This window comes from Meles meles, chromosome 17, assembly GCF_922984935.1.
Source record: "Meles meles chromosome 17, mMelMel3.1 paternal haplotype, whole genome shotgun sequence".
NCBI lineage: Eukaryota > Metazoa > Chordata > Mammalia > Carnivora > Mustelidae > Meles > Meles meles.
This window is the reverse complement of record NC_060082.1, coordinates 40,055,032-40,164,689: the sequence shown is the minus strand read 5'-3', so window position 1 is coordinate 40,164,689 and position 109,658 is coordinate 40,055,032. Positions and strand designations below refer to the sequence as shown.

At 43.7% G+C, this 109,658-nt stretch overlaps 2 protein-coding genes and 1 pseudogene across 5 annotated transcripts; 2 read left to right on the top strand and 1 right to left on the bottom strand.

Moving 5' to 3' along the window:
- The first annotated feature begins 19,379 nt into the window (after positions 1 to 19,379).
- Positions 19,380 to 92,311, top strand: LIN9 (lin-9 DREAM MuvB core complex component). 4 transcript variants are annotated; one of them, XM_045982011.1, is made up of 15 exons: positions 19,380 to 19,511; positions 26,650 to 26,682; positions 28,745 to 28,839; positions 30,093 to 30,197; positions 42,523 to 42,656; positions 44,292 to 44,417; positions 49,722 to 49,879; positions 67,605 to 67,738; positions 69,499 to 69,618; positions 69,897 to 69,998; positions 74,358 to 74,438; positions 86,918 to 87,043; positions 89,926 to 90,105; positions 90,258 to 90,355; positions 90,849 to 92,310. In XM_045982011.1, the coding sequence occupies exons 1-15, from the start codon at positions 19,433 to 19,435 to the stop codon at positions 90,952 to 90,954; spliced, it is 1,677 nt and encodes a 558-aa protein (XP_045837967.1). In that variant the 5' UTR covers positions 19,380 to 19,432; the 3' UTR covers positions 90,955 to 92,310. The 4 variants fall into 4 exon arrangements, with proteins under 4 accessions (XP_045837967.1, XP_045837969.1, XP_045837970.1 ...); XM_045982012.1 differs by lacking the exon at positions 19,380 to 19,511 and adding an exon at positions 25,475 to 25,569; XM_045982013.1 differs by lacking the exon at positions 28,745 to 28,839 and having other exon boundaries at positions 19,464 to 19,511.
- On the top strand, positions 83,716 to 84,112 carry LOC123928184 (annotated as a pseudogene).
- A 7,127-nt stretch (positions 92,312 to 99,438) lies between the features above and the next one.
- MIXL1 (Mix paired-like homeobox) lies at positions 99,439 to 101,389 on the bottom strand. The gene is made up of 2 exons (XM_045982295.1): positions 101,054 to 101,389; positions 99,439 to 99,744 (listed from the first exon to the last, which is right to left on the bottom strand). Exons 1-2 carry the CDS (start codon positions 101,387 to 101,389, stop codon positions 99,439 to 99,441), a joined length of 642 nt encoding a protein of 213 aa, XP_045838251.1.
- Between the last annotated feature and the right edge of the window lie 8,269 nt (positions 101,390 to 109,658).

Genomic DNA, 109,658 nt, shown 5'->3' with positions numbered 1-109,658 from the left:
GACCCTGGATCTCAGGGTTGTTTCAGCCCCCGTTCCCGTGTGGGGCGTGGAGCCTACTTAAAAATAAATAAAATAAATATAAAATAAAATAAAAACATAAAATAGTTCAGCGAGGGGCTCCTGGGGGCTTAGTCATTAAGCATCTGCCTTCGGATCAGGTCATGATCTCAGGGTCCCAGGATCGAGCCTTACATCGATCGGGCTCCCTGCTCAGCAGGGAGTCTGTATCTCCCTCTGCCCCTGCCCCTTCTCATGCGCTCTCTCTCACTCACAAATAAATAAAATCTTAAAATAAAATCAAAATTTAAAAATTAAAAAAAAAAAAAGTTCAGCAAGGGCATCTTTCTCCAGCCCCTGGAAGAACATCCTGTAGGCAGGCCCTGTGACTCTTCCGTAAAGACACATGGCCTTTCACGGCCCACGATGACTCTGAGATTCCAGCAGTTTCCATGTCTCTCCACCCACTGACCTCTGACCTGGCTGGAGGTTCTCAGAGTCGCAGAACTCTTCTCAGACCATTTCCTCTGCAAGCCTATCGTGCTGTGAAGTCTCCTTCATAACTTCAATCCGACTGCACACCATTTAATTTTCCTCTAATTTTCCTTTAATTTCTGCACCAACCCTGGGAAACTGAGGCACCGTGTGGCTGAGTGACTTGCCCAAGGCCGTATGGCTATGTACACGGCAGGGCTAAGTTCTAGACATGCCTCTCATTGCCTGACCCTACACAGATCCTGCTGGATGGATGGACTGAGGGGCACTCCTTGTCACCCACCCCAAGGCCAGCGATCGATGAGCAGAGCTCAGTCGTTCGTACAAAGAATCTTGCACCTGCAAGGAAGCTTCTGGGGGTGATGAAGACACTGCATGTCCTGGTTGTGGCATCCTAGTCACTGAGTTCCACACTTTAAAAAGAGGCAGTTTATTGTAATTAAGTACCCCTCAAATACAGTAGATTTTTAATCTTTTTTTTTTTTTTTAAGATTTTTTATTTCTTTACTTAACAGAGAGAGAGATCACAGAGAGGCAGGCAGAGAGAGGGGGGAAACAGGCTATCCGCCAAGCAGAGAGCCCGATATGGGGCTCGATCCCAGGACCCCGAGACCATCACCCGAGCCAAAGGCAGAGGCTCAACCCACTGAGCCACCCAGGCACCCCTCTTTTTTTTTTTTTTTAAGTACATTCCACACCCGGCTTGGAGCCCAAAGTGGGATTTGAACTCATGACCCCAAGCTCAAGACCTGAGTTCAGATCAAGGGTCAGACACTAACATGCTGAGCCTCCCTGGCGCCCCTAGAGTTGATTTTTCAATACCACTGGATTAAGTAGTCATAGTGGCCTCTGTCCCCAGTGGAGAACAGATTGGAGGCGCCATTCCACACACCTCGGCGGCCAGATTGGACTCTGCGTCATGAGCTCATGGGAGTCACCAAAGCTCAAGCCCCAAAGGGGGCAGAAGTGTCTGGAAGATTTCCAGAGAAGCCACGTGAGCCCACCTCAAGGGGGAGAGAAGACCAGCTCCGGACCCTGTCTCCTGTCTTCCGTCAAGCCCAAGCCCCTGTTTCTTGCCCATAGGCTCCCCGGCACGGGCTTTGAGCAAATGTAGGAGTTACCAGGACCCCATGCTGACCCCCTTGTAGCTTGAAGTGGGGAGGGCCTGACCCCCCAAGCCAGTGCCTGGGGGTGAGCACAATCTCTGCCCGGCTGCCTGAGCGTGGACCCCCGCTCAACTGTCCGTGAGCCCTGGGGTGGCTCACTGACCTCTGTGCACCCCTTTCCTCATCTGGAAAGTAGAGCCCGCAGCACCTGCTCACGGAGATGTTCCAGGGACAGACGGGTCTCTTTTATCTCATTGTCATGAGTTAATAGGCGTAAAGTTCTTAGATCAGTGCCTGGTACACGCCTGCTGGCGTGTGGCCACGGCAAAGAGGACCATGTTCCCCCCACACTCAAGGGCCACTGAGCAGTTCTGCCCTGCCCCTCGGGGGGTTCAAACTGTTCAACCATTGCACTTGCTTATCACCCCAACGACGTGATTAGTTTTATTAAAATTGAAATTCATTTTAAAATTTCTTTGAGGGGCGCCTGGGTGGCACAGTGGGTTAAGCCTCCACTTTCGGCTCTGGTCATGATCTCGGGGTCCTGGGATCGAGCCCCGCATTGGGCTCTCTGCTGCTCCCCCCCACCACCCCCTTCTGCCTGCCTCTCTGCCTACTTGTGATCTCTGTCAAATAAATGGATGGAATCTTTAAAAATAAATAAATAAATAAATTTTTAAAAATAAAATAAAATTTCTTTGATACCGTGTCTTACATTTTTAAAATCTGCAGCATAGTGTGGTTCTGTGAGGGAAAAAAAATTAAAAGCTCTGTGCCTAGAAAAAATGCTAAAGAAGAAAACCTCAAAAATGCAAAAGTAGCAGTGTGTCTAGGTGGTTGACTCATGGGGGATTATTTCTCTTTTGGGTTTTTCGCACCTTTTTTTCACAAGAAAGCTTTACAATGAGGTCACAGAAATAAGGAATGTTTTTAATATAATTGGAGAGGGTTATCTCTGCTTTCCAGCCGCACTGTCCTCATCTCTGCTGCGGGCCACAGAGGTGCCCTGGTCCCAGGTGCCCCCCACCCCTCATCTTTCCCGAGGATTCCCCGGGGCCAGCCCAAGACATCTTGCTGTGTCTCTGCCGGGGTTCCCCGGGGCTTGACCTCCGTGAACCATCCCCCAGCGTCTCTGCACTGGCCAGGGCTGCCTTCCAAGAAGCTCCTGGCCCTCACTCCCCAGAGCACATGCCTGAAGGATAGTTGCCAGCCTGGTGCCCCCAGAACACCTCCTCCAGGACTCACGGCTGGGCAGGGGGGGCCTCTGCCCACGGGACAGATTTTTCTGCACTTCCACGGGACTGGTTGGCTTTTCTGCCTGGGAAGCTGGGTGAACCCCAAAGGGAGGGAATCGGTGAGCTCTCTGTCTGATTTGGGGTTAGGGACAGCTGAGCAAGGGCAGGGTCTCCACTGTAAGCCCTGGCAAGCTTCTGGGGTGGTTGAAGGAATGTCCCTACCTAGGCCTGGGCTGTCAACAGTTTCTGTACCATCGTGATGAGCAGGACACTCCCGCGGTAAAGGAGGAGCAAGAAAGAGGGAAGCAGGGGCGTATGGGCCAAGTCCTCAGTTCCCCAGGGGTCATAGAGGGGAGGAGGCAGCTGTAGGGCCCCGCACTGGAAAGAAGCCTGCAGCCTGGCCCGGATAAGGGTGTGCTGAGCAGCAGGATGTCCAGGATGGGGGTTCCCAGCAAAGCCCCCTTCCCCTTACAAGTCCCTATTCTCAGTGCCCCCCAAGAAGGTGGTTGAAAACCTGGGCCGTCTCCCTTTAGGAGTGTTGTGTATCCGGTGAGCCCGTCGGGCTCTGGGTGCGCCCGGGGAGCAGGGCTGAGCTCTGCAGCAAGGACACGGGGCTTTGATTCCTGGGGTGAGAGACTGCGGTGGCACCTGTGTCCCGGCAGTGGACTCCTCGTCTGCTTCCAGCTGCGGAGGGAGGCCCGTCCCGGGACATGCTGCTTTGCCAGCCCCTCACATGAACGCTGGTGCCTGAGACCATCCCTTGTCTCCACTGCCCCTGCTGTGGCCCGGGGGTTTGGGTAACATCAGCCCGGTGCCACCTCAGGGCCAGGGAAGAAAGACACGGGACCCAGTGCATTACCACTGCTCCTTTGGTGTTTTGCCCCAGGTGCTCGAGCACGGGTGACCAAGTCTCTTCCAGAGCTTCCCCTTTGATCTCTCAAACCACCAGACTGAGGAAGCCTTGTCACCTCCCGAAGCCTGGAAGCACCTCCCTCTCTGGTCTGAAGAGAAAATTGTTGTTGTTGTTGTTGTTGTTTTAAGATTTTATTTATTTATTTATTTGACAGACAGAGATCACAAGTAGGCAGAGAGGCAGGCAGAAAGAGAGGGGGAAGCAGGCTCCCTGCTGAGCAGAGAGCCCAGTTTGGGGCTCGATCCCAGGACCCTGGGATCATGACCTGAGCCAGAAGCAGAGGCTTTAACCCACTGAGCCACCCAGGCGCCCCTTAAGAGAAAATTGTTAGCAACAGATGACTTCAGGGACGTCTGGGTGGCTCAGTCTGTTAAGCAGCTGCCTTTGGCTCAGGTCATGATCCCAGCGTCCTGGGATCAAGTCCGACATCGGGATCCTTGCTCAGCAGAGAACCTGCTTCTCCCTTTGCCTGCCACTCTGCTGGCCTGTGCTCTCTCTCTCTGACAGATAAATAAATAAATAAAAAATAAGAGACGACTTCGAGTGTGCCTAGCTGGCTCAGTCGGGGGAGCATGTGACTCGATCTCAGGGTTGTGAGTTCGAGGCCCCTGTTGGGTGTGGAGATAACTTTAAAATCTTTGAAAGAAAGAAATGATTTTGTAGAAAATCTTGAGGGACACCTGAGTGGCTCAGGTGGTTTAGTGTCTGCCTTGGCCTGGGTCATGATCCCATGATCATGGGATTGAGCCCCATGTAGGGCTCCTTGCTCAGTGGGGAGTCTGCTTCTCTCTCTCCCTCTGCTCCTCCCCCAACTAGTGCTTTCTCTCTCAAATAAATAAATAAAATCTTTTTAAAACAAATCTTGAACAGCACCTAAGTCAGATATTTAAATATGATCTGTTCTTTGTTAGTCCAAGAAACCCTCTTGGAACCAATTTGGAAACAGTTCGTACTTAATGGAAAGCAAATAAGTTACCAAGTTGGAATGAAATAAGGCGTCAGAGGATGGATGAGTGGCTGTGGGCCCAGACCCTTAGAACCACCTCTTAGCCACAAGGGCAGGGCTGCTGACCCCGGGTCAGCCCGGGGGGCTGTCTGGAAGCTTCAAGCCCTCGATCAGCAAAGGTCAGGCGCTCAACCTCTCTGTTCCGCTGTAGAAGGAAACCAAGCCTGGCAGTGAATGGCAAGAACCTCGGATGGAGCACGCAGACGGTGGGGAGGGGCGGGGAGAGCATGGGCATGGGGGCCAGGCCCAGCTGCAGCTGGAGGAGTGTCCTCAGGGCTTGGATCTGGCAGTGTTACCTGTCCTTGCGGATTTTCTGATCACAGGTTGTGAGAGCACATCTGTTGTTGGAGCCGGATGGGACCTCAGGGTATTTAACGCAGGGATTCCTCCGCGGACAGCCCGCGGGATCTGGGCCATCTCAACTTCGACATGGAAACTTCTGTTGTGTGTTGGTTTTAAAATGTGCCCACAAATTCGTTGGTGATTTTCCCCTCAAACAGTAAGAGCTAATTTGTGTTCGCTTCAATGTAGATGATATTCCGTGAATGGATTCTAGAAAAATCGGGCCTAAAAGGCAGTGTGGCTGCCTCCCTGGCCTCTGTCTTAGTTCACTCTGCAGAAGCCAGCGGCCAGGTTGTGAAGACACCGGCGGCCTCAGCAGCCGCATGAGCAAACCTCTCAAAAGGAGATCTGCCTGACTCAGTTGGGCCTGTGGGTCAGTGTTCTCAACCTTGGCACTACAAACATTTGGGGCTGGATAATTTTTCTAAGGGACAGAGGGTGGCTCTGGCCTCTACTCACTGATGCCAAGAGTACACACACCCACCCCTTGGTGACAATCCCAAATGTCCCCCCCCACCCCCCGCTGCCCCCGTTGAAAGCCACCGCATCCCTGGTCAGGTTCATGACTTCCCTTTCCGTGAATCACCCAGAATCATGGGCCAGAAGCACCCAGCTAAGTGGCTTCTGAATCCCTGACCCACAGAAACAGTGAGATAAACTAGAGTGTGTACAATACATAAAATATATCTTACAGAAAATTAATACAACATGTAGCATCTATAGAATATACAAGTTCTTGGGGGTGATTTACTGTGCTGCTATAACTAACCAACGGGCATGTGAGTTCTTTACCTTTCTTTGGGTTCTCCCAGGGCACCTGACCCAAGGTTGAAGGACCCCAGATCTAGCCCCGCCTCCCAGCCTGCATAAACACCCTTTTCACAGCGTGCCTTGAGCGCTGGTCAAACTAGGAGTGCTTGAACGGTCCCGGTTTTCCTACCTCCTAAGGTCACTCAGCTGGCTGGTAACAAATTTGGCTGTAATGTCCTGAGCCAAAATCTGCTGCCTGAGCTCCAGCCTGGGAGGCTGACCTGCTTTTTCAGATTTCCTCACCAGCTCTCAATCCCTGTCAAAACTTAGCTTCTCTGCCCTTCTTTTACTCCTCCTCCTTCTCCTCCTTGCCCTCCTCCTCCTCTTTGTTCAGACTCTTGTTAACTAGCATACTTATTCTTGCTAAGTCTGAAAAGATCAGCAAGCAAAAGATCATGCATATCCTGTTTAGCACTCCTAGAAAGAAGAGTGTCAGGCAACTCATTTCCGGGAGTGCTCCCTCTTAGTGGAAGTCCCCGCTTGTGCTCCCAGCGTCAGCAACCTGTGATCGCAGGGCCTTTCTCTCCACATCCCCTGTAGCCACGGGTGTGCTGTAAACAGCTCCTTTCTGCCAGCTCCTTGGACTGCGGCAACGTTTCTGATCTCCTTCACCGAGTCTGAAGCAGTCCTTATGCCCCTGACTACCTTCCTTTCCCAGAGGGCTACCTCAAGGGCCCCTTCAGTCTCTGTTGCAATCCAACAGGATACTTTCCCTTTGACCCAGGGCCAGCCCCTCTCCTTCCAACGCCGGCCGTTGTGGGTCAGAACCACTTGCCAGAAACAAAACAGATGCAGAAAGAGAAAGCACAGAGTGGCGAACCTCTTTCCAGAACCCATCCAGCCAAGGAGAAGGCAGGATTTTCATTGGCGGAGAGCTCATGCAGTAGGAGGCCTGTGCCCAGGCTCACTGGCTCAGGGTGCACAGCACAGCCGGTTCTCCTTGGCTAAAAATGCACATGAGAAGGGGACTCTCCTAGCAAGGCAAAGAAAGTAACACAATGCTGTGAAAATGTGTGTGTGTGTGTCTAAAAGAAAAAAGGTCTGAAGTAACTTTATAACGAGTTAGTGCTAGCCGGATGGCATTCTGTAAGAATATGCACATACATTTGCTTTGCTACTTAGACTAGCCAAATAAAGCATTTGTCTACAGGACATTTACATTGTTTACAGGAGCATTTGTCTCCTGTAAAGCTGTGAACAATTTATTCTAATGGTAGAACTTTTAGAGCCCTCTGCTGACTTTGGCCACCTCAGATCAACTTGACAGACTCTCCAAAGCTTTCCTGTGTGTTTCTTTTAGACTGAGATCCTAGCAGGCAGGGACCATGTTCTGTTTGTCTTTATATTCTTTAGTCCCCCATGTACAGTTAACGAGCTGTACACTCCAAAAGGATGCCCAGCCAGTGCTGAAATCCAGCCTGCTCTTCCCTAATCAAGCACCACGACTTGAGATTAGGTCTGCCCAGAGGAGTGTACTGCTTCTATTCTATGTGACCTATAGGTTTTCCGCGTTCCCTGATAGTGCCCTTTAATTCTCATCTCCTGAACATTGTGGGAACGCAATAAATGCTTGCTGAACGAAGAATGAATCAGTGAAAGAATGAATGGACAGACTTTGCTTTCAGGGATTTTTTTGTTGTTTTTTTTTTTGCCAGTCCAACAGTCATTCCCCACCTCCCCGGCCCCATTTTCGCCCCCTGCTATTCACCCCTTCCCCACCCCTCTACACATTAGGAATTTTTAACATCCCTATGCCCGGGACACATCCCCACCCAACTGAAGCAGACCATGGGAGGTGAGCATCAGGCATCACATGTTTTTAAAGTTCCCCAAGGCCGCTCCACACCCATGAGGTAGGTGGTCAGTACCTGGTACCACCGATCGAAGCCGGTCGTGGCGTTCCCATTCCCCTGCTGGCACACAGGTTAGGACTCAGCATGTGACCCAGTCCTGGCCCATGAGGCTTGAGGGGAAGTCTGCCATTGTCTTTCAGAAAAGAGGTCTTCACCAAGCTGAGGTGGAAGAGGGTGGCTCCCTCCCCTGGACATTCTGATGTCTGGATGCATAGACGAAGTCACCATCAGTCACTGTGAGAAGAGCTCGTTCCGTCTCCAGGAAAACCTGCCACGCTGAGGAAGTCAGGCTGAGGAGATGAGAGGGGAGGGACCCAGGTCCCTGGTAACTTGCCCAAAATGCATGACCCCCAGCCTGAAGTCACGCCCTTTCTTTATTGTTCAAGGTCATTTGAGTGAGGTTATTCTGTTACTTAAGAAGGTGTAGCAGAGCCAGTTAAGAGCTCTCAATATATAAAGGACTTTAGGGAAAAATTTGCTTTGTTGGAAAAAAAGTTTTGTGAGAGTGTGTGTGTCTGTGTGACAGAGAGGGGTGAGGAGAGAGAGACAGAGAGACAGAGTTCGTGTGTGTTCCCCCAGAGGAAAGCAGCAGGTGAGGAGCAAGATGAAAACCGATGGGGAGAGGGGAATAGAAAGCCAAGAGCTAAGGCCCTACCTGGCTCAGTCAACAGAGCACAGGACTCTCGATCTCAGGGTTGTGAGTTCAAGCCCCATGTTGGATGTAGAAATTACCTAAAAATAAAATCTTTAGAGATGCCCCCGTGGGTCTGCCTTTGGCTCAGGTCATGATCCCAGGTTTCCAGGATCAAGGCCCGAGTCGGGCTGCCTGCTTGGCGGGAAGTCTGCTTCTCCCTCTCCCCCTGCTTGCAGAATCACTCTCTCAAGTAAATAAATAAATAAATAAATAAATAAAATCTTTAAAAAATAAAATCTTTAAAAAAAAAAAAGCCAAAAGCTAAATATAGACAAAAATCCATAAACACAGTTTGGGAGGAAATGATGCTTTAGAAGAGGAACTAGAATCCTACACAAGAAGCTGGAGGAGGCAGTAAATAAGCTTGAGGACATAAAAGCGCTGGTGATCGATGGAGTCGCAGCACGGCTGCTGGACACAGACCCGGGGGAGGTTTAGAACCCAAGAGCTGAGGTCGTAGGAGAAAGAACAAGTTCCAGGACTGGTGGGGGGAGGGGCAGGGAACACACCAGGAGTTGGTTATTAATATCCGCCCTGTGTTTGCTCATGCCGGGGACACCGCGAATCCAAGAACACCTGCAACCAACAGGCAGACTCTCCTCTCAAGAAGCCCCTGGAGAGCACTCCATCCTGCACTTAAGATGCACGTAGTAAATATTAGTTGAGGCGCCTGGGGGGCCCAGAGGGTTGAGCACCCAGCACTTGGGTTTGGGGTCAGGTCATGATCTTGGGGTCGTGAGACTGAGCCCATCTGGCTCCCTGCTGGTGGGGTCTGTGCGGGATTCTCACTCTCCCCTTGCTCTCTCTCTCGCCCTCTAAAATAAATGTCTTAGATAAATGAATATGGGTGGACTCAACCAGGGACAATATATGATTGACAGCAAATTGTCGGATCGAGGCTAGTGTGTTTTGGGGATGCAGAGGAAGGGACATTGGCAGACTCGCTGGAGTGATTCTGGAAAGGGCCATGGACTGGAGGAGCCCGGTGTTGACAGGTACAGAGGATTCACAAGAGCAGAGAACACGCACAGAGGCTCGATGACATGAGTCCTCAGTCATGGATCCCTGGCAGTTGCTACAGTCCAAGTAATTCCTATCATGATCTGGAGACAAGTACACTATCGATTCAGTCCAATTTGATGTGTGATTATTTTTAATTTGAAAAAAGCAACATATTCCATTCAAACGGAACTGTATGAAGAAGGTGGGAGTAACTAACAATATCCTTGTACCACTCTTTTCAATGTTAGCGGTTTCTGTATTTTCAAACGAATGAACGGGCACCATGGAGAAGCTTTGTTGAGAGAGCCTTTGTGAAGCTTGGTGCTCCTCCTGTGGACAGACTGGGCCTGCCACCGTCATTCTGGAGCAGGGACACCACCTTATTGACTGTGTGATCCTGGAAAGTTCCCTAGACACCTGCAACGTTAGTAAAATAAGGGATAATCATGGTGCTTCTCTCAGCAGGTTGTGAGAATAAGGGAGAAATGTGCAGGTAGTATTAACTGGAGACTAGTGGGTAGTGGTTATTCTGTAAATGGTAACTACTCATCATTACATACGTGCAAAATAACCACTACCACAGGCATACAGGCCGTCTAAGGCTTAAAAGTGAATGGGCCAGAAAAAAGGAAAAAAATAACCAATAATTACGAAATAATGACCAAATAACCAAAGGGAGCTGCTATTAACCTTTTGGTACATTTCTTTCTGGTCTGTTTTCTATATAACATGTTTTGGGTGTAACCCTACTGTAAGTATAAATTCTGCATCCTGCTCTTTCGGAAGACATTTTTTAAAAATCCACCACCTTCAGGGCACCTGGGTGGCTCAGTTGGCTGAGTGTCTGACCCTTGATTTCAGCTCCAGTCATGATCTCAGGTACCTGAAGTCAAGCCCCACGCTGGGCTCCATGCTCAGTGCGGAATCTCCTTCGGATTCTCTCCCCCTCTGCCCCTGTCCCTTGTGTGTGCTCTCTAATACATAAATAAATCTTTATTATTTATTTTTTTTAAAGAGATGTTATTTATTTGAGAGACAGAGAGATCCAGAGGATCAGCAGGTAGAGGGAGAGGGAGAAGCTGACTCCCTGCTGAGCAGGGAGCCCAATGCAGGGCTCAATTCCAGGGTCCTGGGAACATCTGAGCTGAAGGCAGATGCTTAACTGAGACCCCAAGCAGCCCAATAAGTAAATCTTTAAAAAAATTAAAACAAACTGGGGCACCTGGGTGGCGCAGCCATTAAGCATCTGCCTTCCGCTCAGGTCATGATCCCAGAATCCTGGGATCAAGCCCCACGTTGGGCTTCCTGCTCAGTGGAGAGCCTTCTTCTCCCTCTCCCATTCCCCCGCTTGTGTTCCCTCTCTCAAATAAATAAAAAGTCTTTAAAAAAAATTAAAACAAACTAACAAAAAGACTAAGGAGATCATTTTAAGACCCTTCGGCCAGCTTTGTTCTGGACTGGCTACTTCTCTCCAAGTGCATTACAATCTGATCAAGTAGGTTACAATGTAACTGTCATTTAACACAAGGGAATGAGGCCTGGAGAGGTAAAGTCACTTACTTGTCCAAGGCATTGTGGTAGTCCATTACACCGATGGCCCCCAGGGAACCAGGCCCTCCAATGTGCCCTCCCCTCATCGGGTACCTGAGCTGACCCATGCCTCCCTTTAACCAAGAGAATGGTCATTCCAGCTTCCTGCTTGTGGTCAGGAATCTGGCTATTGTGCTGGAGAGGCCAGGTGGCCAGACTGGCTGGAGAAGCCCTGGCCCTGGGCCTGCACGGAGATAGTGAGGTTCTCTTAAGAGGGTAATCAAATGTATTACAACATGATTTTACTTAATTCCACTAGAAATACCTACCAAAAGCCCTCAGCTCTGAATTGCCAAAAACCCAGGCAGAAATCCTCATTTTACTGTATCAATAAACTGAGGACTGTCTGACTCACCTGCTAACTGGAGAGCAAGGCTCTCTACCTGGGGTACAGTGATTAACGGACACAGTCCGTATTCACTCAGGAGTGAACAGGGGTATGTATGAGCGAAGCTGAGTCCTGACACATTCTGGAAAAGGTAAGCTCACCAGAAACCAAATATCTACTCGAGTTGTCTCGTTTGCTTTCTTCACTGATCAACTGTTTCCTTACATCCTGTGGATGCGTATGGGTCCCGAAGGGGCAGTTTTTCTGGGTGAGAATCCCAAAGTCACTCTATGGAGCCGTCCACTCCTTCCAGTCTGGGAGGCTCTGCTGACAGAGGAGCTCCTCCTTGGGTAGCCTTGTCTCCTGGGTTCCCCTCATCGGTGTCCCCCAGTTCAGATGGGAAATTCTGAACTGTGACTGTTTATGTGTGTGTGCGGGGCGGGGATAGGTCTTTCTACTTTCCTTCCCATAGGATAACCTACCATAGCTTTTTCACTGTTCATTACACAAGGTATCTGGTGAAAGAGGTTGCTACTATTCTTCAAGGAAGTGTTGTTCGTCCTCAGTTCTGGCTCCATTCCACAGACCGAAGAACAGAGGCCTCCCTAAGTCATCTGCAGGACACCAGTGAATTCTGCTGAATGTAGTCTTTAGAACTCGTGCCTCAGTTGTATCAGAAATACAACAGGCAATGTTTAGTTCCTTCCGGGTACAACCCAGGGAAAGGGGAGACAGGAAGGGGGCAGGGAGCTGGTTTCACGTGCTGGGATGTGAGCCCAGGGTTTGTGTCTCACTGGAGCCCCCTGAAATTGGTTTAATGATGCCTTCTGCTTTCTTTCATTTTGTTTGAACCAAAGTATTCCTGACCTGGGTCTCAGGAGAAACAGGTATTTGATGACCCTCCAAGGGTCCTAAAGAAACAGGACCTGCCAAGAATTCAATTTGCATCTTCCTGTAGTCACTTGGTTCCAGTGGGAGAGGTGGCTTCTCTTTCCAGTATAGTTTGCAAAATAGTAAATAGTAGCATGCTTGGTGAAAAGACAGAGTGGGAAGGAAAGCATTTGGATGTTGTTTTGTCTTTTCTTTGGTCTTTGGTTTGCTGTTATCATTGAAAATTGCCCAGCGGAGATGTTTGGCTTTGCATTTTCATTAAGTGGCTTAGAAAAGCATTCTGTAAAAAGTGACTTCCAAAGGTTTTCAATGGGAGCACCTGGGTGGCTCAGTATGTTAGGCGTCTGCCTTTGGCTCAGGTCATAATCCCAGAGTCCTGGGATCGAGTTCTGCATCGGGCTCCCTGCTCAGCAGCAGGAAGCCAACTTCTCCCTCTCCCTCTGCCTGCCATCCCTGTTTGTGCTTTCTATCAAATAAATAAATCAAATTGTAAAAAATAACAACAAAGCTTTCCAATTGAGACAAAGCCCCAAAAGTCTGAAAATACAGTCTTTCTTCTAACAGCTTTATTGAGATATAATTCAGATACCACACGTATCACCTATTTGAAATTTTCTATTCAATGGTTTTTAGTAGAGCTATGCAAACATCACTATAGCCAGTCAATTTTAGAACATTTTCATCACTCCCAAAAGAAACCTTATACCCCTTAGCAATCCCACACACTCACCCCAGCCCCCAGCCAACCCATGATCTACTTTCTGTCTCTACTTGCTTATTCTGGACATTTCCTATAAAAGGAATTATACAATATGTGGTCTCTTGTGACTGGCTTCTTTCACTCAGGATGATTTTAAGGTTCATCTACGTTGTAGTATTAGTACTTCCTTTCTGAAGAATATTGTTATATGGACATAGTTTTTTAAAAAATAGCTGCTTTTATTATAAAATAAAAATTTTAGGGGTGCTGGGTGGTGCAGTGAGTTGGGCATCCAACTCTTGGTTTCAGCTCAGGTTGTGATCTCAGGCGTGTGAGATCGAGCCCTGCTTTGGGCTCCACGCTCAGTGGGGAGTCTGCTTGGGATCCACTCTCGCTCATTCTCCATCCGCCCCTCTCCGCTGTGCTCTCTCTCTAAAATAAATAAATCTTGTGAAGTCTGGGTGGCTCAGTGGGTTAAGCCTCTGCCTTTGGCTCAGGTCATGATCTCAGGGTCCTGGGATGGAGCCCTGCATCAGGCTCGCTGCTCCACAGGGAGCCTGCTTCCCCTTCTCTCTGTCTACTTGTGATTTCTCTGTGTGTCAAATAAATAAAATCTTTAAAAAAAATCTTTAAAAAATATAAAAATTTTACTGTAGTAAAGTGATAAATGCAGATATGAAGAAACTAAAAATGACACTACCCAGGGATAGCTACTGTTGGGTAGGTTTTGTTCCGGATTTTAGTTCACACATATATATGTGTAAGTGGAATCATACTGTGTGTACTGTTGGTGCAACATGGCATTTTTTACTGTGGTAAAATATACATAATATACAATTTACCATTTTAGCCACTTAAAAAAAAATTTTAGTCATCTCAACACTGAACGTGGGGCTTGAACTTACAACCCCCGGGACCACGAGTTGCACATTCCACTGACTGAGCCAGCAGGTGTCCCTATTTTAACCAGTTTTAAGAGGGGGTTTGGTGGCATTATGTACGTTCATACTGCCCTGCGGCCACGACTGCCATCCATCTCCAGAACCGTTTCATCGTTCCAAACGGAAACAGCACCCACCACACACTAACGCCCCCTGGGAACCCTGTTCCATTTTCTCTTCCTATCAATGTGACTACTCTACGTACCTCATGTAAGGGCAATCTGTACAGTATTTGTCTGCTTGTGACTGGCTTATTTATTCAGCAGAATGTCTTCAAAGTTCATCCATGTTGCAGCATATTTGAGAATTTTTCTCCCCCGTCCCTTTTTTTTTTTTTTTGAAAGAAAGGGAATAGGAGAGTGGGAGGGGGGCATGGAGGAAGAGAGAGAGCGCATCTCAAGTAGGCTCCATGCTCAGCATGGAGCCCAACGCAGGGCTCGCTCTCACAACACAGATTATGACCTGAGCTGAAATCAAGAGTCAGACGCTTAATCAACTGAGTCACCCAGGTGCCCCTCTTATATGTCATTTTAAATTGGAATACACAATTTAAGGGCCTTGTGATGGATGTGTTACTGTTACACCACAGAGGCAGAAATGAGGCAGGGGGAGGGGCTCAGGTTCCTGACTCCCTCACCTGGTCGATGTTGTCCTTGAACAAGTTTTCAGGTTGTTGGGAGAATCGAGTAACCAATGACTTAAACTCTCTCTCATAAGTATCCAATAAAGAAGCTCAGGAAGATAGTTTAGTGGCTTGCTTGCAGTCTCGCAGTTAATACATGGTAGCTATGGGGCTGGGAGACAGCTTCAGGTTTCAGACTGTGAGTAGACTCATTTAGGGTTTTAGTTTAAAATGCAGATTATCAGGGCACCGGGTGGCCTTGTGGGTTAAGCCTCTGCCTTTGGCCCAGGTCATGATCTTAGGGTCCTGGGACCGAGCATCCCCATCAGGCTCTATGCTCAGCAGGAGCCTGTTTCCCCTTCTTTGCCTACTCGTGATCTCTCTCTGTCAAATAAATAAAATCTTTAAAAATTAAAAAAATAAAATAAAATGCAGATTATCAACTATCTATTAGGAAACTTGAAAGCCTCTACCCAAAAACTGCTTCAGTTGATAAATTCAGTAAAGTCACAGGATATAAAATCAATGTGCGAAAATCTGTTGCATTTCTGGACACTAATAAAGAAACAGCAGAAAGAGAAAGGAAGAAAACAATCCCATTTACAATTGCAGCAAAAATAATAAGGTACCTAGGAGTAAATCTAACCAAAGAGGTGAAAGCCCTGTACTCTGAAAACTATAGAACACTGATGAAAGACACTGAAGAGGACACAAAAAAAGACACTCCATGTTCATGGACTAAAAGAACAAATACTGTGGAAAATGTCTCTACTACCCAAAGCAATCTACACATTTACTGCCATCCTTATCAAAATACCAACAGCATTTTTCATAGAACTAGGACAAACAATCCTAAAATTTGTGTGGAACCACAAAAGACTCCAAAGTGTGAAGCAATCTTGGAAAAGCAAAGCTGGAGGCATCACGGTTCTGGACTTCATGTTTTACCACAGAGCTGTAGTGATCAAGACAGTATGGTATTGGCACAAAAACAGACACAGAGATCACTGCAACAGAACAGAAAACCCAGGGATGGACCCACAACTCTATGGTCAACTAATCTTCGACAAAGCAGGAAAGAACATCCGACGGGGAAAAGACAATCTCTTCAGTAAATGGTGCTGGGAAAACTGGGCAGCTACATGCGGAAGAATGAGTCTAGACCACTTTCCTATACCATACATAAAAAAAGACTCAAAATGGATTCAAGACCTGATTGTGAGACCTGAAACCATAAAACTGCTAGAAGAGAACACAGGGAGTACTGTCTCTGACATTGGCCACAGCAATGTTCTTCTAGATAGGTCTCCAGAGGCAAGGAAAATAAAAGCAAAATAAACTACTGGGGCTCCATCAAAATAAAAAGCTTCTGCAGAGAAAGGAAATGATCAACAAAACTAAAAGACAAGCTACTGAATGGGAGAAGATAATTGCAAATAATAGAGAATAAAGGGTTAGTATCCAAAATATATAAAGAACTCACACAATGCGACACCCCAAAGTAATCCTGTTAAAATGGGCAGAAGACACAAACAGACATTTCTCCAAAGAAGACATCCAGATGGCTAACAGACACATGAAAAGATTATTCAGCATCAGGGAAACACAAATCAAACCACAATGAGTGATCGATCACCTCATGCCTGTCAGAATGGCTAAAATCAACAAGACAAGAAACAACAGGTGTTGGCCAGGATATGGAGAAAGGGGAATTGTTGTGCATGGCTGGTGGGAATGCAAGCTGGTGCAGCCACTGTGGGAGATAGTACGGAGGTTCCTCAAAAAGCTAAATTAGAGGGGGGTGGGAGGTTGAGGAACCAGGTGGTGGGTAATAGGGAGGGCACGTACTGCATGGAGCACTGGGTGTGATGCCAAAACAATGAACACTGTTATGTTGTAAATAAACAAATAAAAATAAATTAATTAATTAATTTAAAAAAAAAAGCTAAATTAGAAAAAAAAAAAAAGTTAAAATAGAACTAGCCTACCATCCAGTAATGGGACTCCTGGGTATTTACCCAAAGAATACAAGAGCACTAATTCAAAGGGACACATACACCCCCAAGGTTTACAGCAGCATCTACAATAGCCAAAGCATGGAAGCAGCCCATACAATATATCCATTCCCATGTGTGATATATATATATATATATATGCCGTATTATTATTCAGCCATAAAAAAGAATGAAATCTTGCCATTTGCAACAACACAGATGGACCTAGGGCATATTATGCTAAGTGAAATAGTCAGAGAAAGACAAATACTATATGCTTTCACTCGTATCTGTACTTTAAGAAACAAACAAACAAGAGGCGCCTGGGTGACTCAGTCAATTAAGTGTCTGCCGTAGACTCAGGTCATGATCCCAGGGTCCTGGGAAGGAGCCCCCCATTGGGCTCCCTGCTTGGTGGGAAGCCTGCTTCTCCCTCTCCTACTTCCCCTGCTTGTGTTCCCTCTTTTGCTGTGTCTCTCTCTGTCAAATAAATAAATAAAATCTTAAAAAAGAAAGAAAGGAGGAAAGAAAAAGACAAAACAAAGGAGAAAAAAAGACAAACCAAGAAACAGATTCTGAGGGGTGCCTGGGTGGCTCAGTGAGTTAAGCCTCTGCCTTCGGCTCAGGTCATGATCTCAAGGTCCTGGGATCGAGCCCCGAACTGGGCTCTCTACTCAACAGGGAGCCTGCTTCCCCCTCTCTCTGCCTGCCTCTCTGCCTACTTGTGATCTCTCTCTCTGTCAAATAAATAAAATCTTAAAAAAAAAGAAAAGAAAAGAAAAGAAAAAGAAACAGATTCTGAACTCCAGAGAACACACTGACAGTCACCACAGAGGAGGTGGGTGGGGGATGGGGGAAACAGATGATAGGCATTAAAGAGTGCACCTGTCCGTGATGAGCACCATGTGATGGAGGGAAGTGTTGAATCACTCAGTTGTACACCCAATATTACACTGTGCTATACTGGAATTTAAAAAATAATAATAAAGTTTAAAAAGCAACAAAATATAAAATACAGATTATCAGAAAAAGAGCCTAAAATTACTTAAACAGCACACCTGCTGTTATGTGTGAAATCTGCATTAGGACACAAGCTGGTTTGCTTTGGTCTAATGATACCTTGACCATGGGCTACTTTGCCACACTTGACTTACCTCAGCCCTCTATTCTTCCATTCTCTGAGTGGACCTTTTCTGGAATTTCTCTCAAAATTGGTAGGACTTACTCCCACCTGCTGACAACAGGGATGAGTTGGTTTTGGCCTCTTGGAAAGTAGATCAGAATGTGTCTAGACCGCACGGGAAGGGTTAAATTAGTGAAGTAGGGGTTACTTTGTAAAATTGAACTTTTCACCACACCGCTCCCCTTCCTACCTCAGAAGTGGCCTCAGTTTTCCAGGCAGAAGCTGGCAGCTGTCCGCAACAGTGAGACCCCCCCCACTCCATTGCAAAGTGGTGGAAGCAAATAGCGGATGTTTGAGCCAAATCGTGTGCGCAAAACTAGTATGAGGCCTGTCCATTTACCAACTTATGGAATCCTCGAAATCCGCTGTGATTCTTCGTACTTTGCATGTGAGAATGTGAAGCGCAGACATTTAAGAAACAACCCTGCGAGGTGCCTTGGGTGGCCCAGTAAGTTAAGCGAAACCCAACTCTCTCCTGCTTGGGGCTCAGGTGGTGATCTCCCGGTGGTGAAATCGAGTCCCGCAACCATCCTTACATCGGCCTTTTCACTCAGTGCAGAGTCTGCTTGAGAGTCTCTCTCCCTCTACCCCTCCCGCTGGTGCGCTCTAAAATTGATTTTTTTTTTTTTTAAACTGCATTATAGATTATACACAACTGGCCGCCAGAACCGCAACCAGGCCTGGGCAGGTGTAGACGTGTCTCCCCTCTTTCGCCTGCCAGCCCCAAGGAACTTCTCCACAAGCAACCATACGTGTCTCCAGGACTGTCCTCTCGGGGCACCGCAATCCACGGTCCACATTTTCGTTCTAGGGCACAGATGCAAGCCGGCTGCCCTGTTACTCAGAACCCGGTTCTGAGTAACAGTACAAAACAGAACCCGGTTGCTCCATGGCTCCAGTGCGCTCAGCAAACCCTAGCGCTAAGCCTGGCCGCAACCGCGCTTCTGGTCCCCGGAATTCACCTGTGTTGCCCTGTCCTGGCCCCACTCTCCCCGCGACCCCCTGAATTCCCGGAGGGGAAGGCTCAGGGATCACTAGCGTCTGTTACACGAACTGTTGACAAGCTACGGTGGCTTTATCACGGACGGTGCCATCTCTCCCGCGCGGGACGAGCTGGCATCGGTGCTCCCGGGCTGCCTGGGGCAGGGGACCCGCCGCCCCGCCGCTGACTCCGGGCGCCGGGTCGGCAGTGCCCTCCCCGCCCGCCGCGAGGTCCTGCGGCAAGCACAGCGGCTGCCCGGCGGCCGGCCGACTGGCCCAAGGCGGTGACCCGGCCGGGGCCCTCCGCAGGCTCCCAGCGGCGGGGAGGGCCGGGCGCGCCGGAAAAGCGCTGGCCTGGCCCACAGGTGCCGCCTGCGCGCCGCGCCTCTGCCCGCCGCGCCCCCGCGTCCTCTCCACCCCCTTATCCCCTCCCCGCCGCAGCCGCAGCGCCGGCGGCGAGCCCCGGACTGCCGGGCGGGCCTCGGGCTCTCCCCGCGCGCTCCGGCGCGGGGCCTGGCAGCGCGGCCTCCTCCGCCTCCCTCCAGCCCGTGGCCCGCCCGGGCGCGTTGCGGGGGGGGGCGGGGGCCAGGGCGGGGGGCGCGGCCCCAAGCCCTCCCGGCCGCACCCCCTCCCCGGCGGCCGCGGGCGGAGCCCGGCCGCCTCAGCCCGCCGCGGCGGCAGCGGCGCGGCGCCGCGGGCAGCGAGCTCCGCATTCGAACCTCCCTCGCAAAGACAGTCTCCGCCCCACAATGCACCGCGGCGGGCAGCCTTTGAAAAAGCGGCGCGGCTCGTTCAAGATGGCGGAGCTCGACCAGTTGCCTGACGAGAGTGAGTAGCACCTCAAAGCGCCCCCCGCCTCCTGCCGACCGCTCGCCCCCGGGCTGCGCCGGCCGGGACGGGCTGCCGTACCCTCCGCCGGGCGAGCGGGCCGGCTGCCAGCCCCGCCGCGCTCCCCCGGTGCTCCCACCCCGGGGTTGCCGCCGCGTCGCCGCCTTTGTTATGGTGTCTGTGTGCTGGTTTCTGGGGTGGTGTGAGCGCCGGGGCCGGAAACCGAAAGCCTGGGGGCCCGGCGCGCGCCCGGCGGACGCGGGGGCCGCTGTCCCGGCCCGACTCGGGTCCCCGGCCGGGTGGGGGAGGAGCGGCCCCGGGACCGCGGGGGCCGTCAGCGCCGCCTGCCCCGCTCGCCGGGCGCGGAGGGACGCCCGGCAGGGTTATGTAACCCGCCTGGCCGGGGCCGCGCGGGGCGGGGGGCTAGGGAGGGGCTGCCGGGGCCCGGGGTCGCGTCCTGTCGTGGCTCCTGCTTCTCCAGGCACTCGGGATCCCCGCTGTCCTCCCCCCACCCGCCTCCGGTGTCCACCCCTGGAAGTGTTTCCGTGTCAAAGGGCCGGCCCCTTCCCTTGGGACCACAGGTGGCTGTGGACCTTTCCAGGGGGATCCAGGCTGGGCGCCCCAGTGTGCAGGTAGCCCCCAGCCCGCAGACTTCCTGGTGTGTGTTGGTGCCTTCAGAATCACGGGGGTACCTTTCTGCATGGCTGAGAGCATCTCAGCATGGTCACACGGTGCCCTTCCTGACACCCACCCCTGCGATTGCCTGCCTTGACGGTGTTTACTCATCCCGCCGCCTCTGACCTGCACACTCACCCGTGTTTAGTAAGTGCAAGCACCAGTTCCGTAGTTTACGCAGGGCAGGGCGGAATTCTGTAATTTGCAGTGTTGTATGAAGTATGGAAGAAGAGTTAATTACAGAAGGGTCCTGATCCACACTCACTTTTCGGTTAATGGGTGTCTATCGTCTAGGAGAGTCTTAGTGTAACAGAACAAAAGTCTCAGTCATGGCTAAATCCCAACTGTGGAAGCTGGAGGCAGATAGACACCCTTAAAATGAGAGATACATATAGCCAACTCTGTTTTTTCTGTGGGGTCATGTATCCTTAATGTGTTACAAAGTGAAAAGTTCAAGTTACCAAACTGGTGAAAAGAGTTTGTGTTTTTAAATTTGTTCTAGACCAGGGGTGCCTCCGTGGCTCAGTGGGTTAAAGCCTCTCTCTGCCTTTGGCTCAGGTCATGATCCCAGGGTCCTGGGGTTGAGCCCCCACATCAGGCTCTCTGCTCAGCAGGGAGCCTGCTTCCTCCTCTCTTTGCCTGCCTCTCTGCCTACTTGTAATCTCTGTCTGTCAAATAAAATAAGTAAAATCTTTTTTTTTTAAAGATTTTATTTATTTATTTGATAGATCACAAGTAGGCAGAGAGGCAGGCAGAGAGAGAAGGGGGGGGGGGAGCAGGCTCCCTGCTGAGCAAAGAGCCCGATGCTGGGCTCGATCCCAGGACCCTGAGATCATGACCTGAGCTGAAGGCAGAGGCTTAACCCGCTGAGCCACCCAGGTGCCCCAATAAGTAAAATCTTTGAAAAAAATAAATAAATTTTGTTCTAGACCAGAGTGAAGTTGCAGTAGAATTTTCTGTTCGAGGGACATACTTGATTTTGTAATGTCCAGGAGGGTAGCCTTGAGGCACCTGGGGCTGCGGAACTCTTCCAGATGTAGCTAGAGTGATGGAGGAACAGAATTTTAAATTTCATTTTATTTTCATTAGTTGAAATTTATGAGGTTCTATGTGGCTAGTACTGCATTGGACAGGGCATCTCCATAGGCCATCCATGAGTTTTGTTTTTTCTGGTTTGGAGAACACAGTTGTGATTTCAGATGCCCCCAAATAAGGGTGGGCCTACTAAACAACGTGCTTGTCATCTAAAATCTGTGTTCTCTTTAGAATAGATATTTTATCACGGCTTAGAAGTCACACCCAGTAAACCTGTTATTTTGATTACTGTGGTCATTCTGTTGAGATGACAGGTGTTTTAAGTGGCCTTTTAACTGTCATTTGGAATACTTGCTTGTCATTTTTAAACGTTTATTGAGGACTTACTGTGGTTCTTCGTAGAGACTTGGGACTGACAGTAGGGTTCATATTCCAGCTGTACTCTCAAACTGTATAACTGACATTTATATTACTTTGTGACATCTCTGGTCCATTGGGATGTATATGGGCGTATATCTGTGGTCTTGTGTGGTTGGCCATAACATGTTGAAAGCGGGAATTACCTTGCTTCATTGGTCACACAGACCTACATATTGGGTATGTTTAGATACTTGATTTATACTGAATCGAAGGTAGCATAAGAGGCGTTTCTAATGAACCTGGAGCAGAGTTTTGGAAAAGGAAAGTGATTTCAGTTTGATACTGGAAATAGCTGTGTGTTCCTCTGCCAGTTTTAGTCAAAGGGGCTAGCTCATAAATTAGCCAATAGCCAGTATAACATTATCAATAATAAAAGCTACCATCTGAGTACTTGCTGAGAACCAGATGCTGTGCATAGCTTGTGATACGCATTTGCACACTGAGTGCTCGTATCAGTTGACTAAGTACTCTTACCAGCTGGATTGTGTGTGTGAGGAATCGGAGGCTCTCTTCTGCTCAGACCTTTCCTCTGAGCTCCCGGACTCAGTATCCCTTGCCTGTTTCACCTCTCAGATGTCTCAGCAGCCCTTCACACTTCACGGGTTCAAGACCTATGTCATAACCCAGGGGTTCCTGTCTTAATGAACAGCTCCACGTGCGTTCACTGAAACCTAAATAGCTTTGGTCCTCCGCTCTCTTCCAGGTCCCATACCAAAGCCTTTACTATGTCTTGTAACTTTTACCTTCTCCATGTCTGAATCTGCGTACTTCTCAGCATCTTCTGCCCCAGCTCAGGTGACACCCCTGTGCACCAGTCACCATTCACCCACGGCCTGCCCCCACCCCTCAATCTACACATGGCCAGAGCCGTCCTTCCAGAATGTGTACATGTCATCCTGCTGCTTGGAACATTTTTGTAGCCACAAGAGCCTTTGGACTCTGGCCACACTCCACCTCTCCAGCTTCAGTTTGTAGCACTCTTCCTCTCATCCTGTCCCTTTGGGCTAAATTTGGCCTTTTTCTTTCCCTGTACTCCCCAGGCTTGCTTCTTTTTTTTTGCAAGGCCTTTGCACATGCTACTCTCATTATCTAGAATCCTCTTCCTTCCCTTTGCTTGCAGTTGACAGCTACTTATCCTTCCGATCCCATTTTAAGCTTCTTTAGAAAGTTATTTTCTGGCCGTGACAAAGATTACATCTTCTTATTAAATCTTTTCCTACTACCGTGGAACTCCTTGGAGGCACCTGTCACAGTTACAGCTTTACGTTTGTTCATGTGATTGGCTAGACGCCTCCTGGAGAAGGTACCTTTCTGTTTTGCTTCATGCTTGCATTTCCGGTTCCATGCATAACACCTGGCTCACTTCTTTGACCTTTTTTCATGGCCCCCTTCATTTGCTAGCTACTCCCTAAACACAGTACCCTTTCCCCCTGTTCCTTGAATGTTCTAACCGTTCTATCTCAGGGCTTTTTTTTTTTCTTTTAGTTTGTTATTTCTTCTGCCCAGACTCGTTTCTTGGACCTCCTGCTCCCTTAAGACTAGTTCTTTTTATTTATTTAATTTATTTTAAAAAGATTTTATTTATTTATTTGACAGAGAGAGGCAGCGAGAGAGGGAACACAAGCAGGGGGAGTGGGAGAGGGAGAAGTAGGCTTCCTGTCACACAGGGAGCCTGATACGGGACTTGATCCCAGGACCCGGGGATCATGACCCAAGCCGAAGGCAGACACTTAATGACTGAACCACCTGGGTGCCTCAAAACTAGTCCTTTTTAAATGTGACTTCCTCAGAGAACCCTTCCCTCACTCCCCTGTGTAAAGTAACCCACCCCCACGCAGAGACGCCCTCGTTTGTTTCCTTTATGACAATGGCCACACATCATTATCATTTCATGTACTCGTTTATTGTGTGTCTCTTCCCACTGGAGTGTAACTATCAGAGAGCAGAGACTTTGTCTCTCGAGCTTTAGGTAATCCCAGCCCCTAGAATAGTGTGGTAGCAGGCATTCAGTGGGGACTTTGTTGTTTTTGTTGTTGAGTGATCAAAGTAATGGTAGCAATAAGCATGATCTAAAAATTAGCCATGTGCTATGCGCATTGTTATCCAAGCACTTTTACATATGGTAACTTGCATAATCCCCATTTTACAAACCAAGAATCAGCAGCACAGGGAAGTGAAGTAAATTGCTTAAGTAACCCAGCAAAAAGTGGCGGAACCAGGATTCAAACACAGCTAGCCTCCATGTGTGCTCTTGACTGCTACGCTATACCACCTCTCAGAAAAACGGTTAAAAGTGGTAGGTCAGAAGCCCCAGGACAGAGTCTTGCCTTCACGGAGCAGGAATGGATATCCTTAAGGCTCACATCCCTTCCTTCAGATCTTTGCTCAAACATCACCTTTCAGAGAACCTACTCATGAGCACCTCTTAGCAAAATTGTCTTCCTCCTCCCAGCCCCAGTCCACCTTCCTGTTATCCTGCTTTACTCCCCACTCTCCGCAGCGCTCACCATCACTCGATGTGTGTGTTTGTCTCCCTTCCCTAGAACTTAACTCTATGGGCATGGGACTTTGGCTATTTTTCGTGCTGTTGAATCTCCCGTGCCTATAGCAGGGACTGGAGCGGGGGTGCAGTTGGCACTCCCCATATTCACTGGATGCTACCACTTTTTCTAAGATGAATGATATTTCGGGGCACCTGGGTGGCTCAGTGGGTTAAGCCTCTGCCTTTGGCTCAGGTCATGATCTCAGGGTCCTGGGATCGAGCCCCGCATTGGGCTCTCTGCTCACCGGGGAGCCTGCTTCCCCCGCTCTCTCTGCCTGCTTGTGATTTCTCTCTCTGTCAAATAAATAAAATCTTTTTTAAAAAAATGAACACTATTTCTCTTGGTAGCTACATGGATATGTGCCCTGTCCACTATCTGCTTCCCAGGTGTGTTGTTCTGTGTGAGGCTTTTTAGCTAGACTTTATGGCCTCTTTCCACCATGTCGCCCCACAGTTCTACTTCCGCTGGTCATTAAACCAGCGTGCTGTTTGGAGGCTGGTCAGGTGTCTCGTTACCTGGTCTCCACATCTGTGCAAGAGACTAGAGTGAGAGCGAGGGTGACTTTGGTGTTATGGTGTGTCTGTTCCAGAAGCCTCTCATCCTGCCCTGCAGAGAAGTCAGCTGAAGTTCAGGGTTGAAGTTCACTCCAATGAGTGGCATAAAAATATTTCATAGCCAGCACCGCAGTACATTCTCGTTGCTTCTTCTAAGCCTCTTGTCCGTTTATAAGAGTTGTAAATCGTGGCTGCTTCTGTTAAACACCAAGGAGAATTAATCTGTCTTCTCTGATTTTTTACCTAGTTCATATTCTTCTTTCTTACTTTATTCCTTGGAATCATCCTTTATTTATTTATTTTTGTGTTTTTATGAAGTGCCATAATGGATTGGCTCCTTAGAGTTATTTTACACATTGTGCACTTGCCATTTAAAATTTTGTCTTTTCTCAGTGCAGGTAAATGACCAACCTTTCAAATAACATTAACCACTGCCTGATCTTAGATTATATTCTGGCAAAATTAAATGGATTTCATAGTAATGAGATGAGAACTAGCTGGTTCTAAAATAAAGCAAATTTTAAAATGATGAATGATATGTAATGATTTGATTATAATAAAAGAAAAAGTGTTCTAAACAGTTTTTGGGTTTTTTTTTTTTTTAGTTAAAAGAGGGAGATTTCACTCATCTACAGTTCTGTGAATAATTTCTATTTTGGAGCATAGAAAGGATTTTTTCTGTTAATTTTTGTTGTTTTTGAGCTATAATTGACATTTAACATTGTATTCATTTTAGGTGTACAACATAATGATTTGATGTATGTGAAATGATTGCCTCACCTGGGTTAGTTAACACCCATCACCACACATGGTTACAATTTTTTTCTTATGGTGAGCACTTTTAAGATCTATTTTCTTAGCACCTTTCAGGTATACAATACAGTATTGTTAACTGTGGTTGCTGGGCTGTGTGGTACATCTCCGGGATTTATTCATCTTGTAACTGGAAGTTTGTACCTTTTGACTGCTTTTACCATTTTGCCCACGCCCCCAACCCCCACCTCTGGCAACCACCAGTCTGTTCTCTGTATCTAGAAATTCAGGTTTTGGGTTTGTTTTTTAAGATGCCACATATAAGTGAGAGAGACCATCCTTTTTTTTTTTTTTTTTTTGATTCACTTGGACTTCTTTGCAATATACATATCCAATTCTGAGATTTTCAGTTTAGTGCTCTCCCTATCTCATAAAAATTTATTTCCCTGTGGTTTCTCCTGCTTCCCCTCACCCATAGATCCCATCCTTTATTCACACCAGAGCCTATAGCCCAGTGTGTCTTCAGAGTGGGCCTGAGGGTTACCTGCAAGAGAACCCCCGAGGACCTTTATTAGTAATACAGATTCTGCATGCGTGAGGAGCTTCCTGGTTTTTCTAATACACATTAAGGCTTGTTTCAGGCAGTGACCCCCTCCATCGGTATGCTAGTCCCTCTGGCTCTTCTAAACTCCCTTTTGCAGCTTGGGTCTTGAAGGGTTGCACACATCTGCATTCTAGACTTTCCCAGGCACTTGTTGCCTCATACCTATAGTGCCCATGGATGATTTTTATTTTCTCTTCTCTCTGCTCTATTACTGCTTCTGGTCTTTGGTTCAGTAAACGTCAGTCCCTGTCTCTTAATCTCCAGCACCCAAATACTGGATGGGGATCCAAAATCTCTCTGTGCCTACTCTTCCTCTGCCCTCTCTTGGAGAGGCCTCTGGTTCTCACTTGAACAAGACTCCCAGTTCTCTCTCTAGCTCTTCCTCACCTAATGGGACTTCTGGCCAATAGCTTGAATGGCTCTCTGGTTACCTCTGATTGCACACCATGGTCACTCCAGCTTCAGCACCATTGAAACTAGACGGGGCACCCTGTAGCCAAGTTCTTTTTCTTTCACACTGATTATGAAATAATATTGATTTGTTTTAATTGCAGGCTCTTCAGCAAAAGCCCTTGTCAGTTTAAAAGGTAAGATCATAGCACGATTCTGTAGGTATGGCATAAGCTAGAAACTTAATTCATTAAATTGATTTGGGTACAGTCTTTTCTGTCTAAATTAGGATTCAGTATAGCTTTCAAGTATTGGTTTTCACTGATGATAACTTTAAATTCATGGGCTGTTTTAGGAGAATTGGTCCTTGGTTGTTGGAAATTATTAAGAATTTTTTTCCCTGAGAACTATTGATTAAAGACGTTTTTCTTTTTTTAATTTTTTAAGTAAGCTCTATGCCTGGTGTGGGGTGTGGGGTTTGAACTCACCACCTGGAGATCAAGAGTTGCACGCTCCACCAACTGAGCCAGTCAGACACCCCAAGAACTTTTTTTTTTTTTTAAGATTTTTAAGTAATCTCCACACTGAATATGGGGCTTGAACTCATCACCCTGAGATCAAGACTCACACACTCCCCATGAGCCAGCCAGGTGCCCCAAACCCCAGGAACTTTTTAACTAGACATTGCAGATGTCTTACTAGAGTGAAAGCATTTATTGAGTAGCTGTGCTCAGCTATATTTTTGCTGAAGAGTTTATATTTTTAGCGGTGCACCTTTGTTGCTCAGTCAGTTAAGCTCCTGGCTCTTGACCTCATCTCGGAGGTCTTAACCTCAGGGTCCTGAGTTTGAGCCCTGCATTGGGCTTCATGCTGGGTGTGGAGCCTACTTTAAAAACAAAAAAATGTTTATGGGGCGCCTGGGTGGCTCAGTGGGTTAAGCCGCTGCCTTCGGCTCAGGTCATGATCTCGGGGTCCTGGGATCGAGTCCCGCATCAGGCTCTCTGCTCGGCAGGGAGCCTGCTTCCCTCTCTCTCTCTCTGCCTGCCTCTCTATCTACTTGTGATCTCTCTCTATCAAATAAATAAAAAAAAAAAAACAAAAAAAAACCCCCAAAAAACAAAAAATGTTTATATTTTTAGGAAGTCTGCTTTCTAATAATAATGCAAGTCTCTTGAAATAAAAGAATGACAGTACTTTTCTTTTCCTGAGAACAGGGTTATACATGTTCCTTGCTGTTGCTCTTTCTTTCTGCAAGTAACTTAGACCAACCCTCTTACTGTAGTTTGTTTTTAATTTTTGCTTGAGCAGGATTCTACTAAGTAAGTAAATCTGGAACCAAGCTATGCTCATAAGTTCACTAGTACTTTTAGTTTTGAAAGCTGTTGTATTGTGCTTTGGATTGGTGATTTGCCAAATTAAGTCCTGGCTAGAGGACACTTACCTTCCAGAACTACCCTAATTTGTTTGCCTAGCAGGATCAACCCTGGCCCACCTTTTTTCTTTTGTATTTAAAACATAACATCTGAAAAAGTATTCCATTATTCTTTTCCTTCCAATATAAAAACTATTTCTTTTTTAAAAAAAGACATATACAAGTGATATATTTCTTGCAGAAAACAATTAGGAAATGCTGATAAGCAGCTAAAAGAAATGAAAATAACTCTCTTGGGTGTATTCATCTTAGTCTTTCTCTATATAAACATATCCTTTTTATAAAAACTACCATTCTGTATTTTCATAATATGTCTAATCAATTACTTGATTGGATTTTTTCTGGTTGCATACAACTCTGAAGACATTTCTTTGAATCAAGGAAAACAGAAACACCCACACATTTTATTTTTGTATATCTATGGTTTCACTTACTGAAGCAGGAAACATTTAGAAATATACTCTAAATTCAAGGTTAGAAGCTTTTCCCATTTTTCCACAGCACTGTTTCAATCAGATTGTACTTAAGCTTCTTAGAAATTAGAATAAAGGAATTACTAAAAACACAAAGAAAGAAACCACACATATTTTAATGTGAGAATTTAATACTTTCACGATGCAGTGCCTTGTCAAATTACATAGAGTTTGGCAAAAAAAAAAAAAATACAGGAGAGATTTTTCATTTGTAATAAACCAAAATTACTGTGGTCAGTGTATTTTTTCCATATTGATAAATATTTTAGACATATTGCTATTAATAAAAAGGCAATATTCATTGTATAAAATCCTTTGAACTAAAATCTTACTAGTAATAATTACTTATTACAGAGGGAAGCTTATCTAACACATGGAATGAAAAGTACAGCTCTTTACAAAAAACACCTGTTTGGAAAGGCAGGAATACGGGCTCCACTGTGGAGATGGTAAGGAATTAGTTCTTCTTACTCTTTAGAATATGATAGCTAAATTGTTTGTATGATTGTCACATGTGCAGCTCTTACAGGACAGTAAGAGTTTTCCAGGGTTCTTCCTGACTCCAAGCATTTGAGTCTTTAAGTGCCATTGAGTGTAGTATACAATCAGATTTAGATAACAGTCTGTAGCTTTTGATAATCTGGTCATCAGTAAGCATTTGTTAAGTAATTGCAGTTTCTTTAAATAGGACAAAAAAACCTCCCAACAACCCCAAATTATCCTTTATGTAAAAAAATTCACGTGGTTCTGGTCCCTGCAAAAAGATGTATAAATAAGTGGTGAGATAATAAAATCTTGTGTAGGTCAAGGGTAAGTACATGTAAGTTAGAAGGGTAAAAGGGACTTCTTTCAGGGCTCTGGAGTATTAGACTCTCGGTGGGTTTAATTTAAAGGGTCAGTGCCTCTAGCCTTGACCCGGTTGGATGCTGCCCATATGTTGTTAGCCCTCTGTAGCTACCTCCCTTCTGACTAGGCATGCAAGTCCGTCTGCAGTGGTAGGAGAAGGATTTGAAATAGGATGTTGGTATGATTGGACTATTATTTCTGTTGTTCTGCCTGAATGAGGCCTCTGAACCTGGGGTGGACTGTAAAATTGTTCATATTTTCAGACCCTTTAGTGTATAATGTCCTCTGAGTACTTCAACAAGTTAGTTCTGGTTCTGCAGTCTTGTTTGGCCTACAGTCACTTAACAAATACCTACGACAGGTGTCTTGTACTGTCACTCACAGATGGAAATTCGGTTAACAATTTTTGACAGCGCATCTAGTACATTATTATACGTTGAGAGTGACTCTCGAGCGATCTAGTAACTTTGCCCAGCCCCACGCAGCCAACACAGTGTGTGATACACCCATCTGCTCTTAATCCAGGCACTAACATCATGAGAACTGGAATTTCCAGAACTTGTTTTCCTCTTGTCACCATTCAAGGCTGCTAAGAATACTTGGGTTCCAGTTTTAGTCATTAGCTAGGTGTTTCATTTAGTCATCAGCTAGATGTTTTGATTGTTAAAAAATTGCATAAATATGTACTAGTTTGTAAATCTGTTTGTATTGGATGCAGTTTACTTCGTATTACCCATCTTTACCCTTCCAGGCCACTGATAGTCCGGCGTTAGCTGTGTCTCCCAAGTATACAATTGTATTTTGGAATAAAAATGGAAAGTGTTCAATCTTTTTATTAAACAAATTTCTACCATAGCCTTTCAGAAATTCAAAACGAAGTCGACTCTTTTCTGATGAAGATGACAGACAGATAAATACAAGGTCACCCAAAAGAAACCAGAGAGTTGCAATGGTCCCACAGGTATGTGTATCTCTAGTGTTTTGTTCCATGTGAAAGGAAGTGATCAATTGCTCAGCATAATAAAGTTTATTTTTTATTATTCTATTATATTTGAGTAACAAGTTCTTTTTCTTAAGTCACCACTCCAACTCAGCTCTTATATTAGTCATCTAGAAAGGCCATTATTTTATGGATGGACTTTTCCCAGGAGTAGAAAGCTGGTCCTCAGTCTTACAAACGCATACTTTTCAGCATGGAGAGGAGAGTGGACTTTAAGCAGATAGATTTGGCAATAGGGAATCAGTTTGGAGTTTTGCATGGAAATGAGAGGGGGGAAAACATTTTACTTTATCACAGAGGAAAGTGTGTTGAAGACTAACTTACCCAAAGGAGGAAACTGTGTAGCATGAAGTCATATCTTCTTTTTCATTTTTGACATTTTTTTTCAATAAGAGAATAATTTATTTGATTTTCTCTCATTAGTTTTTTAACTTTTTTTGAATTAAAGTAAACAAACAGACAGGGTTATGTTAGTTTCGGGTGTACAGTGCTATAATTCAACAGTTCTATACAGTATTCAGTGCTCCTCATACTCTTTAAGGATTTATTTATTCATTTTAGAGAGAGAGAGAGAGAGAGAGAACAGGGTGGGTAGGGGTAGAGGAAGAGGGAAAATCTCAAGCAGACTCTGAGCCAAGCACAGAGCCTGACTCTGGGGCTCAATCCCACAACCCTGAGATCACAACCTGAGCCAAAACCAAGAGTTGGACTCCTAACTGACTGTGCCACCCAGGCGCCCCACGCTAAGTGTACTCTTAATTCCCTTCTCCTAGTTCACCTATCCCCCCACCCACCACCTTCCCTTTAGTAACCACCAATTCTCTGTATTCAAGACTCTGGGGTTGTTTTGTTTTGTTTCTTTCTTTGTTTCTTAAAAAATCCATGTATGAGTGAAATCATATGGTATTTATCTTTTTCTAATTTATTTCATTTGGCATCATACTCTGTAGCATTACCCATGTTGTTGTAAATGGCAAGATGCCCTTCTTTTTTATGGCTGAATAGTATTCCGTTATGTATATGTATATAATATATTCCATATATGCCATCTGTTTATCTATGGATAGACACTTGGGCTGCTTCCATATCTTGTCTATTATAATTTTTTTTCTTAAGTATATGAGTTCTTTTTTTTTTTTTTTAATATTTTATTTATTTGACAGAGAGAAATCACAACTAGGCAAAGAGGCAGGCTCCCTGCGGAGCAGAGAGCCCGATGTGGGGCTTGATCCCAGGACCCTGGGATCATGACCTGGGCTGAAGGTAGAGGCTTTAACCCACTGAGCCACCCAGGCGCCCCTCTTGTCTATTATAAATAATGCTGCAGTAAACACAGCAATCTGTCTTTTCAGATTAGTGTTTTTGTTTTCTTTGGGTAAATAACCAGTAGTAGGATTATTGAATCAGAAGATAATTCTATTTTTAATTTTTTTGAGTAACCTCCATACTGTTTTCCAGAGTGGCTACACCAGTTTACATTCCCACCAACAGTGCACAAGGGTTCCCTTTCTCCATGTCCTCGCCAACACTTGTTATTTCCTGTGTTTTTTATTTTAGCCATTCTGACCAGTGTCAGGTAATATCACACTGTAGTTTTAATTTGCATATCCTCAGTGATTAGTGGTGTTGAACATCTTTTCACGTGTCTGTTGGCTGTTTATAGATCTTCTTTGGAAAAGTGTCAATTCAGATCCTCTGCCTATTTTTCAGTTGGGTAGTTGGTTGTTTTTTTGTTGTTGTTGTTCTTTTTTTGGGGGGGGGAGGTGTTGACTTGTATAACCTCTTTTTTAAAATAATTTTTAAAGTAATTCCAGTTTTCTGTTTCATTTTATTTATTTTTTAAAGATTTTATTTATCTGGGCGCCTGGGTGGCTCAGTGGGTTAAAGCCTCTGCCTTAGGCTCGGGTCATGATCCCAGGGTCCTGGGATCGAGCCTTGCAACAGGCTGTCTGCTCAGCAGGGAGCCTGCTTTCCTTCCTCTCTCTCTGCCTACCTCTCTGCCTACTTGTGATCTCTGTCTGTCAAAGAAATAAATAAAATCTTTGGGGAAAAAAAAGATTTTATTTATTTGAGAGAGAGTGTACAAGCATTGGGCGGGGAGACGGCAGAGGGAGAAACAGACTCCCACCAAGTAGGGAGTCCAATGCGGGACTTGATCCCAGGACTCCGAGATCATGATCTGAGCCAAAGGTAGATACTTAATGACTGAGCCATCCAGCGCCTCAGTTCTTTTTTTTTTCTTAATTTAAAATTAAAAAAAAAAAAAAAAAGGTCTATTTATTTTAGAAAGAGAGTGTGGAGGGTGGGAGGGACACAGGGTGAGGAAGAGTCTTAAGCAGACTCCTGCACTGAGCACAGAGCCCAATTCAGAGCTCAGTCTCATGACCCAGAGGGCACAACCTGAGCCGAAACCGAGAGCTGGACACCCAACTGACTGCACCACCCAGCACCCCCCCCTTTTTTTTAGCACCCACCCCTTTTTTTTTAGTATATGTGCTGCTAAAGTGAGCACAGTACCTACCCCTTTAAAAAAATTTTTTTTAGGGTGCCTGGGTGGCTCAGTTGGTTGGGTGACTGCCTTTGGCTCAGGCCATGGTCCTACAGTCCCAGGATCGAGTCCCACGTCGGGCTCCCTACTTGGTGGGGAGTCTGCTTCTCCCTCTGACCTTCCCTCTCTCATGCTCTCTCTCTCTCTTTCTCTCTCTCAAATAAATAGATAAAACCTTTAAAGGTTTTACTTATTTATTTGTCAGAGGAAGAGCACAAGCAGGGGATTGGCACGCAAAGGGAGAGGGAGAAGCAGGCTCCACACTGAGCAGGGAGTCTGATTTAGGACTCAATCTCAAAACCCTGAGATGATGACCCGAGCTGAAGGCAGATGCTTAACTGGCCGAGCCACTCAGGCATCCCTTTTTTTTTTTTTTTTAATTACAAATATGTTCATTTATTTATTTTAGACTTGTGTAAGTTCTTTATATATTTTGGATATTATATTAAAAAAATCATAGTGGACATGTGAGAATCAAAGAAAAGGATGAAAATTTTATAAGGAAAATGTTATTTTCAAGAATAGTGTAACTTTTCTCCTGTCAAATTTATTTTTTTTAAACATCTTTTTTTTTAAAGACTTTATTTATTTATTTGACAGAGAGAGAGATCACAAGTAGGCAGAGAGGCAGGCAGAGAGAAAGGGGGAAGCAGGCTCCCTGCTGAGCAGTGAGCCTGATGTGGGGCTTGATCCCAGGACCCTGGGATCACAACCTGAGCTGAAGGCAGAGGCTTAACTTACTGAACCACCCAGGAGCCCCTTAAGTTTGGATTTTAAAAAGTTTCAAATTGTGATTTTTTTAAAAGATCTTTTCCCCCCTCCAACTATCTATTTATTTTAAAGATTTTTTTTTTGAAAGACTTTATTTATTTGACAGACAGAGATCACAAGTAGGCAGAGAGGCAGGCAGAGAGAGAGGGGGAAGCAGGCTCCCTGCTGAGCAGAGAGCCTAGTTCGGGGCTCGATCCCACGACCCTGGGATCATGACCTGAGCCAGAGGCAGAGGCTTTAACCCACTGAGCCACCAAGATGCCTCTATTTTTTTTTTTTTTTTTTTTTTAAGATTTTTTTTTTTTTTTTAATTTATTTGACAGACAGAGATCACAGGTAGGCAGAGAGGCAGCCAGAGAGAAAGGAAGGGAGCAGGCTCCCTGCTGAGCAGAGAGCCCGATGCGGGGCTCGATCCCAGGATCCTGGGATCATGACCCGAGCCGAAGGCAGAGGCTTTAACCCACTGAGCCACCCAGGCGCCCCAAGATGCTTCTATTTTAAAGATTTTATTTATTTATTTGGCACAGAGAGCGAGTGAGTGAGCACAAGCAGGGAGGGGCTGAGGCAGAGGAAGAAGCAAACTCCCCTCTGAGCAAGGAGCCCAATGTGGGATATCGATCTCAAGACCCTGGGATCATGACCTGAGCCTTAGCAGATGCTTAACTGACCCAGCCACCCAGGTGCCCCTCCCCTCTATTTATTAGGAAATTTTTCAAACCTACAGAAAATTGGTCTTTATGACCGTTAACCCATCCTGCCCCATCTCTGTCCACTGTCCTTCCCCGAGGCACATCATTCCCTCTGGAGCTAGTTTACAAAGTGCTTTCTGCTTCCCAACCATACGGAGCAGATACAAATAAGACAAACATGATATGAGACTCCTTCAAATATGTGAAAAGTTTTTATATCCTATGAGTTTTCTCTTTTCTTCTTTTAACATACTTATTTCTATCTTCATTTATATGATGTGGCTTGTTCCCTTCCCCTTCTAATCCCAATCTGCTGTATTCTGTGGGTTTCTTTAAGGAGCCCTGTCCAGAGCTGACTAATTGTAAAAACCAACTTCTACCGAGTACTTAGTGTGTGCCAGATTCTGTTTTAAGCACATGTGGCTTTGATTTAGTCTTTGGCAACTGATGACCTAGGCTATGGTCTTATTTCCCATTTTCAGCTGAAACAGACATAGGCAAGTAACCTGCTCCCCATCCCAAAGCTGGCAAGTGAAGGCTGACACACAAATGACCCTACAGCCTGTCTCTGGGTCTCCTTTTTTCTGTTGTCCTAACAGCTTTATTTTTATTTATTTATTTTGTAAGAGTTATTCATTTTAGAGCAAGTGGCGGCAGGGGGTGAGGGGTGCGGAGGGAGTGGGGAAGTGGACTCCCTGCTGAGCACAGAGACTGCTATGGGGCCTCAGTCTCACAACCCTGAGATCATGACCCTAGCCGAAGGCAAGAGTCAGATTCCCAACCAACGGAGCCACCTAGGCATCCCTGGTCTATATTTTCTGCCAACAGTACATCATAGTGTCTATTTTCTTAAACGCTTGCCAGTTCAGTATATGAACAAACATGTAGGTTGTTGCCAATCTGGTACTCACATCTTCCTGGTTCTACGTGGCATTCCATCTACGAGTGATGTCGAGGTACTTTTCATGTATGTTTAAAAAATATTTCTTTCCTGTAAATTTTTTTTTCTTCCTATTTTCTGTTAGATTCTTGGTCATTTTTTTATTCATTTGTAAGAATTTTGTATATAATTAAGAATATTAGGCCTTTGGTTGCTTATATTGGTTGTAATTTTTTTTAGCTTATAGTTTGGCTTTGTTTCTATATTTTTACCATGTAGGATTGAAAAAAAGTTAAGGTCAAAACTGTCTTTGCTTTTATGACTTCTTGGTTTATACTTACTCAGAAAGATCTTCCCTAGTCTAAAATTTGTACTTTTTGGATGCACTCAAATTAATTTCATTTTTTTTTAACGCTTTAATTTTCAATCCATCTGGATTTTATTTTGGAGTAAAGAATGAGGTAATACTGCAACCTTGTTTGTTTTGTGTGTGTGTCTGTGTCTGTGTGTGTGTGTGTGTGTCCCCACCTGCCACCCCCAGGACTACTTAGTTGTCCTGTTAACATTGAGTGAGTAATCTTTATACATTGATTTAAAATGCTGCCTGTATCTAACTTGATAGATATTTTGGCTTTCATAAACAGGATATATCTTCTGTTCTATTGTAACTAGCTCTTATATAGAGAAAAGAGTTTTTTTTTTTTAAGGATACTGATTTTTATATGTCGACTTTGTATTTGCCCACTTTATTCAATTCTCTTGATAACTTGATATCTTGATAACTTGATAACTCTTCAAGTTAAATTCCTATATGTATTTAGGATTATTTCTAGACTTTGAATCTATCTATGTCTCTGTATGTGCTAGTGTCAAATTATTTTAATGTGGCTTTATGTAGTGTTTTAATATCTGGTAAGACATTATTGCATATCCTTTTTTAAGTTTTCCTAAGATTCTTTTTTTTTTTTAAGATTTTATTTATTTATTAGACAGAGATCACAAGTAGGCAGAAAGGCAGGCAGAGAGAGAGAGGGGGAAGCAGGCTCCCTGCTCAGCAGAGAGCCCAATGCAGGGTTTGGTCCCAGGACCCTGAGATCACGACCTGAGCCAAAGGCAGAGGCTTAACCCACTGAGCCACCCAGGCGCCCTTTCCTAAGTATTCTTGCACATATATTTTTCCATAGGTACTTTAGAATCAACTTGACTAGGAAAAAATCCTGTTAGGATTTTTCTTGGCATTGTGCTAATATTATGAATAAATTTATGCTGTGTGTCATAGTTGTAGCATTGAAACTCTCTAAGAACTAGTTTTAGTTCCATTTAATTCAAGCCTTGTTGTCCCTCTATAGACTTCAAAATATTTTTCCATGTTGATCTTGAACATTTATTAAGTGTATTCCTGGGTTTTTAATACTTTTGTGCTTGTCATTTTGGCTTTCATAAACAGGATATATCTTCTGTTCTATTGTAACTAGCTCTTATATAGAGAAAAGAGGTTTTTTTTTTTAAAGATACTGATTTTTATATGTCGACTTTGTATTTGCCCACTTTATTCAATTCTCTTACTATTTTATTTTTTAAAAGATTTTATTTTTTTATTTAACATACTGAGATCACAAGTAGGCAGAGAGGCATGCAGAGAGAGAGGGGGAAGCAGGCTCCCTGCTGAGCAGAGAGCTCATTGTGGGGCTCAATCCCAGGACCCTAAGATCATGACTCCAGTCGAAGGCAGAGGCTTAACCACCCACTGAGTCACCCGGGCACCCCAATTCTCTTACTATTTTAAATGGTTAGGTTGTTTTCTTTTTTTTTTTTAAGATTTTATTTATTTGACAGAGAGAGATACAGAGAGAGAGGGAACAGAAGCAGGGGAGTGGGAGAGGGAGAAGCAGGCTTCCTGCTGAGCAGGGAGCCGGATGCGGGGCTAGATTCTAGGATCTAGACCCGCTGAAGACGGGGAGGACCTGACCTGAGCTGAAGACGCTTAATGACTGAGCAACCCAGGCGCCCCCGTTTTCTTGAGTTTTCAAGGACAGTCATACCATCTGGAAATAATGGTTTTGTTTTCTCCTTTACAGTTTTTATTCCTCTTATTGGATAATTCCATCAAAACAATGTTAAAAATTGTAGTGATTGTCAACATCTTGGTCACATTTCTCACTTTAATGACAGTGTTTTTAGTATTTTAACATTGAATATGATAATGAGGAATGAGGAGAAATAAATTTTACAGGTTAAGAAGGTACCCATCTATTTTTGTTTTCTTGGTCAGTAGAGCTAAAGGTCTGTCAGTTTTGTTGATATTTTCAAAGAACTCTTGGCACCTGGGTGGCTCAGTCAGTTAAATGTCTGCCTTCAGTTCAGGTCATGATCTCGGGGTCCTGGGATTGAGTCCTGCTTTAGGCTCCCTGCTCAGCAGGGAGTCTGCTTGTCCCTCTCCCTCTGCCCCTCCCCCTGCTCTCTCCTGTGCACTCTCTCTTTCTCAAATAAATGAATAAAACTTAAAAAAAAAGAATTTTTTTTTTTTAGGATTTTATTCATTTATTTGAGAGAGAGAGCACAAGCGGGAGAGGAGCAGGCAGAGGGAGAAGAAGCAGGTTCCCTGCTGAGCAAGGAGCCTGATGAGGGGATTGATCCCAGGACCCTGGGATCATAACCTGAGCTAAAGGTAGCCGCTTAACCAACTGAGCTACCCAGGCGCCCCTAAAAAAAAAGAAATTTGTTTTCATCATTTGTCTCTTATTTTTCTATTTCACTTATTTCTGCTTTAATTTTTATTTCCTTCTTTCTACTTGCTTTCGGTTTTCTTTGCTCTTCTTTTTCTAGCTTCTTATTCTTAAGAAGAACATGTTATTTGAGATCTTTGTCTTTTTCTAATATAGGCATTTACCTAATAAATTAACCCCTCACCTGCCTCCCCTACCCCAGGCTCTGCTTTAACTGTATCATTTAACTTTTGACATATTATGTATTTTTAGTCATTCTGTCTAATTCTGTTGAGAGTTTTTGTTAATGAATATTGAGTTTTATCCAGTATCTTTAGCACCAGTAGAGGTGACCACATGATTTTTATTGTTTTTATTCATTAATAATGACAGACAATCTCAGTAGTTTTCTAATACTGGACCACCCTTTCGTTCTGGACACAAATTCTACCTGATTGTGTTGTATTCTTTTGATGTTCTGAGATGTTTATCTGGTACCTTTTTTAAAAGCTTTTAAAATTTTGAGATAACATTGACAGAACATTATATGTTTCAGGTACACAACATAATGATTTGATATTTGTGTACATGATGAAATGATCACATTAAGTATATAGTTAACATTTGTCACCAGTTACAAACTTTTTTTCTCATGATAAGAACCTTTAAAATCTATTCTGTTAGCAACTTCTATTTTTTATTTTTTAAAAGATTTTATTTATTTGACAGAGAGAGACACAGCAAGAGAGGGAACACAAGCAGGGGGAACAGGTGAGGGAGAAGAAGGCTCCCCATTGAGCAGGGATCCCAATGCGGGGCTCTATCCCAGGACCCTGGGATCCCGACCTGAACCAAAGGCAGACACTTTACCGACTGAGCCCCTCAGGCACCCTTGTTGGCAACTTTTAAATATGCAATACAACATATACTGTAGTCACCATGCTGTGCATTACATCCCCACGACATAATGACTTTGTAAGTTTGTACCTTTTGACCCCTTTCAACCCATTTCACTTCTTCCTTCCCAGCAACCACCAGTGTGCTCTCTGTATTTATGAGTTTGGGTTGTGTATTGTATGTTCGTTTGTTTGTTTGCTTTGGTCTGTTTTGTTTTTCAGGGGAGGTTTTTTGTCTTTCTCTGACTTATTTCACTTAACATAATGCCCTCACGGCCCATTCATATTATTGCAAACAGCAAGGTTTCATTCCTTTTTTATAGCTGAATGATATTCTAGTGTGTGTGTGTGTGAGAGAGTGTGTGTGTGTGAATGTATGTATATGTATATATACACCACATCCTCTTTATCCATTCTTCCATTAATGAACACTTAGGTTGCTTCCATGTCTTGACTGTTGTAAATAATACTTCAGGAACATTGGCGCGCAGATATCTTCTCAAGTTAGTGTTTTTGTTTGCTTCAGATAAATTCCCAGCAGTGGAATTATTGAATTATAAGGTAGTCCTATTTTTATTTTTTATTTATTTTATTTTTTTAAAGATTTTATTTATTTGACAGAGAGAGATTACAAGTAGGCAGAGAGGCAAGCAGAGATAGAGAGAGCGGGAAGCAGGCTCCCCGCCAAGCAGAGAGGCCAATACGAGGCTGATCCCAGGACTCTGGGATCATGACCTGAGCCGAAGGAAGAGGCTTAACCCACTGAGCCACCCAGGCGCCCCAAGGTAGTTCTATTTTTAGTTATCTGAGGATCCTCCATACTGTTTTCCATGGTGGCCTCACCAATTTACATTTCTACCAACACTGCATGAGGGTTCCCTTTTTTCCACATTTTCACCAACACTTATTTTTTATCCTTTTGATTCTAGTCATCCTGAAAGGTATGAGGTGATATCCCATTTTGGATTTGCATTTCCGTGATGAGTGACTGAGCACCTTTTCATGCACATGTTGGCCATCTGTATGTCTTTGGGAAAATGTCTCTTCAGATACTTTGCCCGTTTTTTAATTGGATTGGTTTTTTGCTATTGAGTTGTATGAGTTTTTATATATTTTGGGTACTAACTGTTTGTCAAATTTACAATTCACAAATATTTTCACCTATTCTGTAGATTGCCTTTTCATGTTGTTGGTGCTTTCTTCTGCTGTGCAGAAGGTTTTTAGTTTGGTGTAGCCCCACCTTGTTAATTTTTCTCTTCTTTTTTTGGATGCCTTTGCTTTTGGTGTCAAAAAGAATCATCACCAAGACCAGTGTCTAGGAGCTTACCACTTACATATTTTCCTAGATTTTATGGTTTCAGGTCTTAACATTCAAGTCTTTAATCTATTTTTTTAAAGATTTTATTTATTTATTTGACAGACAAAGATCACAAGCAGGCAGAGGGGGGTGTGGGGAAGCAGGCTCCCCGCTGAGCAGAGACCCCCCCCCCCAACGTGGGGCTCGATCCCAGGACCCTGAGAACATGACCTGAGCTGAAGCAGAGGCCTAACCCCACTGAGCCACCCAGGTGCCCTTAATCTATTTTTTAAATTTATTTTTTCTTATTTTTTTTAGAGAGGGAGAGGAGCTCACGTGGCACTTGATCTCATGACCCTGAGATCATGACCTGAGCTAAAATCAAAGTTGGATGCTTAACTGACTGATCCACCATGGGCCCCAAGACTTTAGTATAGTTTTGTGTATAGTGTAAGATTCTGTCTAGTTTCATTCTTCTGTATGTGACGGTCCAGTTTTCCCAACACCATTTATTGAAGAAAATATCCTTTCTTCATTGTATATTCTTGCCTCCTTTGTTGTAAATTAATTGACCACATATGCATGCATTTATTTCTGGGGTCTCTATTCTGTTTTATTGATCTGTGTATCTATCTCTTTTTGTTAATATGATACTATTTTGATTACTATAGCTTGTAATGTAGTTTGAAATTAGGGAGCTTGATGCCTCCAGCTTTGTTCTTCGTTCTCAACATTGCTTTGGGTATTTGGGATCTTTTGTGCTTCCATACAAATTTTAGGATTGTTCTACTTCTGTGAAAAATTGGAATTTTTTTTTTTTTTTTAGATTTTATTTATTTATTTGACAGACAGAAATCTCAAGTAGGCAGAGAGGCAGGCAGAGAGAGAGGAGGAAGCAGGCTCCCTGCTGAGTGAGAGCCCGATGTGGGGCTCGATCCCAGGACCCTGGGATCATGACCTAAGCCGAAGGCAGAGGCCTTAACCCACTGAGCCACCCAGGCACCCCGAAAAATTGGAATTTTTATAGGAATTGCATTGAACTTTAGATTGTCTTAGGTAATATGGCAGGGTCCTGGAATTAAGCCCTGCCTTGGGCTCCCTGCTCAGCACAGAGTTTGCTTCTCCCTCTCCCACCCTCCCGCCCCCGACTCGTGAGCTCTCTCTCTTCCAGATAGATAAAATTTTAAAAAAGAAAATAAATAAAGGGGTGCCTGGGTGGCTCAGTGGGGTTAGGCCTCTGCTTCAGCTCAGGTCATGTTCTCAGGGTTCTGGGATCGAGTCCCACGTTGGGGGGGGTCTCTGCTCAGCAGGGAGCCTGCTTCCTCCTCTCTCTCTGCCTGCCTCTCGGCCTACTTGTGATTTCTATCTGTCAAATAAATAAATAAAAATCTTAAAAAAAAAAAAAGGTGGGGGAGCGCCTTGGTGGCTCAGTTTGTTGAGCCACTGCCTTCGGCTTGGGTTGGGGTCCTGGAGTCCTGGGATCCCGTTTTCGGGCTCCTGACTCTACAGGCAGTCTGCTTCTCCCTCTGACCTTCTCCCCTCTCATGTTCTCTCTTACTCTCTCTCTCTCTCAAATAAATAAATAAAATCTTTAAAAAATGAAGTCATGCAAACAAGTGATATTTTTTGACATTTTCTTTTATTATCCTTTGGTAGATTTTATCTGTTTATGCTGTCTTTGTAATAATAATTGGGAAGTGAGGCGCCTGGGTGGCTCAGTCGTTGAGTGTCTGCCTTCTGCTGGGGTCATGATCCCAGGGTCCTGAGATCCAGCCGGGCATCCACCTCCCTTCTCGGCGGGAAGCCTGCTTCTCCCTCTCCCATTCCCTCTGCTTGTGTTCCCTCTCTCACTGTCTCTCTGTCAAATAAATAAAATCTTAAAAAAAAAAAATAGTTGGGAAGCTTTCTTTTTTTTTTTTCATTGAATTAAAACATTTTAATAGCATTGGTGCTGTGATTGATACAGAATTCACTGGTGAAAACTTCTGGGTCTGGTAGTTGTTTGTTTGCATTTTCTCTGTCTCTCCGTCACAATTACCTTTTTTTTTTTTTTAAAGATTTTATTTATCTATTTGAGATAGAGCATGAGAGGGGAGAAGGTCAGAGGGAGAAGCAGACTCCCCGTGGAGCTGGGAGCCCAATGCAGGACTCGATCCCAGGACTCCGGGATCATGACCTGAGCTGAAGGCAGTTGCTTAACCAACTGAGGCACCTGGGAGTCCACAATTACCTTCTTCCTATACACTTAAATTGAAATTGTATCTCAGTGTAAACATGGTGGGGGCAAATGATTTCACCTTCCTTGTCAGAATATGTTATAAAAACTGGAGGCTTTACCTTTGTAAGAAATACTCAGAATGTTTATTAAATAACAAAAAAATTTATGCTGTTGAATCTTTCTGAGCACATGATAATCTACCTTTTTACAAATGTATTCGACATTATATATGTTCATTTTTACCTGATGAAACTGTAATTAATGTCTTTTTTTATTGTGTAGAAATTTACGGCAACGATGTCCACACCAGACAAGAAAGCCTCACAGAAGATTGGTTTCCGATTACGTAACCTCCTCAAGCTTCCCAAAGCACATAAATGGTGCATATATGAATGGTTCTACTCAAATATAGATAAGTACGTATCATGGCTTACATCGTGGATGTCACTTTAACCAGAAATTCTCAAACATTATACGCTGTTTTCTTTTCTGTAGGTCTGTTTTGATTCTTTTTTTCCCCCGATTTCTTTTTTCTGTTCTTCATTCTACTTTGATCCATATCCATTTCTCACATTTGCTTTTCTCCTTCTCCCTTCACAGAAGTGGTTATACATTTTTGTGAAAACTCAAATGAAAATATAATCCATATTATAATTTACAAAGGCCATGGAGTGGAGAAGACATAGAACAGGGTTCCTGTATTTGTAATGAATAAGACATGTTTTTTCCTTTTATTTTTTTAAAGATATTTATTTATTTATTTATTTATTTATTTTAGAGCATAAGCGTTGAGAGAGGGAGAGGGAGAAGCAGAGTCCCTGCTGAGCAGGGAGCCTGATGCGGGGCTTGATCCCAGGACCCCGGACCATAACTTGAGCTGAAATGAAGAGTTGGCTGCTTAACTGACTGAGTCACCCAGGTGCCCCTAAACAAGATGTGTTTTATACATCTTGAGATTTTATTTTAGTTTTTTTTAAAGATTGTATTTATTTATTGACAGACAGAGATCACAAGTAGGCAGAGAGGCAGGCAGAGAGAGAGGAGGAAGCAGGCCCCCTGCTGAGCAGAGAGCCTGACGTGGGGCTCGATCCCAGAACCCTGGGATCATGACCTGAGCTGAAGGCAGTTGCTTAACCCACTGAGCCACCCAGGCACCCCTATATATCTTGAGATTTTAAATGCTAGTGTATTGGTAGAGAAGCAGTTACTAATGGTACAAATGATTCAGTAAAATTTTTAGAATAGTCTTTCTCTTCTCTTTCTTTTTTTTTTTTTTTTTTAAAGGATTTTAGTCATTTATTTGAAAGAGAGAGAACACCAGGACAGGGGAGGGGCAGAGGGAGAAGGAGAAGCAGACTCCCCTCTGAGCAGGGAACCCGATGCCAGGACCCTGGGATCATGACCTAATCCTGGAGAGGCCTCCAGTTTTCTAAAATTGATTTAATCTCAAGGAGGATTCCATGGTGTTGGTATTGCCTTTGGAAAAAAGATAAATTGTAGCTAACATTGTTTGTCCTCACTGGATATAAGGACAATGCTAGGATATACTAGGATGTACTCACACATGAGATTTAGCAAAAATCAGTGTCTCCTGGAATCTCCAGCACAGACAGTATTTCTTGAGTAACTTGTATACATTGGTTGTTTCACAGATAACACTTTCAGTGTTAGCACTTTGAATTTGTGACTGTTTTCTTTTTTAATTTTTTTTTTTTTTAATTTATTTATTTGACAGAGAGAGAAAGAGATCACAACTAGGCAGAACAGGAGGCAGAGAGAGAGGGGGAAGCAGGCTCCCTGCTGAGCAGAGAGCCTGATGTGAGGCTTGATCCTGGGACCCTGAGATCATGATCTGAGCCAGAGGCAGAGGCTTAACCCACTGAGCCACCCAGGCGCCCTTTGTGCCTGTTTTGTATATGTTCTGGGCAGAAGTGAAAGATGGCACTTGGTGATTAGTATAATGCTGAAAATTAGAAAGCATATTTTGAAATTTATGCCCCTGAAGTAACTTATTGTGTCTTAACCATTAAAATACCATTTCTGTTTTATAGGCCACTGTTTGAAGGCGATAATGACTTCTGTGTGTGTCTGAAGGAATCCTTTCCGAATTTAAAAACAAGAAAGTTAACAAGAGTAGAATGGGGAAAAATCAGGCGACTTATGGGCAAACCACGGAGGTAAAATTAATATTTTTATTAAAAATGAGATCAGTCATTTAGTTTGTAGTATAATTACCACATTGATTCTTTTTCATCATCACAAAGACTAGTACTGAAACATTACTTTTCAGAATAATTTTATCTTAAATATATCCTGTTAACCAGCTTTCAGGTAGGTGCTTTTTATACCTATGCGTCTTAAAATTAAATATACAATTCCATTTTTGTTGAAATTACAGGCTTTGTATATAATTTTCTTACATTGTCTATGCCCCACTATGTTCCAAAAAATATATATATATTTTTTAAAGATTTTATTTATTTATTTATTTGACAGAGATCACAAGTAGGCAGAGAGGCAGGCAGAGAGAGAGGTGGAAGCAGGCTCCCTGCTGAGCAGAGAGCCCAATGCAGGGCTCGATCCCAGGATCCTGAGATCATGACCTGAGCTGAAGGCAGAGGCTTAACCCACTGAGCCATCCAGGCGCCCCCAAAAAATATTTTAAGAGGGCACTAGAAAATATAGTTGATCCTTTCGTTGGGGGGTAGGGATGCCAACCCTGCAGTCAGAAATCTACATACGACTTTTGACTCTCCAAAAACCTAACTACTGGTAGTTTGTTATTGACTAGAAGCCTTACTGATAACATAAACAGTCAATTACACATATTTTGTATTTCATGTGTATTATATACTGTGTTTTTACAATAAAGTAAGCTAAAGAATAGAAAATGGTATTGAGAAGATTGTAGGAAATGGAAGATATGTTTACAGTACCACACTGCATTTGTCCAAAAAAAACCCCATGTATAAGTGGATGTGGGCGGTCAAATGTTTTTCAGGAGGTAACAATATTTAATGAAGCTCTCAGGGTATCCCTACATTGTTATTATCTTTTTAAAAACTGTTTATCACTGCAGAAGCCTTCTTACAAGTGCATGTCTTACTTTATATAAAAACAGGATAAGGGGGTAGGAGAAATAAGTGAAGGGGATCAAAAGGTACAAACTTGCAGTTATAAAAGTAAATCCAGAAGTGTGGTGGATAGTGTGATGACTACAGTTAATAATACTGTAACACGTATTTGAAAATTGCTGACAGTGGGTATTAAAAGTTCTCATCCCAAGGAAAAAAATGTTCTAACTACACATGGTGTCAGATGTTAACAAGACTTAGTGCCGTGGTCATTTCACAATATATACAAATATTGAATCACACTGTTGTACACCTGAAGGTTACATAGAGTGTTATATGTCTACTATAACTCAATAAAATAAAAACACAGGTTATCTCAAAAAAACAAAACCCCAGAAAGAAAAATCAAGTCAACCTATCCGATATTTTCTGATAATTACTTTTCATGTGAAATGACCTTCCCTTTTGCAGTGATATCTTGCTTTCTAACACATTGGAGAACTTTATATTACTTTTGAGTGAAGTTTTGGAATCTGTTAGATTATTAGTTCTCATATAATGTCTCTCTGCCTAGTAAAAGCATGCACAAGACTTTCTCACTTTTTAAAAAAATTTTTTAAAAAGATTTTATTTATTTATTTGACAAAGAGAGACAGTGAGAGAGGGAACACAAGCAGAGGGAGTGGGAGAGGGAGAAGCGGGCCTCCCGCCGAGCAGGGAGCCCAATGTGGGGCTTCATCCCAGGGCCCTGAGATCATGACCTAAGGCGAAGGCAGATGCTTAATGACTGAGCTACCCAGGCACCCAAGATTTTTTCACTTTAGATGGTGCAAAAATCCAGGGAAGGCATGGAAATATAAAATGACTTGGGCAAGTAGAAACAATCTAATTTTAATGATTTCTGTAAATAGTGATGAAATGCAAGGAGAACTTTTAATTGCACTGGTAATATTTTATTTCTGTATTAACACATGACGTTGCTGATGATGTTTTTAATAGTTCCCTCATTTACAAGAATGTGGGCGTGTTGCACACACACACACACATACACACACTGGACTTTTTTCATTCTTTTTTACCATAAAAAAGAATGAAATCTTGCCATTTGCAACAACGTGGTTGGATCTTGAGTGTATTATGCTAAGTGAAATAAGTCGGACAAAGAAAGACAAAATCATATGATTCACTCATGTATAGAAACTGAAAAAAGAAGATAAGGGGCACTTGGGTGGCTCAGTCGGTTGAGCATCTGCCTTTGACTCAGGTCATGATCCCGGGGTCCTGGGATCAAGCCCTGCATTAGGCTCTCTGCTCAGCGGGAAGCCTGCTTCTCACTCTCCCTCTGCTGCTCCCCCTGCTTATGCTATCTCACTTGCTCTGTCAAATAGGTAGATAAAATCTTTAAAAAAGAAAAAAAGAAAGAAAATGGAAAAAAAGGACAAAAATTAAAAAAAAAAAACCTCTTAAATACAGAACACAAGCTGGTGGTTACCTGAGGGGAGGTGGGTGAAATAAGTACAAGGAATTAAGACGTATAAAATTCTGGTTATAAAAAGAATAATTAAGGTGCCTAGGTGGCTCAGTGGGTTAAGCCTCTGCCTTCAGCTCGGGTTATGGTCTCAGGGTCCTGGGATCGAGGCCCACATTGGGCTGTATGCTCGGTGAGGAGCCTGCTTCCTCCTCTCTCTCTGTCTGCCTCTCTGCCTACTTGTGATCTTTCTCTCTGTCAAATAAATAACTAATTGTAAAAAAAAAAAAAAAAAAAAATTTCATGGAAATGAAAAAAAAAAGCACAGTGTAGGGAATAGTCAATAATATTGTAATAACATCTGGTGGCAGGTGTTGACTGCACTTATTGTGGTCAGAATTGAATGGTGTGGAAAAATTGTCATTACGTTGTCATTACGTTGTCATTATGTTGTACACCTGAAACTAATATAATACTGGGTGTCGTTTTCATGTCAATGAAAAAAAATTAAAAAAAGTATAAACCCAATTAACAAATTGCTAAATGATTTGAATGGACGCTTCACCAAAGATATAAGGATGTCAAATAAATACTAGAGAAGGTAGTCAACATTTGGCCAATAGAAAAATGCAAATGAACCCATAATGTCTAAAATTTATAAGATTAAGGGCGCCTGGGTGGCTCAGTCAATTTTTTTTTAGAGAATTTTAGGTTCACAACAAAATTGAGAGAAAGATAGAGAGATTTCCTGTATACTCCCTGCCCTCAGAGATGCACAGCCTTCCCCTTATGGGTATGTTCTACCACAGTGATACATTGTGAAAACTGATGAGTCTATATCAGTTTATCATAATCTCCCAAGTCCATGGTTTACATTAGGGCTTACTCTTGGTTTTGTATCTGTGGGTTTTGAAAAATGTATAATGACATATATCTATCATTATAATGTCATATACAGTATTTTTACTGCTCTGATAATCTTTTGTGCTCCACTTGTTCCTTCCTCTCCATAGGGCCCCAACTCCTGGCAACTGCTGATCATTTTGACTATCTCCAGAGTTTTGCATTTTCCAGAATGTCATATATTGGAATCATACCATATGTGGCCTTTTCAGATTGGCCTCTTTCACTTAGTAATATGCATTTCAGGTTCCTCTGTATCTTTTCATGGCTTCATAGTTCATCCTTTTTAGCGCTGAATAGTATTCCATTGTCTGAATATACTCCTCTATTTTTTTACCCACTCACTTACTAAGACACATCTTGGTTGCTTCGAAGTTTTGCCAGTTATGAGTAAACTGGTGTAAACATCCATGTTAAGGTTTTGGACATAAGCTTTTAGCTCATCTGGGTAGATACCAAAGAGTATGGTTGCTGGATTGTATGATAAGACTATGTTTAGTTTTATAAGAAACCACCAAACTATCTTCCAAAGTGTCCATGCCATTTTGCATTCCCATGAGAATGAACAAGAGTTTCTGTTGTTCCACATCCTTGCCAACATTTGGTGTTGTCTGTGTTCTAGATTTCGGTCATTCTAATAGATTTGTAGTAATGTCTCACTTTATTTATATTTCCCTAATGACAGTATGGTGAGCATCAAAGTGGCTTGTCATGTGTATATCGTCTTTGGTAATATTTGGCTTCTTTGGTTTCTTAAAAGGTTAAACATGCACTGACCATATGACTTAGCCATTCTATTTCTAGGTATTTAGTTAAGAGAAATTAAAGCATATGTTTATACAAAAACCTATACAGAACTGTTCATATCAACTTTGTTGTAATGACCCCAAACTGGAAACAACACGAATGTCCACCAGTAGGAGAATGGGTAAACAAATTACGACACATTCAAAGAAAAGGTTATTATTCTCCAATAAAAAGAATGAACCATTGATGCATGCAACAAAATGGATTAATCTTAAAATAATTAGGCTGAGTGAAAGAAGCCTCACAGAAGAGTTCATACTAGATGATATCGTTTATATAAAATTTTAGAAGATAGAAGCTATAATGACAGAAAGCAACTTAGTGATTGCTTGAGCAGTGGAGATACAGAAGTGGGAGGATTGTGAAGGAAGGATAATAAAGTGCCACAAGGAAACTTTGGGGAGTGATTGATGTCTTCAGATGTTCATTATCTTGTCTGTGATGATGGTTTTATAGATATATATTTTGTGGCACAAAGCTATGTTTAAGTTACTTTGGTTCATCCCAGTATTTGAAAATAGAAATAAGATAGGCCCTAAAGATAAGAATAAATTCAGTATTTATGCTTTAAGGCAGGAACTATGGTTAAACATTTACACAGAAGTAAGCCTCATCTTTAGTTCTTTATTGGTGTGCTCACGGGGTCACAGGGAAAATATCATGTTCTTCTGAACAGAATATTATAATTGAACTTCATCCCAGGAGGAGACCTTGGATCCAGATGCGGTGTTGTCAAAGGATGGTAAACAAATCCTCCTGCTGTGTAGGAAAGGATAATGTAGACTTGCTTATAACTCTTTAAGTCTTGCAAAGTCCCATTTTTAAAAAGATATAATTTACTTTGAAGGGAAACAATTATTATTTCTAAGAACTCATTTTTAAATATATTACTCAAAAGAGAGGAAAAGAGGGAATGGTGAGATGGGTGGTCTGATTTCAAGTTTTGTATTTTGGTTGTGTGTGTGTGTTTTTTAAAAGATTTATTCACTTTTGAGAGAGAGAGTGCGAGTGAGTGTGTGATGGGGCAGAGGGAGAGAGAAATTTTAGTAGACCCCTTGCCAAGCTCGGAGTCTGACCTGGGCCTTGATCTCACGACTCTGAGATCATGCATGACCTGAGCCAAAACTAAGAGTCAGGTACTCAACTGACTTGTCACCTGGGGGCCCCCTGACTTCAAGTTTTTGTAGAGGATAGTTACCAGTTTATATGATTTTTATAATTTATTCTAGATGTTCTTCCGCATTTTTTGAGGAAGAGAGATCAGCATTAAAACAGAAACGACAGAAAATAAGGCTCTTACAACAAAGGAAAGTTGCAGATGTTTCCCAATTCAAAGATCTCCCAGATGAAATTCCTTTGCCCCTGGTTATCGGAACCAAAGTTACAGGTAAGTGAACATAACCTATTACCATTTTGCTGTATATTTTTCACCAAGATAACTACTAGATAACCACTAGAGAAATGGCTTTTAAATTTTAAAAGCTTAAACTAGGGATGCCTGGGTGGCTCAGTGGTTTAAGCCTCTGCCCTCGGCTTAGGTCATGGTCTCAGGGTCCTAGGATCGAACCCCACATCGGGCTCTCTGCTTGGCAGGGAGCCTGCTTCCCCCTCTCTCTCTGCCTGTCTCTCTGCCTACTTGTGATCTCTGTCTGTCAAATAAATAAATAAAACCTTAAAAAATATAAAAGCTTAAACTATAGTTCTATAGCAGTGTACTGTAGAAGTTATTATTTCTTTATCTGTGGCATCTGGTTTTTAAGCTGCTTGGGAGAAAGTGTATTGGTTCAAAGTAATGTCTACTACAACATAAACTAAAGCAAACTGCCACAAAGATGAAATTTAAAATTCACTGGAATAAGCATGGCTAGACATTGTTTGAATTTCTAAAATTTTAAATTGTCCTGTCTTTTGCTTTCACGTCATTTATTTTCTTTTCTAACCGATCTTAAACAGTTAAGTCACAAACACCAAACACTGTGCTCTTTGGGTTTAGGGATAGTCCATTTCTAATGACTGAATAGTAATTATTCAGTAGGTAGTTTGCTCAGCATTTTAATTTAGGGTGTAAATAATTTAATTTAATTTTAATTAATTTAACAATAATATTTAATTTAATTAATAATAATTAAATAATTAATTAAATAATAATTTAATTTAATAAATAATTTAATTTAATTTAGGGTGTAATAAAGGGTGTAAATTCTGTGAACTCATAGATGTGAGTCTTTCTGTTCTGTTCAGTTATGATGTGGAAGGAAAGTACCACCAAAACCTCAAGTTTAAATTAAGCCTCAATAATTTAGTAAAGTAAAATTACAATTTATGTAACAAAGGAAATAACAAGGTGTTAAGTGAATAAATAGGTAGATTAATAACTGCACTGAAAGGGATTAAACAGTGGTTGGATTTATCAAAGAATATTTTCTGGAGAAAAGGTAACCTTGAGTTACATATTAATATCACTTTTCCTGTTATAAAAATGGTAAATGTTTCTATTATATTATAAAAACGGGTAATTAAGAGAAAAGGCAGACAAAAGAGAAGAGACTGTATCTTGCACATGAAATCCAGTAGAAAAGAGAAGAATAGATTTGGTCATAATTTACCATGACAGGCTTAACCATGTACAGAAGTTATAGATGATCTCTCTGTCAACAAAATCTGGGGATGAGATTAGAAATTAAGTGAGGGGGAGATTATAGACTTGAAAAAGTACATTAGTTCTGAAACACCATATAGGGGCACCTGGGTAGCTCAGTGGATTAAGCCTCTGCCTTCCGCTCAGGTCATGATCTAAGGGTCCTGAGATCGAGCCCCGCATCAGGCCCTCTGCTCAGTGGGGAGCCTGCTCCCCCCACCCCCACCTGCTTCTCTGCCTACTTGTGATCTCTGTCTGTTAAATAAATAAATAAAGTATTTTTTAAAAAATAATTAAAAAAATAAAACACCATATAAACAAGTACAGATATAAAGTCTGTAGTACAACTACAAATCAGAGAAGTGTTGGAATGCATAGAATGACATAAAAGTTAATTGCTTCAGAATTTTAAGGACTGGCAGTTTTATGGAGGGTCTCTAAGTAGGTATTCTCGTTGTAATGGAGAATAGGTTGGACAGGATGTATCAAGATATGAGAAAAGGGCGTGCCTGGGTTGCTCAGTTAAGCCTCTGCCTTTGGCTCAGGTCAGGATCCTGGAGTCCCAGGTTAAAGCCCCACGTCTGGCTCCCCCCTTGGTGGAGAGTCTGCTTCTCCCTCTGCCCCTTACCCTGCTTGTTGCGCTCTCTCTCTCACTTGCTCTCTCAAATAAATAAATAAAATCTTATAAAAAGTATGTGAGAAGAGTTTGGGGCACCTAGGTGGCTCAGTCGGTTAAGCATCTGCCTTTGACTCAGGTCATGCTCTCAGGGTCCTTGGATTAAGCCCACATCAGGCTCACTGCTCAGAGAGGAGTCTGCTTCTCCCTCTCCCTTTGCTCCTCTCTGTGCTCATGCACACACACTCAGTCTCTCAAATAAATAAAATCTTTTTTTTTTTTTTTTTTAAAGAAAAAAACGAACTGAGTGGCTCAGTTGGTTAAGCGACTGCCTTCGGCTCGGGTTGTGATCCTGGAGTCCTGGGATCAAGTTCCACATCAGGCTCCCTGCTCAGCAGAGAGTCTGCTTCTCCCCCTGACCCTCCACTTCTCGTGCTTTCTCTCTCTCAAATAATTAAAATCTTCAAAAAAAAACCAAAAAACTAACTAATTTAAAAAAAATGATTTTTGCATTTTTATTTTAAAGATTTTACTTATTTATTTATTTAGAGAGCACAAGCAGGGAGGAGAGAGAGTAGGTTCCCTGCGATCAGGGAGCCCAACTCAGGGCTCAATCCCAGGACCCTGAGATCATGATGTAAGCCAAAGGCAAATGCTTAACAGACTGAAGCATTGGCTGAAGGAAAATCCCAGTAATAATATTTTGTGACACATGAAAATTATATGAAATTCAAAGACCTCATTATGGAGGAAAGATGGTCTAAATTTAGTTTATAACTGAAACAGAATAATAACAAAAGGAAGCATGGCAGGGCCAAAAAAAATCTGCCAGTAATTTTTTGTCTACCAGAAGAAGTTCAGCATACTGTCTAGCATGCAATACAAAATTAGTAAACCTATGTAGGAACACGAACACAGGTTCTGTAGTCAAAAAGCCATCAGTAGAATTTGATGCTGAGATGGCTGAGATATTGGAATTAGCAGTGGCTTCAAAATGTTTGTTATGGGGGCGCCTGGCTGGCTCAGTGGGTTAAAGCCTCTGCCTTCGGCTCAGGTCATGATTCCAGGGTCCTGGGATCGAGCCCCACTTCGGGCTCTCTACTCTGAGGAGAGCCTGCTTCCTTCTGTCTCTCTGCCTGCCTCCCTACCTACTTGTGATCTCTCTCTCTGTCAAATAAATAAAATCTTTTTTAAAAATGTTTGTTATGAATTTAATATAAATGTAGCCATAATGAGTGGAGAAATCTCAGAGATAAAGAGGAATTATTTAGGTATAACAAATTTAGAAGTGAAAAGTATAGTACTTGAAAAGAAAAATTCTTTTTTTTTTTTTTTTTTTAAGATTTTATTTATTTATTTGTCAGGGAGAGAGAGCACAGGCAGACAGAGTGGCAGAGGGAGAAGCAGGCTCCCTGTGGAGCAAGGAGCCCGATGTGGGACTCGATCCCAGGATGCTGGGATCATGACCTGAGCTGAAGGCAGCCGCTTAACGAACTGAGCCACCCAGGCATCCCTGAAAAGAAAAATTCTTTTTTTTTTTTTTTTTTAAAGATTTTATTTTATTTATTTATTTGACAGAGATTTCAAGTAGGCAGAGAGGCAGGCAGAGAGAGAGAGGAGGAAGCAGGCTCCCTGCTGAGCAGGGAACCTGACGCGGGGCTAGATCCCAGGACCCTGGGATCATGACCTGAGCCGAAGGCAGAGGCTTTAACCCACTGAGCCACCCAGGCGCCCCTGAAAAGAAAAATTCTTAATGGGCTTCAAAACAGATCAGAAATAGTAAAAGCAAGGGTGAGTGAATCTGAGAATACATCCATAGAAATTATCCCACTGGGGCGCCTGGGTGGCTCAGTGGATTAAGCCGCTGCCTTCGGCTCAGGTCATGATCTCAGGGTCCTGGGATCGAGTCCCGCGTCAGGCTCTCTGCTCCGCAGGAAGCCTGCTTCCTCCTCTCTCTCTGCCTGCCTCTCTGACTACTTGTGATCTCTCTCTCTCTGTCAAATAAATAAATAAAATCTTAAAAAAAAAAAAAAAAGAAATTATCCCACTGTGAGAACAGCAGACAAAACTGGGAAAAACTGTGGTAGAGCCTCAGAGGCCTCTGGGACAATGTTAAGCAATTTAACTGATGTATAGAGTTCCTAAAAGGAGAGGAGAGACACATGGCACAGGGAAACAAACAGAAAAAGACAAAGGATAAAATATTCCCACATTTAATTTTTTAAAAGGTACAGATCCAAGATATTCTGAACCCAACCCAGATAACCCACATGTTTGCAAAGCCCCAAGATACCATACAGAAAACCTACAAAGAAAATCTTGAAAGCAGTCATAGAAAAGCAACATATTACATAAGAGGAAAACTTATGAATGGTAGCTGACTTTACATAAAAAAATATGCCAAAAGTAATGCCAAAAGATATTTTTCAGATTGAAGGGAAATGATACCAGATGGAACGTCAAATCTACAGAGAGGAGAAGAAATTTTCTACAGAAAATGGCACATATGTAAAATGAAACAGTTGTGTTGCAAGGTTCTTGAATTTGTTATGAGAGCATACAATATTGACTGTGAATAGACCATAGTAGGTAAAGATTGGGTATTCTGATCTGTAGAGTATTGAGATTCAAAACCTTCAGGGTGCATCAGAATTACCTGGAGGGGTGGATGAAACACAGACTGCCAGACCCCTTCCTCCCCCCGAGTTTCTAATTCAGAAGGTCAGGGGTAGGGCCTGAGAATTAGCATTTTAACAAGATTCCAAGTGATGTTGATGCTGCTGGTGTGGGGCTATACTTCGAGAACTAGTAGAAGGAGGTTTTGTTTTGTTTTTTTGTTTTGTTTTTTTCCTTTAGAGAGAGAGAGTGAGCAGGGGGAGGGGCAGAGGGAGAAGGACGGAGAGAATCCCAAGCTGGCTCCACACCCAGCACAGAGTCAGACATGGGGTTTGAGATCATGACCTGAGCCAAAATCAAGGGTCGGTTGCTTAACCAACTGAGCCACCCAGGCAGGACCTACTTTTTAAAAAAAAAAATGCTAAGAAGCATACCTAGAAAGCCAACAGAGAAGTTAATTTTGAAATTCTAATAAATAAATGAAAAGACAATAGAAAAGAAAGTACTGGGGAAAAAAACCATGGCATAAATAGAAAATAAATAGCAAGATGGTAGACTCAGGTCTGGTCCTATTTTCATTATATTAAATGTCAATGAACTAAGCACTATACTGGAAAAGTAGAGATTATCAGACTAGATTTAAAAAAAAAAGAAATGCCTGGGATGCCTGGGTGACAAAGTTGGTTAAGTGTCTGCCTTCTGCTCAGATCGTGATCCCCCGGGTCCTAGGATCAAGACTTGCATCAGGCTGTCTGCTCAGTGGGGAGCCTGCTTCTCGCTTTCCCTCTGCCTGGTGCTCCCCCTGCTTATGCTCTCTCTCTTGCTCGCTCGCTCTCTCTCTCAAATAAATAAATAAAATCTTTTTTTAAAATGCCTAACTATGCTATCTTTAAGAATTATACTTAGGGGCGCCTGGGTGGCTCAGTGGATTAGGCCGCTGCCTTCGGCTCAGGTCATGATCTCAGGGTCCTGGGATCGAGCCCCGCATCGGGCTCTCTGCTCTGCAGGGAGCCTGCTTCCTCCTCTCTCTCTGCCTGCCTCTCTGCCTACTTGTGATCTCTCTCTGTCAAATAAATAAATAAAATCTTAAAAAAAAAAAAAAAGAATTATACTTAAAGGGGCGCCTGGATGGCTCAGTGGGTTAAAGCCTCTGCCTTCTGCTCAGGTCATGATCTCGGTCCTGGGATCGAGCCCCACATCACACTCTGCTCAGCAGGGAGCCTGCTTCCCTTCCTCTCTCTCTGCCTGCCTCTCTGCCTACTTGTGATCTCTGTCAAATAAATAAAAATCTTAAAAAAAAAAAAGAATTATACTTAAAATCTAAAATCGATAATTTAAAAGCAAAATTTAAAAGTGAAAAAGATAAGCATGCAGATATTGACCATAGAGAGCTGAACTGGCTATAACGTTAGACAAAATAGATTTCAAGACAAGGAGTATTGCCAGAGAGAGAGGAATATTTGATAATGATAAAAAGGTCAATTCAAAAAAATGCAACAATCCTAATATACATTCATTAATAAGTCCTTCATAACAGAACTTTAAAATACTTAAAGCAAAAACTGAGACAACTAAAGGAGGCCATATACAAATCAGCAGTCATAGTTGTAGATTTTAACACCTCTCTACTAGTAACTGAGAAGAGGAAAAGAAACCAGTACAAATACAGAGAATCCGAGAAAAACTGTCAATTTTGATGATCCAATTAGTATATTTTTTAAAAGATTTTATTTATTTATTTGAGAGAGAGAGAGGAGGGACAAAGAGACCCTGAGATCTTGACCTGAGCTGAAGGCAGAAGCTTAACCAACTGAACCATTCAGGCACTCAGATCCGATTGATATTTTTGAACACTAATCCCCAAAACTATAGAATACATATTCCTTTTTTTTTTTTTTTAAGATTTTATTTATTTATTTGACAGAGAGAGAGATCACAAGTAGGCAGAGAGGCCGGCAGAGAGAGAGGAGGAAGCAGGCTCCCTGCGGACCAGAGAGCCCGATGTGGGGCTCGATCCCAGGACCCTGACTGAGATCATGACCTGAGCCGAAGGCAGCGGCTTAATCCACTGAGCCACCCAGGCGCCCCTAGAATACATATTCCTTACACATGCACATGATTTGTTTGTCAAAATAGACCATCTGGTGGCAATGTCAGTACATTTTAAGAGATTGAAATCATACATAGAATTTCTCTGAACACAGCAGAATTTAATTAGAAAGCAAAACAATAAAATCCTGAAGACACTCAAATATTTGGAAACTAAATGTTCTACTTCTGAATAACTCCTAAGTAAAAAGAGGAAGTTCAAGGGAAAATAGCAAATACTTCTAATATAAAAATAAAAATACAACATAAAAATTTGTGGGATGCAGCTACAGCAGTAGTTACAGGAAAATCTACAGTTTTAAATGCTTATATCAGAAAAAATGCTTATATATTTTTAAAAACTGTCTAAATTTGCATTTTAAGAAACTAGAGCATAAACCCACAGCTGACATCATACCCACAGGGAGCTGTTAAGAGCTTTCCCTCTAAGATAAGGGATAAGACAAGGGTAACCACTCTCACCAGCATAGTACTAGAAGTCCCAGCCAGAACAGTTGGGCAAGAAAAAGAAGTAAAGGGGGACACCTGGGTGGCTCAGTGGGTTAAAGCCTCTGCCTTTGGCTCAGGTCATGATCCCAGAGTCCTGGGATCGAGCCCTGCATGGGGCTCTCTTCTCCATGGAGAGCCTGCTTCCTCCTCTCTCTCTGCCTGCTTCTCTGCCTACTTGTGATCTCTGTCTGTCAAATAAATTAAATCTTTAAAAAAAAAAAAGAAGTAAAGGTATCCAAATCAGAAAGGAGAAATTAGAATTATCTCTGTTTACAAACGAAATGATCGTATCTGGAGAAAACCCTAAAGACTCCACCCCAAAACTATTGGAACTAGTAAATTCAGTAAAGCTGCAAGGATATAAAATCAATATTCAAAAATCATTGCATTTCTATATACTTATGTTCAAAATACTTGAATAAGGGGCGCCTGGGTGGCTCAGTGGATTAAGCCTCTGCCTTCGGCTCAGGTCATGATCTCAGGGTCCTGGGATCAAACCCCACATCGGGCTTTCCACTCAGCAGGGAGTCTGCTTCCCCCTCTTTCTCTGCCTACTTGTGATCTCTCTCTCTCTCTGTTGAATAAATAAAATCTTAAAAAAAAAAAAAACTTGAATAAGAAAATCCCATTAAAAAAAAAAAAGAAAACAATCCCTTTTATGATGGGGTCAAAAACACTAAAATACTTGGGATTAAATTTAACCAAGGAAGTGAAAAATCGATATGCTGAAAACTATAAGACACTGATGAAAGAAACTGAAGATACAAATAAGTGGAAAGAAATCTCATACTTATGAATTAGAATACTCAATATTATTAAACTGTCCATACTTCCCAAAGCCATCAGTAGACTCAGTGCAGTCCCTGTGAAAATTCCAATGACGGACACCTGGGTGGCTCAGTTGGTTAACTGTCTGCCTTCAGCTCAGGCATTGATCCTGGGTTCCTGGAATGGAGTCCCAAGTCAGACTTTCTGCTCAGCAGGGAGTCTGCTTCTCCTTCTCCCTTATCCACTCCCCCTGCTTGTGCTCTCTCTCTTTCTCTCTCTCTCTCTGGCAAATAAATAAGTAAAATCTAAAAAAAAAATAAAACTCAGTTCTGCCAAGATTGATCTGTTGAGGCAGACAGTCTAAATCACAGCATCTTTTTTTATTGAAATTGATATGCTTATTCTAATGTTTGTATGGAAATGGAAAGGATAACCTAACCCAGAAGTAGATCCACACATATGTACAATTGACTAAAGGCATCAAAGCATCTCAGTGGAAAGGAAGGGCATTCCAACAATGCTGAAGCAATTAGCTATCTGTATGAACCTTGATACTTCCGTAAACTACACAAAAGGACTATACCTAAGATGGACCAAAGGGCTAAACATGAAAGCTAAAATTATAAAGCTTCTGTAAGTAAATACAGGAAAATACCAGTGTGATTTGTAGTAGGCTGATATTTCTTGGCTCTGACAAAGAAAATGGACACCTGGGTGGCTCAGTGGGTTAAAGCCTCTGCCTTCGCCTCAGGTCATGATCCTAGGGTCCTGGGATTGAGCCCTGCACTGGGCTCTCTGCTTAGCAGGAAGCCTGCTTCCCCCCTCTCTCTCTGCCTGCCTCTCTGCCTACTTGTGATCTCTCTCTCTCTCTCTGTCAAATAAATAAATAAAATCTTAAAAAAAAAAAAAAGATGATTTTTAGGTATAACTTAAAAATTTTTGCTCACTGAAAACCACCATTAAAATAAATAGGCAGGCAACATATTGGGAATAAATATTTCCGAAATGTATATCTGAAAAACGACCTATATCTAGAAAATATAAAGAACTCTATAAGTTAATAATAAAAAGTCTGGTTCAAATAATGAGACAAAACACTTGAATAGACACTTGCAAATAAGCACATAAGAAAATATTCAGGGGCGCCTGGGTGGCTCAGTGGGTTAAAGCCTCTGCCTTCAGCTCAGGTCATGATCCCAGGGTCCTGGGATCAAGCCCCACATCGGGCTCTCTGCTCAGCAGGGAGCCTGCTTCCCTTCCTCTCTCTCTGCCTACTTGTGATCTCTCTCTGTGAAATAAATAAATAAAATCTTTAAAAAAAAAAAAAAAAGAAAATATTCAACATCATCAGTCATCAGAAAATGTAAACTGAAAGCGCAATGAAGTACCACTACACACACCCCAGAATGGCTAACGCTGAAACAACTAGTAACACCAAGTGTTGTCAAGGGTGTGGAGCTACATTAATTCCTGGACTTTTTTGGTGGCATTGTGAAATGGTCTACCACTTTGGAGAAAAGTGTAGCAGTGTTTTACAAAATTAAACTTATGCCTGCCCTTTGATCCGGCTGTTTTCCTCCAAGGCATTTACTTAAGAGAAGTGAAAACAGCTGTCCACAGAAGGATGGCTACATACTAGAATGTTCAGAGCACCTTTGTTCATAATTTTAAAGCCCAAACCTAGAATCAACAACAGGGAAATGGATAGACATAACATGATTTTTTAAAATTTTTATTTATTTGTTTGACAGAGATCACAAGTAGGCAGAGAGAGAGAGAGAGAAGCAGGCTCCCTGCTGAGCAGATCCCAGGACCCCGAGATCATGACCTGAGCTGAAGGCAGAGGCCCAACCCACTGAGCCACCCAGGCGCCCCAACCTAATATTTTCTTATAATGGAATACAAATTGGCAATTAAGAGAAACTGCTGACATGTAGATTAACTTCAGACAATATCTGAGCAAAAGAAGCTGAAAGCTACAGAATGCATATGGTTGAGTTTTCATTTCTATGAAGTTGTAGAATGAGCAAAATTGATTCATGGCAGAAAAATACCAGAGGAGTAGTTGCTGCTGAAGAAGGGATTGATTAGGAAGGAGGAACTTTCTGGAATGATAGGAATACTCCGTGACTTGATAAAGGTTTGTTTTACATGGATATTTACTATAACTTATAGAACTATACACTTACATATGTTTCGCTGTATGTAAATTTTACCTAGAAAGAAAAGTGCTATAAACAAACAGAATTCCACTTTCTTTACTGCAAAATAGTTTTTAGTAAATAAGTAGTGGTAGACCAATTTTTCCCCCAAAACAATAACAAAATGAATTTTTTTTTTTTAAAGATTTTATTTATTTATTTGACAGAGAGACACAGAGAGAGAGGGAACACAAGCAGGGGGAGTGGGAAAGGGAAAAGCAGGCTTCCTGCCCAGCAGACCCAATGCAGGACTTGATCCCAGAATTTGGGATCATGACCCGAGCCAAAGGCAAACATTTAACAACTGAGTCACACAGGCACCCCCAACAAAATGAATTTTAAAAGCATCTTGGGGGTTTTGCAGTAAGAGCAGAGCAGGCAGGTAGAAAGTGTCTGGGCTTTGTGAATGGCTTATAGTACAGAGTGAAAAGCTGAGGAGTTCTGACAAACACCAAGGTGCTCAATGTGATGGGAATCTGAGTAGTGGAGGAGTCTTGGGGAAATGTCTAGATTGCACAGTGGAGCACACTGGACAGGAAATTGTTCATTAGATGTCCATTACTCTGAATGGCTCTAGAACTAGAACTGTGAGGTCAGGGACTCAGGGTATGAAAAGATTTTTAAATCATTTGTTTGTTAGGAAATTGTGAGAATCTGAAGTGTCCCAAAGGTAATGTAGTTTGTCTACGTTGAAGGGGTAAAGGGAAAAAGACCATCACAAAGACAGGAAAGATATGATTTATAGAAATAAATAGAGTTAAGATTTGACAGTTTTGGGATGCCTGGGTGGCTCAGTCATTAAGCATCTGTCTTCGCCTCAGGTCATGATCTCAGGGTCTTGGGATCAAGTCCCACATCCGGCTCTCTGCTCGGCGAGGAGTCTGCTTCTCCCTCTTCCACTTGCCCTGCTTGTGTTCCCTCTCTTGCTATGTCTCTCTCTGTCAAATAAATAAATCAAATCTTTTAAAAAATAATAATAAAAGAACCAACTTTATTAAAAAAGAAGTTTTGACAGTTTCTTGTTAACTCAAACCCTGAGTGGTAGCCCATACCTGAGGCTCTGACCCATAATCTTTAAAGCTGTCCTTTGATACCTATAATAAAATTACTTTCTAGACTTTCGGGGTGCCATTAGGTGTATTCACCACATTACCAGCAAACCATCTGCTGTGCTTAAAGAGCTGCATCTTGGGGCCCCTGGATGGCTCATTCGGTTGAGCATCTGCCAGCGCAGTGGGAAGTCTACTTCTCCTTCTGGCCCTCCCCGCACTCATGCATGCACTTGCTCTTTTTTTTTTTTTTTTAATTTTATTTATTTATTTGACAGAGAGGTCACAAGTAGGCAGAGAAGCAGGCAGAGAGAGAGGGAGAAACAGGCTCCCCACTGAGCAGAGAGCCCGATGCGGGGCTCGATCCCAGGACCCTGAGATCATGACCTGAGCCGAAGGCAGAGGCTTAAACCACTGAGCCACCCAGGCGCCCCTCTTTTTTTTTTTTTTAATTTATTTATTTATTTGACAGAGAGATCACAAGTAGATAGAGAGGCAGGCAGAGAGAAAGAGAGAGAAGCAGGCCCCTGCTGAGCAGAGAGCCTGATGGCGGGACTCAATCCCAGGACCCCGAGATCATGACCTGAGCCAAAGGCAGCGGCTTAACCCACTGAGCCACCTAGGCGCCCCTGCACTTGCTCTCTCTTAAAGATTTTATTTGAGAGAGAGAAATGAAGGACAGAGGGAGAAGCAGAGTCCTTGCTGAGTAGGGAACCCAATACAAGGCTCTATCTTGGGACTCCAAAATCATGACCTGAGCCAAAGGCAGATCCTTAACCAACTGACACCCAGGCACCCCTCTCTTAAATAAATAAAATCTTTTAAAAAAAGGAAGAAGAAGAACTGCATCTTGTTCTTGCATTGTGCATTTGGCCTTATAAACATCCAGAGGAGCAGAGTGGCCATGTAATTTATCACCCAAAAGGGTATACTTCTGAATGTAAGAGGAGGTGCTGTTAATAACGGAACTGGGATAATAGGTGTAAATGAACATTGTCCTGGGCTAACCAGCTATTAGGGTCACTCTCCTTAAAGGATGTATTTGAAAATTTTTTCTTCTTATTAAATAATCTCAGAAGCTGTAGGATAATGCTGGTAACCACAATAACATGTTTTTTCTTATTTTCCTGAACTTGGCATTCTGACCTAGAATCTACTTTTTCCTTAGTGATCATGTATACTAACATAGGTTGCTGCTCTTGTTTTTTGTTTTTTTTTTTGTTTTTTTTGTTTAAAGATTTTATTTATTTATTCGACAGAGAGAAATCACAAGCAGACAGAGAGGCAGGCAGAGAGAGAGACAGAGGGAAGCAGGCTCGCTGCTGAGCAGAGAGCCCGATGCGGGACTCGATCCCAGGACCCCGAGATCATGACCTGAGCCGAAGGCAGCAGCTTAACCCACTGAGCCACCCAGGTGCCCCGCTGCTCTTGTTTTTGGTGATTTTTTAGCTTTGCATTGTCAGCACAGTGATCCCGTATGGAAATGACTGTCAAAGGGCCCCCTGGGTGGCTCAGTGGGTGTCACTCTTGGTTTCGGCTCAGGCCATGATCTCATGGTAGTGGGATCAAGCCCCACGTTGGGCTGCGTACTCAATGCAGAGTCTGCTTGAGATTCTCTCTCATTCGGGTGTGTGTGCTCTTTCTCTAAAATAAATAAATCTTTAAAAAAAGAGAGAGAGAAAGAAATTACTGTTAAGGAGAGCGCTGCATTCGAGACAAAGAAGTTTAAACCAAAATATATTTTAGTTTTTCAACCAGTTAAGTAAAACTGAATAGAAGCTAGTCATCACTTGAACAAATAGATATTCCTGTAATAATAGCAGAACCTGACTTGCACTTCAGATATAGATCTGTGGAAGAGGGGCATAAATGTCCTCTGCAGGGGCATCTAGTGGCTCAGTCAGTCAAGCATCTGCCTTGGGCTCAGGTCATGATCCTGCAGTCCTGGGATCGAGCCCCACATCAGGCTCCTTGCTGAGCAGGGAGCCTGCTTGCTTCTCCCTCTGCTCCTCTCCCTGCTTGGGCACTTGCACTCACTCCCTCTCTCTTTCTCTCTCTCTCTCTGACAGATAAGTAATAAAATCTTAAAAAGAAAAAGTTATTGAGACTTGTTTTATATAGCCTAGCAGATTGTCTGTCTTACAGAATGTCCCATGTGTGTTTCAGAGGATTCTTCTAGTGTTGGATCAAGTGTTCCATATATGTGAGTTAGACATATGGTTGGGAGTATTGTTTATACCTTCTGTACTGATCTCTGACCCTCCTTGTTTCTGATGAGATTGTTTCTGATGAGATATACCTTTAATATTGTTGCTGTTTTGTATGTGATATCATTTTTCTCTTGATGCTTTCAGTATTCTCTCTCTGTCCTTGGACTTTGGAAATTTCACTATGATGTTTTAGGTATGATGCTCTTTGTATTTCATTGAGCTGTTTGAATGTTCAGTGAGCTTCTTGGCTTGGTAGATTAATTTTTATTTTTAAAAGATTTTTTATTTATTTATTTGACAGAGATCACAAGTAGGCAGAGAGGCAGGCAGAGAGAGAGGAGGAAGCAGGCTCCCCACTGAGCACAGAGCCCGGTACGGGGCTCAATCCCAGGATTCTGGGATCATGACCTGAGCTGAAGGCAAAGGCTTTTTTTTTTTTTTTAAAGATTTTATTTATTTATCTGACAGAGAGATCACAAGTAGGCAGAGAGGCAGGCAGAGAGAGAGAGAGGGAAGCAGGCTCCCCGCTGAGCAGAGAGCCTGATGTGGGACTCGATCCCAGGACCCCGAGATCATGACCCGAGCTGAAGGCAGTGGCTTAACCCACTGAGCCACCCAGGTGCCCCAAGGCAAAGGCTTTAACCCACTGAGCTACCGAGGCACCCCAATAGATTAATTTTTTAATCGAATATGGGAGATTTTTTGCCATTGATTCTTCAAATATTTTTTCTGCTTTCTGTCTTTTGGGACTTTCATTACAAATATGTTGGAAGCTTGATATCTTTCTGTAGGTGTCTGAGGCTCTGTTCTTTTTCTTCCAAACTTCTTTCTCTCTGTTCTTTGGATTGAATAATTTCTCTTGGTCTCTGATTAATAGATCATAATCCAGACTTCTACAATACATTATTTGAAACCAAATTCAGTGATTTTTCTACTATCTCAAATTTGCTTTTTATATCTAGAGTTCCCATTTGATTCTTTTGTAGGTTCTATTTGTCAAGATGTCCTATCAGGTATTGTCATCTTTCTTTTAATTCTCTGAACATATTTAAAGTATCTACTTTTTTTATATAGTATCTACTTTTTTTTTTAAGATTTTATTTATTTATTTATTTGACAGAGAGAGAGAGATCACAAGTAGGCAGAGAGACAGACAGAGAGAGAGAGGAGGAAGCAGTCTCCCTGCCAAGTGGTGAGCCTGATGCAGGACTCAATTCCAGGACCCTGAGATCATGACCTGAGCCGAAGGCAGAGGCTTAACCCACTGAGCCACCCAGGCGCTCTAGTATCTACTTTTGAAGTCTTTGCTAAATCTATCATTTCTGTCAATTTCTACCTAATACCCCTTTTATCCTGATTAAGAGTCATGCTTTTTTATTTCATTACATGTCTAATAATTTTTGGTAGAAAACTTGACATTTTAGGGATACCTGGGTGGCTCAGTTGGTTAAGCGGCTGCCTTTGGCTCACATCATGATCCCAGGGTCTGGGATTGAGCCCCACATCAGGCTCCCTGCTCAGTGGAGAGCCTGCTTCTCCCTCTTCCTCTGCCTGATGTTCTGCCTACTTGTGCTCTCTCTCTCTATCCCTCTGTCAAATAAATAAAATCTTTTTTTTTTAAGATTTATTTATTTATTTGACAAATCACAAGTAGGCAGAGAGGCAGGCAGAGAGAGAGAGAAAGGGAAGTAGGCTCCCCTCTGAGCAGAGAGCCCGATAAAAATAAAATCTTTAAAAAGAAGAAGAAACTTGACGTTTTATATAATGATCATAGTAACTCTGCCTTCTAATTTTTTGATAGTTGTGTTTGCTTTCATAACTTGTCCTGTGCAACTGCTGATATTCTCTGGTCAGGTTTTTTATTCTTTTATTTTTAAGCTTGGCTTCCTAGGAGTTGCATCTGTGTCCATAGAACTTAATGACCAACCGGTGACTTGGGCAGAGGTTGTGATCAAGCATCTTAATAAGAAAGGTCTCAGATTGATCCATGTGTGAGTTGGGATATAAAGTTGCTGTCAGTTTTCAAGTGAACCTTAGCTTTTACTTTTTACCAGGCTTGCTTACATCTTCTCTACCCATTCACATAGTTTTCCAGTGAGCTAGGGATTTATGGAGAGCTTTTGGCCTTTTATGGCTCTTTAGTTTTTCTAGGATCTCCCTGTTCTGTCGCTCACCTCAGCCAGGACTATACGTTGGGCTTACAGAACTGTGGGCTTCTCTTATTCCCTCCTGATCGAGTTTACCACTTTTAACTGGCAGGGTTGCAGGTGTTACCCTTTGGTCCGTATTGAGTCTGCCCCCTCTGGCAATCACAGCTATTCACTAGTAAAATGATTCCTACCAACCAAGGGAGTGGTGATGGTAAGGATGTGAAAAGCCACAGGCAGAAAGGCCACTGACTTCCCCTGTCCTTACCTGAAGCTTTAGCAACTTTTTAACAGTAAACATTTCTTTTCTTTTCTTTTCTTTTTTCCTTTCAAGATTTATTTGTTTCTTTGAGAGACAGCATGAGGGGAAGGGCAGAGGGAGAGGGAGAGAAGCAGACTCTGTGCTGAGCATGGAGCCTGACACAGCAGGGCTTGATCATGACCTGAGCCAAATTCAAGAGTTGGACGCCCAACCAACTGAGCCACCCAGACGCCCTAACAGTAAATGTTACATAATTGGGGTTTTTTTTTTTTTTCACTTTATTTTTTCAGTGTTCCAAAATTCATTGTGTGTTTTTTTTTAAGATTTTATTTATTTATTTGACAGAGAGAGAGATCACAAGTAGGCAGAGAGGCAGGCAGAGAGAGAGGAGGAAGCAGGCTCCCCGTGGAGCAGAGAGCCTGATGCGGGGCTCGATCCCAGGACCCTGAGATCATGACCTGAGCTGAAGGCAGCGGCTTAATCCACTGAGCCACCCAGGCGCCCCCAAAATTCATTGTTTATGCACACCCCCAGTACTCCATGCAATAAGTGCCCTCCATAATACCCACCATCAGGCTCACCCAACCCCCAACCCCCTCCCCTCCAAAACCTTCAGTTTCCATAATTGTTTTTTTGCATTTGGTCCATTTCCAGAACCCTGCAGTGGTTGTCTTCGACAATCACAGCCGAGGTGCAGTACACCACCTCTGTTAGTATGAGAACAGTGGGAGCACTCCTGAAATTCAAGATCCCAGATACCAACCTTGCAGGCAGGCCTTTCTGAGCATCCCAGTCTGAGGCCTGGTGTATTAATCTTTTCTGAACATCATCCTGGTCTTTTTCGGTAGTTGAACTGTTCCTAGTGTTTCACTTGAGTATAATCAAAGTTCTTCTGTTGACTTTTTTTTTTCTTCAATTTCAGGTTTAAAGCAATGACTTAAAAGTATTTTCCCCTTATGTACCTATGTGGCTTTTAATCTTTAAAAATAAAATTTCCCCTGATAGATAATATGATTTCATTCATATATCAAATTATATTTATTTAAGACTTTATTTATTTATTTGAGAGAGAGTGAGCACGGGAGAAAGCATGAATGGGGGACAGGCCAGAAGGAGAGGGAGGAACAGATTCCCAGCTGGGCAGGGAGTTTGACATGGGGCTTGACCCCAAGACCCTGGGATCATGACCTGAGTTGAAGGCAGACACTTAACTGACTGAGCCACCCAGGCACCCTGATCATCTTTTTTTTTTTTTAAGATTTTATTTATTTATTTGACAGAGAGCACAAGCAGGGGGAGTGGCAGGCAGAGGGAAAGGGAGAAGCAAACTCCCCTCTGAGCAGGGAGCCCAACTCGGGACTCTATCCCAGGACCCTGGGGTCATGATCTGAGCCAAAGGCAGATTCTTTTTTTTTTTTTTTTTAAGATTTTTATTTATTTATTTTGAGAGAGAGAGAGAGAGACAGAGTGAGAGAGAGCATGAGAGGGGAGGTCAGAGGGAGAAGCAGACTCCCCATGGAGCTGGGAGCCCGATGTGGGACTCAATCCCAGGACTCTGGGACCATGACCTGAGCCGAAGGCAGTTGCTTAACCAACTGAGTCACCCAGGCACCCTGTGATCATCATTTGTAGTTGTAGTTTGAAAATTTTGTTGTTTCTCTAAACCTAAAATGAAGTGCATATGTTTTTTGAAATTAGAATAAACAATAATACTATACTTTCTACATTTTTTTTTTTAAAGATTTTATTTATTTGTCTGAGTGAGAGACAGCATGAGCAAGGAGAAGGTCAGAAGGAGACCCAGACTCCCCACGGAGCTGGGAGCCTGATGCGGGACTCGATCCCAGGACTCCAGGATCATGACCTGACCTGAAGGCAGTCGCTTAACCAGCTGAGCCACCCAGGCGCCCTCTTTCTACATTTTAAATTACAGGCTTGGAGCAGTCTTATATTTGACAGTTTGTGTGTCTTCCAAATATCTTAATGCCTTTTTGTTTCTTTTCCCAGCTCGATTACGTGGTGTTCACGATGGTCTCTTCACTGGACAAATAGATGCTGTGGATACTTTTAATGCTACTTACAGAGTAACTTTTGATAGGGCAGGGCTTGGAACCCATACCATCCCTGACTATGAAGTTCTTGTAAGTATTTCATAATACACTTGTGTCTTTTGCCTATTAAATATGTTATTTGGGATGCCTGTCTGGCTCAGTTGGTAGAGCACATGACTCTTGATCTTGGGCTTGTGAGTTCGACCCCCCTGCTGGGTGTGGAGATTACTTAAAAAATTTTTTTAATCTTTTTTTTTTTTTTTAAAGATTTTATTTATTTGAGAGAGAGAGAGCACAAGTATGAGGAGCAATAGGTGGAGGGAGAAGCAGGGTCCCCACTGAACAGGAAGCCTGATGCGGGGCTCGATCCTAATACCCTGGGATCATGACCTGAGCTGAAGGCAGATGCTTAACTGACTGCAAACAAGCCAGATGCCTCAAAAATGTAAAAAATCTTAAAGCTGTGTTGTATAGAATTTTCTACAGACTGTATTTTGTGATAGATTCAAGACTTCGGGTCATGGAGGAAGAGATCCTTAGGCGTTCACAGGCCTGCCTACTAGGCCCCTGGACCAGAACTCTACTCAAGTCTTCAACATTGTCTAGACGTGAACATTGTTCTTGAACCTTACCCACATAGCATTTTAGTGTGACAGAGCTGATCCCTCCTCCCTCAATAACCTTGGGGAACATGCTGTATGACACTTTTATTCCAGCTTTGTTGTTAAAGTTTGGTCATCTCACAAAAGATTTTAAAAGTATGAAGTAACATCTTGTACATTAGGATTTGTTCTTCTGTTTCATCCTCAGAATTATACAGGGTGGCTTTTAATTACCCTCACTTTTTTCATGATGAAACTTAAGACATAGTACATTAAGTAATTTATTCAAGGCTCTAGAGCTGGTAGAGACAGGCTGAGACCAGAATCCAAATCTTTTGAATTCTTGAATCAGTCCTTTAAACTACTAGGCCATTATTTCCCAATCACGTTTGATTTAGCAAAGTCGCAAGAGTTACGCACTTTTCTAATAAGTCAAAATAACTTTAAGAACCAAACAACTCTGCAGTGTAATGAAGTTTTTAAAAAGGATCCCAGGGTCCCAGGATCAATCCCCACATCAGGCTCCCTGCTCAGGAGAAAGTCTGCTTCTCCCTCTGTCACCACTCCCCCTGCTTGTCTTCTCTCTCTCTGCCAAATAAATATATAAAATACTTTTGAAAAATCATAATTTCTTTATCTTCTTAGTGCAAATATAGAAGAATCTTCTTTTTCTGATGCATACTTTTTAAAAATTAAGACTGTTTATTGTGAGGCTTTCCTCAAACATACTTTTTAGAGAGGAGAAATAGGAGAGAAAGAAAATTTGGACTACATCTGTAGAGCAAAGTACACCAACCCTAAGTATTTTTCCTTAAAGGATGCAGTCTTTCAACCACCCCTTTCAAAAAAGGAAAATTGCTTTTCCAGTTCATTAATGTAATTTGCTTTATGAGATCCCCAAATATTTCTCCCCGGCCAGTAAGAGTGGACTGGGAGTACACTAGGTAATACTGAGCCAGCCTTTAGCACACAGTAAGCACCAGTGGTCAATTTTATATTTGTTTAATATTTGATTTCCTAACTGTTTCGATCCAGTAGTCTTTTTCTTTTCTTAATTCTTCTGTTTTGTGAGTTTAGCCTTTTGATAGCAAAGTAGTATTTTTATTCTCTGACTTATGTTTTAGGTCTTTGACCTTTGTAAGATCGTAGATTCTGTGGTGAATATCTCCAGGTGCAGTGTCATGTTTGTAAAGCTGAGATGGTCGATAAAGTTCTTCAAGACCTGTGCACTTTTCTCTTTTCTCAAAGAGTAATGAGCCTCATGAGACGATGCCAATTGCTGCCTTTGGACAAAAACAGCGGCCTTCTCGATTCTTTATGACTCCACCACGGTTACATTATACTCCTCCTCTCCAGTCACCGATTACGGTAAATAATATTTTTTAAATGTCATCAGTAATTTAAATGATTATTATGAGTGTGAGTTATGTTTTTATGAAATACACATCTATTACAGCTACTGCAGGAGGTAGCTACATTATTTTAAGTTGTCAGTTATTATATAAGTAAATAGTTGCTTCAACTCTGGAAATATTTGTAAGATTTTTAATGTAATATTAATTATAATTGGATTTATTTTTTATCTAAAAATAAAATGGTTTCTTTTGAACAGTCAGTGGTTAAATGATTCCCTTTTATTCCTATAGGATAATGATCCTTTGCTAGGACAGTCGCCTTGGAGAAGTAAGATTTCTGGCTCTGACACTGAAACGTTAGGTGGTTTTCCAGTAGAATTCCTTATCCAAGTGGTAAGAATTGCTCTGAGTGTCTTGGCTTGTTTATGAAAAAACTGAACAACTTTTGTGTTAATTAAAATAGAGAATCTTTCTATGACCAAATATTTTTACTTTCTTTTTTTTTTAACCATTGTGTTGGTTTTAAGAACACTGTTATTTCCAGGCAGCATCTTTTTCTGCCCACGGGTCCTGTCCTGATGCTTTAATAAATCCACAAAAACAAAACAAAACAAAACTGTTCTTTCCAGCAAAGCTGGAAAATAAAAGTCAGGGCACCTGGGTGGCTCAGTTGGTTGAATGTCTGACTCTTGATTTCAGCTCAGGTCATGATCTCAGGGTTCTGAGAACAAGCCCTGCATCAGGCTCTGCACTCAGTGAGGAGTCTGCTGGAGATTCTCTTTCCCTCTGCCCTTCCCATTCGTTCATGCTCTCTCTCTCTCTCTAATTAATTAATTAATTAACTAATAATAAATTATACAACAATAAAAATAAAGTAACCTTAAGGAAATGAAAGTTGTAACACTCAAAAAAGACTTAAAGGCTTTTTTGTTGAGCTCTTCTTAGATTTGGTTCTTATTTTGCTGTGTTAAGGACTCTAACATTATAGCATATGCTCTGTCAAACCTGAGTGTTGGCTGTTAATAACTTGTGTAAGTATAAAGGCCTTTATTAGGGACCTCAGTGCGTCCTGCAGTTATTAGTCAACTGAGCAGTTACAATGCATTGGCTGGCTGACTAGTGGTAGACACTGAGAAATATAAGTGTCACCTGAAACAAGTGTAGAATTATTATGTAGAACAATATTCCTGAATGGACTGGAATAGAATGAGAGTATAATGAGCTGTTCACTTTGAAAATTAGATTAAATCAGTCATTTACTTTGAATCATAGTCTAATAATGTTTGATTTTTTTTTCCTTTTTTTTTTAAGATTTTATTTATTTATTTGACAGAGAGAAAGAGAGAGAGAAAAAGATCACAAGTAGGCAGAACGGGGGACAGAGGGAGAGGGAGAAGCAGGTTCCCTGCTGAGCAGGGAACCTGATGCGGGGCTTGATCCCAGGGCCCTGAGATCCTGACCTGAGCCGAAGGCAGACCCTTAACCAACTGAGCCACCCGGGCGCCCTTCTTTTCCTTTTCTGAGAAGAAAAACTACATTTGCTTGGGGTAGAGCATAAACAAAAGGATTGGTAACATAATCCATTAAAATAATCAGTGTTAAACCACTTGCCATTGATGTTGTTTTAAGGAAACATGTTATGATTTAATTGCATATGTATAGCATTTTGTATTCCTTGATCATATGTTGTTGGTTATCCTTGCAATGCGTTCTTTTGCCTTTTGGTTTCCAAAGGTAGATAAGATATTTTTATATGAAAAGTTGAAAGGTGGGGTATGTGGGTGGCTCAGTGGGTTAAGCCTTTGCCTTTGGCTCAGGTCATGATCTCAGGGTGGTGGGATCCAGCCGGCATCAGGCTCTCTGCTCAGCAGGGAGCCTATTTCCCATCTCTCTCTGCAGGCTGCTCTGCCTATTTGTGATCTCTGTCAAATAAGAAAATAAATTCTTTAAAAAAAAAAAAGGTTGAAATTATGAACAGATCCAAGCCTTGTCCTCTTCACAAAGAGGACACTTGGTTTTTAAAGAAATTCTTTCTTTTGAGTAGTAGATGTAAAAACAAAGCTCATATGACCTATTTGGTTGTGCGTCTATGTGCACGCACACGTGAGAGCGAGGGAGAGAGAAGAGAGGGAGCGAGGTAGAGACGCCAGCAGAGGGAGCCGGAAGCTGAGCACTACTGCAGTACCTTGGCAGTACTGGTGTTTTTCTTGATGCTGAAATACTTGGGTTCAGTGCTTAATTTTAACATCAAAAACTAGGTATGAAGAAGTCTAGTTAAAACACTACTTTATGGGGCGCTTGGGTGGCTCAGTGGGTTAAAGCCTCTGCCTTTGGCTCGGGTCATGATCCCAGAGTCCTAGGATCGAGCCCCCAGTCCAGCTCTCTGCTCGGCGGGGAGCCTGCTTCCTCCTCTCTCTCTCTGCCTGCCTCTCTGCCTACTTGTGATCTCTGTCTGTCAAATAATTAATTAATTAAAAACAAAACAACAAAAAAATACTACTGTATTAAAAAACAAAAAACAAAGAACAAAAAAACCCCCACTACTTTATTATTTTAAGCTCTCTAAGAGATAAAAATAAAAGTTCTTTTATGTATCTGTCTTTTATAATATGTAAGGTTTTATGACACTGCGGTTGTTCTTGTTAATATTAGGCTTTGAAGTAGATGTGTCTGCATGTGTGTGTGTGATTTATTTTTTTTAAGTAGGCTCTGTGCCCAACATGGGACTTAAACTCACGACCCTGAGATTAAGAGTAGCACTCTGTACTGACTGAGCCAGCCAGGCACCCCTGAAGTAGATATTTTTATCTTCTGTTCCTAATACTTTTTTCTTTTCTTCTTCTTCTTTTTTTTTTCCTTTGGGGAGTGGGAAAGGGAGAAGCAGGCTTCCTGCCAAGCAGGGAGCCCAATGCAGGGCTCAATCCCAGGACCCCGGGATCTCGGCTGGAGCCAAAGGCAGCCACTTAATGACTGAGCCACCCAAGCGCCCCCTAATACATTTTTCTTATGACAAAAGAAGTATTAAACATTTTTTGCAAGTTCCAGGGTGCCTGGGTGGCTCAGTCAGTTAAGTGTCCGACTCTAGATTTCCGCTCAGGTCCCAATCTCAGGGTCTTGAGATGGAGCCCTGTGTCTGGCTCTGCGCTTAGCCAGGAGCCTGCTTAAGATCTCCCTCTGCCCTCTCCCACTAGTTTACAGTGAATTTTCTTTTTGAAGAAACTTTTGGTTCCCTGGGGCTAGGGATTTTGAGGAATCTAAACAGACTGATCACTTCTTCAAGAGGATTTGGTTTTGAAAAGAAGGAAAAGGAAACCATGATTTTCTATCAAAAACAAGCAACACAACACTGAAGTAGAAACAATAAAGGAACAGTTGCCTTCATCCCATCTTTTACTGCTTCCGCCTCTAAAGAATCACACATATTTCTGTGAAAATCCAACAACCTGGAAGAGAAGGGAGACCTGTCCCCAGCTCTGGGCCTGCCGAGCTTTAACTATAGTCTGTTCCGTAACAAGTATGGGGCGTATCTAACTAGGCCCTCTGTCTATATCAACTGAGCCCAATTTTTAGTTTTCTTTATTATTGAAAGTTTAAGCACATAAAAGCAGACAGAATTGTTTGCTGCTCCCCTGTGTACCCATCATGGAGCTAGAACCAGTCTCAGCAACTCTTAGCCAGTCCTGTTTCATCTATACTTCCACCTACTTGCTCCCTCTTGCATTATTTGGAAGCAAAGACCAGACATTGTATCATTTATATGTAAATATTTTGTAATGTATCTCTAAAAGATAAGGGCTTTTATTTCTTTTCTTTCCTTTTTTTTTTTTTTTTTTAACATGACTAAGGGACACCTGGCAGGCTCAGTCAGAGGAGCATTCGACTAGATCTTAGGTTGTGAATTTAAGCTCCACATTGGATGTAGAGATTACTTTAAAAAAAAGGAAAAGAAGGGGTGCCTGGATGGCTCAGTGGGTTAAAGCCTCTGCCTTCGGCTCAGGTCATGATCAGGGTCCTAGGATCGAGCCCTGCATTGGGCTCTCTGCTCAGTGGGGAGCCTGCTTCCTCCTCTCTCTCTGCCTGCTTGTGATCTCTCTCTCTCTCATTCTCTGTCAAATAAATAAATAAATAAATATTTTTTTAAAAAAAAAGGAAAAGAAAAAAGAAACATAACTACAGTACCGTTATTATATCTGATAAGTTAACAGGGGGCACCTGGGTGACTCAGTCATTCAGCATCTGCCTTCAGCTCAGGTCCTGATCCCAGGATCCTGGAATTAGCCCCACAGCAGGCTCCCTGCTCAGCAGGGAGCCTGCTTTCCCTCTCCTACTCCCCCTGCTCCTGTTCCTGCTCTTGTTCTTTGTCTCTCTCTCTCTCTCTCTCACTCACTGTCAAATAACATAAATAAAATCTTCAAAATTAGAAAAAAGTGTTTGTATGAACTCACAAATGTTAACATATTTGTGCTTTGGTCCATCACAGTTGTTCTTACTGGTCCATGAATGGTCCCATGTGGGCCAGTGAAAGCTTGTTCATATTGACTCCTTAGTCCTGTTGACATGTTCTGCTTACAGTGGATTTTAAGAAAATGTTTTTTGGCTAGCCAGTCAGATTTTTATTTTAAAAAATGTCTGTGCTATATTTATTTATATTGAAACACTAAAATCTGCTAAAATATCTTATTGGAAGATTGGTAATTTGATGGTTGTTATACTTAAATACCTCTATTCCAAAACATCTCTTTTTCTTTGTAGACCAAATTGTCGAAAATTCTCATGATTAAAAAGGAACATATCAAAAAATTAAGGGAAATGAACACAGAAGCAGAAAAACTGGTAAGAATATTTCTCTTTTTTTCTTTTTGTCTACTTTTAAAATGGTGGGGACTTCTATTTCTAAGGAATTAAAAATACTTTTTTGAAGAAAACCTTGAGATAAATGAGATAAATGTTATTTTAAAATCCTTGTTTGCAAAAAAAACCCTTGTTTGCTATCTTTATGTCTTATTATACTGAACACATGCTAAGTAAATTAGTAGTGCAATTCAGTTCATTACCCCAGACCTCATTATGCCACTGACTGTCCGACAGGATAGGATTAATGGGTGGGCTGGGTATTTGACAGTTTGCATGAATGTAGAATCCCTAGCACTGGTGCCTTGTCTGAGGGAGTCTTGTTAACAGAGGTTATTAAAAAAGTGATTTAGAATAAATAAATCAAGAAATATATAAGTTGGCATATTCAAGTTATCTTGACAGTGCTTTATATCCTAGTCTATTAATCTAGTCAGTCCAAAAATATGAGAGTCAATTTTAGTCATAGGAGAAAAGTATCAGAGTTTTCTTTTTTTTAAATGTAGAAAATTCACTAAGAAATTTTTGGGGGGCGCCTGGGTGGCTCAGTGGGTTAAGCCTCTGCTTTCGGCTCAGGTCATGATCTCAGGGTCCTGGGATGGAGCCCCGCATCGGGCTCCCTGCTCAGGGAAATCAGGGGAGCCTGAGTTCCCTTCTCTCTCTGCCTGCCTCTCTGCCTCCTTGTGATCTCTCTTTCTGTCAAATAAATAAATAAAATATATATTTTTAAATGTGTTTTAAAAAAATTTTTTGAATTGTACTGAAAGTCATAACTTGCTTATGGATTTATAGTATGGCAAATATTCATCCCAAGTACCGTCTCCAAGTGATTGCAAATGGCCACATGGAGATTTTCGGTCGCTAAACCCAGGCAAGCACTATAGCTCATTACCAACATCTGCCTTGAGTGCAGGACTGGAGAGTCATAGCATCAGTCATCTCTAGTGCGTGTGGGCCAAGTGGTAGATAAGGGATGCCTAGCTGAAAGAGGAACAGTCTTCTTTTAGGATGATGGGATTTTATCTGAACTTGACTTTGAATTTTCTAATTTAAACCTCCATTTTATGGACTTGGAAACTGAAGACCAAAGATGTCAAGGAATTTTAGTCTAAGATTATCCTGCTGTTTAGTAGTACAAATACCAAATAGGCTTTTTGGGGTGCCTGGGTGGCTCAGTTGGTTAAGTGTCTGACTCTTGATCTCAGAGTTGTGAGTTCAAGCCCCGCATTGGTCTCCAAGCTGGGCATAGAGCCTGCTTAAAAAACAAACAAAACAGGCTTCTTGGTCCCAGCTCAACTCATTTAGGCACAATCTGAAAACAGTACTGACAGATCCACAGGCTATCAAAGATAGCAAAGAGTTAGCTGTAATGTATTGCCATTATATACCCTAAACATAAAAATGTATATATTTGCTTCTTTCCTATTGGACTCAATTCCTTTCTTGAGTTCCATCAGTTCTACTTCTACTGTTTTCTCTATGCCTTCTCATTACTCCCTAGCTACATCTCTTCTGATCATTTTATCATCTCTTTCATCTTTATGCATAATCTAATTATGTCACTTTCATATCACTAACTAGGACTTTTCCTTATGTCTGGGTTCCACACCTTAAAGTACTGGGCTTGCCTTAGCCTGGTTAGTGTTACTAATTTTAATAGAGGCCTCATTTGATGTTGGCTTGGCTCTTGGCATGTGAGAACTATGTAGAAGTCTAGATAACTTGATACATTTTATTACTTGTTTTTTTATTTATGATTAAAAATAACTCCCATTGTAAAAATTTAAATATTATAAGACTGATGACAACAGTAGTTCTTTATAGTGCCTTCCCCATAGATTAATGTTATTTAGCTAAGCATATGCTATAAATGTTTGTATGTTAAGCATATGGACTTCTTCTATGCATGTACGTCCTTTGTGGTTTTGAAAATTATTTTCTAAAAAAACTGAATTCTGTTGTTATATTAATTCAGCCTTTAAAATTTCTGTACTGGGGCGCCTGGGTGGCTCAGTGGGTTAAAGCCTCTGCCTTCGGCTTGGGTCATGGTCCCAGGGTCCCAGGATCCAGCCCCACATCGGGCTCTCTGCTCAGCAGGGAGCCTGCTTCCCTTCCTTCTTTCTCTGCCTGCCTCTCTGCCTGCTTGTGATCTCTGTCTGTCAAATAAATAAATAAAAATCTTTATAAATAAATAAAATTTCTGTATTGGACTATAATTTAGTTTATTAATAGGTATTTGGGTTATTTCCATTATTTTTCTGAAATAGTGCTAAAGGGGCACTGGGTGGCTCAGTTGGTTAAGCGTCTGCCTTTGGCTCAGGTCATGATCCTCGGGTCCTGGGATGGAGCCCCACGTTGGGCTCCCTGCTCAGTGGGGAGCCTGCTTCTCCCTCTCCCTTTGCCACTCCCCCTGCTTATGTTCACTAGGCTCTCATTCTCTCTCTCAAATAAATAAGTGGAGTCTTTATTAATAAATAAATGAAATAAAATAGTGCTAAGGTGAGGCACCTCACTAGCTTGATCTTGGGTCATGAGTTTGAGCCCCACACTGGGTATAGAGATTACTTAAATAAGTAAATATTAAAAATAAAAAGATGCTATAGCAAATATCCTCATCTGTATAGTTTTGTGCATTTGTCTGTCTCTATCTATAAGATAGATTCTTAAAAATTAGAATAATGGTTGGATCAAAGTATATGAACATTTTAAAGAGTTAATGAAACTTCTGGCTTAAGGTGGTAGGCTGGAAACATGTTTTCCTCCTATCCCCTACAATTTCACATAAAATAAGATGTGCAAAAAGAAATAAATAGAATAAATGAAAGCAGACTATTTTACAATGTATGCAAGATTTTTAAAATTTTCCATGTTGGGTGAAACACAGCTGAGATGGAACATGGCTGAGAGTCTACATGTTGGAACCCTAAAGAGGCTCCAGGCCCAGAGTTCCACATATGATGGAGGAATGCAGAAGTGAGGTACACTACTTAAAAGGAATTGATTCAGTGTCAGTTTCCTCATTCCCCGTTTTCATCCTAGTGACAGAACTGGGTAAATATGACATTTACTCAAGTTAAAAAGAAGGAAACAGATGCTCCTCTAAAGAATTTGAATATGGAATTTGGGGGAAATTTGAGGCTTCTGCTATTAGTAATGGTGGACTAGGTAATTTGGGTTAACCTTTCTAATCCACATAGTTGAAAAAACTTTTTCCTCTGGAATAAAATATAAAAATAACCTGCTTGTAGACACTAAAGCATTAACTAGGTCTTAAAGAATTATAGGGATAGAATCCGAGAAAAGAAGTAAACTCAGAAGGGGGAACCTGGCATTTAACATTGCTTTTTTCTTCAGGGGTTTTCCACACTTCTAGAAAAGGTAACTGAGAAATTGAGTGGCATTCCTGAAAGGTATACAAGGGGAGAGAGGACAAAAATTAAGAGTCCAGAGACCATCAAGGGTTAGGGGAAGCTGGCAAACCTTCCATGCTCTGAGTTGGAACGCCAAAAGGCAACGTTGACCCAGCTTCAAATTATCTCATCTCCAAAGTGGAACTGATGTGATTATAGAATCTGAGACCCACAAGAAGTAAGTATTCCTCTTAGTGGAATATAACATTACACTAGGCCTCAAATTATTGCTAAACTTCTTACTATACAGTGTCTAGAAACTCATTTTTAAATCTCAGACACAAGAGGAGACAAGACAACCCTAATAAAGCCAAAAGAAAGTAAAGACAATTGGCAGATTCTAGATAATGGAATTTTTTTAAACATAGATTTTAAGTGCTTAGTTTGTTTAAAGACATGAGACAAAACTGAGAATTTTAGAAGAGAACTGGAAACAACAAAAAGGACCAAATGAAAGTTATAGAAGTAAACTATAGCAATCAAAATTAACTCAGTTGGGAGGTATAACCACAGCAGATTAGGAACAGTTGAAGAGAGAGCTTGCAATTGAAAATAGATCAGAAAATATACAGAATGAAGCATAGAGGGAAAATGGATGGAAAATACAGAAGAGAAGAGAAATGAGGGACATAATGAGAGGTCCAGCATGTCTAACAGAGTAAGAGAAGGAGAAAAGAGATAATGGGAGAGAAGGAATATTTAAAAGGATCGTGACTGAGAACATTCCAAAACTGTCAAAAAATAACAGACCACGGATTCAAGAAGCCCTGTGAATCTCAATGGGATAAATAAAAAGATAAGGACTCTAAGGCATAGTGATAGTAAAACTGCTAAAAACTAAACACAAAGTAAAAAAATATTTAAAGTATCCAGAGCCAGGAGCACCTGGTTGCTCAGTCAGTAGAGTGTGTGATTTTTTTTTTTTACCTTTTAAGATTTATTTGTCAGAGAGAGAGAGAGCAGGAGCATGAAGAGCTCCAGGTAGAACAGGTAGAGCAGTCAGAGGGAGAAGCAGTCTTCCACTGAGCAAGGAATCTGATGTGGGACTTGATCCCAGGACCCTAGGATCATGACCCTGAGCCGAAGGCAGGCACTTAATTGATTGAGCCCCCAGGTGTCGGATTCTTGATCATGGGGTCCTGTGTTTGAGATCCACATTGGATGTAGAGATTGCTTAAATAAATTACAATAAATAAATAAAGTACCCAGAGCCAGATATGTACTGGCAGGAATTTGTTTGACATCTGACTTCTCCACAGAAACTAATAGAGAACGGAAAATGGAATAACATCTTCATAGGGCTGAAACAAAATTATTACCAACCTAGATTTCTGCATTCAATTTCAAGGTAAAGTAATGTAAGGACTATTTGAAGATAAATTTATAGAGTTTTTTCAAGAATACCTATACTTAAAGGGAATAAAGTTTTTGTTCAAGCAAAAAAGAAAAAACTTGGGGCGCCTGGGTGGCTCAGTGGGTTAAACCTCTGCCTTCGGCTCAGGTCGTGATCCCAGCGTCCTGGGATCGAGCCCCGCATCAGGCTCTCTGCTCCGCAGGGAGCCTGCTTCCTCCTCTCTCTCTGCCTGCCTCTCTGCCTGCCTCTCTGCCTAGTTGTGATTTCTCTCTGTCAAATAAATAAAATATTAAAAAAAAAAAAAACTTGAGGGGTGCCTGGGGGATCAGTCAGTTGAGTGTCTGACTTGAGCTCAGGTCATGATCCCAGGGTTCTGGGATTAAATCCCAAGTCAGGCTTCCTGCTCAGTGGGGAGTCTGTTTCTCCCTTCCCCCATGTCTCCTCCAGCTCATGCTCTCTCTCTCTCACTTTCTCTCAAATAAATAAATAAAGAAGAAAAAACTTGAAGTTTTGGAAGGAATGAAGAGAAAAAGGGTAACTGTGGATTAATCTAAGTGATTCTATATAAAATCGTACTTCATGACATTTAAAATATAAAGAATTAAAAATACAATCCAGGGGCACCTGAGTGTCTCAGTGGATTAATAAGCCTCTGCCTTTGGCTCAGGTCATGATCTCAGGGTCCTGGGATCAAGCCCCACATTGGGCTCTCTCCTCAGCAGGGAGCCTGCTTTCCCCCCTCTCTCTGCCTGCCTCTCTCTCTCCTTGTGATCTCTGTCTGTCAAATAAATAAATAAACTCTTTAAAAAAAAAAATACAGTCCAACAATTGCCTATTGTGGGTGGAGTACATATAGATACGATAAATCAAGGATGTATATTTTAGGATGTATATTAACCACCTGGGTGGTTCAGTGGGTTAAAGCCTCTGCCTTCGGCTCAGGTCATGATCCCAGGGTCCTGGGATCGAGCCCCACGTTGGGCTCTCTGCTCAGCAGGGAGCCTGCTTCCCTTCCTCTCTCTCTCTCTCTCTGTGTGCCTCTCTACCTACTTGTGATCTGTCTGTCAAATGAATGAATAAAATCTTAAAAAAAAAAAAAAAGATGTATATTTTAATTTCTGAGGCACCTGTTCAAATAATAGTAAAGGATACATAACTACCAAACTAATCAGGGTGAGGTGGGTAGGGAAATGGAACAATAAAAATATTCAATCAATCTTTAAAAAGACAAAGGCAAGAAAAAAAAATAATAATACCAAACAGGGACAAATAGAATGGAAATAGTAAGGTGGTCAATTTAAATCTAAATATGTCAGTAATAATATTAAATATAAGTGGACTAAATCTTCTGAATAAAAGGCAAAGATTGCCAAACTGAATGAAAAGCAAAAGCCCAACTCTGTGATGCATGCAAGAGACACATTTAATATTAAAGGATCCTGAAAATAAAAAAAATTTAAATGTATGAAAAGGTATGCAGTGCCAAGTATTAAACTAGCAGTAGAAGGTCTGATAGCTATAGTAGTACCTGACAGTAAAATTCAGGGCAACAGATATTATAGGATATAAAGAAATATGCTTCTTAATGCTGAAAGGTATCATTTCAAAATAATTTTATAGTTACATGTACATAATAATGGCTTCCAAATTCATAAAGCAAAAATTGGCAAAAATCAAAGGAAAAAGACATTTCCACTATATAGATAAATCAACTAGTCAAAAAAATCTAATAAGGAAGGGCTCCTGACTGACTCTTAATCTTGAGGTCATGAGTTTAAGCCCCATTTTGGGCATAGAGCTTACTGAAAAAAAAAAAAAATCAAATAGATTTAATAAAAAATGTTTTAAAAATCAATGTTACTTAAAAAAATCTGATAAGGATATAGATTTCAAAAACACAGTTAACAAACTTGATCCCATTGACATACCTACCACCTGCAGGATATGTATTATTTTCAAGCTCACATAGATTATTTATAAAATTTAATTGTATGCTGTCCCTAAATAAAATTTCAACAAATGTCAGAATGATTCGACTTCTCCAGAATATGTTCTCTGATCACAGTATGAATAAGCTTAGAAGTTGATAAGAAAAAGGATTAGGAGCAACTGGGTGGCTCAGTTAGTTGGTTGAGTGGCTAACTTTGATTTTGGCTCAGGTCATGGTCTCAGGGTTATGAGATCCAGCCCTGCCTTGGACTCTGCACTGAGCACAGAGCCTGCTAGAGATTCTCTCTCTCTCTTTCCCTCTGTCCCCTGCTCACATGTGCTTTCTCACTCTCTAAATAAATAATAGATAGGTAGATAGATAAAAGACTCTTGAAGATAGTCATTTATTAATTTAAAAAGATTTAAGTGTATGTGGTGCCTGGGTGGCTCAGTGGTTTGAGCCTCTGCCTTCAGCTCAGGTCTTGATATCAGGGTCCTGGGATCGAGCCCCACATCGGGCTCTCTGCTCAGCAGGGAGCCTGCTTCCCCCCTCTCTGTCTACTTGGGATCTCTGTCTGTCAAGCAAATAAAATCTTTTAAAAACATTTTTTTTAATGTCATTTATCAACTTAAGAGAGTAAAGAGAATCCACAAGAACATCTCGATAAATGCAGAAAAACCATCTTACATAATTAAGCATCCCTTCCTGGTAGAAAAATAAATATTCTTAACAAACTAGGAATAGTTAAAATTAAGATCCCTTAATCTGACAGTATGTACCAAAACACTTACAGCAAATGTTATACTTACTAGTGAAGTGTTACAAATTTTCTCTTGAGGGGCATGCGACTGGCTCAGCCTGTAGAGCATGTGACTCTCAGTCTCACGGTTCTGAGTTTGAGCCCCTATTGGGCATAGAGCTGACTTTTTAAAAATAATGAACAGGGGCGCCTGGGTGGCTCAGTGGTTTAAGCCGCTGCCTTCGGCTCAGGTCATGATCTCAGGGTCCTGGGATCGAGTCCCGTGTCGGGCTCTCTGCACTGAAGGGAGCCTGCTTCCCTCTCACTCTCTCTGCCTGCCTCTCTGCCTACTTGTGATCTCTCTCTGTCAAAATTAATAAATAAAATCTTTAAAAAAAAATAAAATAAAAATAAAAATAATGAACAAAAAAAAACCCTTTCTTTTTCAAAATGAAAATGACATATGGGAGCCTGTAATCGCAATTGCTATTTCATAGCATATTGGAGATTGTAGCCAGTGTAATAAAGGAAAAATCTATAAGGATTGGAAAGGAAGAAATAAGACCAGTTTGTTTTATTCACAGATGATGTGATTGGGTACCTAGAAAATCTAAAAGAATCTGCAGATAAATTATTAGAATTAGTGAGTTTAGCAAAGTTGCTAGATTAAAGATCGGTTTTTAATAAAAGTAGTTATATTTCCATGTATTAGTAATAATTAGTTAGAAAATAAGATTTCAAAAGTGTCCAGGAATAGACACTTGATCTATGACAAAAGTGGTTCTGCAGAGTAATGAGGAAAGAAAGGTTTTTGAAATAGTACTGAGTCAATGGATAACAGTATGGTGGTCATGGGATCCCGACCCCCTACCTCACTGAAAAATTACTGGGTTTTTATATTTTTATTTTCTTTTAAAGCTTTTATTTATCTATTTGACAGAGAGAGATCACAAGTAGGCAGAGGCAGGCAGTGAGAAAGGGGGAAGCAGGCTTCCCGCTGAGCAGGGAGCCTGATTCGGGGCTCGATCCCAGGACCCTGAGATAATGACCTGAGCCGAAGGCAGACGCCCAACCATCTGAGCCGCCCAGGCACCCCTACTTTTTTTTTAAGAGTTAATTTTTTTAAGTACTGTCTCCACCCAACATGAGGTTCAAACTCATAACCTTGAGGTCAAGAGTTGCATGCTTTACCAACTGAGAGCCAGGTGCCCCTATCCCCCAGAATGATTGGTATTTTAGATCTACATGTGAAAGGCAAAATATAAAGCTTCTAAAAGATAATGTAGGAGAATTTAAGACCTTGGGGTAAAAACAAAAAACAAAAACCTTGGGGTAAGAACTCTTTAAGTGAGATAAATGAAGTATAGAACACAGTAACCATAAAGGAAAAGATAAATACATTGCCCTGCATTAAAATTATAAACCTCTGTTCGGTAAAAGATACAACTACAAGAAAATAAAGGGCAAACCACAGAATGGAAAGAAATACTTAAAGCACATGATATTGACCAAAAGCCTGCCTTCAGAATATATAAAGAACTGTAAGTCAATAAGAAAAAGATAGGCAGGGGTGCCTGGGTGGCTCAGTCAGTTGGGCGTCTGCCTTTGACTCAGGCCCTGATCCTGGAGTCCTGGGACCGAACCCTGTGTCGGGCTCCCTGCTCATGGAGAGTCTTCGTCTCCCTCTGCCCCTCCCCAACTTGCTCACTCAGTCTCTCTCAAATAAGTGAAATCTTTAAAAAAAAAAAAAAAAAAAAAAAAAAAAGGATATTCAGATGTATTAAAAAATTTTGATAAGGCACCCAGCCTCATGGGTAATAGAGAAAATGTGGATTAATACCACAAAGAGATATCACTCACATCCTCTCAAGTGGCTCCTATTCAAACACTTAAAATATCAGAAATTGGCCCAGTTTGCCTGTAACCTTGTGGAGAAGGCCCTAGAGTTGGTGAACACTGCTATGACTTACTCAAAGCCTCAGTTGGCCACATTTTGGTGCTATGCCAAGGTTGAGCTGCTTCCTCCAACCCCTGCTGAGATCCCTAGTGCCTAGAGCTATTCAGAGCTTGAAAAAAATAGTCAAGAGTGCTCAAACTGGTAGCTTCAAACAGCTTACAGTTGAGGAAGCTCTGCTGAATGGCTTGGAGGCCACCAAGGTATGGATGTGGTTTTATGTCCGCAAGATCATAGGCAAGCATGGCATCATTGGGTAGAATATTTGAAGACCAATCTTTAACATCTGTTTATATGTGCTTTATTATTTGAGTGTTCTTGGACCGTGTATGACCAGACTGATATTTGAATAAAATAATGTATCCAAAAAAAAAAAAAAAAAACCATCAAAGATTGGAAAATATGTGAAGCAGCCAGAACTTATTTTGTAAAGACTTTGTTTATTTCAGAGAGGGGGTTGGGGAGGGGCAGAGGGAGAGAGAGAGAATCCCAAGCTATCTCTGTGCTGAGCATGGAGCCTGATGTGGGGCTTGATCTTGCCATCCCAAGATCATGACCTGAGCTGAAACCAGGAGTTGGATGCCTCACTGACTGCATCCCCCAGGCGTCCCTTTGGGGAACTCTGGCTCTGTCTACTAAGCTACACATGTGGGTACGTAAGTACAGAATGTCATAGCAGCACTATTCCTGTCGGCCAAGAACCAGGTGCAGCCCTATTGCCCAACAACAGATGGAACCAATAAGATGGCTGGATAGATGATAATGCTACAAAGGAACACTACACCACAGTGAGGGGAACTGACTGTGGGTGTGCACAACTGGGTGGGTGAATTTCACAATGTTAATTGAAAGAAGCTAAGAACAAAAGTATATACTGTAGGGGAGCCTGGGTGGCTCAGTGGGTTAAGCCTCTGCCTTTAGCTCAGGTCATGATCTCAGAGTCCTGGGATCGAGCCCCACATCGGGCTCTCTGCTCCACAGGGAGCCTGCTTCCTCCTCTCTCTCTGCCTGCCTCTCTGCCTACTTGTGATCTGTCAAATAAATAAATAAAGTCTTAAAAAATATATATATACTGTATAATTGCATTTTTTTAAAAGATTTTATTTATTTATTTGACAGAAATCACAGGTAGGCAGAGAGGCAGGCAGAGAGAGAGTGGGGGAAGCAGGCCCCCCACTGAGCAGAGAGCCCGATGTGGGGCTCGATCCCAGGACTCTGGGATCATGACCTGAGCCGAAGGCAGAGGCTTTAACCCACTGAGCCACCCAGGCGCCCCTATAATTGCATTTTAAATAAATTTCAGAAGTCATACTATGAGGCTTGATGTTAGTAAAGTTGCTTTGGAGGGAAGAGAGAAGGGATTGTAAGGTGATACACGGGCTTCTGAAGGGTTAGCACTGTTCTGTTGATCTGGGTGGAGTTTTCCCTTGACTTCCTCAACTTCACTGGGGGTATGTATAATTGGTGTACAGTGAACTGTATCTGTTTAAAATGTATGGTTTGGTCACATATATGTGTTTGCCCATATATACATACACACCCATGAAGCCATCACCAGATACTAGGTTACAAGTATTTCTGTCTTCTCCACTCCTCACCAGACTTCCCCAAGCCCTTTACAATCCATCCTTCCCTCTACCCCAGCCTCCAGGCAACCGTTCATCTACCTTCTGTCCTCACCAACTAGTTTGCATTTTCTAGGATTGTACATAAGTATATATGCTTTTTTGGCCTGGCATCTCTCATTCGGTGTAACGATTTCGATTCATCTGGTGAGTTATATGTTCCACGGTTCATGCAACATACTGTAGTTCGTTCTTATAGCTGAGCAGTACCACCTTGTGTGGATAAACCCCAATCTGTTTATTCATTCCCCTGTTGAAGGACATTTGAATTGTTTACATTTTTTAGCTATTACAAAGAAAATTGAACATTCGCATACAAGTGTTTGCATGGACAAATATTTTCATTTCTCTTGGATCATATGGTAGGTGTAGATGTTTAACTTTTTTAGAACTGTTGTTTTTACACCGGTGTTTGCATTGTGATAATTCATTGAGATCTATATGTATGTTTTGTGCAGTTTTCTCATGTTATACTTTTAAGATTTTAAAAATTTAGGGGGCACCTGGGTGGCTCAGTGGGTTAAGCCTCTGCCTTCGGCTCAGGTCATGATCTCAGGGGCCTGGGATCGAGCCCCGCATCCGGGCTCTCTGCTCAGCAGGGAGCCTGCTTCCCCTTCTCTCTCTGCCTGCCTCTCTGCCTGCTTGTGATCTTTGTCTGTCAAATTAAAAAAAAAAAAAATCCAAAAAAAAAAAAGATTTTAAAAATTTATTTATATGAGAGAGAGAGAGCACACAAGCAGGGGGAGGGACAGAGGGAGAGGGAGAAGCAAGCTCCCTGCTGAGCAAGGAACCCAATGCAGGGCTCGATCCAGAACCCTAACCTGGGCCGAAGGCAGGCACTTAACCAACTGAGCCACTCAAGCGCCCATCGTATTATAATTTATGCATCAAACTCTTGATTTCAGCTCAAGTCATGATCTCAGGGTTGTGAGATCTCAAGGTTGTGAGTCTGGGTCCTCACTGAGTGTGGAGGCTGCTTGGGATTCTCCCCCACCCTCTGCCTCTCCACCCACCCCATGTGTTCTCTCTCTCTCTAAAAAAAAGTACTTATCAAAATCTGATTTGGGGGGGCACCTGGTGGCTCAGTGGGTTAAGGCCTCTGCCTTCTGCTCAGGTCATGGTCCCAGGCTCCTGGGATCAAGCCCCACGTCGGGCTCTCTGCTGAGCACCTCCCCCTCTCTCTCTGCCTGCTTCTCTGCCTACTTGTGATCTCTGTCTGTCAAATAAATAAATAAAATCTTAAAAAAAAAATCTGATTTTGAGGGCACTTCGGCTCAGGTCAGGATCCCAAAGTCCTAGGATCGAGCCCCACATCAGGCTCCTTGCTCAGTAGGGGAGTCTGCTTCTCCCCCTCCCCCTACTCATGCTCTCCCTCTCTCTCTTCCAAATAAATAAATAACTCTTTTTAAAATAACTCCTTTTTAAAAATCTGTTTTCTTTTCCTTGCAGAAATCCTATTCCATGCCCATCGGCATCGAGTTTCAGCGGAGATATGCAACCATTGTTCTGGAGCTTGAGCAGCTCAATAAGGACCTCAACAAAGTTTTGCATAAGGTTCAGCAATACTGCTATGAGGTAGGCGAGGTGCAGACACTTCCTCTGAGGGTCTGCGCTCCCCGCACTCTTCTGTTGGAAGCTAAATACTATTATCTTCACATGCTAGAAAATTCAAAGAAAGCCACATCTCTATCAGGTCGTTTAGCAGAACCGTATTTTACATACATTTTTACTCGTTCCGAAGAGTGTTTTACAGAGAGCTCTCAATTCTGTTGACATTTGTTTCAATTACAAAAGTACAGCTTTTGGGGCGCCTGGGTGGCTCAGTGGTTTAAGCAGCTGCCTTCGGCTCGGGTCATGATCTCGGGGTCCTGGGATCAAGTCCCACATCGGGCTCTCTGCTCAGCAGGGAGCCTGCTTCCCTCTCACTCTCTCTGCCTACCTCTCTGCCTACTGTGATCTCTCTCTGTCAAATAAATAAATAAAATCTTTAAAAAAAAAAAGAAAGTACAGCTTTTGAAAAAAATTTAGAAAAATCCAGTAAAATGATTACTCTTCTACTCTTAATCCCACAATCCCAAATGCTGGATTTTGGTTTATTTCCCCTTAATCTTGTGTGTATATATATGTGTGTGTGTGTGTACATGCTTTTTCTCACAAAGTTATGATCAAGCTGTGTACACAATTTTTTTCCTCCTTCTTTAAACTTTACATTAGAACTATGGATTCTTGAACTTCAAATATGCAGAGCATAAGGTTATTTGTGAATTGTTATCATCTACATAAAAGTATATATATATGAAGACAGTTCAGTGGTCTCACCTCAGTTGATTTTCTTACAAGGTAAGAATTACATGACTGAGATGAGTTTAGGATGCTCTAGCACTTGCATTTTCAGAGGCTTTATGTTTCCTGTGAGCCATCTCCATTTGTGACACGAGGTTCTCCAACGGTTGGCTCTTTCTGACCCTAGCCTCCTAGTCGAGTCCCAGAGATCTGCCGTCGGCCATGTTGTCGATCCATCCACCTGGAGCTGAGGCAAATGCACTGTGGTTGCCTGTGACTATGCTCTGAGAATATTCTGCTCATTTCTCTAGCCATCTATCATCCTTTATTTTTATTTTCCTGGTAGTTGTCACCTACATAGCAGTAGGTGTTGTCCTAGCAGATAGCTTTCTCCCTCCAGACTAGCAGCTGACCCACGAGAGAGGCAAACCTTCAAGCAGTCCAAGATAGCACGTAACAAAGCTGAGGACATGCACACGAGTGGGTGCCCATCAGTCTCGTGTAATTGCAGTATGTACCACAGGGCCTTTTGTGATAGGCTCATTTCCCCATGAAGTAAAACAACTTGATTTTCAGAAAGCTCTTGGGGAAGTACAGTATTGATTTGCTTTACTTTTTAAGGATAGATTGATTGGTTGACTGATTTGAGAGAGAAAGTAGAGGCAGAGGAAGAGAGAGGATCTCAAGCATACTCCCCCATTAGCAGGGATCCTAGCGCGGGGCTTAATCCCAGGACCCTGAGATCAAGACCTGAGCCGAAGGCAGGCGCTTCACCAACTGAGTCCCCCAGGCATCCCTACAATATTTATTTTATTATATTTTATTTTATTTATTTGAGAGAGTGAGAGTGTGTATGAGAGTGGAGAGGTCAGAGGGAGAGCAGACTCTCCGCCGAGCAGGGAGCCCAATGTGGGACTCAATCCCGGGACTCCAGGATCATGACCTGAGCCGAAGGCAGTTGCTTAAGCAACTGAGCCACCCAGGCGCCCCTACAATATTGATTTTAAAATAAAAGCATATGGGGCACCTGGGTATCGCCGATCAGGGAGGCCTGTCCTCTTACCTCCGGAGAAGACAGTTATGAAGACAGGGAGACTACAGCAAACCCTATGCTGTTGGGTTAGAATAGGAGAATCGGTCTAACTTTGTGCTTCAGTTTATTTTTACGACGTAGATGCAGGTGTGTGTTTGTGTGTGTGCACGCATGCAGGCTGAGAGAGCCCAGAAGCATACCCCTGACAGCAGCGAGCACCTGAGCACCCGACCATGGTTTCCAAATGGTGCTGTCCAATCAAAGGAAGCAGGGCTTCTTGAAAAAGAGACCGATTCCAGAGCCGGGACTGTCTCACTTTGCCCCCCAGCTTACAGGAGCATGTTCAAGAGACTGGCTGAACAGTCATTCCCACTGACTAGATCTGGGACAGCTTGGGCTTCCGCATAAGTGATCATACTCAGAATAAACCAGAAACAGATAGTGAATCTGGGTACAAGGTTTTCAGGAGGGGCACCTGGGTGGCTCAGTCGTTAAGTGTCTGCTTTCTGCTCAGATCATGATCTGGGGCTCCTGGGATCGAGTCCCACATCAGACTCCCTGCTCAGTGGGAAGCCTGCTTCTCCCTCTCCCACTCCCCCTGGTTGTGTTCCCTCTCTCACTGTGTCTTTCTCTGTCAAATAAATAAAATCTTTAGGGCGCCTGGGTAGGTCAGTGGGTTAAGCCGCTGCCTTCGGCTCAGGTCATGATCTCAGGGTCCTGGGATCGAGTCCCGCATCGGGCTCTCTGCTCAGCAGGGAGCCTGCTTCCCTCTCTCTCTCTCTCTGCTTGCCTCTCTGCCTAGTTGTGATTTCTCTCTGTCGAATAAATAAATAAAATCTTTAAAAAAAAAATAAAAATAAATAAAATAAAATCTTTAAAAAGAAAAAAAAAGATTATCAGGAGTTATTTGTTCTATTTCTTTTTAGCAGTTTGAAATTATATCAGAATTAAAAGTTGCTAAACATATAAAATCCAGAAAAGAAAACCGTTTGAGAAGAAACATTTCTAAAGTAGGAGTGAGGCCCGTTTTCGTTATAAAGGCTAGTTTCGTAAACCTCCGCCTCTGAAAACAGGACAGGACCCCACAGAAATCATCTGGCCTGGTGAGCCTACATCTCACATTCGACTCCTCTGTTTCCAGCTCGCTCCAGACCAGGGCCTGCAGCCTGCGGACCAGCCCACAGATATGAGACGGAGGTGTGAGGAGGAAGCCCAGGAGATCGTCCGGCATGCCAACTCCTCCACCGGACAGCCCTGTGTTGAGAATGAAAATCTGACAGACTTAATCTCCAGACTCACTGCTATTTTATTACAAATTAAGGTACATCTCAGAGAACATATTCTCTTCATTTTGACACCTACACAAATACGCTCATTTGTGGCTAAGCAGTTAAAATACACAGATCGTGTTGGTATTCTGTGTCTGAGTTTGGACTAGAATTCAGTTAAATTTTGAATTATTTTTTCCCTCAGTGTCTGGCAGAAGGAGGAGACCTGAATTCCTTTGAGTTCAAATCCCTTACAGATTCATTAAATGATATCAAGAGTACGATAGATGCTTCCAATATCAGGTAATTTGTTAGGTGCACCTCGGTCATTTTTCTAAGTTCCTGGGGATTTCCAGTACAGATTTTAAGAATTATGCCTATTTGTGAAGCATTCATATAATTTTTATGCTGTAAATAGATTCCCAAAGAGCTTTTCAGTTATGTCCCACCTATTGACGGAGTAGACGTTTCCCACGGACTTGGTTTGTGTGAAGGAACCCGAAGATGCCCAGTGTTCGGGTTTGGGTTGGTGTGGTGTTTCCCCTGAGTAGGGTTTCCTCGGAGAGACAGTCTTGCCCTCGCCGGCACCCGCATGGCTCCTTTGCCCCCTCCAGCAGCCCTCCCCATGACAACCGCAGCCAGGGTTTGGGGGGTGTAGCTGATGTGGTGGGGGAGCTTCCTTCCTTCCTCGGGGCTTGATCTTAGCGGCTTTTTGGACTAAAATTCAGCTCTTCGTTTTTTAACAGTATTTCCCTAACATCATGAAATAAGGGATGTAACCATGTTTCTTCTTCAGTTGCTTTCAGAATAATGTCGAAATCCATGTTGCACACATTCAGAGTGGCCTGAGCCAGATGGGAAACCTGCACGCCTTTGCCGCCAATGACACCAACAGAGACTGAGGAGCAGTCTTCCCTGTTCCAGCCGCCCAGGACACTGCGATCCCTCCCCCTCGGCTTCCAACACCAAACGACCCACGTGCTGGAAAACAAGGGAACTGTGCATCTCCAGCGAAGGCACTGGAACGTACCGTCGTGCTTCTTGAACCAGCACTGCTGACCAGCATTCTATTTATTTTTCTCCTTATTATTCAGCTGCTGTAGCATCACGTATGTTACACGTTTATCAGCAAGGATTTTTCAACAGAAACTGTCTGAACGAAAGACGCTGTCATGGAAGAGTGTGCTGACCCTTTTTTCAACATGCATGAATTCCGCCAACACACGCAAACAGCTGCTCCTCTGGGCGGGCACGAGCAGACATGGGCCTCCTGCTTGGAACTGCGACCCAAGGGCTGCGGTGCGGGCCCTCAGCTCCTCACCACCCTGCCAGGCTTCTGGAAGAGAGCGCCCTGGGGAGGCGGGAAGCCAGGTGTTGGGAAGCTACTGGAACAGCCACGGAGCTGCGGCCTTGACAAGTATGCGAGATGGACACCTGCAGGGTGACATGGCTCTAGAGATCATTTTATAATAATAAGTATTTTAATTTATCATAATTTATAAAAGAAACCTTTGTTGTTTGTCTGTTGAAAGAAAATGAAGGAGCAGGAAAAAAGTAAATTACTTGCAAAATGCTACATTTCAGCAAGTAGATTTGGCCTGACTTTTCCCGTCAATTCAGGGCAAAAAAGTGCTATTGTTATGAGACTTATTTAAAAAGACTGATAACACACTATTTTCATATTTTGTTTATTTGCACAACTTTTGAACCAGATGACTGGTTAAAATCCAACCGTACACAATTTATAAAGTCAAAAGATTTTATAAGGAAAACAGATATAATAACCAGTGTGTGAAATGCAGAAAAAAAGGTTTGTATTTGGTTGTGGGGTTTTTTTGTTTTTTTTTTTTTAAGGAAAAACCCTACCTAAAATGTTAATCTTGTAAAAAGTGTGTATTTGGGATTTTCTTTGTTTTAATATAGAACATTATAAAGTCAAAATATAATAAAATTGTTTTCAGATTTGGAGTTTAAGATAGAGATGTAGACATGGCTTTGATTCCTTTAGATGTCTCATAAAATGGGACTTTTTATATGTTAATGTATAATAAAACTAAAATGAGATTATTTTCCATTTGAAATTTTTGTATAGTTTAAAAATGCTTCCATATTCTTTGTTGGTATTGTGCCACTGCAGAACTTTAGTGCAGAGTTTATATTTAGCTAAACTGTTATGTTAATTAAGAAATGCATAAATCCTTTATTCTTAATATTTGTAATTCTAAATAAATTGATCTATGAAAAGTAATATTGTCTACCATTCTCATTTAATTAATATAACTTGATAAGTATTCCTTCTATTTGAAAAGTTCTAAGAAACTGTAATTTCCACTGAACTATATATATATATATTATATATATATATTTTTTGTAATTTAAAATTTTAATTACTTTTCAGGTACAAATGGCAGATTAAATTCATAACATCAATGAAAACATTTTATGCAGCTTTAATGTATTACATATTTAATAGCTGTCATTTCAGTGGGATATCATTAAATATTATTTCTCAACTTGTGGTAGGTGTGTTTCAGTTAATGTTAATAGTTCATTAAAAAAAAATTTTGGGGGTGCCTGGGTGGCTCGGTGGGTTAGGCCCCTGTCTTCGGCTCAGGTTGTGGTGTCGGGGTCCTGGGATCGAGCCCAGCATCGGGCTCTCTGCTCAGCTGGGAGCCTGTTTTCCCCCTCTCTCTCTGCCTGCTGCTCTGCCTACTTGTGATCTCTATCTCTCTGTCAGATTAATAAATAAAATCTTTGTTAAAAAAAACCTTTTTTTTTAGTTCACAAAGAAATTTTTTTTTAAAGATTTTATTTATTTATTTCACAGACAGAGATCACAAGTAGGCAGAGAGGCAGGCAGACAGAGAGGAAGGGAAGCTGGCTCCCCGCTGAGCAGAGAGCCCAATGCGGGGCTCGATCTCAGGACCCTGGGATCATAACCTGAGCCAAAGGCAGAGGCTTCACCCACTGAGCCACCCAGGCGCCCCTAGTTCACAAAAATTTTTAAGACTATCTCCAACTCATCTAAAAAATATAATTTTGATCAATAAGAAAGTGCTTTTAAATGGCACCATAAAGAGTAATCTAATAGATCTAGGTTAAAGCAAATAGAGAAGTAGAGAAGAAATTTTTCTTTATCTGAAAAATTCATTGAAGAATATTTGTAGGTTTTAAACACATCATTAGGAAGTATTATTCTTAGGGATGTGGTATGGAGAGGTACATTTATTTTTTATTTTTTTTTAAAGATTTTATTTATTTATTTGACAGAGAGAGAGATCACAAGTAGGCAGAGAAGCAGGCAGAGAGAGAGGAGGAAGCAGGCTCCCTGCGGAGCAGAGAGCCCGATGCGGGGCTCGATCCCAGGACTCTGGGATCATGACCTGAGCCGAAGGCAGCGGCTTAATCCACTGAGCCACCCAGGCGCCCCTGGAGAGGTACATTTAAAGTGTATATTGGGGCGCCTGGGTGGCTCAGTGGTTTGGGCTGCTGCCTTCGGCTCAGGTCGTGATCTCAGGGTCCTGGGATCGAGTCCCGCGTCGGGCTCTCTGCTCAGCGGGGAGCCTGCTTCCTCCTCTCTCTCTGCCTGCCTCTCTGCCTACTTGTGATTTCTCTCTGTCAAATAAATAAATAAAAATAAAATCTTTAAAAAAAAAAAATAAAGTGTATATTTATCAGGGCACTAGGGTTGCTCAGTGGGTTAAGCCTCTGCCTTCAGCTCAGGTCATGGTCTCAACTCACGTCGGGTTCCCTGCTCAGTGGGGACCCTGCTTCCTCCTTTCTCTCTTTCTCTGCCTGCCTCTCTGCCTACTTGTGATCTCTGTCTGTCAAATAAATAAAATCTTTTTTAAAAAATTTAAAAAATAAAGTGTATATTTATCTAGATATCAAAGTTAGAAAGAAAAATAATCAGATGACTTGAATAATATATTTCTCTTGATTGTTGAATCTATTACAAAAAAAAGAATGAAATCAGTTATGTGTGATGTTGAGATTTCATATATAGTAAATAAAACATTAATGAAAATATTAACAGAAAGAAATAGTATGAAAACTGTTTCTTCACATTCCTTTACATGTTTGCAGTTAGTGTTTATAATGTCTAGAAAGTTATTCAATTTTAATATTCCAAAATGAGTATTAAACTCTCTGCATTTAAAGAACAATTCCAAGATTAAAACCTAAATTAGGGGCACCTGGGTGGCTCAGTGGGTTAAGCTGCTGCCTTCGGCTCAGGCCATGATCTGAGGGTCCTGGGATCGAGCCCCGAATTCGGGCTCTCTGCTCAGCAGGGAGCCTGTTTCCCTCTCTCTCTGCCTGCCTCTCTGTCTACTTATGATCTCTCTGTCAAATAAATAAATAAATAATAAAATCCTTAAAAAAAAAAAAAGATTAAAACCTAAATTATACTTACTTTTTTTTTTTTTAAGATTTTATTTATTTGAGAGAGAGAGCAGGAGCAGGGGGTGGACAGGAGAGGCAGAAGGAGACTCCCTGCTGCCCCAACACGGGGCTCCATCCCAGGACTTTGGGATCACGACCTGAGCCGAAGGCAGACACTTAACCTATGGAGCCATCCAGGTGCCCCTCCACTGAATTATGTTTTTAGGGGAAACAGTACAGATTAATTACCAAGTCATTTTGAATTACTATATCATCCAATATGACTCTAAGGGAGGGGTATTTCCATCTCCACAAATCACTGTGAAAAAATACCCCAGTTCTTGGCTTCCTGTATATCTAGTGAGAGGTGGGTTTTTTGTTTTGTTTTGTTTTTTAAAGATTTTATTTATTTGGGGACACCTGGGTGGCTCAGTGGGTTAAAGCCTCTGTCTTCGGCTCGGGTCATAATCCCAGGGTTCTGGGATTGAGAATAACTGAGAATCTTAAAAAAAAAAGATTTTATTTATTTGTTTGACACAGAGAGATCACAAGTAGACAGAGAGGCAGGCAGAGGGGGAAAGGGAAGCAGGCCCCCTGCTAAGCAGGGAGCCTGATGCAATGCTAGATCCCAGGACCCTGAGATCATGACCTGAGCTGAAGGCAGAGGCTTAACCCACTGAGTCACTCAGGCATCCAGAGAGGTGGTTTTTAATATATACTAACTACCTAGAATTACATAAACATTTTTCTTTTTTTTTACCTTTTTTTTTAAAAAGATTTATTTATTTATTTGACAGAGAGAGAGATCACAAGTAGGCAGAGAGGCAGGCAGAGAGAGAGGAGGAAGCAGGCTCCCCGCGGAGCAGAGAGCCCGATGCGGGGCTCGATTCCAGGACCCTGAGATCATGACCTGATCCGAAGGCAGCGGCTTAATCCACTGAGCCACCCAGGCGCCCCTCATTTTTTTTACCTTTTTTTAAAAAAAAGATTTGTATTTATTTGTCAGAGAGAGAGAACTCGCAAAGCAGGGGGAGGGGCAGAGGGACGACCAGGCTCTCTGCCAAGCAAGGAGCCCAATTGGGACTCGATTCTAGGACTCCAGGATCACGACCTGAGCCAAAGGCAGACACTTAACTAAGCCCCCAGGTGTCTCGCTTTTCACATTTCTTTTTTTGTTTCTCAAGACTGACTTGGCAGGGGTGCCTGGGCAGGAACTGTGCCCGAGAATATATTTGAACTTCTGTTTAGGGAAGAAGAAATCTGTGTCGTTCAAACTAGTCATTTTGGGTCAGCTGCACAGTCATCCGAACGATGCTGCCTCCGCCTAGCACATTTTGCAAGCTCTAAAGAGAGCCATCAACACCACATGCTGCGTAAGTTTGGTTCTGAATTACTTCCCCTGAGTCCCAAAAATCAGATTCACTTGCTACCGTTGAGAATCTACCAAAAGCTTTGCCTCTTATCTTATCTTGAATCCAGGCACTTTCTGAGCCTATGTCTTTACCACTTCTCGTGTCCGGCACCGGCCGCCATCTCCACCAGCCTGGAAGTCATCGGTCATCCTGACCTCTGCAGCATCCACTCTGCCCCCTAAACCGTAGCCTTGGGGAAGCGATAGTCTTTTTTTTTTTTTTTAAGATTTTATTTATTTATTTGACACAGAGAGATCACAAGTAGGCAGAGAGGCAGGCAGAGAGAGAGAGGGAGGAAGCAGGCTCCCCGCGGAGCAGAGAGCCCGATGCGGGGCTCGATCCCAGGACCCTGAGATCATGACCTGAGCCGAAGGCAGCGGCCTAATCCACTGAGCCACCCAGGCGCCCCGAAGCGATAGTCTTAAACTGCAGAATTGGCCATGATCTCTCCATCTCAGGTCTTAGGGCTCTCAGAACAAATTCAGAACATTTCCACAAGACCCAGAGAGCCATGTATGGTCTGACATCCTCTAACAATTTCTCAGTCCTGCTGCTTCCGCCACAGGGCTTTTGCACGTGCAGGTCCCTCTCCTTACCTTGGTAACTCCTGACCATCCTCCATGTCAGTTTCTCAGGGAAGCATTTCCTTGACCACAGTACACTGTCTCCAGGCCCTCTTGTATCTCTTTGTACAGTACATGCCACATTTGCAATTTTACATTTCTTTGACCCACCTGCTAGCTCCTCTGCTCTTGGTTTGGCTCACCATTTATTTCCAGGCCCTGATAAAGTGCCTGCTCATAGGCAGCAAATGTTTGTGCAGGGAACCAAGGAGTCTCAAAAGAGCTCAAAGCAACATCAGTGTCACTAGAGCACACCTACGGTTTTCCATGATAATTGCTTTGCAAGATGAGACTACTTCCTTGAATGCAGAAATTCTGCTTTGGGGGGTTGCCCTTAAGCATGATCATTGGTCCTGGTCCTGACTAAAAAGGCCAGGCCAACATAGGAGGCATTATATGCTGGTGGAGAGATGGGTGGATGGAGTCCTAGGTTTGAGTCACTTGTGATCTAAACCATAACGTTTCTTGCTCTTTAGAACAACAATAGCCCCTATCTTCTACAGCGTCCTAAGGATTTTTTTTTTTTTTAAAGATTCCATTCATTTATTTGACAGAGAGAGAGAGATCACAAGTAGGCAGAGAGGCAGGCAGAGAGAGAGGAGGAAGCAGGCTCCCCGCGGAGCAGAGAGCCCGATGCGGGGCTCGATCCCAGGACCCCGAGATCATGACCTGAGCCGAAGGCAGCGGCTCAATCCACTGAGCCACCCAGGCGCCCGCGTCCTAAGGATTAAACACACAGTGCCTGTAACACATTTAGCAGGTAGGGTCTCTCGAGAGTTCAACAGAGGGGCAGACTAGTGTTTTGAAGAGTCCCCAAATTTTTAAAAATTAAAAATGTCAAGATTTAAATATTTATAGGTTTTTTAAAAGGTTTTATTTATTAATTTGACAGAGATCACAAGTAGGCAGAGAGGCATGCAGAGAGAGAGGAGGAAGCAGGCTCCCCGCGGAGCAGAGAGCCCATCGCAGTGATCCATCCCAGGACCCCGGGGCCTGAATCTGGGGAAGGTAAGAGAAATCCAGATCCAGGAGTCACAGATAGTCCCCAGCAAAACCAACCCAAAGAGGTCTGCACCAAGACAGAAAGTAAATAAGATGGCCAAAAGTATTGTTAAAAAGTTTTTTTTTTTAAGATTTTATTTATTTGACAGAAATCACAAGTAGGCAGAGAGGCAGGCAGAGACAGAGAGAGGGGGAAGCTGGGCTGAGCAGAGAGCCCAATGTGGGGCTCCATCCCAGGACCCTGAAATCATGACCTGAGCTGAAGACAGAGGCTTAACCCACTGAGCCACCCTGGCACCCCAAATATTTATAGATTTTATAGGTGTTTGCTAGGAAAAATATACCTAAGTGCAATAATCCTATTAATTAATAATCTCATTGCAAGGTTCACCTCTACACATGACCCTTACTGGACTATAAGTTCCAAGTTTCCAGTGTTCAGTCTTGTGAGTGGGAATGTCTGCAGGTCAGGTCTACACATCCTGATGCCAAGGGAGTGCGGAGCAGCACGCGGGCAAATAACCACAGCTCATGTTTACCCTCTTGGTACCAGGCTGTTCTCAAGGGTTCAGAAGTCAGGTCTGCTATAAAGCCTGAACTGTCTCCTGGCTGCTTCTCTACTCTGAAAAGTGCAAGTCATTTGAATAACACCTCAGTAAAAATGAGAGTGACTGGCTTGTGTAAACGCGAGGACATTCCATGGCGCTCAGACTGTTCCAGCAACTTCGGAGAGGAGTCCTGGCCCCAGCCACTGCTCCTGCGGGTCTCCTCCAAAGGCTGTGTGCGGAAACACCTCCCCTACAGCCACCCCACAGACAGTTGCCCTTGACCCTCTGGAGTTTGAAAACCCTCAGAATATCAAAACAGGACCTTAACGGAGCTCAGGCTAACTTAGACCCTAATTTGCATACATTCTAATGTATACGTTGGGAGAGAGAAATCAGAAGCCAGACATTCCTGCGACTAAGTAACAAACTCTCAGCCCAGCGGCGACCACACATGCGGAGACTCTGTCCTTCCCCAGGTGGAGGAGGGAGATGCCGTGCGACGAGCTGTCTGAAGGACTGCATGCATTTCAACAGAATGACAGCGAAGCGTTTGTGGAAAGCATTTAATAACCCACTCAAGTTGCACCAAGTACAATGGAAAGTGCTAAGGGTAATGTGGGGGGACTGGAGTAAAAGGTATGAAATCAGGATTAGAGGAGGGTTCAGATTCGGGGGGATGGGACCTCGAGTGTCCGAGACCATGGACGAGGGGGGCTGTTCAGGGACAGGCCTCAAGAAGATCTGCATGGCTGCTCTGTCGGCGGGAGATGTCCGCTGGTTGTCCGGGAAGATTTTTCCATGCGGTGGCCACAGGAGGCTACCACAGATTTCTAAGGATGTGTGAAAACCTGAGAAGCTGGAGGCAGGGGGCTCTAGAATTAATCTGCACGCAGAATCGCCAGAGCTACGAATGGGTGTAAAGATGACAGGCCACACTCACAGAAAAGGGGTCGATCTCGGGGACAGACTGAGGACGGAGTCCGAGTGAGTTCAAGGTCACAGGCCTTGGAGGAACCGCGAGAAGCCGGCTGCAGCAGTGGCAGGGAGGAGAGAGAACCGGAGCCTGGCTGCCGGTTCTTGGGAAGGGGAGAGGGAGTTCTGATGAAGCATTCTGGAAGGGAAGTGGGCGATCTGCCAGAAGGAGCAGGGGTCCGGGTGGAACACGAGGTGTGGGTCTGGAGACGCCCAGGGCGAAGGGCCGGGGGACTCCTGGGGAGGGGCCCATAGAGGGAGAAGAGCGGGAGAAAGGCTCACAGGTGACGGGGGAGGGAGCCTCACAGGTGAGAGCCGCGGGCGACACCCTTACCGAGGTGAACAGACTTCTGTCCCTCACCAGAAGGGACAGCCTCCCGGTATGCATGTCCCCGCCTTCAGTCTCAGCTCCTCCTGGGAGCTTGTCCTGACTTCACCCACACTCCTCAGGAGTCACCAAAGGCAGAAAAGATGTGTTCCTCCCACGAGTCCAGCTTCGAACCAGTGTCTTCGGAGAGGGGAGAGTAGGCTTGGAAGCGCTGACCTTGGCAGCTCGGGTGAGGGGTGCCCTCCCCAACCCTGCTGGGACTGGGCAGGCAGGTCACGTCTACTCCAAGAGGCAGCTGGGGCTTCAGACGTTTCGCTTCGGATCCCTGAACGGCGGGGTGGAGGAAAAGCTCAGGCCTGGCCGAGGGCTGAAAGGCTTTCCCGCTCTGCCGCCTGGACTTGGCCCGCCGGTTCTGGAACCACACCTGGAAGAGGGAAGAGAAGCTGCTCCAGGCTGGAGTCCTTACGCTAGGGCACCGCTCCAGAGTCCCCATCCAGTATGCCCTGATTCCCTGCTGCGAGCCTCCGTTTTCACCAAGTAGTTGGGCCAATCGGTGGCCAGGAGTTCAGAGTCCCTGGCTCTCCCTGCCTCACCTTTCCCAGCTGCAAAATGGGGACCCCGCCTCGCTCTACCTGGGCATCATATAGGGATACCTGCGGGGAAAAGAAGGGTGGCAGAAACAGAAGCACTTAGCATTTGAGGATAAAAGGCTTAAAGATGACAGGCGGTTAAGAGAATTTAGAAAGTCGATTTCTGGGGGCGCCGGGTGGCTCAGTGGGTTAAAGCCTCTGCCTTCAGCTCAGGTCATGATCCCAGTGTCCTGGGATGGAGCCCCAGTCGGCTCTCTGCTCCGCAGGGAGCCTGCTTCCTTTCCCCTCTCTCTGTCTGCCTCTCTGCCTACTTGTGATCTCTGTCTTTCAAATAAATAATAAAATTAAAAAAAAAATAAAGTCAATTTCTGGAAGTATAGTCTCTTGTAAAATCAATGGAGAAGGAGTTTTTGCCCAGGGACTTCACTTTGGTGAATAGATTTTTCCGCTCACCGTTTCCCAACAAATAGCTAGGGTGTCCTGCTCAGGAAGCCCCGACGCCATCGGTTGGAGCCGACAGATGGGCTCCACCAGGCACGCAAAACAAGCCCGCTCCCCCCAGTGTTAAAGCGAGGACTCCAACTTAAAACCGTGGACACAGAGCACCGCGCGCAAAAAGGCAGCTCGAGGTCACCAGCAAGCTCTCGGGTTCTGATCTAAATCCCTTGGCAATAAACATGCCTGCCACCGGATTTTTCAAACCCTGACAAGAAGCCCCATGCACTTCAGGCTTTACGACCCTTCGAACCAAAATTCCAGACCCAATACCCGCCGAGAAAAGGGACTTAGGGGCGCTGGGGGCCAGCCGGAGAGTCAGCCCTGTCCTCTCCGAGAGACCAGACCCCCCACCCCCCGCCCCGTGGGAAGCCCCAACCTTGCCTCATCTGTCCCTTCCTGAATCCAGAAGAAGCGTGAAAGGGCTCCTCGCTCTCCTGCTCGGGATGGCCTTTGTGACTCTCTCAAGGGGCCGGCGGGCGACCTCGGAGGGTCCCCGACCATACCGGACGCCGGCAGAGGGAAGTGGTTGCGTGCGCCCCCCCAACCCCAGCCCCACGATCGCCCCAGCGACGGGTCCCGACGCCACCCTCTGTGGGCAGCCCGGGAGCGGCAGCCCGGGAGCGGCGCGCCGAGCGCGGGGCTCACCTGGATCCTAGACTCGGGGAGCAGAGTGAGCGCGGCCAGGCGCTCGCGCAGGTGGATGTCGGGGTACATGGTCCGGCGGAAGACGAGCTCCAGCAGCTGCAGCTGCTCCGCGCTGAACGACGTGCGCTTGCGGCGCTGCGACGCCGACGGGGCGGACGAGCCTGAGGGGGGCGCGGGGGGCGCGCGGGGCGCGGGGCCGCCGCTCAGGAAGCCGGCGAAGGGGCCGGGGCTGGGGGGCGGCGGCGGGGCAGCGGCGGGGCCGGGCGGGAGTGCGGGGAGCGCGGGGAGCGCGGGAGCCGCCCCGAAGCCGAGCTGCTGGGACCGAGACGCGGCCATCGCTGAGCGAGCCTGTGCGCCGCCCGAGGGGCGCGCGGGCCCTGGGTTATAGGACGCGGGCCGGGGGAGGGGCGGCGGCGCGCTCAAAGGGCCGGTCGCGCCGAGGCCCGTGTCCCCCCGGGGGGCCGACCCACCCCCAGCCCCGCCAGACGCCGTGGGAACTGCCGCTTCCGCCGCCGCCGGCAGGAGGAGAGGAGGCGTGAACTTGGGCCGCCCCCTACCCCTCCTCCCCCCGCGACCCCCGCCCGCCTGGCCCGCCGGCCGCAATCCACATCTCTGGGCGGGCGTCCCGCTCCACGGTGCGCCTGGCCGGGGCAGCGACCCTTGCCCGCGTCCTCAGAGCTATTTACTTACAACCCCTCCTCCCCCCTCCCCGCCCCCCCCCCCCCCGCTCGGGTACGTGCCAGACCCGGTACCAGGTTGGTCAAACAGCCCGGCCCCTGCCCTCCGCGAGCCTCCGCGGCGCATCCTGAACCGGGAGGGGAGTGCGGGTTAAGGGACTGCAGAGGGAGGCCGCGACCTAGCCTGGAGCGGGGGCGAACCCTTTGGAATGCCGGTAGGCCGGGGAACGAGGGTCTCTTGGCCCTGCGGGCCTGAAAGCCGGCCCACGTTTACAGACGCGTGATTGCCGGGGGCTCGGGCGTTGCTCGGAAGCAGCCTGACGTGGGAAGTCTCCGCGCCCGCCTGCCTCTGCCGTAGGGCCTCCGTTCCAAGTTCCCGGTTGGTCTTGGTGTGTGCTGTGGCCTTAGTTTGCGTCTCTGCCTCCCCCCACCCCCAACTGTAACGTCAGAGAGCACAGGCACCCCAGTTCCCCACTGTGCGAGAGGCACGGTGCTAGACCCCCACACACACCGTGCACGCCCCTCGCGCCGGATGCCTCAGAATTCATTTTATGGGGAGAGAAACGCAGAGGCCCGCGTGGGACCCGCTCCACCCAGGGGAGCCCGAGGCCCCGGGCTTCCTGCTCCCCGAACCCGAGTCCCGACTTCACCAGGACCCTGCAAGCTTGCTCTCTGTCGGGAGGGTCCTCAGGCACACTGTCCCTGCCTGTCTGTCCATTCTGGAATGCTCTAAGACCACCCCAGGAAGGCCTTGGATGTTTCCATCCTGGATGGACGGCCTGGGTGTCCAAGCAGAGAGTCTGCAGGGGACAGGAGCTCAGACCTTGATTTTCTCCTAGAAGGTGGCTGAGATGTCAGGAACTATTTGAAACCCCAAAGCTCTTCTGGGCAGCCTGCTCCTCCATCTCCCAACCCCCTACACCTTCTCTCTCTCCCTCCTGCTCCCTTTCCCTCTCTCTTCCTTTGCTGGGTCATTGGGGTCTTCGGACAGAGGGCATACAGGATGGGTGGGCAGACCCTCTATTTTCCTATGCTCCGTCCTTCTTTCATTAACCCAAAACCTTTTCTTTTTCTTTTTTTTTTAAGATTTTATTTATTTATTAGAGAGAGAGAACACAAGCAGGGAGAGGGAGAGACAGTCTCCCCACTGAGCAGGGATCCTGACTCAGGGCTCAATCCCAGGACCCCGAGATCATGACCTGAGCCAGAGGTGGACACTTAACCGACTGAGCCACCCAGGCACCCCAACCCCAAAACCATTTATGAAGTGTCTCCGGGCAAGGCCATGCTACACGTGTGTTCATATGAAGTAGGTATTCCCATCCCAGTCTTACAGATCAGGACTAATTCCACAATCCAGACGAGGGCCAAAGGTCTCCGAAGCCACTGAGACTCCTGGGCTCACGGTCGGTTCCCCTGCACCCTGGGGAGGAGGGCAAAACCCTTGTTCCCTCCAGTTTTGTCTTTCAGGAGGCCTCAGGAGGGTCCCAGTCACAGTGGTGATGGGCCCAGATCCACGCAGACCCAAGTTCCACAGCTGCAGCTAAGCTACTGGGACCAGAAGGCCAACCTCTGCGGGAGGCAGGGCTTTAACAGCAGAGAGGGCCCAGCGATCGGGAAAGCCAGAAATGGCCCAGGGCCAGGAGTCACAGGAAATCTCCTGCTGTCCCCACCCCTCTAGCAGTTCTGCATCCCAGCCCCACGCCTCCGTAGCACCTGCTCCCAGTGCCCCGCCCCCCCCTCCACAGGCCCGGAATGGACCCGCCCAGAGCAATGAGATGCCTGGTCAGGGGATGCAACGGGTAGATGAAGCCACCTACACACACGGTTTTTTCTGCTTTTGACCTGGCAGCAAGAGACGCCAGCCCTTGGGGGTGTGGCCAGGTCTGTCCGGCAGACAGACAAAACTAGCATTACCCTTCCTGACTTCTGGAGAGCCTGTGGCTTCCTGATCATCTGGAGTGGAATAGGATTTCCGTCTCTCCCCTTCTCTCCTCCTTGTGCTCTACATGAAGCTTTCATTGTGTTCTTGTGTGTATATACCGAGGGCATCACCTCGGTGGGGATCAGCGGAAACCCAGGATTGCAACCTCGAGCAAGGAGTTAGAGGGGGAGACTTTATCTTCTATACCCTGGTGCCACTTTATTCTGATTTTTTAATCACATGCGTGATGACTTGGTGCAATGTGGTGTTCTGGGTTGGATTTTTTTTTTTTTTTTAAATAAAGTCTACACCCAGTGGGCTGGAACTCACGACCAGGAGATCAAGAGTCGCAAGCCAGGTGCCCTGGGATGGATCCTTAGGAAAGAAACAAGGACATTCGTGGGAACATTGTTAAAATCTGAATGTTTTTTATAAAACTAACATTATAACGCTGGAGCAGAGAATGCAAGTAATATGTCTGGAAGGAGACAGCTGTTTCACTGGGAGCAGAGGTCCCGTTTCCGTGGTGGACTCGGATCAGGGTTAGGAAGCTCTAAGCTTCCACAGCTCTCTTCAGAAGCTCTGATGTGTCCACTCACTCAAAATCACGGGTACTTTCCACTCCTCTGGGGCGTGACAGACATCTCTAAAATCATAAGTGGTTTCCACGAAATCCAAGTTCTGGATTCCTTACTCCGTTATCCTGCTGCAAGCATACGACACGTATTTTTGTGAATTCTTCTGTACCTGTTTTCCCAAATGGAAAATGGAAAGAGCCCGATCCTTGACAATATCTTAAAAAATTACTGTGGCGGGGCACCTGGTGGTTCAGTGGGTTAAAGCCTCTGCCTTCGGCTCAGGTCATGATCCCAGGGTCCTGGGATCCAGCCCTGTATCGGGTTCTCTGCTCAGCGGGGAGCCTGCTTCTCCCTCTCTCTCTCTGCCTGCCTCTCTGCCTACTTGTGATCTCTGTCAAATAAATAAATAAAATATTTTTTAAAAAAATGATTATGGCAAGTTATTTTCCCAAAGTACATAATCTGTGAAATTTAACTGCTTTTAAATATTTTTATTTATTTATTTATTATGTATATAGAGAGAGAGTGAGAGAGAGAATGAGCACTGAGATAGGGAGAGGGAGAAGCACACTCCCCGCTGAGCAAGGACAACCCCACCTACCCCCACTTGAGATTGATTGTAGGACCTGGGATCATGACCTGAGCCAAAGGCAGGCGCTTAATACACTGTACCCCCCAGGCACCCCAAGTACATTTTTTAATAGGCTCCAGGAGGTACTTTCCTGTACCAAAGCCAGTCAGGTTACCAGTTTCAGAATAGCACACTGAAGTTCAGGGTTAGCCGAAGGCCAGGGTCGCAGAGATCAGGGGTTCTCGTCCACACCTGGGCTCTGCTCACTCACCACCTGACTTGCTCAGGGCTTTGGTCCTTGTTGGCATTTTGTCCCTTGGTGACATCCAGTGAAACGGGGAAGAGCAAGGTGACACAGAAGACAGTCCTCAGAGACACACTCTGTATCCTGAGGGAAGGCCATTAAGGCCTCAGTAGAAAAAGCAACAAGCTTTAAAAAAAAAAAAAAAAAAGTGTCATTATTTGGAGCAGCCCCAGTGGGGAGATGGGAGCCACTTGGGATAACCGTCCTGCTCTGTATCCCCAACATTTCCCACCACAGCTCCTGTCCCCGGCTCCCCTGAACATCACAGACGCCTGCCTTTCCTCCCCAAGTGCTAAGTACCCTCTTCCCGGCTTTGTTGTTCAAGTCTGGCCCTCTGCACTGCCCTGAGACCTGGCCCTCGCTCTGGGCTGGGTGTTTATTGACGAGAGAACCAGGAAAAGGAAAGTTGATGGCTCTGTTCCCACCCAGAGCCCCGGAGCTGTTTGCCCCTTTGATCCTGGCTTTGATTTCCTCTCCTCTCTCTCTCTGCAGCCCCAGCCTCCTGAGTTTCCGAAGCAGAGGTTACAAGAGATGGAGAGCCCACATCCCCCAAAAGGTATTAATGCGCCAGGAAAGTGATAAAAGGTGAAGCAGCCTCTTTTGTTGTTCGGTTAACACCAAATAAATTCCAATAACCAACGGGAAAGAGATTGAGAACCCAACACGTTGAGTTTTTGAAAAGCACAATTTCTTTGCATCTTTCAGTTATTTCTCCCCAAAGCCACCCAGACTCACACGAGCGAGGACATTAAAGAAACAGCTCAACCTCAGAGAGAGAGAGAACCCTAGATTTTCCAAGTTTGTGTCCACACGCTTGATCACGAAGGACCGGATCAACCAGCAGAATATTTGACCCTCACACCCGACATTTATCTGTATTTCTATCCGCAACCTGCCTATTGAGTGCTTTACAGGGGGCTAGTGTCCCTGAACCGGGTTTTGGTTTTTTGTTTGTTTTTTTACTTTGTTGCCTGTTAACTAATTGCAATGCAAGCAGCCGAGTGTGTGCAGTGGCGATGGGCATGAGAGGAGCTCAGGGTCACCACCAGCAAATTCCTCTTCTTTGATCATTGCTTATAGGCAGATCCAAGGGGGTATTTGGTTGGCTCAGAATCATACACTAGATTTGAATTCTGCACTCTCCTTTTCCGTTGCTCAAACAGAACTCTGGATCCTCAGAACGATGACCCCGGCTTCATACTGAGCAACCCCCCATAGCCAAAGGTCATTGGTGCTTTTTTTTTTTTTTAAGATTTTATTTATTTATTTGTCAGAGAGAGAGAGAGAGAGAGATCACAAGTAGGCAGAGAGGCAGTCAGAGGCAGAGGGAGAAGCAGGCTCCCTGCGGAGCAAGGAGCTTGATATGGGACTCGATTCCAGGACGCTGGGATCATGACCCGAGCTGAAGGCAGCCGCTTAACAAACTGAGCCACCCAGGCGTCCCAAGGTCATTGGTGCTTTAAATCTAGCTGTGGTCTTTCTTCAAAGGTGCCCAGGCTGGTGAAAGCTTTTCAAGGCTACAGGTTTCTTTCTTCTCCTTCTCCTTCTTCTTCTTCTTTTTTTTTTTTTTTAAGATTTTATTTATTTAACAGAGAGAAAGAGATCACAAGTAGGCAGAGAAAGAGGGGGAAGCAGGCTACCCGCTGAGCAGAGAGCCCGATGCGGGGCTGGATCCCAAGACCCTGAGATCACGACCTGAGTGGAAGGCAGAGGCTCACCCCACTAAGCCACCCCGGTGCCCCGAGGCTACAGGTTTCTTTTCTTTTTTTTTTTTTTTTAAAGATTTATTTTTTTGACAGATAGAGATTACAAGGAGGCAGAGAGGCAGGCAGAGAGAGAGAGAGAGGAGGAAGCAGGCTCCCAGCCAAGCAGAGAGACCGATGCGGGGCTTGATCCCAGGACCCTGGGATCATGACCTGAGCCGAATGCAGAGGCTTTAACCCGCTGAGCCACCCAGGCGCCCCTACAGGTTTCTTTAACATGGTTCTTGGACTCAAACCCTGTGTTGTCTTGATAATTCTGTTCTCTTCCAACCATAGAGTGAAACTTTGCTTCCAAAGTTCAATGTCTCTGTGTGAGATGTGGCCTGGCACTGAGTTACTGAACATCGTCTACCCTATGGGCAGCCACACCGGACAAGGACAAGTAAAGAGAGAGGTCATCAGAACATAGAATCTGCCAACACCTGTCGTTTCTACTCCCAAATAATTCATTAAAGCATTAACAGATCCCCAGGGTAACCCAAGATCAATTCCGGGCCTGGAGTTCCAGCCAGCAAGTGGCGTGTGTGTATGTCTGAAACACTTCCTTTCACTGGGTGTTATTGCCTATGGCAGGTGAGAAACGTCTGAGCGGGTACACTGCCACTCTAAGTTGGTCCCATCAGACAGAGACTCTCGGCGGATGTGGGAGAGAAGACACTCCCCAGTAGATACTATCCCATTTTAATCTGCACCAGGATGTATGGTTTCCAAGAAACGGTTCCACTTTGGGCCTCCTTCAGATTGCGCTCGACACGCTCTCAGGGCCACCTCCGTGCCTGGCACCGGCTCCAGAACCATGAGGAGGGTCCCTTTACCACCAGGCCTTTTGTTCAGCAGCCTGGCTTCTTGGGTGAGCGGTCATCCTGCCCCGTGGAGCCCAGCCAGTGACTCAATGGCGCGGGTGTTGGCCCAGACTCAGCCTGTCCCTTGTAGTGCCCCAAAGACACTTTCCCTTTGGCTGTGTCACTTGAAAAAACTGCCAGAGAGGGCCCTTCTTTGTACCTGGCTGATTACACTGGGATTATTTAAACTCATTCACACGTAGACTGTGGTCTCTATGAACCATTTCCAGTGGAAAGAGGGACGGAATTCTCCTTTGAGAAATGGCTCATTCCAGGTCCGGGGCAGCAAAGGCGTGACATGAGTCTGGAATATTCAGTCACATCTGCAGAGGACAAAACTATTCAACACCACTGAGCTAGCCTCTAGGGAAATAAGTTGAAGAGGCTCCTGCTGGCCAAACAGGACAATCTGAGCGTCAATAAGAATAATGAAAGCAATGGGTTGAGACACATCCAATACACTAAAACTGGGCGCCCGGGAGGCTCTCTCAGTTGAGCATCTGACTCTTGGGTTCAGCTCACGTCTTGATTTCAGGGTTGTGAGATCGAGCCTCACATCAGGTTCTGTGCTGGGTGTGGCACCTGCTTGGGATTCTCGCATTTTCTCTCTCCCTCTCCCTCTGCCCACCTCCCTGCTCACGTGCGCACTTGTGTGGGTGTGCGTGTATTCCATTATTTCATACTGTTTTCATAAAAAACAAAAATCTATCACATTTAACAGTTCTGGGGAACAATTCCTGTATATTAAGAACTGGTAAACAAAAAAGCAAATACTTATCCTGCCTTTTCCGTATGACTGTATCTCAACGTAAACAAACTGTTGATAAAGAAAAGTTCCTCCTTCTGGACGTGTTCTGCTGATGAACGGAGAAGGAATGCAAGAGTTTGAATCTCCTCATTTTCAACCTCTGATGACGTGATGAGCCCCAGCAACAATTGCCGTGGCCTCTAGAGCTCCGAGCTTGCAGAAACACACATCGCCGCCCATGAATGAGTCGTTCTCCCCAGAACACAGAACCAGAATGCCGGCCAGCGACCGGAGCTCACTGCCAGTTTGAGAGAAGTATGGGGAAGGGCAGCAGGCAGCGCCCCAGCAAGGCAATCAACAAAAACCAGACTGTGGGAGATTCAGGACAAATGCCAGCCACTTCCCCCAGTAAACTGGAGAGGCAGGGAGACAGAGAGAGAACCATGTAGACTAAAAGGGACCGAAGAGCCAGATAAACTCGACACAGTGTTTGGATCCTGATGAGAACAAACACCTGTGAAAATTCACTTCCAGGGCGCCTGGCTGGCCTGGTCGGGACAGCATGGGACTCTCCATGTCTGGAGTTGTAAATTCGGGCCCCATGTTGGACACAGAGATAACTTAAAAAAAAAAAAAGAAAAATGCCTTTTTTTTTTTTTTTTTTAAGATTTTACGTATTATTTGAGAAAGCTAGAGTGCAGGTGGGGGTGGGCAGAGGGACAAAGTGACTTCCTGCTGAGCGCAGAGGCAGGCGTGGGCTGGAAGCAGAGGCGGGGCTCCATCCCAGGACCCTGAGATCATGACCAGCGCCCAAGTCAGGTGCCTCACCGAGGGAGCCACCCAGGCACCTCGAGGAAAATTCATTTCTAAGACCAGTTGGGACATTTGAACCTTAGCTATGAGATGATATTATGGAACCAAGGTTCTTTTTTTTTTAGTTATGGTAGTGATTTTGTGCTGTATTTTCATTGTTGTTTAGAGAAACATGGAAATGTTGGTGGATGAAATAATGCAAGGTTTGGGATTTGCTTCACAGTTATCTAGTTTGGGGGCAGGGGAATATAGAAGAAGCAAGATTGGATATGAACGGACAACATCAGGGCCGTTCTCTCCACTTTTGTGTATAATTTGAGATTTTTCCAGAATGAAGAGTTGAGAAAAAAGAAAGAGAGAGAAGAAAAGAGAAGCAAAAGTCAGT

Bases quoted from the DNA above. Each gene is read 5' to 3' on its own strand.
- LIN9 (XM_045982011.1), top strand. From the start codon at position 19,433: ATGCACCGCGGCGGGCAGCCTTTGAAAAAGCGGCGCGGCTCGTTCAAG. The intron at 42,657-44,291 runs GTACGTATCATG...TCTGTTTTATAG, and splicing joins TTCTACTCAAATATAGATAA to GCCACTGTTTGAAGGCGATA. The intron at 49,880-67,604 runs GTAAGTGAACAT...TTCTTTTCCCAG, and splicing joins TATCGGAACCAAAGTTACAG to CTCGATTACGTGGTGTTCAC.
- MIXL1 (XM_045982295.1), bottom strand. From the start codon at position 101,389: ATGGCCGCGTCTCGGTCCCAGCAGCTCGGCTTCGGGGCGGCTCCCGCG. The intron at 99,745-101,053 runs GTGAGCCCCGCG...TCCCTCTTCCAG, and splicing joins TCCCCGAGTCTAGGATCCAG to GTGTGGTTCCAGAACCGGCG.